At 44.5% G+C, this 128,174-nt stretch overlaps 4 protein-coding genes across 14 annotated transcripts; 3 read left to right on the forward strand and 1 right to left on the reverse strand.

Annotated features, from left to right (window-relative positions):
* Nucleotides 1-5,645: 5,645 nt before the first annotated feature.
* On the forward strand, nucleotides 5,646-36,800 carry LOC119913471 (reticulon-4-like). 11 transcript variants are annotated; one of them, XM_038732898.1, is made up of 10 exons: nucleotides 5,646-6,407; nucleotides 12,372-12,413; nucleotides 14,641-14,694; nucleotides 16,903-18,783; nucleotides 31,346-31,553; nucleotides 32,579-32,717; nucleotides 34,630-34,699; nucleotides 34,974-35,020; nucleotides 35,229-35,287; nucleotides 35,609-36,800. In XM_038732898.1, exons 1-10 carry the CDS (start codon nucleotides 5,873-5,875, stop codon nucleotides 35,649-35,651), a joined length of 3,078 nt encoding a protein of 1,025 aa, XP_038588826.1. In that variant the 5' UTR covers nucleotides 5,646-5,872; the 3' UTR covers nucleotides 35,652-36,800. The 11 variants fall into 11 exon arrangements, with proteins under 11 accessions (XP_038588826.1, XP_038588827.1, XP_038588828.1 ...); XM_038732900.1 differs by having other exon boundaries at nucleotides 5,648-6,407; nucleotides 17,335-18,783; XM_038732899.1 differs by lacking the exon at nucleotides 12,372-12,413.
* A 5,307-nt stretch (nucleotides 36,801-42,107) lies between these two features.
* LOC119913423 (ovarian cancer G-protein coupled receptor 1-like) lies at nucleotides 42,108-63,571 on the forward strand. Its single transcript, XM_038732850.1, has 4 exons — nucleotides 42,108-42,236; nucleotides 53,085-53,351; nucleotides 62,761-62,948; nucleotides 63,058-63,571. Exons 2-4 carry the CDS (start codon nucleotides 53,100-53,102, stop codon nucleotides 63,563-63,565), a joined length of 948 nt encoding a protein of 315 aa, XP_038588778.1. The 5' UTR covers nucleotides 42,108-42,236; nucleotides 53,085-53,099; the 3' UTR covers nucleotides 63,566-63,571.
* A 10,735-nt stretch (nucleotides 63,572-74,306) lies between these two features.
* Nucleotides 74,307-85,174, forward strand: LOC119913462 (G-protein coupled receptor 4-like). The gene is made up of 4 exons (XM_038732892.1): nucleotides 74,307-74,480; nucleotides 80,846-81,033; nucleotides 81,143-81,485; nucleotides 84,965-85,174. The coding sequence occupies exons 1-4, from the start codon at nucleotides 74,307-74,309 to the stop codon at nucleotides 85,172-85,174; spliced, it is 915 nt and encodes a 304-aa protein (XP_038588820.1).
* Nucleotides 85,175-103,816: 18,642 nt separating this feature from the next.
* Nucleotides 103,817-106,502, reverse strand: LOC119913193 (G-protein coupled receptor 4-like). Its single transcript, XM_038732545.1, has 3 exons — nucleotides 105,824-106,502; nucleotides 104,407-104,594; nucleotides 103,817-104,297 (listed from the first exon to the last, which is right to left on the reverse strand). The coding sequence occupies exons 1-3, from the start codon at nucleotides 106,007-106,009 to the stop codon at nucleotides 103,940-103,942; spliced, it is 732 nt and encodes a 243-aa protein (XP_038588473.1). The 5' UTR covers nucleotides 106,010-106,502; the 3' UTR covers nucleotides 103,817-103,939.
* Between the last annotated feature and the right edge of the window lie 21,672 nt (nucleotides 106,503-128,174).

Below are 128,174 nucleotides of genomic sequence, written 5' to 3' on the forward strand. Positions count from 1 at the left end.
TTGCATCTTTCCCAAAACGACTCATGGCTGTATTAGATCAAAAGGGTGCTTCTACTAAATACTGAGCAAAGGGTCTGAATACTTATGACCATGTGATATTTCAGTTTTTCTTTTTTAATAAATTTGCAAAAATTTCTACATTTCTGTATTTTTCTGTCAAGATGGGGTGCTGAGTGTACATTACTGAGAAATAAAATGAACTTTTTTGATTTTTGGAAAATGGCTGCAATGAAACAAAGAGTGAAAAATTTAAAGGGGTCTGAATACTTTCCGTACCCACTGTACATGTGCCCCAGGAACAGCGTTTGACCATTTGTTGGAAATACAGCAAAAAAACACTAGAAAGCTCCTTTTGCAAGGTGTCGGACATCAATTAGAGCGAGTCCTAATTACACACATGGTGTTTGTCATTTTAAAAGATGAATTTAAGTCCAGAAATTCACAGTTTATCATAAAACAGTAAAGTTATTGTAACGTTAGTTTCAGTAAGGTTAGCTTCATTAACGTTAACTTCAGTTAGCTACATTAGCTTCATTAAAGTTAACTTCAGTTACATTAGCTTCAGAAACGTTAACTTCAGTTACATTAGCTTCAGAAACGTTAACTTCAGTTAGCTACATTAGCTTCATTAAAGTTAACTTCAGTTACATTAGCTTCAGAAACGTTAACTTCAGTTACATTAGCTTCAGTAAGGTTAGCTTCAGTAACGTTAACTTCAGTTACATTAGCTTCAGTAAGGTTAGCTTCACTAACGTTAACTTCAGTTACATTAGCTTGAGTTACATTAGCTTCAGTAACATTAGCATCAGTAACGTTAACTTCAGTTAGCTACATTAGCTTCACTAACGTTAACTTCAGTTACATTAGCTTGAGTTACATTAGCTTCAGTAACATTAGCTTCAGTAATGTTAGCTTCAGTAACATTAGCTACATTAGCTTCAGTAACTTCAGCTTCAGTAACGTTACAGTAACATTAGCTTCAGTAACGTTAGCTTCAGTAACGTTACAGTAACATTAGCTTCAGTAATGTTAGCTTCAGTAACATTAGCTACATTAGCTTCAGTAACGTTACAGTAACATTAGCTTCAGTAACGTTAGCTTCAGTAACGTTACAGTAACATTAGCTTCAGTAACGTTACAGTAACATTAGCTTCAGTAACGTTAGCTTCAGTAACGTTACAGTAACATTAGCTTCAGTAACGTTACAGTAACATTAGCTTCAGTAACGTTAGCTTCAGTAACGTTACAGTAACATTAGCTTCAGTAACGTTACAGTAACATTAGCTTCAGTAACGTTAGCTTCAGTAACGTTACAGTAACATTAGCTTCAGTAACGTTAGCTTCAGTAACGTTACAGTAACATTAGCTTCAGTAACGTTAGCTTCAGTAACGTTACAGTAACATTAGCTTCAGTAACGTTACAGTAACATTAGCTTCAGTAACGTTAGCTTCAGTAACGTTACAGTAATATTAGCTTCAGTAACCGTTAGCTTCAGTAACGTTACAGTAACATTAGCTTCAGTAACGTTACAGTAACATTAGCTTCAGTAACGTTAGCTTCAGTAACGTTACAGTAATATTAGCTTCAGTAACCGTTAGCTTCAGTAACGTTACAGTAACATTAGCTTCAGTAACGTTACAGTAACATTAGCTTCAGTAACGTTAGCTTCAGTAACGTTACAGTAACATTAGCTTCAGTAACGTTAGCTTCAGTAACGTTACAGTAACATTAGCTTCAGTAACGTTAGCTTCAGTAACGTTAGCTTCAGTAACGTTACAGTAACATTAGCTTCAGTAACGTTACAGTAACATTAGCTTCAGTAACGTTAGCTTCAGTAACGTTACAGTAACATTAGCTTCAGTAACGTTAGCTTCAGTAACGTTACAGTAACATTAGCTTCAGTAACGTTACAGTAACATTAGCTTCAGTAACGTTAGCTTCAGTAACGTTACAGTAACATTAGCTTCAGTAACGTTAGCTTCAGTAACGTTACAGTAACATTAGCTTCAGTAACGTTACAGTAACATTAGCTTCAGTAACGTTAGCTTCAGTAACGTTACAGTAATATTAGCTTCAGTAACCGTTAGCTTCAGTAACGTTACAGTAACATTAGCTTCAGTAACGTTACAGTAACATTAGCTTCAGTAACGTTAGCTTCAGTAACGTTACAGTAATATTAGCTTCAGTAACCGTTAGCTTCAGTAACGTTACAGTAACATTAGCTTCAGTAACGTTACAGTAACATTAGCTTCAGTAACGTTAGCTTCAGTAACGTTACAGTAATATTAGCTTCAGTAACGTTACAGTAACATTAGCTTCAGTAACGTTAGCTTCAGTAACGTTACAGTAACATTAGCTTCAGTAACGTTAGCTTCAGTAACGTTACAGTAATATTAGCTTCAGTAACCGTTAGCTTCAGTAACGTTACAGTAATATTAGCTTCAGTAACCGTTAGCTTCAGTAACGTTACAGTAACATTAGCTTCAGTAACGTTACAGTAACATTAGCTTCAGTAACGTTAGCTTCAGTAACGTTACAGTAATATTAGCTTCAGTAACGTTACAGTAACATTAGCTTCAGTAACGTTAGCTTCAGTAACGTTACAGTAACATTAGCTTCAGTAACGTTAGCTTCAGTAACGTTACAGTAATATTAGCTTCAGTAACCGTTAGCTTCAGTAAGTTTGCAAATTATGCAAAACTATATTTCTACAAACTAAGCGTTGTATCATCAACATGAGATCACTGATACCTGGGGTGAATTTTGAGACACTACAGCCTTTAACAGTGTAGTTATTGAATATTAAAAATAGGCCTACCTAATATAAGGTATGCAGAAGTCTTTTTCCCCCGAAACTAAGTGTTGTAGTATAACCAGCAGTATATCATGAATGTGTAAGGTGATTTTGGGGGCACTATATTGTATAAGTGTGAAGTTATTGAATATCTCTGCAGAATGTGTTTTCGGTGTTGCACTTTGTAGACGGTCCCTGCGGACTCGTCTCACAGCAGGCTGCACGTAGAGACTGATGTCATTTGTTCTGCTCCTAGGAAGACTCATTTATGTGAAAATGTACTTGTAGCTTGTTGTCTACTTAACTACGATAATAAATAAAAGGCGTCGTTTGTGTTTTAAACACATTTTGCTTATGAGTTATTGATCCCGGAAGCTCGAATCTGTGAATATAGGCTATTTCCAACTTTACCATTTTCTAGTGTGAGATAGGTTGTCTATTTTTTGCTTCCGTACAGGTTTCATTTCCTGTGTCTGTAAATAAAATACACAGCATGAGATTAATCGGATCCAGGTGGAAATAAAACCTTTAGAGCTCAGTTAAGAACAAACAGGTTGCAGTTTTGAACTTAAAATATAGTTTTACATAATCAGACTGGAATTACACATCCAGAATATTTTCAGTAAGGCTTTGTCACCACTATGAAACCTCAAACACAAACCGTCTAAACTTTCACTCTCTAAACTAGTTTCACTCTTCGTAAGTTTTCAGATTCTGACAGTTGCTTTTCTCTTGTTAGATGTGAATCACTGTGTGGACTACTCCCCTAAAAGCCCCTCCTGTGTCACCCGAAGTTTCAAAGAAATGCTCAAATAACCCATTAAAGGTTTCCTTTACATCTTTAACTAGATGTAACGAACATCACGCTGTGTTGAAGAAGACTTGAAACTAGCGACTGAGACCATAAACTCATCAGGAAAGTGTTTACTGAGGCTCAGAGGATGAGGAGAAGTCGGGCTCGTTAGGAGATAAAATCAGATCATGGATGACATAAAAAAACATAAATATCCTCTTCACCTTCTGGCTGTCTTTCTCACATATGATCTCTGAAGCAGCCGTATATACTTACAGACACATATATATATATATATATATATATATATATATATATCACATGTTACGTACAGACTCTGTGTCAGCATGCTGTGTAACTCTACACACCTCGAGCCTCTGCAGCTTCAAGCTCCAACTTTCTCTGAAGAAACTTTATTGATCTTTGTGGGGAGACTGGGCTGAAAACAGGAAGCAGCATAAGAAGAGAATAATAAAAACTACAGAGGGAGATCATCTGCAAAACATTTCAACAATTCAAAATGAAGTGCGAGACAAAAACATTTGGCGTATTTTTTGTCCCCGTGTTCCCTGAATGCAGCATGTCTGAAACGGATTGTGAAACCCTGTGATTAGTCATCCTCGGCCGAGCGACACGTTGCCTCAGGATATATTCTTCCTCTCTTTTTTAAAACATGCAACACTTGTTTTCTAGTGGAAAGTTACTACATAGGTTAACAGAAGTGTCTGTTTTTTGAAATTCAGTTGGTGTCATTTACAGACAGTGTGTCACTGGAACATCCCTTTTATGGTACTTTATACCTCTACTTCACCAGATTTCAGAAGGAAATGCTGCACGTTTACTGCATTATCTGACAGCTTTTTGTAACTACTTACTTTGCATATTAATATTTTTGATAACCTCTGACCGGTTTAAATAAAGGCTTCCAATCTTAAATAGGCTATATGTTTATTTTTCCAATACAAAGCATAGGACCAGTCTATAAAATATGTGTTGTTATAAGATACCAATAGCAGTTATAACAGTGCTGCTCCTGCTGTCGTTGTATGTTCAACGCTCTTCACATTTACTCTGTATCTAACTACAAATCTGAGGTACTTTTGCTTTATTTGAGTATTTTCTTTTCTACTTCTACTCCACCACATCTCTCTGGGAGATATTTTACTTTTTAATTCACTACATTTATCGGACAGCTTCGGTTTCTTTACAAAGTCAGATTTTTACACACAAAACACACGAAGAGTTTATAAAATATGATGTTTAGTTAAAAATTAAAGTTTACACAGTTACAAAAATACAGCTGACAGGATACAGGATATAGTACAGAGTACTTTTAGAGTGTGGTATTAGTACTTTTACTTAATTTTCAATGCAGGACTTTTACTTGCAACAGAGTACTTTTACAGTGTGGTATTAGTACTTTTACTTAATTTTCAATGCAGAACTTTTACTTGCAACAGAGTACTTTTACAGTGTGGTATTAGTACTTTTACTGTTAATATTTTAAATACAGTTTCCTGATTGTACTGTTACTTGCAACGGAGTACTTTTACAGTGTGGTATTAGTACTTTTACTTAATTTTCAATGCAGAACTTTTACTTGCAACAGAGTACTTTTACAGTGTGGTAGCAGTACTTTTACTGTTAATATTTTATTTAAGTACAGTTTCCTGATTTTACTTTTGGTAAAATTTTCAATGCAGGACTTTTACTTGCAACAGAGTACTTTTAGATTGTGGTATTAGTACTTTAGTAAAGTATGTGAATACTTTGCCCGCCGCTGCCTGTAAGTTGGAGGGTCATCTGTCGGCAGCAGGAGGAGGAGCGAGTGAAGGAAATGTTGTGTAACAGCTGCGGGTCAGAGCGTGGAGCAGGAGGAACCTGAACTCTGCTCCACCTAACTTTTTAGAGCCGTTCGTCCCGTAACGCCTCCGCTCCGGTGGGGCGGGGTCAGAGTCTACTTTGGCACGCTGTGATTGGCCACAGCTCGTGTCACTCAGAGGTTAAGCCGCAGCTCATTGGTCACTGCAGTCCCCCCCCCTCGTCTCCTTGTCATCCACAGCGTCCATCTGAGACTCGGGTCCGACTCTGTGGAAACTGTCGTGTGGCGCACTTGTCCAACTTCATCCGGTGTCTAAAAGCGGACTTACCGGAGGGGGGTTACCGGCGCGGTCTCACAGATCATCCCCGGTGGAAGTTTCTTTACGCGAGGTACCTGAGCCGAGTAAGTACCGGACCTGAAACTTTTTCCACCCACTGAAGAGAGTTCGGGGAAAAAAGAAAAATGGCAGACAGCGAGGAGCAGCAAGTCTCTTCCACCACTCCTTTGTTCAGTGACGGGGTGCACCACTACCAGGCCGGACCGGACCCCGAGCCGGACCGCTTCAACCTGGATGATATTGTGGACTTGGTCGGCGGGGCTAAGGACGCCTTGGAGCGGCACTTCGCAGAAGACGGTGCGCCACATGAGTTCACAGACACGTCCTTCGATCCTCCAGAGAAGCTCGTAACGTTACCGGAGCCGGTCCACGTAACGCAACCGGTGCCCGTGCCAGAGGTGAAGCACCCTGAACCGGAGCCGGAGGTCGAGACGGCGACCCCAGACTCCACCAGCTTTTCTTTAATTACCCCGCAGCCTGAATTTGTCGCCCCTAAAGTCGAACCGGAGAGCACAAAGATCGAACGGGCTGCCCCCGAACCAGAACCTGCCCCGAAGAGCGACGCCCTCCCAGCGGCTGAACCCCGGAAAGCATCCCCAGCCCCCGCAGAGGCAGCAGAGCGTCCTGCGGTGACAGAGGAACCACCGGCTCCAGCATCTTGTGAGTGTCTAAACCGGGAAAAGACCGTAAATGAACGTGGACGCGAGATTTAACCCATTTTAACTGATCGATAAGTTTATTAGTTTCCATCCGTGTGATTTAAATTCATTTAACGGCTTTTAACGGCTCTTGCCATCGTTTCTGAACCAGCGGTATTAACGTTAGCTTTGTGTCCGGGTCTAACGCCGACAGGAGGGGGGGAGAAGTCGGTTTACGCGCCACCTTTGGTCGGTTTAACCAACTTTATTCACATTTGTACGTTAAATCTTAATAAAATGTGGTCGTTTTGTCCGGATTGTTGACGTTAATGCGGTTCCGTCACGGTGAGGTTAGCCGGTTAGCGGGGCTGGTGATGCTACCCGGAGGGTCTTTCATCGGTGAGCCGACCTGCTGTTTGACAGCTGGGTGTAACGTTACTGTGGAAAAAAGGCGACCTACACTTTTAACCAAACGAGTATTTATTAACTTTTGTTTAAAATGTATATGTAAATGAAGCCATGTTGGCGGAGGGAGCTAGCAGGTTAGCCGTGCTGTGGGGATGCGGCCCACCTGTTTTCAACAAACAAACGGCAGGAAGCGTAATGTGAGCCGCATGAGCTGGCACTATTTTACCGTTCAGACTTCAAACTGTGTGATAACAACTCGCTCCGTCAGCCTAAAGCCAGTCATGTGTTTTATTAACCATATTAGGAGAATATATTTGAAGTATTTTCACCGTTATTGATGTCATTATTGTGTCAGACTGAGCAGCGCCCATCTGCTCGGTGCCGCTACCCGTTGCGTGCTATCCGAGTTCCATTATCGGACACGCCGGGGTTTGTATTTATTTATTTTTATTTATTTGGCTGGCTCTTTTGTGTACTAACGTTACCTGAAACAGCGCTGAAAGGCTGTCACGTACCCCCGGGAGGGGGGTGTTACTGCCATGTAATACAAAGAGCTGGGTGTGAGGTTTCTCTTCTCCGGTGTCGGGTATCAGCGGTCAGGTTGGATGTAACATAATTGTCGATTAATCTGAAATCTGGTAATTTAAATCCCATTATCGATGTGTGAGGTTAATTTTATTTAAATATATATATTTTGTGCGGTTGAAAGTAATTAATAGCTAGTGTGTTGGTTGGTATAAGGACCTGTCCGATAATGGGAGCACCGGGCCTTTAGCACAGCACGGTGGACCAACGCTGCAGATTAGTCACAACAAAGGAATCCGCTCTGCGTCCACTCCCTGTCTGTTTCCCAGCCTTACTCCCAGACTAATTTAAACGCCCTCAATCAGTGTTGTATTTCTTATTCTGTTACCAGCCTGTTTTTCAGCCATTTAACCCCCCAGCCCACCTTAAACCTCCACCCAAACCAACACCCCAAATCCGGAAAACAATTGTAGCTCCAGAGGCCTGGGAGCCTCCTTGTGTGTCCCCCTGTTAGCTGCTGTCTCTGGGCTATTTGGTAATGTTTGGACTGATGGTAATCTCAGGAAGTGTGCAGTCCGAGCTGATGTTGTTGTTTTTGTTTATTGGGATGTGGCAGATAGCAGGTAAACAGGCCTGCCTGGCCTCCTCCAGGCACAGGAAGCAGGCTGGGTGGGGCTGCTTGGCAAGGCCACTGATGGAGGTGGATAAAGCACCAGCTCCAGTTAAAGCATGCAGTCTGAACTAAAGAGCAGTCATTTATACTCTCCCACCTTCTAATGATAATGTTGTCCCTTCGCTGGAGATGGTCTTCTAGCCAGGGCTGCAACCAACCATTATTTTCATTGGTCATCGATCAATCGAGTAGTTTATTTGGTCCATCAAATGTCAGAAAATGGGGGGGGAAATGACGCACTGTTTCCCAAAGCCCGAGGTGACGTCTTCAAATGTCTTGTTATGTCTTGTTATGTCCACAACCCAAAGATATTAAATTTACTGTCATAGAGGAGCAAAGAAACCAGGAAATATTCACATTTAAGAAGCTGGAATCAGAATTGTTTCACTTTTATTTCTTAAAAATATTGAAAATGAAAATAGTTGCCAACTGATTACCAACAATCAACTAATTATAGCAGCGCCACTTCTAGCCTTCATCACATTTTTTAGTTCCTTGTTTCTTTTTGAAAGTAACTGTTGACTTAAATATTTTTTTGAGTTAGGTTATTTTGACCTTTCTTGAATGCGTGTCGGGGTGCTCTGATTAGGTTTTGCTTTTTGAAATTCTGGTTGTTCATTGTCTCTATCATTTTGTCGACGCGTTGTTGTAGTCTGCAGAGTTAGTACGTTGGACACGCTGTCAGCTGGAGTACAGTAACGAGTCGGGCTAGGTCGCGTGGTAGCGATTATGTCAGCATAATGGCTACCACGCTACCTGGATTAATCGATGAAGTCACTTTTAAAGCTGAAAAATCAAACATGACTGTGCTCCAGCTCCTCGCCTGTGGGGGTTTTCTGCTTCTCTTTTTCTCCTGTGAAGTTAAATTAATGTAAATTTGGGTTTTGGACTGTTGGTCTAATAAAAAACAATCTATTTAAAGACATCACCTTGGTTTTAGGAAATGTTACCTGGCGTTTCCACCATTTTATGACTTTAAAGAGAGCCTGAGCCCCTCCCCTTCTGACTGACCACCATAGGACCTTATTTCAGAATAAATATTTATGGTAGTCAACTGATGTTTGTCAGTTTAAGAGATAATTTAAGTTGTAAAACAGTAAAGGAACATTTAGTTCTGTGTGAGACCACTCGATGAACACTACCTCATTATAATGTCGATAATAATTAGATTAATTGTGCAGCCCTGGGATCAGTACTGGCTCTCTTCACTCTGCCGTCTTTTCAAAGCGTCTGTGAGTCCTGCTGTGACTTCACCTCACACAGATCCACGTCGTCACCCTTTAAAAGATGGTTGAAGGGAGTTTTTTTGTCGTGTCAGACGGCGTGACTGGCATGCTGGGTAATCGTCCAGGGCTTCTGCGATCACCGGCGGCCTACATCTTATTTTTGGGCCGCCTACATCCGTCAGCGTGTGTTTGTGGAGAGCTGGTGATGCAGTCAGGTGGATTAGACGGAGAGGGGAGATGTCAGACTCAGTCACAGAGGCTTAAAGCTGAGCGTGTGTTGTTGTTGTCTCCGTTTCCTGGTGAAGGCTGGACGTGAGTGGGGTTAAGTGCTCCGGCCTCAGACCCCTCCACCCTAAAGTGTCGACGCCGGGCAGCTGGCTTTCAGTCCAGCCCCTCAACACGATGACAAGCACATGTTAATGTGTTTCAGATCTCTGATCGCTGTGATAAGCTCAGAGATTTCCACGTTTTGCTGATTCATCACAATAAAGCTGGTTTTAGACTTGAAGCTGTTTTTTATGTGAAAACAAAATCAGCCATCTTATCAGCAGAGAACAAAGACGACGGTGCTTCCTGTTAGCCGTTAAGAAGCTCGTTTCTGCTTCTTCAGAGTCTCTCTGTGATATTTTATTTTTTTAGGGCTGGGCTTGTTTGGAAAAAGTGCAAACGATTAGTTGATCCACAGAATTCACCATCGATCTTAGGTGTCGTTTACACTGAGGACACCGGGGACACTGGGGACACCACGTTCTGAAATGGCTGTTGTCCCCGTCACTTATTGATTGTTTAAATATGTTCTGAGTGACTAGAAATGTTGAACAACAAATGAAAAAGCTTTGAGAGAGGTTAATTAGCACGATACGAAAACATGCAATTTAAATAAAGGCAAAACAAACAATTACTAAAGCTAAAAAAACATTATTTTGGTATTTTGTGTTTCCCTTTAATTAAATGAAGACATTTCCACCATTAATTAATTCAGGAAATTTACTGTTAAATGCTCCAACATCTGGGGGAGGATGCCCCCACTCAAATATTTCATCATTGAATATTTCTTCAAAATTGTGTTAAAATATCTTCTCATCTTACTCTTATGGACCCAATGCCTTCTATTGCCAAACCCAAAGTGATGAACCTTGTAATTGATTAATCTTTTCAGTCCTTTTCAAGAAAAATGCCAAATATTCTCTGAAGCCTTCTTTTCAAACGAGATGACTTGCTGCTCGTCTTTGTCCAATATCAGTTGTTTTTTTTGAACAGATCACTTGAAGGCGTCACATTCTTGATGCTCAAGTAATTTAAAAAAAATTTTTTAATACCTCAGTTAGAGAAATATAAACATGGATTTCTTCTTCTATCTTTACCAAATTAACAAATGTACAAGAATTCAGTTTAAGCCTTCAGTACTGGAACGTTTCATACCCAGCTCTTCCTGAGTTTGGGTTTAAACACGGTGCAGATCTTTTCCTGTCTGGCCTCAAATCAATCAAATCACCAGATCAGTAATGATATCTGCTGATATGAGTTCTTTAACTTAAGAGCATAACATGAGCAAACATTTTGGTAATGACCCCTGACCCTTAAATCAGGGAATGAAAGCATAGAAATGTAATGAGCGGGATATTTTACACCGTAAAGGACTCAAACATGGCTGAAGTCTGTGGTCACTTATACTGTAAGTAAAAACCAATACAGGAAAAGTCTGCCGACGCTTTCGGACATTAATCTCGTGTGTGTGTTTAGCACAGAGCTGTAGGGAGGACGGGGTTAGCCTAGCTTAGCATAAAGAGTGGAAGCCCAGCTCAATCTGCTCTGCACAAGTGAAGTGACAGAGCTGTTTCTTCTCGGCCGTTTGTAGAGCAGCAGCGACAGAAAGCCAGAGAGATTATATGCATCATGTCAGAATATTATTCCCATCCTGGACTAGCTGTCCAGGTTCCTCCTCCTGGGCTGTGTGGACGAACAGACGTCGCTCGCTGAGTCCCACACAGTTCAGTAGCAGCAGTCATCACAGCCTGGACGTCCAGACAGCCTGCCGTTAGGATGAGTTTGCCTCTTCCTCTGCACACAGGAGCAGATTAAACAAATGGAACAACGCTGAATCACAAAAACACAAAGGCTCTGACTTTATTTTTTACCCCCCCCCCCCCCGAAACTGCTGAATGTGGAGGTTCAGCCAGAGACGCCACAGACGAGTGGGTTTTTGTTGAACAGAATTATATAAGCGTTGGTTTTGCAGATGTGGAGACTGCAGCAGAGACTGAACTCCACTGTCACTGCAGATATTTAACCAACCAGCAGGATCCACAGGAACCTGCTCTGGGTAATGTTTAACTTTCTTAGCTCACATTACATACTGTACTCCTGGACACGGATGTATTTTAAACCGGGGGGGGGGGAGTACATTGCGTTCTTTACAAGATGGCAGCAGGTGAGTCGTTGGTCTGAAGTCATATGTCAGTGTCGAGCTGCTGTTCCTAAAGATACTTAAAGCTCAAGGAGGAGACACATTCCTCAGCGTGCAGTCAGAGCAAGGCGGCAAAGCTGGCGAGGTCGGGGGTTTGATTCCCACTGAGGCCAAGAAGGAACAGCTCCTGGACGGCGGGATGGTTAATGTGTAGTGACGTTTGGTCGTAGCAGACAGATTAATCTGTAATTTTCAAATCTGTGGCGATAGTTTAATAATTTAGTAGGTCTCCAACTAACGATTATTTTCATTGTTGATTAATTTCTCGATTAATCAGTCGGTTGTTTGGTCTATAAAATGTCCCGAAGCCCAGTGGGACGTGTTCAATGGTTTTGTCCACAATCCAAAGATATTCAGTTTAATGTCACAGAGGAGGAAAGAAACCAGAAAAAGTCACATTTAAGAAGCTGGAATCAGAATTTTAACTTTTGTTTCTCAAACTGATTAATCGTATTTGTCGATTAATGCAATAGTTGACAAGTAATGGCTTAATCAACATTCCCAGAAAGTTGTCTACAGTTCCTGTGGATCTATGAAAGAAGAAACATCTGTTCTCATTCAGACTAAATGTAAACACTGAAGGACATATGGATCCTGTAGGTTCCCCTTCAGCCTCGTGCTGCAGGACTTTACCCACCTGCTGCTGCAGGTTAATGTTAAATGTGTCTTATTGGTTCCGTCCTGCAGGTGTTCTTCTCCGTGGCTGGAACATAAACCTCGACAGCAGAGGTAACCAAAACAGACGACCTAATGTGCTCAATCATTTCGGCCCAATGATGATCAGATTAAAAGATCAGCATCAATTTGTGTTTACAAACTGATTCTCTGAAGCTTTTGTTATGTGTTATTATGCCAGTATTTCTGATAATCAACTTTGTGATTGATGCAGATTTGTGATCATCAAAGCCTGATTTTTGTCCTGATACTGATCACACTGATCCTAAGATTTGCTGATCAATCTTCAGTTCAAACGTTGTTGATTATGTTTTAACTGTCGTTAACCTGAGGAGCGTTCGCTGCTCTGTGCAAACGTTCCGCTGCCTTCTAACGGAACCGGTGAGCTCGTGGTTACGACGTGAGAAGTCGTGTACACGATGTGCATGGAGTTCAAGTGGTAAGTCATGAGTCGCTGCTTGGCGACCGCAACCTGGACGCCAAAAGACTCCTCGTCGTTCTTTGCTTCTTTTCCAGAGATGATGGCTGACTTTGTATTTTAAAAAACAAGAAATGATATTTACAAAGAATTACAGTATATTAACTCTCAGTCCACCAGAAAAATGAACTTCAGTGGCCTCTGCCATTTCTGAAAACGTTGGCAAACTTCCTTTTTTACGAGGTTGGGAGTACCACACGAGGTGGGCGTTCATGTGGACCCCGTTTAAAGGCAGCAGTACTTGTTCCTGTCTGTATCTCCTAATGACTTTAGGGGTTAAGTCTTTAGACCACAGCTTAAATACCTTTTAGTTTGAGGGAGAGGGGATCTAGAGATCATTTGCACCTTCTCACAGTTAACCTGACATCAGTCTGCCAGGCCTCAGTGCCGGGGGCTGACAGCAGGAGGTCTGACGGGAGGAAACTCTGGTACTACTGGAAAAACCACACACCTGGTTTGTTGCCAGCTGGAGGGTTTCTCAGGTGGGAAGCTTCATGACTGAGCTCTCTCTGTATTCTTTGTAGCTTTTGAGTTACAGGGATCAGGAAATTGGAAATTTGAGCTGAGGACTCTTTAATCTGGGTCTTTTGTGTGTTGGACTTTTAGCTCGCTGGTTGAAAGATTATTTTATGTTATGTGCAAAGAAAGAAACTGCTATTAATAATAGTTTTTGTTTTATTTTTGTTCTGACTGGCGCACTGTTACAGGCTGAAAACACCAGACTATTAATGCACCAGAGTCTGTTTTTGGATAGAAGAAAAAGGTGCTTGAATGTCTGTTTTTATCCACACCACATAGCTGAAGTGAGTTTTTAATAGCATCTTTCTCCTGTGGCGTCTCACTTTAACCACCTGGATTGTCTGTTTAATAAAACAGAAGTGAGTTAATTTGGTTAAAGAACCAGAAACGGCCTGTTTTCCAGCACGCTGTCCTTAATTTCATTCAGCTTGATTTGCCTTTTACAAGCCATCTGCTGTGGTTGGATGAACACAGGGAGCTCTGAAGGAGGTTTCCTGTCTTTGGCAACATCACTGATCAAATTACTGAAGTCATGTTGACGTGTCACAATGTGCTGCAGCTATGGTTGCTGCTGAAGCTTTGAAAGTGCTCATGATATGATTTGCATTTCTTTGTGTGCGAGGCTGTTTGGTATGTGGCTGAAACATTGGCCTCTTGTTGTGCACTTCTGTCAGATCTGAGGATTACAGACCACTAAGTATAATCACGTCCTGCTGATCAGAGGGAAATGCTTTCTATTCCTGTGTGTCATGGTGACAGCTGCCTCTCTTTTTATTTCTCTGCAGTCACGTCTTGCTATGGTGCTCTGCCTGTTCTGTCCTCCCCTCACTACCAAATGAAACCCCGAGCCTTTTCAGTTGCTCACATACCTGAGAGAACTGGTTCAGTAAGCAATGTAAACATGCAGCGTCACTTTCAGCATCTTGTGAATTACTGTCTTTAAAAGGTATTGAGGTTCGTACAACTTGGCTTTGATTTTCCTAAAACAGTATTTCTAAAAGTGGGTTAAGAAAACCCTGCAGGCACTTGGGTGTCCCCCTTCTTGGTTGTCCTTTTAACTACACTAATGTTACACAGAAGCTGTAATTAAGACGTCCCAGCTGAGAATTTCTGACATGTACCATTATGTTAGTTTAGAGATGTGGTTTCCACATCATGCTTTGACATCAAACCTCAGTTCTTTGTGATAAAGATGATTTCTCACTTCCCCTGGTCTTTCTTCTTCTTCTGGGCTTACATGCTGACTAAATTCACTTTCTGCTGCTGTCTCTTGTTTCTCCACAGATGTACCTTCTCCTTCTAAAGCTCAGCCTCATCCTCTGATGCAATTCCCTACAGGCAAGTTCTCTCTGCTCGCTGCTTTTATTTTCTTTCACCACTTTTTTAGTTCACTCCCCTCCCCAACCTGTTTGTCATTTAAGTGGCAAAAATATCCCTCTGCATGTAAGAATTTGTAGATTTTTGTCACCTATGACAGCATTTACATACGATGCTTGTGGATTTTGTTCAGAGTAAATTTGATGTTTGACTTTGCTCGTGTTGCATTTTGACTCGTGATTTGTTGTCGTAGAGTAGAGTGACTTGAACTTTTACACGTAGCTGTAGAAGAATAATGATTCTCCTCAGTGATTGAAACAACATTGGTGTTTGTAGAATTTATTATACTTCATGATGTTTTAAAAAAGTTCTTTGAGAGGAATCATTATCTGCCGTAAACTAACAGTTTGTGTTTGACACAGTAGGCATGGTTTATTGGCGCCAGACCTGGGGCAAAAAAACGATTTTACCACCATGCAGGGTGGTCTATACCTGAGAACCAGACAAATGCTGCCAAATCTTGACTGCGGAAGGTAGTCTTCTCTCCAAAACCACATTGACAGCTGTTTATGTTAGTCCTGGTAAATTAGTTTCCTACTCCGGGTGTGCTTGTCTTATTTTGTAGGTTTGGCTGATAACTGAGAACTGAAAATGGGAAAATGTTGGGCCTACTAAAGAGAAAACAAAAGTAATATTTACCACTTTGTCCGTCATAAATGTCAGTTCATCAGGACCTGGGTGGCTTACCACCAAGGTCAGATGATTTGCTGGGTGGAGCCCCTGTACTACTTTCTGTTCAGTTTTCTTTACTGTATTTACTGTACGCTAGTTTAGATAATGGGGTTTTAATTTCAGTAAAATGTTTTGATAACGGACAAACCTGAAAACATGTCAGAGGCCTTGTTAAGGAAATGGTCTGTATTTGTATAATAAGCACCTTTCTAGTCTCTCTGACCACTCAAAGCACTTTACATCACAATCACCCTTTTTACACCCACACGTTCTCATCTCAGGGCGTTAAATACGACGCATTGAAAAAGCCTGACAAAGAGTCGGTATTTGACGCACAAGGTACCTTTTCAGCATCTGTTTAAAAGTAGTAAAATATCATGGTTTTGGTTAGGTTTAGACACCAAACCTACTTGGTTAGATTAGAAAAGATTGTGATTTTTTTGGTTGAAATAAGTTCATCACGTGACAGCGGTTGGGTTACATAGGAGTTACTTGAAAGCCTCATACGGACACTGAAAGGTACCATATGCGTCAAATACCGACGCTTTGTCAAAGCATCGGTATCTGACGCCCTGAGATGAGACCGTGCTCTTCACACACCGATGGAGAGAGGCTAAGATGCCTCTGCCATCAGAAACACAAATACACATTCATACACCAAGCAATTTGGGGTTCAGTATTCTGCCCAGGGACACTTCGATATAGGGGAGCCGGGGATCGAACCACTGACTGTCCTGCTGTTGGAGACCTGTTGGCAATACATTTGTGCTTAATACTGCAAGTGTTGCTTAAAATTTGACCCTTTAAAACAAAGCGTTCCCTTCTCAGTGCACCTTCCAAGTAGGTAAAGTTGTACCAGAGACTACCCCCTTGACCCCCCATCACTGCTTATTTCCCATCTCTTCCTGCTCTCAGATTGTAATATTGACAATTAGACAGGAGTCTAATGACAAGAAGATAACGTCATCCAGGATTAACAAATCAATCCTCAAACTGCATTCAAAGAACCAAATTATCAGAATAAGAATGAACTGGATTATTGTAGCCTAAATTGGTTTGCCGCATCCGAAGATCAGGGCCCAGATAGCTAAGATTCGTTTGTTCTCCCACTCTGGATTGGCTGGACAGCCATGATTTAGCTGATTAGGTGTGAGTAATATGAAGTGCAGGGGGTCCCCAGAAGTAGGACTGAGAACCACTGCTGTAGTGTACTGTGAGCGCAAGAAACAGGCGGATGTTCGGTTCCTCGGCTGCCATTAAACTGTCAGGGCTTTTTGGAACGAGCAGAACCCGGTTAGTGATTTACCAAACGGTGTGTTGAACTGTCTACCAGCCACAGCCAACGTTTTAGCAGCACTTGTCTGGTCTCATCTGTGAACCGTCCTTCATGATGTTTTCAGTCGCAGTTCCTCCCCAGGTGTGGTGGGCACTGTAAGGAATGGAGTATGTCTTTGATATGTGCTGTATTGCATTCTCCCTCCTCCCTCTCTACTCAAGCACTTGGGCAGAAGGGTGATTCCCCTGCTCCCATCTCTCCTCTCTCCCCTCTTCACTCCCCCGACTCTCTGGAGGAGCTCTCTCTGACCGAGAGTCCCAACCAGCCCCCTACGTTGGGATCTGCTGCGCCCTTTGGCTCCTTCTCCACTGAACCCCCCACTACTCATTCCAAGGACATGCCTTGGGTGGGTGAAGAGGGTGACTCTGGACCGGGCCGTAGTAAGAATAAGGAAGACCTTCTAGATCCGTTAGCAGGTCCTTACCTGAGTTTAGGGAAAGACCCAGGGCCTCATAATCCATGTGAAGACAGCGGAGTTTCCTTTTCACCCGAGGAGAAGCCGGTTAGCTCAGACAGGTCCTCCACTGGCCCTTCCCCAGTGAACCCCCAGATGATGGTCCCTGAGTCTCACCTTGCCTCCTCTAACCCAACAGAGCACTGGGATTCACCATTACTAGCATCTCAAGACAACTCCAAGCTCTCCATGGATACCTTCTCCAAGGACACAGCTCCCATTAGCTCTTCCAGGTATGAGCAAGACCTGCACGACAACCAGTCCGATGAAGATGATGATCTGATGTATGAAGTGAAGAAGAATAACCCATTTGAAGGTTATTCCCCACTGGCAGACAGTGGCTACTCCCATTTTGGAGAGTCCGACAGCAAGGCCTCAAAAATGTCCGAGAGTCCTACTCCAGATCTGGTCCAGTATGGCCAGACTGGAGAATCCCAGGATACCGCCCCATCTTTCTTAGATGAGGGGAAAACATTTGATACTAGCAAGATGGCCGCTGACTCGCTCATGCAATCAGTGAATCAGTTCTCATCTGGTCTGAAAGATGACGACGAAGAAGAAGAGGAGGATGAGGAGGAGGATTCTCCTTTGCCGCCGTCGCTTCCCGACATCCTGAAGTCTTCTCCGCTGAACCCTGACAAAATCGACTCTGGGTCCTCAGAGGGAACCCCGGAGGAGCAGAGTCCGATCCTCGAACGGAGGATGATGGAGTCGCCCAACCCTCCGATAAATCTGTCGGCTAACAACCCGTTTGCCTTTGATGCTAAAGTGTCCCTGCTGAAGGAGATGACTGAGGCGATGGAAGTGAAAACGACCGACATAACACATGTCGAAGACTGCAAAAGCTTTGGCGCATTCGATCTGGTCAAAGAGGCTGAGGAAACCACTCCCGCTAAGGTCAAAGAAGAACCTGTCAAGTCTGAGCAGAAAGATTGGTTTTCAATTCACGATTCATCCAAAATGAGCGAAAAGTTTGAGCCGCTGGACTTCCAGAGCAAAAAGACCCCCGCTGAGGATTCAGATTCGGAGTCGCCAACAGCAGACTCCCTGTCTCCAGTCCTGGAGGCCATGGCCAAGAACCCCGCCAGCTTCCAGGTGGAAACGGAGAAGAAGGACCTGGCGATGGAGGTGGACGAGCCAGAGGTGGCTGAGGAGGTCTCTGAGCACGAAGTCTCCTCTGAGGAGTTTGAGTTCATTGAGCGACCACCCAGAGGCGTTATCGACGAGTTTCTTGAGGCTCTGGATACATCCAAGTTTGCCGCCTCCAAACCTCCAGAGATCCCCATGGATGATGACGATCTGAGCTTCGGGCAGAAAGACGCGTCTCCGGTTTCTGCTCAGCCTATGACAAAGGTAGCCCCGCCCCCCGAGGTCGAAGAAGAGGCTCCAAGTCAGAGCTCCTACCTCCTCCTCACCCAGGCCTCCCCCCAGAAGAGCAAGGCCGAGCTGGAGAAGCTCGACATTCAGCAGCCCCCACCCCAAGCTCCTCTCATCCATTCCCCTGTCCGCAAACCAGAGGAGGCGGTCACTAAGAAGAGCGCGGAGGGCGGGAAACTGTTAAAGATGCCAAACGTGAACATAAGAGCAGGTAAAATAAACCAGTCCCGGCATGGAAACCACCCCTCACCCCACATCCTCCCCAGTTTTTACTGGCACTTCCATGTTCATCGGCATCATTTTCATCTTCACTCTTTTGTTCCCCCTAAGTTATTTTCTCCCAACCAACCAGCAGCCAGTGTACTACAGTACTTTAGATCCCGTCACTTTCTCCTTTTCTTTCTTGCATCGACCCTTTTTGCATTTCCTTTGAAAATTAACCCCTTGCATTTCCTAAAGTCTGGATTAATTTGTGTGGCTGTTCGACCTTTTGCTTTTGTTGCATTTTGTGCCTTTCTGTCTCATTATAATAACAACACCATTTCTGTGTACCTGATCATTTTATTTCTTCAAGAAGAATCCTTTTAAGATGTGGTGAGTAAAATGTGATGTTAACATTCATTTTTGAACAGTAGCTCGCTTTTTGTATTTGATTTATTTTTTTAATCCACTGGAGAAAAAAAATTCCTTATGCATATTTTTAATATTGTAGAAAAGTTAATTTGAGCACCAGAACCAGACTGAGACATTAAAGTCTCAGGAAACCTTTGCATGTGTTTTGAGTTAATCAGCTGATTAGAGTCGATCCCTCTGTATTATAAATTCTTTATTCTAAAGTTCAAATACATTTTGAGATACCGGAGTTTAGATTTCCATGAGCTGAACATACACTGTACGTTTCTGACCTGGTTTTTGAGCTGCATTACTCACTTTAGAGTTGGGCCGAATTGCAGCTTCGTTGGACATTTTGGTTTACAGTCTATGCAGTAAAACGTAGCTAGCTTAGCTCTAGATTCTCTCTGCAAAATGAATAATCCACGCTGTCCACATCTTTTCCAGCCACCTCATCTATAAACATCAGTGCTTCCGACACATAGATAATGAAGGCAGTACATTTCTGCCATGTCAGCATTATTGAACTAAACAAACTTCTACCTGCCTCTGAGCTTTCAAACAAATTGTCAGTAACCAGAATGGTCCACAGGTGCTGGCGTGCCGTGTTGTACACATTCATTGTGAATACTCAAGGCGTGGCTGACCATCAGAGCATGTAAATGTGAGCTTTGGCTTTATGTCGCAGAGGATTTACCTTTACAGTGAGACAAAATTTCAAAAATCATGCAGTGTTTAAGCTGCTATCAAGATTTCACTCTAATGAATCTACAATATATGAAAGTTTCACTTTTTAATTAAATCACGGACAAAATGAACTTTTTCACGATAGACTTTATTATTTATTTTTTAATGAGCAGAAATGAGACATCGTGTGGCAGAGACAGAAGGGGGTGTTTTCACGTTTTCACCACCTACAAACACTCGTACAGCCCTCGCAGCATTTTTGCTGTCAGATTGAGTTACGTTTCCAAGTGGTTTCAGCTTCTGTCTCCTCTGGAAATAACTCGAGATGCCAATCTGAAACGCAGCACCACCTTAAAGAGCCCAACACCACTCTGAGCTACACACAGAGCTACCGGCCACGCCCTGTTACTGACTCAATCACTGCCACTCTGATTTCTTATCTTTACAACCTCTCCTCCACCCTGGAACACGGGACTGAATATCATTTAGCCATAAACTCTGCAGGGCGTTGACTTCAGATCCACCAGCTGCTCTAAATATTTACCTTGGTGGGTTACTTTGCCAAAATGTTTTTACAAACTGGGGACTTAAACTTGGTTTGGTGTAAGACGCAACAGAAGCCGATTCTCAGGGGATAAAGTTCACACTGTACACGGGCCCGTTACACCACAGCTGGCGCTCACTTGTGACCCAAACATGACAGTTAGAGTTAAATTAAAAACCAGTGCTGGACGAAGTATTCAGATCCTAGAAGTACTAATACCACAATTTTACAAAAGTAAAAGTATGTAAGTATAATCAGGAAAATGTGCTTAAAGTATTAAAAGTACCCCAGTGCAGTAAAATGTCCACTGTGACTGTTAGTATCACTAGATTATTATTCCTCATCATTGATGTAAAGCAGGATGTTGCTGCTGTAGTTGTTTAGTATCAGACTGCAGCTGATGATTATTTTAATTCTGCCGTCAGTTACCCCGAGCTTAAAGTGACGCCATCATAACGTTTGTTTTGTCCGACCAACCGTCCAAACATTCAAATTATTTAAAGTAATGAAAAGCAGCAAATCTTCACGTTTGTGCAGCTGGAACCATGAAATGTTTGTACATGGAAAAAGGATTTTCTATAAACTGACTAATGGTTTCAGCTGGATTTGTATAAACTGTCGGAGTTTAATTTATAATAATAATGATAATTTTATAAACTCTTGCAGTGTTTCATGTGTTAAAATCTGACTTTGTAAAGTAACTGAAGCTGTCAGATAAATGTAGTGAAGTAAAAAGTACAAAATCTCCCTCTGAGATGAAGTAGAAGTAGAAAATATTCGAGTAAAGTAAAGGTACCTCAGATTTCTACTTAAGTACAGTACTTAGTTACAGTCCAGGGCATGTTGAAAATCTTGTGATCTGTGAAACTCCGTGATTGTAGCTCGTCTTAGTTGAAGCCTGAGGCGACGTGTGAGAGTCAGACTGATGTAAAGAGAGATAAAGATGGTTTATCAGGCCGCTGCCTCCTTCAGGGCTTTTAGAAAGTGATGAATCGCCCCCGAGGCTCCGCTGTCTCTCTGAAGACAACACCGCTTAGTCTTCATTTTAAAGGATGACTCAGTTTGTTTTCATCCACACTGATACTGGTCAGCTAATATTCACACGGTCATATTAAAGCCTGCACACACACTGTGAGCCGACACCCTCTGTGCAACTAAAGCATCAGGACTTTGCTCTTTGGGACGAGCTGCAGACGCTTTGACTGTTGGAGGGATCTCCTGTTTAATTAAAGCCTCCTCCTCCCTGCATTGCGACACTGGCAGGCCCACAAAGGGTTCTCCGACCTAGAAACCACTCAGCGAGTGTTCCTCATTATGCAGCTTGAAGCGCAGAGCGGCGGTCTGAGCATAAATCTCCCGTCAGCTCGGATCATTTGTTGCTTTACTCTGACGATCGGACCGATACCAGGATGTGTTTCATGTCCGAACAGAACTATGGCTGCAACTCAACACTTATTTATTATTCCACAGATTATTTTCTGGTACGGTTGGTTTAAAACAGGCGACGTCCTTAAACTTGTAGCATCCCAAACTAAAATCTATTCAGTTTAATTTAAACATTTGTGCTTCATAAAGAGAGTTTCTGTCGACCGAATGATTAATCTACTAATTGTTAAAGTTATAATTGAGCAGTGAAGGCAGCTTCAGTTGCGTCTATGTAGTGGGCTTAAATGATGTATTTTTAACTGTTAATATGGTTTAATGAGTTCACATGGCAGTAATTGATAATGAGCCACATTTATCAGACAACTCGGGGCCCGTTCAGTAGTTTAAAGTGAGACAAAAATTTATAATTAAATTTGTTTTTGTCAAACCCGACCCAAAGATGCAATAATAATAACTATTATATGTTTAGCACTCATCAGTACAGGTAACAACACAGGTTTTACAACAATCAGTGTAAGGGAGGGTGACTTCCTGGGTTATTAAAACGAGGGTTTACACACCGCGGAAACCAGATGACAATCAGTTGTGTTCAGTCTCTTGTTCGTTAGTAAAGCAGCTGTGTGAGGTGAAGCAGCTAAACGGAGATAACGTGGCAGGATTTAAAGAAACATTGCAAATTTAAATGATTTCATTAAGATTCACGCAGCTTCTCCTTTTAGCAGCTCTGTTGAGATACAAAACTGCTTTACGTCTTTCTGAAAGGGACAAAACATAATGAGATTCATTCAGATCTGACCCTGAATCAGTTTTATGGCAGGAGTCATGACTCTGGTGTGGAGAGCGACGTTACTCAGATCGAGGTGAAGGGTCCTCGGAGAGACGAACTTTGGACTTTTTACGTAACCGTCTCTGTCACCACTGAAACCATCACCAGTTCACTGCTTCATGAAGTGAACGATAAGAGGGTCAGCAGGTCACCTTTGGAAAGACCTCACTGAGAAATCCTGTTCAACATAACTAACAGGTACATTTAGTAAACGTTTGTCGGTGCCTGGATGACATGTGTTGAGCTCTGATCTCTTTATCTTGTTTTCTTCCACCTGTAGTGAATTACATCATCAGTGCATGAGAGCAGTACAGGCAGGTAATCCGTCTTTCTGATAGGACTGAAGCTTTACTCACTCTTTACAGACACCTTTGTTTTCTGCCACGAGGTCCTTTGAACTCGGCTGGAAGAGAAGAAGAGGGGTTTATAAAATGAGGCAGGTGCCCTCTAGTGGAAGAAGTTGGTAATTACAGCTCAGTTGAACTTCATGTTTGCTGACCAGGTATTCAGTGATGGTTGTTTTACAGCAGATAACTGGGGTCATTTCAGCCGGTACATGCACCAGCTTTACTCTCTCTCTCTGTCTGAGCCTTCTCTGCTCTCCTGGTTAATGAATCTAATCAGGGAAATGTTTGTCAACATTTAGAAACTGAGATAATTTGAGAGGAAATGTTCTGTCCTCCCTGAACTCCCTCTGTTCTGACAGCGAAGGTTTGAGCCACTGCAGCAGGTTACTCTGTTCTGATGCAGCTTGATTTTAGGCTTTATGACGCCTCACTTTGACAAACAGTAACTTTATTAGTGGTTAGCTGTTAGTAGCCTGTGTGGACATGCAGCTGTGTTTTTCAGAATAATGAGCAGTTTGTCTTTCCAGAGAGATCTGTAGCTGTTGTCATTAAGTACTGTGTTTCACTACTGCTGCGTCAGCAGGGTTTGAGAAAGCAGAGGGGAGGAGGAGGAGGAGGAGGAGGAGGAGGAGGAGGGATGACAAAGGGAAAGCGGAAAAAGCACGAAGGGAAAGGGTGGTGGAAGTTGGAGGCAGCAAAAGTAAGGGAAAGGAATCAGATTGGGCGGCGGTGAGGAGGGAGGAGGAGGGGGGGGGGAGCATACCAAAAAGGAGGAGGGGGGAGGAGGTGAGGCAGAGACGTTTATAGTTGCTGCGTCAGAGCGTTGGCAGCAGACAGTCAGCTGACAGCACGCCTGCAGGAGGGACTTGATTCGCTCGCTGCAGTCGTTTCCCCCAGAGGAAGCCTTGCTCGGGTTCTCCCTCCCTCCTCCACCTCCTCCTACTCCTCCTGCAGCCGAACACACACGCTTACTCGCACACAGCTGTGTTTCCTCCCTCTGCTCGGTCCCTCTCTGTGTGGAATGTGTGTTTGCTGACATGGAGAACAACTCTGTGGACCCGAAGGAGAGCGAGCCCGCCGCCGCATGCTGGAGACAACAGGGTACACCTCCACCTTTCTGTCTGTGTTGCAGGACAGGTTCTCTGCTGCAAGGTGCTCTGGGAAAGCTTGGTTTTTTTTATAGCTTCGGCTGACTGCAGGACGTAGATATTTGATGCAGGTGGATTTTATAACGGCGGGAGACGAAGCTGAGCGTGTAAACTTACTGACAAAAGATAACAAAGAATGTCCACAGCTATGGCTATTTCAGCTTGAATATTGTGTTTATTAGGATCACGGGGCACGTTTTAGGGGACATGCAAGGTTTAAGAGATTAACTGACAGAGTCCACAGACAGACGTGATTGTGGACTGCGTGCAGGTCTCGTCCTTCAGGCACAGAGGACCTTTGGACAGGGAGCCAGTCAGCTACTGTGACCAAAGGTGGAGGAGGAGGATTTGCGAGTGGAGTGACGTTAGCTGGCAGTTGATTGGTTAGTGTGTCGGGGATATGCTAAGAGGAGCTGGAGGAGAGTCGGGCCAGAGCTTTCTGTTGTTTGGCAGCTTGTTTATCGCGGGTCAGACAGACAAACAAACGTGTTTCTGATAGAACGAATCCGGTTTCAGGAACTCGGATCATCACGTTCCCCTCGTGTCCTGTTTTAAGGCGAGACACCAGTAACACAGGATTTCATCCCAGCTTCACTCATATCACAATGAAACTAAACAAGCAGAAAGTTTAAATGAATAGAAGCTTTTTTTAATAAGGGGTGTGACGAGACACTCGGCTTCAGACGAGGTTTTACTTACACTATTTCTAAAAGATCTTTTTTTGAGCATTAAACAGTTAATTTCCTGCAGCCAGATGAATCTCTGCTCCAGTTTATGGTGTTTTGTAATCATGTAAAGCAAAACTAACTATCTAAGGTCACTCTAACAGAATCTAGTGCTGCTCTCAGATCAGTTCCTCCTGTAGATCTTCTTATTTAATCTCATCCCTGCTGAGTCATGGTTCAGTCTTCCCTCCTCTTTGTGTCTTTGTTTGGGGAAGTAACCTCTTTAAATGTGACCATGGCTCCTTTTCACCTCGGTGAGACATGAATTCATTGTTTTCTTCTGCTCATGTTCAGAACTTTCTGCACATTCAGAATCTCTCCCACATGTCTGTTCTCTGACGGCGGTCTACAAACTGACGCTTTTACTCAGGCTGCGGGTGTAACGTGACTGTCAGCATCTCACGCCTCCTTGTCTGCTGATGTGCGTGCGTCCTGCTGCCGGTGCATCGTCTCAGGCTGCTGTCGCTTCTCAACACCGAAGTCTTTGTGTGCGAGTTCATTAAACCGAGCGAGGAGCATGAAGCTGCTGTCAGGAGGGAGTGTGTGACGCCACGAGGCCGAGCTGCACAATGACGAAGCAGTATTTGGTGTGTGCGAAGATTCTTAATGATCCATAGTTACAGTTATTGCAGGAGGGTTAAAATCAAGCGCTCCTGGACTTTGCTAAGGAGACGTGAACTCTCTGACCTTAACCCTCCTTGTTGGTGTGCAGGTTCTGTGTGTGTAAGAGACTCTGGTTGCAACAGTAGTAAAATATTCAACCTCTATGTTGCAAGATTAGGCGGTAAGGAACGAGGAACATCATCTTTTTGACCTCTCGCATATTTTAAACACAGACAGAATGACTCCTCCTCCCTCCCCTGTCCAGGCTGAGCTCCTTGTGGCGAGAAGAGGAGTCAGAACATGCTGATCTGCTGGCTTGTAGTCCTGCAGCTGATCAGGACTCCACAGTCCTGGGAGAGGAGTCCATGTTGAGACATTCCCAACCACGAGAGAGAAAACGCTTGATTAGACGATCGAGAAAAGCAGCTACTAGTTAAACAGATAATTGTTTTTTTGTAAATATCTTCATGAACATTTTAGGGGACAAAACGAGTAATAAATGTGGTTTGAAAACAGACAACAGTTTCAGTTACCGTTTTTTGTAAAGCCTCGTTTTTCTTTTAATTTCAGTTGACGAAAATGTTTTTTCAGAGCTAGTTTTCATTTCATTTTGTTTTGTTAACGATCCTAACAAAAACCATGATGTTAACCTTGGTCGCCGCACAGCGGGGATGGATTGTTCCGTCTCCGTCCGTACGACCCTCGGCTCTGCGGTGTTAGATCTTAGCTTCCTGCAGATCTGTCTGGGTCAGTGTGCGTGATGAGAAATAAGAAAGTGGTTTGAGGTCGTGTAGAAACGGCGTGGAGAGAGCGCTGGCGTGGCGTGTTTAGTGATTTATTTATTCTTTTTAAGATTGTTGCTTTTATGTTTTTAAACAACATAAAATTGACAACATTTTCCGTATTGTGGTGATTTGTGAGGCGCAGGTGAGTCTGCGTTTGTTTGTTTGAGTTATTGATCCTCTAGATATTTTCACCGCTGACCTGCAGCTGAACGTCTGTTTGCCTCGAGTCCTGCAGCCTGAAGCAGTCTGACCGTTCGAACGAGGCCTTTGCTTTGTTTGACTTTAGACCGAGCAGAGATGCGTGAAATATAAAGTTAATCATCTGCAGCATAATTTTAGGATGGAATGATTTACTTCATGTCTTATGAAACATCAGGATGTTTGAAGCGACTCCAGAGCCTTTGGCTGCAAACACAAACTGTGTGCAGATATTTGGAAGCCATTTTGAGTTGTTTTTAGGGTTTATAAAATAGTTTCTCTTGATTAAAAGTAAAAACAAACATAAAAACTTTGTGATTTTAATAATATGTGCATGAGAGGGTTTAAAAGCAGCTTCTCTGCTGCTCAGGAAACAAACCTCTAACCAGGCCTGATTTGTTGAATCCTAGCTGGTTTGTGTTCATGCTGTTTTGGAGCCGGTGCTTCTCCCAGCATGCACCTGGTGTTCCTGGTCAGCTTGTAGTTCCTTACATGGAGATTTAACTCCAGCAGGTCTCTGATGTAGAGTCTGTGGGTTGGGTTTGAATTCCTAACTTTTATCTCTTCTGCTCTGCATTTCTGGAGCAAGTTGTCCTTTTACAGCCGGGTTATGATAAACTCCTGCTGCTCCTCCTGCTCCTCCTCCTCCTCCTGCCATAATCCTCACTAGAAAAGTAATTTCTTCCTGATAACAGACGGCCTTTCACACACACATACACGCCTCTGTCTGCCGTGGTTGAGCTCTGAACATCATGCAGTGTCACCGCCCTAAATTCAGTCATATTTGCAGATTAATGATGTTTAAGGACAAACCTACTTTATCAGCGTCACTCAGTTCATGTGCAACATGTTGAGGGAAAGCATCAAGGGAGTTTTGTAATTTGTTGTCGTAAAGGTCATAAATCTGTCATGTTTTGGTACCCAAGTCTAATAATAGTGTGTATAAATATAAGGCGGTGGAAAACTAGACATCTAATTTAGATTTAACATTGAAATTAACTACATCACACACAGATTGTTTTAATCAGCTGCAGATTATTTCAAATACTAAAAATATTTTTTCCTAACTAACCAACTGTGAGGTTATTTTTCTTTGTAAGAAATAAAATGGAACAGTGCCGACGCACATGTTGTTGGTAACGCTTTACTTAAGTGTTTCTACTTTTTTCCCAGAAAAGTTGGTTTGCGTTTATTCTCAGAGGAATCGGCTTAAAAGAACGGCTCCATTTAAACTTGAGTAAACATGTTGTTTTATTTGGAAACTAAATAGTGAACTGTATACTTGCCTGTAGACATAGTTTGCAAGTCCGTTTGACCTGCTGCGCACCGACTAAAATACGTTTAAGTTACACTAGCAGTTAATTTCACCACAGGAAGGTTATGATTTCAGTTACATATCATTTAATTTGAAGAACATTACAGTGAAATACTGTAACCACAAAAAGAGCACTGACCTCAGCCGTGGTGGACAAATTATTCAGATCCTTTTACTTAAGTAAAATTACTAATACCTTTTTATTGTAAAAAATACTGATACCAGTAAAAGTACTGCATTGAAAATGTTTCTAAATTATGTAAGTATAATCAGGAAAATTTGTATTAATAGTTCTGAATTTGTATCAATGTTCTGCCTGTTACACTATTACACATTATATTGCTGCTGCAGCTCATTCTGAACTGCAGCTTTTCAGTCTGGATCAACCTGCTGAGCCCAAAGTGTTTGTTCGGTCCAAACCTCAACTTTATTAACAAACATCACAGTTTTTGAAATGATGAAAAGCAGCTTTAGTATAAATCAGCTGTCCGTCAGAGGGTCGGAGCTGCGCATGTCCGTCTCTCCGCCTCCCTCTCCGCGCGGACCCGCCGTGCTGCTGCTGCTGCTGCTGCTTAGCGGAGGTTCAAGATGGACGCCAAACGGGGTTAGTGCGGCCATAATCTTCTGTTTACCGACAGCATCTCTGCTCTTTTGCATAACTCATTTCACTACGGTCGTGTTCCGTTTATGGCTGGTGAGGGATTTGCATGAGCAGCGGGACTGTGGCTGGGTTCAGCCCGGGGAGGGTCGGAGGAGGACCGGGCCGCATGCTGAGGTCGTGTCGGACGTTTTGTCCCCGCGCTGAGGACGGGGCTGCCGGCGGGGGCTGTCTCACGGTATCCCCGGGAGTATAATGAAATGCTTCGGGAGACGGATCATGTTGTTGAGAGGGGCCGGTGATTAAACATAGCGAGCAATGAAACGAGATCAGCGGCCGGGGTTTAGCTCGCTGTGATGCGGGCTCTATTTTTAGCTCCCGCGGTGCTAGCACGCTGCTACCATATGTAGCCAGGTCCCCGCATTTGGACCGCGGGCCCTCCTCCCTCACCACCTCCCTTTTATGTCAGCTGCCTGGCCGGTGTCTTTACATTCAGACAATGTGTCTCTGTTAAAACAATCCGCTGTTAACGTGCTGCTGCTAACACGGAGTTAGCATGCTGAGCTAGCTGTCAGCTAACCAGCGCAGGGGACAAGCTAGCTGTCACCGCCCACACAGGCTCTCTGCTCTGCTCAACAAGCAAGAAGCTTCCCGAAAATGAACCAGCCGCGTTGTTTCTAATGGATTTGTGTGTGACTGACCTTCAGCCACCAGCTGACTCAGTCTTTTAAACTGGTTTTAAACCCCCTCAAACCCACCGTCTGTGTAGCTGCTGTCATTATGTAACAGCACCGGAGCTATTGTTCAAATAAGTTCAGTATAATCGATTACAGTTCAATTAATTAACTGCAGAGTGGTTATAAAGCACCAGAGGTCCAGTTACAGATTTTATTTTACTATAGTTGACTTTACTGCTGGTTGTTAGTGTTATTTACCAAGACAAACATCAACAGACCAAGAATTCTTTAGGGGAGAAACTAACAATACGTGTAATTAGAGATTTAATCTTTCCAAATGGAAAATCAATGGCAAAGGTGCCCATTACATTTAACCCAAACACAAAGGTAAGGTCTTCAGTTAAACTCTCCTGCCAAAGCAGAAACATCAGACACATGCTTGCTTTTCTCTGCTATTATCCATTTCTTGATCAACTTGATCAGTTCAGCATAGATCTTTAAATAAGCAGCCCACGTCTGCAGAATGAGCGTGTTTTTATGTGTTTATGTCCTGCAGTCGGTCGTCTGGCTTGTTGTTGTTGGAAATCTGGTTTGGTTTGTCAGCCTCATAAGCTCATTAATTGGCTGTTTTCAGGAAAACTTTGGTCGGCTGCCAAAACACATTGTGGCTGTCCAGTCAGCAGCATGGCCGCCCTCGCTCACAGCACCTGCCTTTGTCTCTGGGACCAGAACTCACTTTGCATTTTAATGCTGCTTTGCTTATCACACTTTATCTGAGGGTGTATGTTAGACCGTGAGACTTTGGTGGCGTGGCTCATCCTGTACTCTCTGAATTTAAATCTTAATTATCGCGGCTCTGTAGCTGTGTAGAAATATTAAACTGTCAGATTCCAGCGTGCAGTTTTACACGACGTGCTCGCGTCGCTGAGAGCCGGAAAGTACAGCATGTGTCGGCTGTGAGCGACGTCAGCGAGCCGGCAGGGCCTGCAGGAAACCTACGACACCTTCGCTTCTAATATTGTCCACTGACCTGCCTGGAATTCCCTGCTGTAATATAAGCGTGCCCAGCAGTGCAGGACCCGGGTCGTGATCTCAGCTGTCCTCCAGGAGAGTCCGACCCCCCCATCCACCAACTCCTCTCGTCTATCTGGGTCCAGACGCCGAAGGAGCTTTGACCCACAGAACCTGCAGTTTAACTGATTAACTCTGAGCTCGAGCTGCAGTGATTATTTGATTACATGCCGGAACTATTTCGGATCATTATAGAGTAATTTTTAAGAGATAAAAGTAAGGATGAACAATTAATCAGTTAAATGAAATCTTGCCGAGCTGCAGAGACGTCCAGGCCTACACGTCCTATTCCAGACTGAAGAAAACATCTTTGTTTGGTACAGATCCCTGCAAAACATCACACCATGATCGTTTAAATGCGGTGCTACCACTGTGCTGTCTGTCCATTCAACATGGGACTTTCTTTATTTAGATATCATGGATGGATAATATAGGACTGCAGCTAATTTTTATAATCAATCTGCAGATACTTTTAGCATTTATGTCAGAAAAATGCCATCAGATGTCTTGTTTGTCTGATTAACAGATATAGTTGCAGGTTAACTTTCTGTAAGTTGCTCTGGAGAGTTTGGTGCAGCAGGTGTCTGTAACGCTGTCAAGCTGGAAGTATGATGTGATAAACGTTTGTTGTTGTTCTCTGCTCTGTTTGTTAGCTGCCGCTTTGTTCACCATGAGAAACCTGGCAAGCAGGAAGCAGGGGGAGGGAGGTGTTTCATAACATCACTCGGACATTTGGGGATTTTTTGGGGGCACTTTTTTACAATAAAACAATGCAAGTCATGGCTGATGATTCCAATATGGCTGCCGGAGCTGCTGTTATGCAACTTGGATGTGGTTAATTGTGGCGTCGGGTTGAAAAGTGGATGAATAAGTCTGAGTCAGGAGCTGCAGTGAGTTTCCTCCTGCAGGGTTTTTATGTCTCTGGATTAGTCGTGACCTCTGACCCCCAGCGGCCACATGCACCAGCTACGACTTTCCGCTGCCTTTGGGAGTAAAGACAAAATGAATCAGCGTGTCTCATGATTTCTGATCTCACCGTGCATTCGGGAGAAGCTCGTTCACTGATAACGGCGTGTTGAAGACGCCCTCCGGTCACATTTCCAGCATAAATAAATACAATTATAATTAAAACTAAATCAGTTTCTTTTAAAAACCGACTCCTTTTTCAGAGAACTAAATATTAAAGCATATTAAATGCTCAGTCCCGTCTCTCTGGGTGATGGACACTAACCAGCGCTCTTTCTCCTGCAGTGGTGGATCTCCTCTACTGGCGTGATGTGAAGACCACGGGCGTGGTGTTCGGCGCCGCCCTGCTGCTGCTGCTCTCCCTGATGGCGTGCAGCATCGTGAGCGTGTGCTCCTACATCGGCCTGGCTCTGCTCTCAGTCACCATCTGCTTCAGGATATACAAAGGCATCCTGCAGGCCATCCAGAAGTCAGATGAGGGACACCCGTTCAAGTGAGTACCAGCAGAGAGAGAGAACGAGGCGTTTAGGTAACACCGCCCACGGCATCGCTTCATCTTCACAAACGTCTGCTGTTCGTATCACAGTTAATATGCCAGCTCTAAAGTAATAATGCCATTAATCAGACAGCAGATCTGCTCCAACAGCATCACTGGACGGTGATAAATATATTTATACTGTAGAGAGAATAATGCGGCTGAAAGACGTCACCGCTCTCCCTTAAACAGCAGCAGTGCCCTGAAATCTGCAGCAGAACCCAAAGTATGTTTCTGTCTCATCTATCCATCTCTATCTGTCTAGTCGACCTGCTCTCTAAATAGTATTAATAGTTTTCTTTTTAAGACACGTGGCAACTTGAACGAGTATAAAAACACGAGGGAGGCAGGGCAACGTTTAGAGGCTGACTCGGCTCATTACGAGTTAAACTCGACCAGCGACATGTTTAATCCAAGTTACCAGAATAGATTTTTTTTTAAATGTTGAATTTTGAATCTAAAATGACTTTCAGCTCACAGTGAAAAGCTCCGACGTCACGTGGAAACTCGGCGGCTCGTTCTCTCTCCGATGCTTTTTTGTTTGTTTGTTGCTTCATCCTCCTTCCTGGCTGCTGGACTAAACCTTCTTACTGTGTTTTCACCTGCCGCTCTGCAGTCTGACCTCACGGCACACCGGAGGCCACTTAGCTCAGATTAACGTAAGCTGGGAAAAGTGAGCTCAGAGTCACTTCACGAGGTGGTTTCTACACAATGTAGGATTTTAAACCTCACTGAGGGGAATGAAGGCGTCGATTCCACCTTATTTCAGTGTTCGCTCGCTCTTTTCCCTTCAGTCATGTTTTCCCCACGCGCACACACCCTCACCTCTGACCTCTTACTGCTGGCCCCGCCTCTCCTCCCTCCCTCCCTCCCTGTATGCGGCGGCCCACTGAACTGAAGTCTATATGTGGGGAAACACGGGAAGTCTCGGCCTCATCGTCGTCCTCACCTCTGTTTAACCCGCTCCTCTGCTGTCCCCTCAGGCAGTACCTGGACCAGGAGGTGGCGCTGTCTGAGGAACTGGTCCACAAGTACAGCGACATGTTTCTGGCCAGACTCAACAAGACCATCTGTGAATTACGGCGCCTGTTCCTGGTCGAGGACCTGGTCGACTCCATCAAGGTGAGAAGAAATGATCATTAATCCAGAGAAAACGGGTCTTAAACAGAGTGAACCTCTGTTCCAACAGGTTTATTCAGTGACAGCTGAATAAATGAGTGTAGAAATGTTTAAACTGATCGTGAGGAGCTGCTGCTTCTGTACAGGAAGAATCCCTAAATGTTCTGGGGACGATTAAAGAAGTCACATTCATTATTTTACGGGCTGTAGAGCTCCTTTACATACCGACGTGTCGGACGGCGCTCTACCAGCATGTGGACAAGCTGCTGGTTGCCGTCCATGTTTGTTTTGTTCCGAGAACTCATGACGGTTGGCGTTCTTGCTGAATATGCGGGTCGTCTACCTGCAGGGATCATGTGGATCCCGAGCAGAGGTTCGGGTTCCTGCTGCCTCCTGGCTTTGTGTTTGTAGGGTTCAGCTGGTTCCTACTGACGTCCTGTCAGTCATGTGTTGGTGAAGGATGAGCAGCAGGTCTGTAGGTCAGCGTTCAGTCCAGTTTCACTGAGCGCTCTGCAGCTGTCTGAGGCCTGTCGTCACCTCCCTGCAGGCCAAATACAGAGAGGTTCATCAGAGAGAGGCGCAGCTCCAGAGACTCCCTAACAGGGTAAAAAAGACAGATTCTCAGGAGCAACTTTGAGCCTCAGGAATGTTTTTCTCCCTGTGGATTACACTGTGCCCAGGTGCATTGTGGGACATTGTTCTTCTCCCTGTTCCCCCCCTCGCTGTGCCAGCGGTGGATATTTACAGCACAGCCAGCACATTTAATCTGCCTCAGCAGCCTCCAGTCAGAAATCTAACACTTGGGTTTCTTTTCGCTGGCGGCCATGTTGGCTCCGGCTTTAACGTGTTCATCATTAACACGTCGTATCACAGCATCGTGTTAAAGCAGCCTCAGGGTGCTGATTGGTTTAAACCCTCGGAAACAGCTGAAGAAACGCGTCTAAATACTGACCTGGATTCAGGTGTCAGTTCTGAAGACGCAAACATTTTATTACAACTTGTTTTCATAATGTCGTCCCTTCAGCTATAGCAACATTTCACTGAACAAGGTGACATCACTAAAAAGTCCCACGTCGTAGTAGTAGTCCGAAAATTATTATTCATAGACAGAAAATGAATTGCCGCCAAGTTCTGATGATTGATTCCTGGTTTAATGCGTCCAAATGTTTTCTGGTTCCAGCTTCTCGAATGTCGGTCGGACAAATTGAGACGTCACAAGACGTCAAATCTTTGAGCTTTTAAAACCAAAATGATTTGATGGAAATTCTTATTTTCAGCTGTAAATCTCTCACATCGACGTTCCCAGATCTGAACTGCTCATAAAGAGAGAAACAGATTCAGCCTGATTTGGTCCATCTGGTCAGTAGGACGAAGTATTCAGATCCTCGACTGAAGGAAAAGTACTAATACCTCACTGTAAAAGTACAGCAATGAAAATTGTGAAATATGTGAATATCATCCTAAAAATGTACTTGAAGTAAGTAAAAGTGTTCAATGCAACAAGAAAAATGTGCCTGTTGTGCTAAAATATCTCCTTTAATTTATAACTAAAATCTGACTTTGTAAAGTACCTGAAGCTGTCAGATAAATGTAGTGAAGTAAAAAGTACAACATCTCCCTCTGAGATGAAGTAGGTAAAGTACAGGTACCTCTAATGTATACGCAAGTACAGTACTTGAATAAATGTACTTCCTGATCAGTGTTTAGATTTAAAGGTCGACTCTGCAGAACAGCTGAGACTTTATTGATCCCTCAGAGAAACTTTATTGATCCAGAACTGCTCCTCTCTCATTAAAAGGGTCGTTGCTACGGGAACGAACTGTGTTCTGTTCAACAGCATTGATAAGTTGCTTATTGAAGACTGCAGCTGATTGTTTGTTTGTAGCCGTTGACTTTATGTTTTTCCTCTGTGCAGTTCGCGGTGCTGATGTGGATCCTAACCTACGTCGGCGCCTTGTTCAACGGGCTCACGCTGCTTATTCTGGGTGAGGAAACGCGTGTGGACGTGAAGCCTCCCATCATGCTTAGAGGCTGTGATTGATGCTCTGCTGTGAAGTGACCAGTTTATTTAAAGCTGCTGTGTGGGGGATGTTACTGTGGCTCCCCCTGCTGGAGATTTCAAGAATACAGAAAGCAGCACATCGACTGTCTGATTCTCCTGCACACGATGACAAATATTAATTATTGTAATTTTATCATAACAAGAAGCAGCAAGCTTTTAACTTCTGCTCACATCCTTTTCTTCTTGGTCTTCTCCAGGTCTGGTTGGAGTGTTCAGCTGCCCGATCATCTACGAGAAACACCAGGTAGGAACATCGGATCAAAGGAAGTGCTCAGAGACCGGAGATCAGCAGACATGTTCTGTTTTAAAGAACATCCTTTCTGCTGCTCTGTGCGTCTGTAATGGGACCAGCTGAAGGGGGGACTGGGATTTTACTCGTTCTGGTCTTTTGCTGAATGTGTGGAGTTTGAGACGCTGGCTGTCGGTGATCCTGACGTGTTTCTGTGTTTCAGGCTCAGATCGACCACTACCTGGCGCTGGTCAACAACCAGGTCAAAGACGTCGTTGGAAAGTAAGTCAGCGGCTTCATCACTGGATCTGCTTTTGTCCTTCGTTCACATCAAGACAGCCAAATATGTTAAGCCGTTATGGCGTGATAAAAACGTGATGGAGTAACCTGCTCAGTGTGGGGAGCTCTTCAGTACAGCTGATCACATGATCCAACTGTTTCTGTTGACATGACTAGAAGTTTAAACGACGACAGATGACGAACCTGTGAACAGTTTTACCTGCAGTTAGTTTGCTTTCACAAAGTTCCCTCTGCAGCCTCATCACTCTGCATCTCTGTCTGTCTTTGAATCATTGATCGTGTTTATCTTCCTGTCTCCTGCAGGATCCAGGCGAAGGTGCCCGGGATGAAACGCAAGACGGAGTAAAGTCACGTGAAGTCTGGATTCAGGGAGTCCTGAGAGGAAGGAGGGTTGGAGGGTTTGAGTGAGGGCGTATGAAGGAAGGCTGGAGGAGGGGAGGAGGGGTCTGGCGTGGACGCAGCCCTTCTAACTTTATTTGTCAAAATAATAAAACACTTTTTTTTTTCCAGTTCAGAATCTTTTTTGTTGTTGTTGTTGGTTTTTTGAAGCCGGTCGGCGTTGAGCGTAGGTTCACGACACCGAGGTCGGCTTCACGACTCTTTACGTTTAATCAAGCCTTGAAATGTTTGTTTCTGAGAGACGCTGAAACTCACAGAAACACATTTTAACCTTGGATTAACCCTCCCTCTCCCCCACCCAGTGCATTGTGGGAGGGCCGATGCTCCCTCAGTCTGGCGCCGGGTGGTTTTTTTTAGTTATTGAGTTTTTCCTTTCGCCGCCGAGCCGAGAGATTCTCTTCCTTCGTCTGCTGTTTTTAGAGAAAAAGACGAGCGAGCGGCGATCCTCATTTGTATTTTTTCTTATTTTGGTATGAGTTAGAAGTATTTTGTGATTTCACTGTTTAACTGTCCCTCAAGCTTCGAGCTCGTTTCCTCGGTAACGTGCGGTGTGGTTTCGCCTCGATGTGACGAACGACGATTTTGCGAATGACGTCTTTGACTCCTGACGAGGCAGCGAGGGGGAAGGGAGGGGGGAGGGGGCTTGTACTACCATTTAAAAATACTTCATCGCTTCTGAGTAACTAGCTAGAAACATCTAGAAAAACCTTTGCCAGACGAATAAAACACATTAATTACATGAAAGTCGTTATGTCCGTGTCATTGCAGCTGTCTAGTAACGAACATCTCCGGAAGAAAACACGTTTACATTCATCCACATCGGATAAAAATAAAAAGGAACAAAAAAAAATGAAATGGGATTTAAAGAAAAAAATAAATAACCATACTGTCTGTGGAGCCGATATCTTAATGAAGTTGCAACTTGATGTGACTTTGGGAAACTTTAGAGCATTTGTTTGTTTATGCAAGTATAATTGTGAATGATAAAACTTCATACTTCAATTGTGACGATTAAAAAGCTTCCAGCTGGGAGCCGTGTTTGTGGAATGCATTGTGAGATGTAAACAATTATCAATAAAGCTTCTAGACGAAGAAAGTCCCGCCTCCTCATCTGTCTGTCAACAGTCCGAACTCCTCACATGGTCAAGACCCGTTAGCGTCAGTTTGTGACGCTCTGGGAAACGTTTATATTACGCTAACAGGTTTAAGATGTTAATAACAGAAAGGTCAGAGTGAGGAGGAGGTTAGGCTGGATCGTGGGTCAGAAACCGGACTTTCACCCAGGAGACCAGGGTCCGTTTCTGTGTGAAACAAAAAGTCAACATTGATTGTTTTTACTTAAGGCATGTAAGTTACACAACTTACAAAAGATACATTTTTTATCATAAATTACAATATTTTTCATAAATCTGACCCCAGGAGGTTCTGGTGCCTCAACCTGACCCCAGGTTTTTTTTTGGTGCCTCAACCTGACCCCAGGTGGGTTCGGTGCCTAAAACTAATCAAATTGTGGTGTTTTAACCACTACTTTTATTTTGAAAGTCTCACTGAGAAAGAATATTTTATCGTTTTTAAATAGCCGGCTACTTGAAATAGTAGCTGGAAACTTGCAATGTAAGTTGAATGAAGCTCTGCTGCTTCTCAAGATTAAAGCGGCGCTACCGTGTGTCACCTCCTGAACCTGAACTGGTTCCACAGGAGAGGAGCTTAATAGCTGAACGCTCTGGCTCCCATTCTACTGGAAGCCACCAGAGTTCAAGTCCGGCGTTGAGCCCAACCCAAACGAACCGCACCATGAGGATAAACGCTCCAGGGTCCGGTTCAACTGGACTTAACAAGGCTGGTGAACGCACCCTGAAACAGCTATAAGGGATCGTCCCCTATAAAGAAAAAAATTCTGAATAGATTTTCGGCCTCAAACGCTGTTCCACCTCATTCCCACAACTGTCAACAACAGCTTGGCCTTCTTGGACTGTAACATACAGACTGAAGAGGCAGGAGCCTCCACCCTGGAGTATACAGGTTAGTCTTTGGCTCTCTCCAGCCTCTGGAGCGTCAGCTGGGGGCCATCAGAACCCTGCACCACTGAGCTGATAACATACCAACAAGTGCCCAAGAGAAAGAGCATAAACACCCAAAGGGTGAACGTTTGTGAAAACAGCTCCAAGATCCAGGAAGAACACCGGGGACGAGGAAAAGAAGAGTAAACCCAACAGCATTGATCCCATAGGTGTCTGGAGTATCAGAAAAACCCACATCCTGGTGTTTTTTTAAATACAAGTACACGCTAAGACAGGGCGGCACGGTAGTCCAGTGGAAAGCGCTGTGACCTCACAGCAAGAAGGTTGTGGGTTCAAACCGGCCTCTCTGTGTGGAGTTTACATGTTCTCCACGTGTCTGCATGTGTTCTCTCCGTGGTGCTCCGGCTTCCTCCCGCCATCCAAAGACATGCGGACTGGGTTAATTGGTGACCCTAAATTAGGTGTGAGTGTGACTGGTTGTTTGTCTATGTGTGGCCCTGCGATGTCCTGCCTTTCGCCCGATGTCAGCTGGTCTGCTCACTTCCTCTGCTTGCTTTCATGGCAGTGTGCTGACAGTCAGAGCTCCCCCTGCAGTCCATAAAGCGCCTCAGCCGTTCCAAACCCTCAACGCAGCCATCCCCAAATTCCCAATCCTAAATGGCTAAATCATTTTCGACTTTGACTTTTAGTTTCTCATTTTGGCTTTTAGTTTTAAATCTGACCCAATAATCCCTCCATATAAAGGACAACAATGTACATATTCTGGACAGGGAGGACAGGTGGTTTGAAAGAGGAATGAAAGACGCCATTTGGGTAAAGATACCATCTCTAAACAGCACCTGAGGCCAAACGCTCACATTTGGCCTCAGGTGACTCGAACAACCACAACAACTGTTAGAACAGCCAGGAGCCCAGACGACCCAAGTGATATACATCAAAAACTTGTTTCAGGCCTGCTGGCTTTATCACATTTTGTCTGAATATGTAAAGTAATTTCCAGGAACACACGTCATGTTTTCAGAAAGATTTAGTTCATTGCAGACTGTGTGGATGCAGAGAAAAAACAGACCGGTGAATGTAAATGAACATGCAAACTGTGACAATCTGTCTCCTTTAAACCATCTTGGCTGAGGGATGTGAGCTTAGTCATGTCTGAGTTGTTGGACATTGTTAATGTGTCGACACCATTTGCTGAATTGCAAATATTTCAAAACTTGCTTGCTTAATAAGAAATAAAACAATCGGCTCTCGAGCTGTAAACATTGTTGTTTTATACACAGGTAACAGGTGTGACAGCAGAATGGATAATAAAAATAAACATGAAATCTAAACAAACAGCAAAATAGCTTTAACCTGGATTGATACATGAGCTTGTAAAATGTATCGATGTATTTATGGCTGCTTTCATTTTTTTAGAAACAGGTTTGCATGCAAACCTGGAGGTGTACAGCATACTGCGGTTAAACCAGTTACGTTTCACACAATCTGCTTCTCTTCCTTTCTTCAATGCAGTTCTGACATGTAAGAAATATAAATATTTTATTGACAATAACAAAGAGAATAAAAGCAATCATAGAAGATAGAATATTTGGAATAAAGAACATGAGGTAAAGAAGGAAGGTGAAATCTGTAGATCTAGAAAATGCTTCCTACTTTACATCTTTGTACTTTATTTTGTATTTCCATAATAATTTGCTGTTTTTGCTGATTAAACATTAATGCTTGCATAATCCGATGTTCCTATTTCTCCAGTAAATGATGACAGCTGAGATATGAAAGAGAGTTTGGTGTGTTGTGTCAATATGATTATTTAAAAAATCAGAATGAGGTTTATTGTCAGGTGCATTTTCACATATGATGAATTTGCCTAATATATATAATATAAATAATATTGCCTTGATATGTTGGTATATAAATATAGATAAAGGCAAGAGCATATGAGAAATAATACAGCATAAATTAATTAGTGCAATGGACACAGATCAAAGTTGAGCATTGTTGGAACGTGTTGGGTCAGGTGTTTGGGGGGCAGTGACAGTGGGGACCTGGTGAGAAGGCCCACTGCAGTCAGAAAGAAAGTGTTCTTGTGGTGCGAGGTTTTGGTCCTGATGGACTGCAGGAGGAGTGTCTGAAACAGTTTGTGTCCAGGTTGGGAGGAGTCCGCCACAATCTTTTCTGGTCCCTGGCGGTGGCAGCAGCGTGCCAGATGGTGATGGAGGAGGAGAGGATGGACTCAGTGATGGGGGTGTAGAAGTGCACCATCATTGTCTTTGGCAGGCTGAACTTCTTCAGCTGCCGCAGGAAGTACATCCTCTGCTGGGCCTTCTTGGTGAGGGAGGTGATGTTCAGCTCCCACCTGAGGTCCTGGGAGATGATGGTGCCCAGGAAGCGGAAGGAGTCACACAGGATGATGGGGGAGGGTGGGGCTGGGCTCTTTCTGAAGTCCGAGACCATCTCCACTGTCTTCAGAGCGTTGAGCTCCAGACTGTTCTGGTTGCACTCGGTCACCAGATGGTCGATCTCCCACCTGTACGCGGACTCATCCCCACCTGAGATGAGCCCAATGAGGGTGGTGTCATCTGCAAACTTCAGGAGCTTGACAGACTGGTGACTGGAGATGCAGCTGTTGGTGTACAGGGAGAAGAGAAGGGGGAAGAACGCAGCCTTGAGGGGAACCTTGAGGGGAACCGGAGCTGATTGTCCTGGAGTCAGAGACATGTTTTCCCAGCTTCACGTGCTGCTTCCTGTCCGTCAAGAAGTCTATGATCCACCTGCAGGTGGAGTCAGGCACGTTCAGCTGGGAGAGCTTGTCCTGCAGCAGGGTCGGTATGATGGTGTTGAAAGCAGACCTGAAGTCCACAAACAAGATCCTGGCGTAGGTTCCTGGGGAGTCCAGGTGCTGGAGGATGTAGTGAAGGGCCATGTTTACTGCATCATCTACAGACCTGTTGGCTCTGTAGGCGAACTGCAGGGGGTCCTGGAGAGGGTCTGTGATGGATTTAAGGTGGGACAACACAAGACGTTCAAAGACTGGTTCAACTCATAGGGGGGCTTTAGGTTTGTAATTGGTGATCTGTCTGAAGCCTCTCCAATCAGAAGCAGAGTCGTTTCTTTTAGAATTGGTGTTGTAGTCTCTCTGGGTACAGAGTATCAGTAAACTCATCCAGATTGTTGGTAGCAGTCCTGACAACATCCCAGTCAGTGCAGTCCAAACATGCCTGAAGGTCCTCCACAGCTTCACTGGTCCATTTCTTTGATGTCCTCACTGCAGGTTTACAGAGCTTTAGTTTCTGTCTGTATGCAGGAATCAGGTGGACCATGACATGGTCAGAGTGACCCAGTTCAGCGTGGGGGACGGCGTGATAGGCACTGCTAACTGTAGTGTAGCAGCGGTCCAAAGTGTTCTCCTCTCATTTTATAAAGTGTCTGTATTTGGGGAGTTCTTGGCTGAGATTTCCCCTGTTAAAATCACCAAGAATGATAACATCATTACACCAGCCACAGTTACTGTAGAAACAGACATCCACCTTTTGTTTTGCTGGAGAACTCTGTGTCTCCCAGAGGGAAAGACGTGTTTAACCAAAGAGAAGTCGTAGACAGTTAATGATCCCTCCTGTAAAGGCTGTGTAGGTGCACAGAGTCTAAATGCATTTAAGCATTTATCTGGATGTTTGGAGTGAAAGAAGAGACTCAGTGTTTCTCAGTCACTGCTTGAACATAGTGACATTTCAGTTCACCAAGCTGTATGTTTGTGTTGTTAGACAGAGTGAATGTGTCGGCCTGCAGTTTCTCCTGATCCATTTTCATGCTAAAATGGTGGTTAACAGTTCACCTTTATGTTAAAATGTTGTCTCAATAAGTGTGAAGGCAGCAGAGTGCAGATTCTGCAAATGAAGATAAAATATTCAGATGGTTCAACAGTTGGATTCATCAGACAGACAAGCCTCCACCTCCAAAGGGACATTAAACAGGTGGAGCAAAGAGTGCAGAAGACAGCACAGCGTCCCAGAACAAAGCTCCTGTACCTCAAGTCACTGAAGGATCTGGATCCAAACCTGATTCAGTGGCTGCAGTAAGTAGCTCACATCAGCACCAAAGAACCTCCTCTGTGTCATCAGGGAGCCGTTTATGAAATATAATAAGCATCGCTATTAAGACAGATTTTAAAAGTTTGATTAGATTTTTTAAATCCTGATTTCTCAGGAAGAGAAATAAGTAAAAGCAGAAGAAAACATCAGCAGGTGTGTCAGCACTGTGGCCAGTTATTGTGAGCGGCTCACATGCACATTTCCCAGTCAAATAATGTTGAGGAGTGTGACGGTTCTTTTTCCTGCTGATGTTCTCTATGTGTTCACTATTTCTGTGATGCATCATTTCCATATTCACGTCACTCCTTTTCCTTAGAAGAGCAGCTGTAGATCATCATCAGCCTGCTGCTTGTTATCACTTCCCATATTTGAGGTTTGGATGCAGAGGACAAACATCGGCCACTGGTGTAGGAACTTATTCAGGTGGGTCTCTCAGCTTTTAAAGGTAAATTTGATCAGATTACTTTTTTCTTCTATGTAGAGCGTATTAAACAGATAAATGAACATGCAAACTGCAACAAGCAGACAGCTTTAGACTGTAGGTGGACAGGATACTGAGGTTAAATCAGTTAGGTTTTATTTCCTTTGGGGTATTTTCACTCTCTTTCCTTAAAACACTTAAAGGTAAAAACATACAATAAAGAAAGTGTTTTAAATTAATTAAACTCAGCAAGCTCAAAAATGAGCACGAGTATAATCATCCCTGCTGTGCTGTGAAAAATGACCAGCACATTATAGTTGAATGTAAATCCATTTCAATTCATATATCATGTAGTGTACTGTAGAACTTTTAATCATCCGTAGTTCTTGTGCACATTAAATTACATTTACTCATTTGGCAGATGCTTTTATACAAAGGGACTTACATTTGAGGAACAACATACAAGCATCAAATACAGCATGAGATCTACAACTGACAATACATACTAGTAAGAGCTAATGGCACATATCACATCAATACTTCCGCATTATATGCCCCTCTTCTTGCAACGCCAACATCAGCGTTTGCTGTCCGCAGTACCCACCTCTGTGCCGTGGGAGGATTCCCCTTCTCCGGGCCGTACATCTGTCTTCCTCCGTTACCCGATCAGCCTCATTCTCCCTGCTGTCCTGCTTCTCTTTGATATCTGAGTTGCCTCGCTGCGATAGTTAAATTGCCTCCTATCTGAGTCGTCTCTCTGTGATATCTAAAATGTCTTAGTCTTTGGTCAACCTTAGTTTATAATTCCTGGGGTGAAACTCACCATGTGATGTAGTTGTAGCTAACACTAATAACAAATAGTGCCAGCGCGAACAGATTATCAGATAATTATTAAAATCACATCCTAATAATCTTTGACCATTCTTCCACTCGGTGTTGCCACATTTTGGCTTAGTCGGCAGGATATACTTCTTTAGGAGGGTTAAATAATATTTTTGGGAGGAGACGGTGTTCTATTCATATCTGTGTGTATATATAGGATATATATTTTTGTAAATGTATTTTTTTGTATTATATGGGTTTGGTTTTATTTTGAGAGGCAGGTCAGTGGGTTGGTGCTTCAGTGGGTGCACAGTAAGTCTCGAGTTCTCTGCTTGTGTTGGTCCACCCTTTTGCTGTAGAGCCTCTGTCAGTAAGCTGCAGCCATGAGTTTTGTTGGGGGGTAAATGTCGCAGCAGGAGCAGAGTAATGCACCTGGCCCCAGTACTGTGTCTGCCACGCTAACGCCATCTAGAGGCTCATCCGCTTTGAGTGCCCCTACTGCTAGCACCACTGTAATTGGGAGGCTGATTTATGTGTCCCAGGAGAGAAAGTCTCCCAAGGTGAGCACAGGCATTGATTTGGATGAGTGGATTGAGGAAGCACAATCATAAATGACGGTGCGGCGCCTGTCCATCTCTGATCAGGCCTCCTTCTTCTTAATAAAGTATATCTTCTTGTTTAATCGCCTACAAGGGAAGCTAGGGAAGAGGTAAAGCACCGCCCTAGGGTAGAGCAAGAATACCCAGCGCAGATAATTTTAGTGTTGCAAGAGTTGTATGGTTGCTCACAGCTGTATGTAGCTTTGCAAGAGGCTTTCTTTTCCCGCAAGCAGCAAAAAGGACAGACTCTTCAGGAGTTCTCCTTGGCTCTGATGTGCCTGATGGAGGCAATTAAACAACGTGCACCTGGTGGCATGGCAAATGCAGAGGTTTCGCTGCGGGATCAATTTGTAGAATATGTGTTAGCTGGGTCCCTTCATAGAGAGCTAAAGCGTTTTGTGCGCGGGCAGCCTACAGCTACCTTGCTTGAAGTTAGAGCTGAAGCAATGAGGTGGGAACGGAAGGGATCCCACAGGGGTGGGAAAGGCCGTAGCTATTCTGTCCTCTCAGTGTTAGGTTTTCAGTTTGGAGTTAGGAGCAGCCCCCGGGAGGTGGTGAGTTCCCCCCAGTCGCCCGAAATGAGTGAGATGAGGGAGTCACTGAGGAATCAGCAGGACCAGCTAGAGCAGCTTACTCTGGCTATTGCTAGGCTACAGGGGTTCGCAGCAGTGCAACCACTCCCGTATAGGGGTCCAGTGGTATGTTTGAGATGCCTGCAGGCTCGTCATATTATGAGGGATTGTAATGGCCCTATTATATGCAGGCGTTGTCATCAGCCTGGCCACTTTGCCAGAGTGTGTAATGGTGTACATGCTACTCCCCGTTCCCAGACAGATAGGCTGCCTCGGCTCCGCGGTCGGAAAAGTAGTGCCCACCGAATTGCAGGGCCACAGTTCAGGTGGGGCGTCCACTGGCTCAGAGGTTGTTTCTGATGTTTTCAGAAATGTGGCTAAACTAATGTCAAAGTGCCCACATTTAGATGTGAGCTTAGTTCAGTACACCTCAGTTTTTGTGAGGACATGTGTGTGCCAACTAAAACCTTCCGCACATACAACAGCCAAAAACCCTGGTTCACAGCGAAACTCAGGCAGCTTTGTCAGACCAAGGAGGAGGCCTTCAGAAGTGGGGACAGAGTCTTGTACAACCAGGCCAGGACACTGACTAAAGAGATCAAAGCTGCAAAGAGGTGCTCTGCTGAAAAGCTAAATAACAGCTTTGCAGCCAACGACCCAGGCCCATCGCTGTGACATCTCTAGTCATGAAGTCCTTTGAAAGACTGGTGTTGGCCCACCTGAAGGACATTACAGGCACCCTGCTGGACCCCCTGCAGTTTGCATACAGGGCTAACAGATCTGTGGATGATGCAGTCAACTTGGGTCTGCATTACATCCTGCAACACCTTGACTCTCCAAGAACATATGCAAGGATCCTGTCTGTGGACTTCAACTCGGCGTTCAACAGCATCATCCCGGACATACTCAGCACCAAACTCACCCAGCTCACTGTGCCAGCCTCCACCTGTCAGTGGATCATAGACTTCCTGACTGACAGGAGTCAGCAGGTGAGGCTGATCACATCCAGCACCCGGACTATCAGCACTGGCGCCCCCCAGGGGTGTGTGCTCTCCCCACTGCTCTTCTCCCTCTACACCAACGACTGCACCTCAGGAGACCCATCTGTCAACTCCTGAAGTTCGCTGACGACACAACGGTCATCGGCCTCATCCGGGACGGTGACGAGTTTGCCTACAGACGGGAGGTTGATCAGCTGGCTCTCTGGTGCGGTCAGAACAACCTGGAGCTTAACACGCTCAAAACTGTGGAGATGACCGTGGACTTCAGGAGGAGCCCCCCCACTCTGTCCCCCATCACCATACTCAACAGCCCTGTGTCTGCTATGGAATCCTTCAGGTTCCTGGGATCCACTATATCCCAGGACCTGAAGTGGGAGCCCAACACTGACACCATCATCAAGAAGGCCCAGCAGAGGATGTACTTCCTGCGTCAGCTCAGGAAGCTCATCCTGCCTAAGTAGCTGCTGATCCACTTCTACACAGCCATCATCCAGTCTGTTCTCTGCACCTCCATCACTGTCTGATTTGGATCCGACACCAAAAAGGACAGGAGCAGACTACAACGGACAGTCAGGACTGCAGAAAAAATAATCGGTGCCAACCTGCCCTCCATTCAGGACTTATACATTTCCAGAGTCAGGAAACGGGCAGGAAACATCACTGCAGATCCATCTCACCCCGGACACAACCTGTTCCAGCTCCTCCTCTCTGGTAGGTGCTACAGAGCACTGTACGCCAAAACCAACAGACACAGAAGCAGTTTCTTCCCACAAGCCATTACTCTGATGAACAGCTGATTTCTGTGTCAGGAACAATTCCTGTGCAATAACCCAGTAACTCTGTCTCTAATCAGCCACCTGTTTACTGTTTACCACTTATTATTTATTTATTCACCATTCTCTATTTCAGTGCTGTTCATACTATGTCATATTGTATATACTGTATACCAATACACCTACTGTACCTCAGGTCTTAGGTCTTATTTTTTCCAGCATCCTTTGCACTATGTTCCACTGTGTACATGTGTACATGTATGCATGTATGTGTATGTGTACCTGTATATTCAACATGTACATAATGAGAATAATAGTTTACTCTTGCATCCTTTGCACTCTGATCACTGCACTATTTGTCAATATGTCTATATTGTTTTGTTCATAGTGTGTATATTAGTGTTGTCCATACTGTAGTTTGGGTCTGATTTTATTTTATTATTTTATTATTGTGTTATGGTATTTTTTTAAGAGTAAGCACATCATGAGCAATGTACAATCCTGAGTCAAATTTCTTGTGTGTACACATACCTGGCAATAAAGCTGATTCTGATTCTGATTAAGCGGAGTTCAGGTGCCTTGTTTGGTGGACACTGTTTCTATAGTGTCTACTGTCACCGAGAGCTTTTTCCACCAGCATTTTGAGTGGTGGGGGCCAAGACCGTGTCTATGCATGTCACTGGCTGAAGTTGATTACCTGGGTAATTTGGAGTTGGAGTTTGAGCTTTGTGGTAAGTTAATGCCTCAGTGTGGGATCCTGGTGGTGAGAGAACCCCCTGGGGATGTATCTGAACAAGCTCCTGGTGTGTCAGGGATTATGCAACATGGCCTGGCATTGTTCGAGTCCCCTCCAGTAGCTGAAGCCCCACAGTCATTGTTACAGGCATTGCAGAAGTGTCACCAAGTTGATGCACAAACCCATACCAGTGTCACAGGTAAGTTTAAGCTTCGAGGTAAGCAGGCTTATCGGATTCCAGGTGATGTGATGAAGGAAGTTGCCGCTACATGCGCCGAGCGCCTGGCCTCTGGTTTGCGTGTGCGGTTGCTTGTGTCTCTGGGTTTGGTTTGGGTGATGGGTGGCACGATTTAAATTCCCATTGTTAATGTGAGGACTCTAGAGGTGTTACTCTGTCCCCGCACCATTATTGTCAGATTGGATGTGGTTAATGTTAGCCTTCCTGCGGGGGTCACTGAGGTGCCCACTGGTGAGAATATTTCTCAAGGGGCTTTGTTGATGTAACAAGGAAAGGTAAGACAGGTCTAGCTAAGAGTAATTTAGCTGACTCCATAAGTGTTTTCTGACCTTCCAGCTCTAGGTATTTCTCACATGTACTTGTCCTTGTCAGGGAGACAACAATAGACTGATAAGGTAGAGACAGTAGCTCATGCGTCAGGTTAGCAGATATCAGTGTTCTCTGGGAATCTTACAAGGTTGAGTCTCACAAGAATGTTTACAAGAACTCATTGGCTCCACAGATTAGAGAACAACTCAATGGTACTGATAGATTCCAACATGACGAAGCATTGGAGTCTAAACATTAGATTGATTAGTTGTTCTAGGTTAAGGCCAGTTAAAGATTACCTAATAGGGAAACCTACAGGCACTAGGGGGAAGACAGAAACCTAAAAGGGACCAAAAGATGTTCTCCTACAGATTTGGTGTTGGCATTTGACGTGTTCACATGCTGTATGCTGGCACTGCATCTCCTCGGCTGGGCTCAATAAACCATGCTGTTAAGTCTTCATCAGTCTCTGAAACTTCTTCACACCTGAACCTGGCTCACAATTTCTTCAACACCCACGAGTGTAGCCATGGTGAGCCCTCAGTTTGCTTCTCCTACTGTGTCAGATCAGCTAGCAGCCGTGGATTTGCTAGCAGTGCCAGTTGAAGACCAGGGTCAGGTGAAGTCGCTGCTCAGAAAATATACCTCCGTCCAATGATGGTGATTTCGGTTGCACTGATTTGATAGCTCACAAGATCCCTTGTAAGTATGAGGTTGTGAAGGAGCACATTAATCAGTTGCTACGGGCCTAGGTGATTCGAGAGAACACCAGCCCTCATGCTTCCCCCATCTTGCTGGTTCGGAAGAAGGATGGTAGCTTGCGCATCAAGCAAGACACATAAGGATGCCTTCCCTTTGCCACGGATTGAGGAGTCGTTGGACTCATCAACTGGTGTCCGCTGGTTTTCTACCTTACATCTGGCCAGTGGGTACAACCAAGTCCCCATTGCAGAGAAAGATTGTGCTAAAACTGCCTTTTTGGGTGGAACCGGATGCCCTTTGGCCTTTGTAACGCCCCCAGCACCTTGAGGTCATTTCTTGGGTTTGTCAACTGCTATCGGCGGTTTGTGGAAGGCTTCGCCAAGATGGCGGAACCTTTGCACAAGTTGGTGGCAGAGAATGAAGTTACCATGTCCAGAGACAGTGTAGAGCAGCATGTTGGAGAGAGGTGGAGAGAGGAGTGCAACCGCAGTTTTGAGGCCTTGAAGACTAAGACTATACTGACTTCTCGCTGCCTTTGTGTTGGAGGTCAACGCAAGTTTCAGGGTTCTAGGGGCCGTACTGTCCCAGAAGTAAGATGGCAAGCTCCATCCCATCGCTTACGCCAGCAGAGGGCTGAGGCTCGCTGAGTGCAACATGTCCAACTATAGCTCCATGAAATTGGAGTTTTTGGCGTTCAAGTGGGCCATGACTCGAAAGTTCCGTACCTGCTGGGCTGTGACTGTGAGGTTTATATGGACAAAAACCCCCTTAGCCATTTATCAACTGCCAAGCCGGGAGCCATGGAGCAGCGGTGGGCAGCCCAATTTGCAGCTTTTGACTTCAAGGTCAAGTACCAATATAGTAAGAGCAACGGAAATGCAGATGCACTCTCTCGTCAGTATCCATCCGGGGGTGAAGATTTGGAAGTTATGTTGCCTGGGACCTCTCTTCCAAAACCTCTGCGACAAGAACTCCAGGCTAGAAAGGTTCAGGCCACCCAAGCAGCTGTCATGGTGTTGCCACAGTATTTCCCTGCTGACATGAGTGATCTTCAACAGGCTGATCCAGTGATCCGAGCAGTGGTGACATTCTGGAAACATAACCAGTGTCCCATCCAAGAGGAGCAGAAGCTATAAAGTCAGCTGGCTCAGATGCTGCTCCAGCAATGGGACCGCCTGGTTGAAAAAGATGGAGTGCAAAGTGCTTCACCCTGATGGTGCTGAAGCACTGTACCGAGTACTTTTCCCAGCTATCTTGAAGGAGGAGGTGCTAACCCAGATGCACCAGGAGCATGTCCATCAAGGGGTGGAGAGAACCTTACAGCTGTTACAATAGTGGTGTTACTGGCCAAAGATGTCTGCTGAGGTGGTGCATTTGTGCCAAGCCTGTGAGAGGTGCCAATAAGTCAAAGACACTCAGCCGGCTGCCCGGAGCTACATGGAGCATTTGTTGGCTTCACAGCCTTATGAAATCTTGGCCATCAATTACACCATGCTGGAGCCCGCTAGAAATGGCTTGGAAAATGTGCTGGTGATGGCCGATGTGTTCAGCAAACACACGCTTGCTGTGCCCACTAGAGACCGACGTGCTGACACAGTGGCGAAAGCACTGGTGAATGAATGGTTTCCTCTATCTATTTTTGCCTCTATTCTGATCAAGGCCGCAATTTTGAGAGTTCCCTCATCCAGTAGCTTTTCAGCCTGTATGCCATCAAGAAGTCCCACACCACTCCTTACCATCCGGCAGGAAACGGCCAGTGCGAGCGCTTCAGCCGAACCCTTCATAACCTCTTGCTGGTGACCCGGAAGAGAGATTGGAATGACTGCTTGCCACAAGTGCTCCATTGCTACAACACCATGCCGCACCAGACTACGGGGGAGTCTCCTGATGTTTGTCCGAGAGCCCTGGCTTCCAGTCGATTTCCAGAACATGCCGGTGGTAGTGTGCACGAGTGGATCCAGGAACATTAGTCTCGGTTGCTGACAGCTTTTGAAGGGGCTAAAAAGCGGTTGAGGGCAGTGGCGGAGCGCTGAAAGAAAAAACATGACCAGCATGTGCGAAGTGTAACACTGGAGGAGGGTCAACATCCACTCTACACGATCGCACCTGCTGACAACCCATCTAGGGTGCGACAGGTCCATCGCAACTCCAGCCCACTCTTCCTCCGCTGCTTCCATTATTCGAGCAGGCCCCTGTGGAGCCACGCCCTTCAAGGGTCTTCAACCATGACAGCACCGACCAGTTACCTGTTGCGTCACCAGCTACCCTACCCAGTCAGGCAGACACCAGCGGAACAGCAGCGTGACAGACCGTCCATTCCAGTGCTGGCCAACATTCCAGTGTTCATCATCTGCCTCGGTCGGTGGGGGGAGCAGTTACGGAGGCTTCTAGCACTGAGAGTGTTGTGTCTCAGGTGGTTACATGTTTTCGAGCATGGTGCTAAGGTTAGGGGTCGGTATGTGTTTGTTGCTCTTTCACTTGGCTCCTCATCCTGGCAGTTTGTTGCATATATGCCTGGTCTCTTCGGCGTCCCCATGTGTGTGTGTGTGTGTGGATTCCCCATCTCTGGGTCGTACGTCCGTCTTCCTCCGCTACTCAGCATGGAATCACCCTCATTCTCCCCACTGTCCTGCCTCTCTTTGATATCTGAGTTGCAACTTTGCAATAGTTGAATTTCATCCTATCTGAATTATCTCTGTGATATCTGAAATGTGTTACTCTTTGGTCAACCGCCTCCCCAGGTGGCGTAGCTGCAGTTAACAGTAATAATAAATAGTGCCAGTGTTTTGTTTCTCTACTCTTCAGAAGAGTTATAAAATCCAAGGTTGAGGAACATACTCAATTGAAAGAACTGACCAGATCATTTGTGTCAGAGATGTCATGAAGCACATTGCCAAGAGAATTCAATAGAGTACAGAATTTAGAGGATCTCTGTTCATTGACGATGCAGGTATACTTTGAGCAAGACTGACCAATGATAATTTAACACCAACAACTAACAACCAGGTCCCAGAACCAGTTTGGTCATGGTGATGAGTTTGACCAGACACTTGTTGAAAGTACTGGGACATCTACACATTTATCTACAGGAACTTTTATGACATCCCATTCTAAATCCATAGCCAATAATATGAATATAACAGCTTCCACTCTTCTGAGAAGCCTTTCTACAAAGTTTTGGAAGTGTGTCTGTGGGAATTTGTGTCGATTCATCCAGAAGAACTTTTGTGTGAGGGCAGACACTGATGTTGGACGAGATGGACTCCTTTCAGTTCATCCTAAAGTTGTTCGATAGGGTTTGATCAAGGTTCTGTGTGGGCCAGTAAAGTTCATCCACACAGAAGTCATCCAACCATGCCTTGCTTTGTGCACTCGGGAACTTCACGTCATTCTGGAACAGAAAAGGCCCTTCCTCAAACTGTTCCCACCAGCTGAAAGCATAGATTTTTTCTTTAGGCTTTAAAATTTCTGTTCAGTGGAACTCAGGGGCGTAGGCCAACCCCAGAAACACAGTCCCACAGCATTATCCCTCCTCCACCAAACAGTCAGGCAGTTAACGTTCGCCAAACCCAGACTCATCCATCAGAGTGCCACATAGAGAAGCGTGATTCATCATTCCACAGAACACATTTCCACTGCTCCAGAGTCATGTGGCGCAGGGCATTACACCCCTCTATCTGCTACTTGGCATTGTGCTTGGTGATGTAAGGTTTGCATGCAGCTGCTCGGCCATAAAAACTCATATCATGAAGCTCCCGGCACACAGTTTTTGTGCTGATGCTAATGCCAGAGGAGGTTTGGAACTCTGCAGTCATTGAATCAGCAGAGCGTTGGCAACTTTAACTATGTGCCCCGCTCAGTGACTTTACGTTGTCTGCCACTTCAGGGCTGAGTTGTTGTTTTTCTGAAACGCTTCCACTTTGCAATAATACTACTTACAGTCGCGCATGGAATATCTAGGAGGGAAGACATTTCGTGAACTGACTTGCTGCAACGGTGGAATCCAATTGCAGTACTAAGCTCGAATTCAGTGAGCTCTTTTTCTGCTTGGCCTATACCTGTGCCAATGGGAGTGAATTAAACACTTGCATTCAATGATTAACAGGTGAGTCCTAATAATTTTGTCCATATAGTGTATTTGGGTGCATTTAAAGTGCTTCCTATAGACAACTACTAGACCACCACCACCACTACACTCCCTGGCCGGCTACAACATAATTGCAGTCTGGAGGGCACAATTCAGTAAGCTCACTGTGATCAGAATGTAACAAGGGTTCTGTTAAAAACAAAATCTAAATCAGTAAAGAGATTAAATCATTTGGCTATCGCCATTTTGGGGGTAATGATGATGCAGTGGATAAGAAAACATGCCTTTGGTGTGAGAGATCCAGGTTTGATTCCCACTGTGACATGTTCACCAATGTGTCCCTGAGCAAAACACTCAACTCCTAGTTGCTTGAGAGGCGTCCAGAAAATCTCTGACATACATTCACTGGCCACTTTATCAGGTACACGTTGCTAGTACCAGGTTGGACCCCCTTTTGCCTTCAGAACTGCCTTGATTCTTCGTTGCATACTTTTAATTAGGTGAAGGAAACCACAATCAGATTTGTTTAACTACATTTTTCACTTGCAAAACTGGTGAAATTTGACTGTAACAAGCTGTTAAGTATGAAGTTATAAATAAATAAGAAAGTTATACTGCGGCTTGGACTTTTAAGAATAGAGTCCTGATATTTAGAACATGCTTATAAAGGCTTTTTTTTCTGTCTACCCAACGTTAATCCACTGAGAGGTATTTATAGTGATGTTTCTCAGGAAATGATGAAAGCTGAGATGCAGAACTGTGTTGTTTGTTATTGTTGATTAAAAGTCTCAGGAGGACAGTGATATAACCAAATACAAGTTACAGTCCGTTAATGATTCAGTTAAATAAGCAGTTAAAATATGATTGTGATGATTATTGATATGATTGTGGGTAAACTATAGGTACACTGTGTTTGTGTGAACTTCACCTCACAGCTTTAGTGATGTCACTGAACAATGTTAGGTAGATATTAAAAACCTGCTCACTTTAATAACCTGATCTCTCAAACAGGTTTCACTCTGAAGAATGGAAGGTCTCTACTTTAACAGCACCTCACAGAACCAAAGCTATAACTACAGCTACAGCATCTGCAACTATCAGAGTTACATCAACATCACTGTGACCGACTATAGTTACAACTTCACCTCTTCCTACTATGATTACAGCGAGTTCGAGGAGTATTGCAAAAAACTTTTCATCGTGTATGTGGTGACATGCATAATCATCGCTATCGGCCTTCCTCTGATCCTGGTGGCCATCTATGCTCTTTATTCTATGGTATGTACATTCTGACTGAGAGTTATTTATTTCCTGTCTGTGTTGTGTGTCTGTCCTACAGTCTGTCTGTCTGTACAGGATCTGGATCTAGTTTTGGGGCTAGGTCCCCTGGGGGCTTAGAGGAATAATTGACTCCATAATTAAAATATACATGAAGCTGATTGGACCCTAAACAGATGCAGTTTCCATGTGTGGCTCCATCCAGCCTTCTCTTAAACTGTTGAAGTTAATGGCACCATTTAGTTACAGCTCAAGACAAACATCAAACAGTCAGAGCAGTTTTAGCAGCAGTATTTTTTATTTTTTTTTATCAAAATACAACAACTGCAATAACACACTCTCTTCCACAAAAAGAGCATGTTAATGCAACCACTCACTGCTTACCCGGAGCCACAGTCTTGACACTCCTGGATAGGCTCCCGAGGCTGCTGAGCTCACTTCCACCCACCATTCATCGAGTAATTGTCCATGTGGGGACAAACGATGCAGCTCGTGAGCAGTCAGAGCTGACCAAAAAGGATTTTAATGACCTTATAAACTTTTTAAGCACATGTGGAAAGTCCGTCTTTATGTCTGGTCCTATTCCCACACTGGCCCGTGGAGCAGGGTGCTTCTCCAGAATCCTTAGCCTCCATACCTGGTTAAACTCCACCTGCAGAGCATGCAATATCAGTTTTATAGAAAATTTTAAACTGTTCTGGGGGCGTTCCTCCCTTTTAAATACAGATGGAGTCCACCCAAACAGGCTGCGTAGCCAAACACTAGCGGCACTGGCAGCACGCTGTACAGTCCGCTCCACGTGAATGACTATTTACATCACACACACCCTCACTGGAATCTTCTTCACGTCTCACACTGCCAGCTCAGAGTACAGTTACTCCGCCTACCGCCCCCTGCTGGCCTCATCTGCCATTACACCACTCCAGTTCACCTATACAAACTGTGCACAGCGCATCCTGCCCACAAAATGCTGGCTCTTCTATTATACCTGTCATCATCACAAAAAGGAGGTACGTCAAACATTACCAAGTGTGGGACCCACAGTAATTGTTAATGGACTCTGTTAGGCATGTTGATGGACACATAACAGTGGGCACCCCCCCATTCTAATGTAGTATTTTAATTGTTTTGATTGGTTGCTTTAGTAATCTAATGTATATGCTATTGTACAATAACAACTGTAATATTTTAGTAGGTCAGTTTATGGGCATAATGTGTAAGGCTCACACAGGCACTTTGGGCAGCGTGTGGGGTCCTTCTGGTTAGACAGGAGGGCACACACGTCAGTCAGTAGACGTAAACAGCCTGCTGTACGTAGAGACAACGTTCTGCTGATGTGCTTGTGTTTCTGTATTTACAGAATACGAAAGTACAGGAGTTATTGTAAACTTATGCACGCCTGGAAGTCCCTTTTGTGTCCAAGTGTGCAAAACATGGTACAAACTTTTATAACCTCAGATCCCTGTACACACACGAATCACCATATGCTCCTCCAGTGACTCTAAGTATTAATGTCAGATCTCTTTTAAATAAGACCTTTCTTGTTAATGATTTGATCTTAGATAATAATATTGATTTTATGTTTTTAACCGAGACATGGTTTAACACAGATGCCCCAGCCACACTTATTGAGGCCTCATCACCAAACTACCACTTCGCATACTCCACTAGGAAAGACAAGACGGGTGGGGGTACAGCAACCATCCTGTCAACCTCATTTGTGAATACACATCCTTTGAATATCACGCACTTAATCTTAACAACCCTCCAATATTGTGTATGGTAGTTTATAGGCCTCCCAAACGATGTCCATCTTTTATTTCAGATTTTTCAGTCTTCAATCATCCACACAAATTTTAGCAGAGTAATTATTTTAGGTGATTTTAACTTACACAATGATAACACTTCCGACTTTTATGCTGAGGGATTTTTAATCTTGTTTAACTGTATGAATTTTATCCAGCACGTTACAGAACCTACGCGCAACAGAGGCCACATTTTGGACCTAGTAATAACCTATGGCTTGTCGGCTCACGTTTCCTCTGTTGTGGATGTAGGTGTGTCTGATCACTCCTGTGTATTTTTTTTTTTTAACCATAAATGACTTTATAAAACAAGATATTCAAGATCGAACTGTGAGGAAACGCTATCTTACTTCTGAAGTGACAACTAATTTTATTAATTTATTATATGATATTCCTGCCGATATACTACCTTCCTCCTGTGATTTTATTGTAGATAGTTTTAACAGTAAACTTAGGTCAACCCTTGACTTAGTGGCACCTCTGAAACTGAAAAAGATAAAGACTATATCTACACCTCCCTGGAGAAATGAGAAACCAAACAATTAAGAAGAAAAATGCAGAATAGCAAAGGAAAGAACAAAATAACAGTAAATTACCACATTTTTCATGAACAGTTGAAAGCATATAATAAGGCAGTTAGAGACGCAAGACACGCACACTTCTCCAAAGTCATTGCAGACAACCAGAACAACCCTAAAGTCCTCTTCTCAACAATTGATCGCTTAATTAACCCTGTTTTAACAAAACCTAACCCCTATCCTAAAGTCTCTGCATTGGCTTCCAGTTGATTTTAGAATTGATTTTAAAATCCTTTTACTACTTTATAAGTCATTTAATGGTATTGGTCCAGAATACTTAGCAGATTTGCTTTTACCTTATGAACCTACTAGAACCCTCAGGTCCTCTGGTAGTGGTTTTCTAATTATTCCTAAAGCCTCAACTAAGTGCTGTATAAATAAAGATTGATTGATTGATTGATTGATGTGTTCATTGTTTTGTTTTATTGTTTTTTCCCCCCTGATTTTATGAATTGTTCTTTTTTTTAATCTCATTCTTGATGACACTTTGTCAACATTGTCTTTGATCCATTCATGCAGAGAGAGAGGTTTATGATAACTGTTGTTTATTTAAATGTAAGCCTGTATTTAATGCATGTCATTATGTTTCTCTGCAAACTAAGTGAAAACATAATGAAACTCTGTTAACATGTCTCCTCTTATTATTTGAGCGATCCTCCCTGAAATGCATATACAATGAGGAGAGAGGCTTACCTTTCAAACACAAACATGAGCCTCAGCTGCAGGAAAGCTGGTCCTTAGTCTTGTTCCTGCAGTGATTGGCCAGTGTGTCATATCTGAGATTTCTGTTTTAATTTAATTTAAAGTAATTGAGATATCGACATGCTTTATACAACTTTTAATAGGCTTGATTCAATGATGATTCACTGAAAAAAATAAAATAAAATTCAAAATGGCGTGAAAAAAACTCCAGGCGGACCTTAATAGTCCTTGGGGCTTTTTTGTAGAGAACATTGAAATGCACCTGTGTGAGAAATTTTAAGTCAATCAGACTTATGGCACAAGGGGCGTGGCCTTTCAAAGTTTGCAAGCCTTAATTAGGCCACCATGTGGCCGATTGGGTTCATATTTCTATGGAAGCTGATGCACACCATTTCCAGTTATTCCCACAAGTTTCACATTTCTAGCTCATTCCAGCTAACGGGAATTTGAGCTGGCGCGGCAGACAACAAATAATAATAATAATAATAACTAAAACACACAAAAACAATAGGGTTCGTACCGCGTAGGTTATGCTAAGTTGATTACAGATTTAAAGCAGGTTTAAACAGGGCCCTGTTTCAGAAAGCAGGAACTGTCAGTATGTTAAGTCCGGGAAACTCTGGGTTTTTGGTTTCAGAGACTGAGTTCAGATAAACTCTAGGTCAGTAAACCAGACAACTTTAAGATTTTGTCATGGTCCACATTGGCACCCGTACAGCACCACTGGATTAAAATGGGGGCTCTGCTCGTTATTTACCCACGTAGTATCAGAGCTCAATAAATGATTTTTTTTTATCCCCACGCAGGCGCTTCCATCAGGTTCAACATACTTGAGTTGATTGAGGCGTCTGTAGCCACCTGTCGGAAGCTCCGTCTTAAACCGAACTCTTATCCAGTTTTATCCACTCTTTTTCGTTACATTTTGTACATTTTATCCTTTTTAACTTAAGTTTTACGTGGGTTAAGGATTTTAGTCATCCGACATGGATTTTAAGCTAGATGACCGTAAAAACGCGATCAACGCTACTGATCGCAACAAAGCTCCGGTGACTGTGCTAGCCGAGATAACTCTGCCCCTTGAGGACTGCACACTCCTTAAGAAAGCGAACAAGAAGATTGCTGACCTTATGGAAGACATCCGACGACTTTCAGAGGAACTCAAAGAGAAAGATTCCCTGCTGACTGGCTTTATGGATGTGGCTTCAGTACAAGCCAAACAGATTGTTTCTCTTAGCGCAACCGCTAACATCCAGGACACCGTGTTATGGGACCCCTCTAGTCTTCCCAGGCTTTCCTCCTGCTCGACTCCGAAGCATCAGTCAACCTGGGCTGAAGTGGTGGTCCGTGGCTGCAAGGGAGGCTTGGATGGTGCTGCCTCTCCTCCGCACATCGGCCTCTCCAACCGCTATGCAGCCCTGTCTAACGACACTCCGGTCCATCCAGTGGATGCACCTGCAGCTTCGAGTCTCCCTGATACGGATCTCTTTCGCCGCACAGTGCCTGCCGACACTATTGCATCTCCTCCACCGGCTACATCTCCTGCACTGGGCCGCTGGGCTGCCACCGGGCCTGATCGGCGGCCGTCATCCCGGTCAAAAACCTCCGCTTCCCGACGTAGGATCCTGAAGGAGGCTGTGCTCAGACGCTCTGGAGTCCGTCTCAACCCTGTACCGTCGGGTAGCCCTTCTCTCAGGTCTGTTACTGCTACTCCAACACAACACTCAACAGCTCACACACTCCATCCTCAGTCCGCACGCAGTGTTGAAGCAGATTCTGCTCAGTCCTGCTCTGGAACCCCACAACCGGCATCTCCTCGTCCTCTTTTCTCCCCAACCACACTAATAATTGGTGACTCCATAACCAGAAACATCCGTTTCTTTAACGCTACCACTCGCTGCTTCCCCGGTGCCAACACAGCTGACATTAAAAAAAAAACACCAGGACCTGATGCCGTCGCTCCCGTCCTCCATCACAAGAGTGATAGTCCATGTGGGAACAAATGACACAGCTCTGCAGCAGTCTGAGCTGACAAAATCAGATTTTAACTGTCTTTTTAACTTTTTAAAGCAGTGTGGAAAGTCCATTTTTATCTCTGGTCCCATTCCCACAGTCGGTCGCGGTGCTGGCCGCTTCAGTAGACTCCTTGGCCTCCAAGACTGGCTCCAGTCTGCCTGCAGGGCTCACCGTGTGTTTTTATGTGGATAATTTTAATATTTTCTGGCAAAGAATGTCTCTTTTTAAGACAGACGGACTTCACCCAAACAAACGGGGCTCAGAAATGTTAGCTGCGCACATACAGCATGTGGTGCGGTCCACACATGACTTACGTGAATGACTAATCATTCATGCAGCACACCTGGACACACCACCGCTCACTGAACAGATCTCTGCCTCACTGCCACAAACAACTGTCTCCACCTGCTGGCATGTAAAGCCGTCTGCTCCCAGCGCTGTTCCACAGACTTCTATTCCTGTCATCATCACGCATAGACCAGTAAACCGAAATGTGCACATCCCACACAGAAATATTAGTAATCTCTTAAGGATTAGGACAACTGCACCAACTCCAGCACCCAGAACAAACTCATTTAAAATGGCTCTCTTCAATGTGAGATCACTTTCAAGTAAGACTTTTATCTTAAATGATTTTATCTTGTCTGCAAATCTAGATTTTATGTTTTTAACTGAATCCTGGTTGCAAATGAATGACTATAGCCAGCTAGCTGAACTGTGTCCGCCTCAATATGATTGTTTTAGTCAACCGAGGGTCAGTGGTCGTGGTGGTGGGCTAGTGAGCGTGTATAGGGAAAATTTAAAATGTCATCAAGTACGCTGTGATGAATTTAGCTCCTTTGAAGTTCTCACTCTTAAAGTTGGAGGGCTGCATCATATTTGTTATAATTTATCGCCCCCCAAAACCGCCTGGAGGATTTTTATCAGAACTTCCTGAATTTTTATCTAATCTGGTTTTAAATTATGACAGAATTGTTCTTTGTGGCGATTTTAATATTCATGTTGATGACCCCACCAATCTTAATGCAACTGACTTTTTAAATATGGCCTCTTCTTTTAACTTCAAACAACATGTCAAAGGGCAAACACATAACCGTGGTCATACACTGGACTTGGTTTTTACCCTGGGTGTCAGCATTTCCTCTCTGGAATTAGTGGACATGACCATATCTGACCACAGATGTATTGTTTTTAGCTGCGATTCGCCTGTTACTTTCGCCGCCTCACCAAGCTCCGTGTGTTCTCGCGTCTTTAATGAACAAAGTGTTTCAAAGTTTTGCGCATTCTTTCAGAGCCAAAGCCAACACCTGTCTGATTCCAACACCAACAATCTGGTCGATCACTTCAATCATATCTGCTTGTCGTCACTAAATATTACTGCTCCTCTAAAGGTTAGGCCTACGTCTAAAGCTAGTAAGCAACCCTGGATAAGTGACAGCATTCGCAGCCTCAAAAGGGAATGCAGGAAAGCAGAGCGCAGATGGAAAAAATCCAGTCTCCAAGTCCATTACCTCAGTCTGAAGGATTTATTAATTAACTACAATAACATGGTTAAGGATGCGAGAACACACAATTTTTCTGAACTCATTACTACATATAAACACAATCCCAGGTTTCTGTTTAAGACTGTGGATCAGCTGGTAAACCCAACCCCTCCTTGTGCCTCAGCCGGAAGTAATGATGACTGTGAATTGTTTTTATCTTATTTTACCAATAAGGTGGTGTCAATCAGAGCCTCTATTACCCCCGCGGCCTCTTACTCAGAGGTTCCTCACCAGCCACAAGAGAGTTTTAACTAGTTTTATCCCATCGACTTGTCTGAGCTTTTAAAAACAGTATCACAAATGAGAGTGTCCTCCAGCCCACTAGATGTAATACCTACAAGATTTTTACTGAAAGTAATAGATTCTGTTGGGCCCCATTTGATCTCTGTTTTCAACAGCTCCCTATCTACTGGTTGTGTCCCTGATTATTTTAAAACGGCTTGCGTGAACCCACTTTTAAAGAAACCTGGTTTAGATCCCTCCCTCCCACATAATTTTAGACCAATTTCAAAACTGCCTTTTATTGCAAAGATTCTAGAAAGAATTGTGTCCAAACAGCTGCTCACTGTACTGGAAAATAATAATTTTAAAAGTTTCAGTCTGGTTTCAGGAAGTACCACAGCACTGAGACTGCCCTGCTTAAAGTCACCAATGACCTTTTAATGTCTGCTGATGAAGGCATGTGCTCAGTCCTGGTACTCCTGGACCTTAGCGCTGCTTTTGACACCATTGATCACAACATCATGTTAGACAGACTGAGGCACTGGGTGGGGATCTCTGGTACTGCCCTAGAATGGTTTTCATCCTACCTGTCAAATAGGAAGTTTTGCGTGTCTGTAAACAACTATGTCTCTTCATTCTGTCCAGTTAAATATGGTGTGCCTCAGGGGTCGGTCTTAGGACCCATTTTGTTTTCCTTGTATCTGCTTCCCCTTGGACATATTATCCATAAACATGGCATTTCTTTTCATATCTATGCTGATGACACACAAATATACTTGCCCGTCAGATCCACAGACCCTGGAATGCTGAGTTCACTTAACAACTGCCTTTGTGAAGTTAAAAAATGGATGTCAAATAATTTCCTCCAGCTGAACTCAGACAAAACAGAAATCCTGGTCATCGGGTCCCAGCAGATGGCAAATCAAATACTGCCATCTGCTGGTTCCCTAGTAAATCACACTAAGCCTGTGGCAAAGAACCTTGGTGTTTGGTTTGATAGTAATTTAAATTTCGAGCAGCACACCACAAAGCTTGTTCAATCATGTTTTTATCAACTTAGAAATATAGCTAAAATTCGATCTATGTTAACTTTTAAGGACAACGAGACCATTTTACACGCCTTCATCTCATCACGCCTGGATTATTGCAACAGCCTTTTCACCTGTTTAACCCAAAAATCTATTGATCGACTCCAGACTGTCCAGAACTCAGCTGCCAGGCTTTTAACCAGAACAAAGAAATATGACCACATTACTCCTATTTTAGCTTCATTACACTGGCTCCCAGTATGTTTTAGAATTGACTTTAAAATTCTATTGATCACTTTTAAAGCTCTTCATGGCCTCTCGCCTTGTTATATTTCTGACCTTTTAGTCCCATACACACCAGCACGTACCGTGAGATCCTCGGGCAGAGGTCTGTTGTCTGTTCCAGAGTCTCGACTGAAAACTAAAGGGGACAGAGCGTTTGCTGTCAGGGCCCCGAGGCTCTGGAACAGCCTGCCCGAGGAAATCAGGTAGGCTGAGTCAGTGAACTCTTTTAACTCTTCTCGGCTGTGGCTCAGGAGGTAGAGCGGGTTGGCTGTTAATCAGAAGGTCGGCGGTTCAATTCCTGGCTGCCCCTGGTTGCGTGTCGAAGTGTCCTTGGGCATGATACTGAACCCCGATTTTCCCCTGGCGGCTATTCCGCCAGTGTATGAGTGTGACTGCTAGTTTCTGTTTGAGCACTTAGGCTCAGTGTATGAATGTGTATGACTGGTGAATGCAGATGTAGTGTAAAAGCGCTTTGAGTGGTCGAAAAGACTGGAAAGGCGCTATACAAGTACGGAGCATTTACATTTTAAGTCCCTTCTTAAAACATACTTTTATAGGAGAGCTTTTCCTGATCTTATTTGACTTCATTTTATCCCTTTTATTTTATTGTATTTTACTAATTTTATATTTATCTTAAACATGTATTTTAGTCTTTTCAATGTTTTCATGCTTTTATCTTGTATTGTTTTTGTATTATTGTCTCTTGGGTATTATTGTCTTTACACTTGTTAAAGCACTTTGTAACTTGTTTTTGAAAAGTGCTCTAAAAATGAAGATTATTATTATTGAACTTATTCTGATCAACTGTTCAGGAAACTAAAACTCAGACTTTCCCAGCTCACTCCCACCTTCTGTTAACATGTCTCCTCTTCTTATTTGTGCGATCGTCAATATAATACGTTTACAATGAGGAGAGATTCTCACCTTGCAAACACAAACATGAGCCTCAAACTGCGACTCCAGTCTGGATAAATCCAGCTCATGTGTTTGAGCCAGAACACTTCACATCTGTGGCTGAAAAACTGCTGCAGAAGCTGCAGGAAATCTGGCCCTTAGTCTTGTTACTGCAGTGATTGGCCAGTGTGTCATATCTGAGATTTCTGTTGGATGAAAAAGTCAGAAATGGCTCTGACTGCAGCTGCTGGGCAGAGCAAGATGACAGATTTGGGAGGAGGTGGACTTCGCAACATGTTTCCAACTGCTTGTTGACTTTTACCAATGTTTTCCTGCAGGTGAGAAGTGATCATGTTGCTCCCATCTACCTCATCAACCTTCTCATTACCGACCTGCTTCAACTCTGCTTCATGATCGTTGAGGTGGCACAACCTGAGGATTGGAAGATATCTGAGATCTTTTTCTATTTTTATCTCGTTGTTCTGGTTGCCAGTGTGAACTTCATGGTCTGCATCTCCCTGGAAAGGTATCTATCTGTCTATCCAGTATGTGTGGAGCTGCTTCTGTGTCTGAACATTATATTAGTTTATAACTCTGAAGCTCCTCAAAGACATTGTGTCCATCTTGTATTACAGGTATTTGGTCATCGCCCACCCACTGTGGTACCACTTTGGACGAACCATCAAGAGCTCTGTGGTGGTCTGTGTCCTGGTCTGGGTCATTTCTCTTGTCTTTGTCGTCCTTTTCTATTTCGTTGATTATCTGGTCGCCATCATAATGTTCGTCATCCTCCAGCTCCTTCCCTTCCCGCCGTTAATATTCTCCCTGGTTGGGACCCTCAAAGCCCTGTCTGCTACCATCTCGGTCCCCTCTGATCAAAAACGAAGAATTGTGGGAATTTTGGTTCTGGTGCTGCTTATTTACACCCTGCTGTTCCTGCCCAACATAATTTTTTACCTAGAAGATCTGAAAGAAAAGTATGATGAGAACCTCGACATCCTGTCTTTTATCTTCGTGAAGTTCAGTCCTCTTGCAGACTCAGTCCTGTATGTCTTCATGAGGAAAGGGTTCATAGACAAGCTTTTGGCCTCTGTGTGTTGCTGCAGAATGGACAGCAATGATATCAGCAGGTCATCAGTATGAATGATGACAACATTTCACACACAGTCAGCTTCATGTAGTCAGAGAAAGAGGGAGAGAGAGAAAGGGGAGGAAACAGGAGGAGAAATGGAGGCCAATAGAAAGGATAGAGACGAGACAGATCCTGTCATCTACTGAGACCATTTCCAATAAGACACCTAACTGTAGAGAACAGGAAGCACTGTTTGGACTCTGCTGTGGGAGAAGTGGCTGCTGGGAAATGTTTTGGTCAACTTGCTCTGGTTCACTGTGATGGCTTCAACACATGGAAATAAAATGTGTTTTATTAGTTTGGAGCTGGAAGTTGATGTCTGTCATTATTCTCCTTTAATCCCAGAAGCAAAGCAGATATTATTTTAGATGAACTGAGCTCATTCTAGCCGCCTCGCTGTCTTCTTCCTAAATCTTTATTTGGACTGTTGTTTGGATGTTTAACACAGGGAGAGCATCTCAACACGTCTTTAGCACTTTTTACTTTTCTCATATTTAAATTTAGCTGTTTACTAATGCATGTTCCAGTGCATGCATCCAAAACTGTGTTAATCTCTTTTGTTATTATTTATTAATTATAAGAAAAAACTCCACATTGTTTGTTTCTCTTTATTTAATCTAAGTGTAATTTCTGGTGTTTTAGTGGTAGGCATGCTGCTGTTTAGGGTGTGATTCAGAGCAGCTGTTTTGCAGCAGCTGTTGTGTTTTTGGCAATATGGATAAAATCTCAAACCACAGTTTATGTTTATATGAAATTGTACATTTTCTGGAAATCCAATAAATCCAATAAAAATCAGTTTGTAGACCAAACTGTGAATGTTTGTCTTTGACCAACTCAGTGAATTAAAAGCTGAATGTGTACAAAGTGAAATAAACCCTTAATTCAGGATTGAGTAATTTCAGCTCCATTCAGAGCTCTCAGATGGAATTTCCTTCTCCTCAGACAGAAATACCCGTTTGGTTGGTCCGCTGATCCCTTCCAAACTAACATCTTATATTTCATGCTGGATCTCAGACTGTTCAGGCATCACTGGGAGAGGATTTCATCAACTCTGCACACTTTACTGAAAAGCTTTTGGCTAACCTGATGGATAAAAACCCATTCACACAGACATACAGTACTAACTGAAAGTCTGTTCATATGAAGACAAAACTGATTGATGTGTAGGTTAACAGGCTAAGGAATGTCTTCTCTTATAAACCAGCTTCAGTAAGAGCTTTCACGCTTTATTAATGAGGTCAACACCTGCACACGTCATGACTGCAGAGGTCTACAGTAATTTAGCTTAATACTCAGATATACTTTGAATTATGTCATGGATAAAACCACCAACAACTTTCATTAGGCCTATGGGAAGGAATACATGGTACATCTTAAAAATGAAACATTTAGGGCCCGATTTACTAACACCCCGAATAAATAGTACTATATTGCGTGTGCATTTTAGTACCTGTTATGGGTGATCAACTAAGAATTATTGCGAAGATCACAACAGGAGCAAACACAATGAAGGTGGCAGTATTTAAATGAGGGTTTTGCGTGTTTTAATGGTTTCCGCCATGAAGAGTCATGAGGGAAAGCAGCCACAATGTAAAAACCTTGGTTTGTTTCATTCATTGCCTCCCGAGTATTTGAAAATCATATGTACCTGCCCATCCTGCCTAAGATTGCACTAAGTACCTGGGATAGCACACCTGAAAAACTGATTTAGGAAACTCTAGCAGAAACAGATATAGTATGCTGGAATGACCCAAACGTGAGGAAAGGCTGTGAACTATGGGTGAGTCAGTGGGAATAAGACTTGAGATCCCCTAAAAACATGATTTGTGACATTTTGGGGGTTCACTTAAATATTGACAGGATGCTTTTTTCATTCATTTCTGTATCATCATGGATAATGCGTAAAATTTAGAACATACCCTAATCACTGACCTCTTCCCATCTTACTCACCAATTCATCAATATGCAATATTTACTATAATACCTAAAAGCTCAATTTCATGAACTTGTTCAAGTGCAACATCATTAACATACAACTTTAACCTAGGCTCTTTTCTTAAGCAATGATTTGTCCCAAATACAATAATACAATCTTTGTTTTAGAGACATGAAGAACTAGTTCGTTATTCGTTACCCATTCAACTACAGACTGCAATTCCCTATTTAATACACTTGCGAGTTCTTGTGGGTTCTGCCATGTATACTGTTGTATCATCAGCATAAATGCTCACTTTTGCCCTATACGTGATTAATGGTAATTTATTGGTAAACAGCATATAACAATGGACCTAAACAGCTTCCTTGAGGAACTCCACAGCTAATAGGTTTGTCATCAGAAAACCTTCCATTAAAGAAAACTCTTTGTTTCCTGTTGGTCAAAAAGCTCTCCAGCCAAAGAATTACAGTCAGATTAAATCGGTAACATTTAAGTTTTTTTTTGTTGTTTTTACAGTTTTTCTCAATTGCTAAAACACAATTTCTGAAACCTTGCTCCATTTTCTGAAAACATTAAACACAAAGCTCAAAACCAAACGCTGCTCTCAAATCATAAACAAAGCGATCAAAAGGATATACTGTACACTATCAAGCAGTCAGTAAATTATACACCAAAAAATAAAAAACATTGTCATTGTCTTTTGATGAATGAAAATATGTTCTTTTATAGTAGATCAGAAATTATACTCTGCTTAGGTCTTTGCAATTTTTTTTGGTTCTTCCTCCTCCTTGTACCCCTATTTTTACTGTACTGTACCCTGCATCTCACAAACTTCTTGTTCTTTGTTGATATGAACCTGCAACCAGTCAAAATCTATTGAGCAGTCAGTACTGTAAACCAATGGAAAGCACAATGTTCAGAGCCAGACGAATTCTCCGTCCCACCTTCAACAAGCTGTTTGCTCTCTGAACTGGCTTCTATTGGTTGTGTCACATGATTTGAAACAAGTGAAATCAATTTTGAGTGGTTGTATTTAATCAATGACATGTGTTGTCTATTTGTATTTGATTGTTGCCACTTGTGTTTACCAGTATGGATGACATGTGCATTAGAGTGCAGAATGTGTTTAGAGTTCTGCTGAAAGGTCTAAGTCAGAACTGCTAATTGTTGTTTTACCATGTGAAATGGTTTAAGGTATCGACAACAGACTGCACAATTAGCTAAATGATTTCGAACTTTGTTCAGCCAATGGGTTTTAGTGTTTTAGCAATTGAGAAAAACTGTAATAACAACCTATGATCAATTATAACAAAAGCTGCACTTAAATTCAATAATACAGCACCTACAAATGTGTTACTGCCAATTTCTTTGAGCCAATCATCTGGCATTTGAGTGAGAGCAGTTTCAGTGGAGCGCCCCTCTCTATAAGCATGCTGGTAGTCGCCCATCCAAATTATCGATACCTAATGGTTTGTCTTTCCTTAGCTTACAGTAACCTCAGTAAATTTGAACTTATAATTTTTAACTTTCATAATGTGGTGTGTTATTAGGTCATTTGATTGCTTATTGTTTGTTTGATCCATTTCATTCCTACGTTTGTTTACTTTACAATTAAAATAGTTACAAAATAAAGTTTTCCTTCTGCTTCCAAACAGGATGGAGTTGATTTGCTTGTTCTGCCCATAATATCATTAAAAGTGTTCCACAGCTTTTTATTGTCAGCGCTGTAGTCTGCCGTGAAGCGGACCTCCTTCCCGGACTCCTGCAACGGTGAGTCTCTTGCCACTTTTAAGATGTGAATTCTGTCTGTTTACCGAAGACACCTTAGGATGAGTACTCTTGGCTTGGTAGCGGCGTTACCCCGGGGAGGGCCAATTTGATGGGCTCTCATGATCTCAGGTGGTGCGTCTCCTGAAGTGGGGAACCACAGCACTCTGGGTGGGAAGATATTGTATGGAAATAGAGCCTTCTCTTCTTTTAGGCAGTCCATGAACACAGATGTTGTTTCTTCTGCTGCGGTCTTCAAGATCTGCTAACTTTGCTTCAGCCGACTTTATCGTGCTTGACAATAAAGATGAGGTGTGCTCTACTTTTTCTGTGCGTTTCCTTAAAGTCGCATGATCTCCACGGAGTGCACGGGATTCTTCTTTTAATAATGATAAAGCTGTCTGGAGATAGTCAAAGCTTTGCTCAATCCGAGTAAATCGCTCTTTAGAAATGGCCTCAACTCTGGAGAAATGTTTGTCATGCGCAGCGTCCATCATTGTGGCCAGCGCTTCGGTTGATTCCATTTTTGTTTCAAAAACCGGCTGCTGGGCATTAAAACTGATTTTGGTTCCACAGGGCATGAGCAAACAAATATAAGCTTGGAAGAAAATATTTTAGTAGAACTTGCCCCACTTTACACAAATGATCCAGTCAGCAATAAAAGTAGATGATTCATTAAAAAGCTTTGGAGGAGGTTTTGTTTAGGGACACCTGTGAAGCCACCTACACTGGTGTAAACCTGAAATAGATTAGATTAGAGTGAGAACAGCACTGAGTAGTTTAGCAGCACCACTACTAAAGTTCCTACAATTCAGTGTTTTCCTTTAACCCTTTAAAACCTACGTGAGCGCTGCACAGAAACATTTTGATTTACAGCAATGGAGAAAGTTTCATCAGTCTGCAAACATGAGGTCAAGCAGGGTCCTGACGTGTCTCTTCAGACCTATGTGACTCAAGAGGGCGCCATATTGTTCTTTCATTCACTACATTCATTTTGCACTCTGTCACCAGGAAGTCCTGCATCTCACCAACCCCCACAGAACATCTGCATGTACTGTTTGGCTACAGAGGAGAGATTCACATTCTTGCACATAATGTTCAGCAGATTTATTGCCTTCCTCCTTTAGATGAATAAACTTTGATGCTGGGTCGAGTCTGTCCACGTTCAGAGTTTTGTCTCCCCTGTTTGTTATCTGTGTGTCTGTCGGCGTGACTTTCCTTCCCCCACGTCTCCTGGCTGCTGGCTCCACACACCTGTTCACAATCCACCAATCGTCCTGCTCACCTCACTCACCTGCCTTTCATTAGTTTGCTCACCTGCAGTACATCAACTGCAGTTTTCCATCCACTCTTCACCAGATGTGTTTTTAGCCTTAGTGATTCTCTCAGACAGCAGTTTGCTCTCTGGTGGATTTTGCTTGTTGTGCCTTGTCTGTGCTTTACCTGTCTGCTAACATCTGTCTCTGGTGCTGCAGGATCATCACATGCCCGTCTGCCTCCTGTATGCTTCCTGCCAGGCTCGCTTGCTCCTTGAGCCACATAGATCCATCACCTCCACTCTCTCTCCGCCTCCTCTGGATTCCCCTGCCACCACATTCATTCTCCCATTATCACCTGGTTTGCAGCAAAGACTTACGGTACAACAAGTCCTGCGTTTGAGTCCAGCCTGTTAGCAAACACAACGTACCTGTGTAGCGGTGTAGATGGGCAGACGGTTAAGTTTGTGTTTCAGAGGACCCAGGAGCAGACACACACTCTGAAGTTTGTTGACAACAATGTATTTTAATGAGCAACACAACGAGGCTGGAGAGGAAAGGGGAGCGTGGCTGACGATGGTGGGAGGCTGGCTCGCTGACTGAAGAGGAGTAGTGGTCTGAGGTGGTCTGAGGAGTCTGGGGTGCAGAATATGGAACAGGAGCCGAGGAGACAAAAAAGGCACGTGAGCGATACAGTGAGAGAGTACTGGAGAATACAAAACAAACTAGTTTTCTGGGCAGAGAATTTCAGCACTTTATCTTTCACTTCAAGCCTGCAGGAAGAGTTTGATACTCAAAGCAGCTAATTTACACTTTCAGCTGAGGTGACGGCAGGCAGCCATCTCAGGACCACAGAACAGGATAATGCCATACACCTGCCTTTCTCACGTCTTCAGAAGAGGAAGTGCAGATTAACAGGAACATGCTGCATCTTATTACTTACTATATTCACTGTAGAGAAACACTAAAGGGGAAACCCAGAGAGTCACAACTGAACCGTGAAACAGACTGTATTTGTCTGTAACATGTTGAGGCAGATGGCCGTTGATCCTGAGTCACAGTTCAGCTCGAGGTTTCTTTGCCTCTAAGCGTGGCTCATTTAGTATCATTAATTAGTAAAGCGTTATCAGAAACAGAATATTTATGAACAGAATCAATATCACTTTGTTCTTCATGTGCTAGTTCATCTGTCAGCAGGTGTTTGCTCATGGTGGGAAGTTTTAATAATAATTCAATTCAAATCAGCTTTATTGGCATGAATGTGTAACAACAATATTGCCAAAGCATCATACAAACTACATTTCAATAAACACGTGAACAAGTGTTAATAAAAAATAAAGATATATAAAAATTTTATAAGAATATAAAAATTCTGTAAAAATAAACAATAAAAATTAAAAGTAAATAAATAAAACAGTAAGCATGTGTGTGTGTTAAAAAAAACTTTAAATATATTAAAAATTAATATAAAATAAATAAATGAAACAGTAACGTTTGTGTGTGTTATTATAATAATATATAAAAAATTTAAATTTAAATAAATAGATAAAACCATAAGTGTGTGACGGGGCTTGTACTCAAAATTAACAAAAATGGCGTAGTCGTAAATTATGTTTTTGTGATTTATTGTGCTCATCCTTCCCAAGGTGCAAAAATAGCGCTCAGCAACAAAATAGTCAAAAATTTAGTATTTACAAAAATGTACAGTGTTTACAGTCCAAGCAAAAAACCCCCACAAAAATCTATAAACAAGCAGAGTCTCTCTCTCTGTAACAGCTCTGGCACACACACACCCTGGGCTGAAGAAGGAACCCCTTTTAACCACTGAGGCCCATCCTCCCAGATAATTAACTCAATAATTGGCCATATCTCATAAATATCATTATATTTCATTAATACAAAAATTACCATAAATGTTGTAAAATTACAAGCAACAAAAATAATAAAATTATTTTGGGCCAAAAACCGGCATCTGGACATGACGTCATTGTGACGTCGCATGGGGAAACGGAGTGAACGGGAGAAATGGGCGAGTAGCGAGTGTGTATGTGTATGTACAGTGGTTGCGCTGAGTTACCCGCGGGACCTGACGGGGCTACTCCGTCAAGGTGTGTATGTATATTAATTGACAAAAAAAGTATTCATTAATTTTTTTATAAAAAAAAAAAATCAGTACCAAATGTGACATTTAAAAACAAAACAATTACTAAAATAGCAAACAATCAAACATTTAGCTGACACTTTTATCCAAAGCGACTTACAATTGCTATACATGTCAGAGGTCGCACGCCTCTGGAGCAACTAGGGGTTAAGTGTCTTGCTTAGGGACACAATGGTGGATGGGTCACAGTGGGGGATTGAACCCGGGTCTCTCACACCAAAGGCATGTGTCTTACCCGTTGCACCATCACATTTACATTTAGTGGACGCTTTTTATCCAAAAAAACCCCCACTGAACGAGGGGTTAAATGTCTTGCTCAGAGACACAATGGTGGATGTCTCACCGTGGGAATCGAACCCAGGTCTCTCACACCAAATGCAATCATCTTCTCTGTGCGCCATCACCATCCCTCTCACCTCCCCCAAAATGATAATAATTTGAAAATTTGTGCTATTATTTAGCTTTTAGAGTTTCCACTGGTTGTCCTCAGTTTGTTGCATGAGGAGAAATATTTTGCTGCCGTGATTTCACAGTTGGACATTTCTCCCAGTAAATAGGGGAGTTTCTGTGTGTATAAATTTGAATTTGGAGTATATTTGGGAAATGTTTGCAAAGTATTTTTGTCTTAGTGTTTTATATTTTGGGCATGAGTCTCTACCTGTCCTCTGAGTCTCTACCTGTCCTCTGAGTCTCTACCTGTCATCTGTCTCTACCTGTCCTCTGAGTCTCTACCTGTCCTCTGAGTCTCTCCTTGTCATCTGTCTCTACCTGTCATCTGTGTCTCTACCTGTCCTCTGAGTCTCTACCTGTCCTCTGAGTCTCTACCTGTCCTCTGAGTCTCTCCTTGTCATCTGTCTCTACCTGTCATCTGTGTCTCTACCTGTCCTCTGAGTCTCTTCCTGTCCTCTGAGTCTCTACCTGTCATCTGTCTCTACCTGTCCTCAGAATCTCTACCTGTCCTCTGAGTCTCTCCCCGTCCTCTGAGTCTCTCCTTGTCATCTGTCTCTACCTGTCCTCTGAGTCTCTCCCTGTCCTCTGAGTCTCTACCTGTCCTCTGTCTCTTTTTCTCTTTCTCTTTTTATTTATTTGAAAGGGGACAGTGTACATTAATCAACATTAAAACAATGTAAATGTACCCGATTTAGGTAAAAAGTGCTAATTTACATAGGTAGTCTGCCAGCACTGTGTTCCATTGCTGAGCTGCTCTTACGGGGACGATGCAGTCTTCCCTCACTGCCCCTCTGGTTACCCTGATCTCACTGGATCTGACATTTATAAAGTCACATAGTGGAGGAGGTGCTAAACCATGTCTGATTTTAATTAAACAGATGTTTTTGAATTTAATGAGATTGTCCCAGGTAAGTAACTGATATTTCCTCAGAATACTACAGTGGTGGTAATGGTATGTTTATCCAGTATTTTTAATGCTTGTTTGTATAATGTTTCTAATGGTTTTATTGTTGTAGAGTGAGTATTGGACCAGCTTGTTAAACAATATGTTATGTGGGATAAAATCTTGGAAAAGAAATATGATTTAACAGCTTCAGTTGAAAGGAAATCTCTGATTAATCTGAAGTTTGCTAGACTGAAATTAATCCTATTACTAACTTTTTTGATGTGAATTTTGAAATTGAGGTTTGAGTCTATATGTAATCCTAAATATTTATATTCTGTGATGACCTATAATCTTTCTCCAGATATTAAAATTTCGGGTTTTATATTGTTTTTTGAAAAGAACATGGTAACTGTTTTGGATATGTTCAATTGCAGAAAGGATTGCTCAAGCCAGGTTGAGATCAGTGACATGGCCTCTGTCAGTTTTGAGGCAACTTCCTCTGTGGATTTTCCATAGGCCAAGATAACTGTGTCGTCTGCATACATCAAAGTGTCACAGTTCTTACACACAGATGGTAAATCGTTAATGTATAAACTAAAAAGAATTGGACCTATAATTGAGCCCTGTGGAACACCAGCTAATAATAGTAAGGGAGTAGAATTATATTGGTCGATTCTTACACTTCGTGATCGAGATGAAAGGTATGAATTATGGGACTAATGAATTTGATAAATATATGAAGTTTGTGCAGTAAAACTGAATGGTTGACTGTATCAAATGCTTTACGAAAGTCTAAAAAGGTTGCTCCCACTATCCCTCCTTTGTCCATATTTTCCAGAAAATAACATATTGCTGTCTCTGTAGAATGATTAGCCCTAAATCCAAACTGCATTGAGTGCAAAGGAAAAGAACTGCAATTAAGATGATTGGTGATTTGTTTAGCAAATCTACCTACCTCTCTACCTGTCCTCTGAGTCTCTACCTGTCCTCTGTCTCTACCTGTCCCCTGAGTCTCTCCTCTTGTGGTAGCCAGCTCTGTCTGTGTCGACCCTTTTCTATGGCCAGGCTGTGTTCACTCAGTCTGTATGTTGTAAACATTTTTCTTAGTTTAGGGCATTTTATTGTGCTCAGGTAATTTGCCAGTGTGAATTCTCTTTTTAGGGTCAGATAACATTGTAATTTACTTTGTGTTTGTGTCTTGTTACTGCAGAGAGCCTCAGGACCAGCTGGCTGAGGGGACTCTTCTCTGGTTTCAGCTTCGCTTTGTGATGATATGTCTGGGGGTTAACTGATTTTAAGTGATTGTAAAGTTTAACTGATCTTTTCTGTATTTTTAGTAAGAGGGGGTATTGGCCGAGCTCTGCTCTGCACAGGTTATTTGGTGTTTTTCTCTGCACCTGCAGGATGCTCTTACAGAACTCAGTATGGAAAGATTATTGGCCCCCAAATTTCGCTGCCATAAAGAATTATTGGTTCTAGAACAAATTGGAAAATTTTAAACCATTTGTTATTGTTCATTTGTTGAGGTTTTGGTATGGAGGCTTTCAAATTAGACAATGAAGCCAAATGATGAAAAATTGAATTGATTTTGTCCACAGCAGAATTATTCTGGGGAAATGTTTCAGTTAGAAATAAATGAGTTAAATCATGTTTGTTTTGATTTTCCAGTGCCTTTTGGTACGCCCCCATGCTGTCTGGGGTCCATCTGTATGGGTATGTGCTTTCATGGTTGTGAAGACAAGCAGTACATCTTTCATTTCAAGCCTGCAGGAAGAGTTTGATACTCAAAGCAGCTCATCTGCACTTTCAGCTGACGTGACGACAGGCAGTCATCTCAGGACCACAGAACAGATTAAAGCATATTCCTGCCTTTCTCACGCTTTTAGAAGAGGAAGTGTAGTCAACAGGAACCTACTGCAGCTTTTAAATGACTATATTTACTGTAGACTGTAGATGCAGAGGACAACACATCAGACTTTGTAGTAGCGAACTCTTTCAGGTCGGGTCTCGCAGCTTTCAAAGGTAAAGTTTGGGACATTATTTTTTTCTTATATGTAGAGAGGACAAGAACTGCACACAGTCATGAAGATGGATGTGCATGAATATTTATATGAATATCTAAAACTGAAAGACAGCAGTTTGTGATTTGATATGATTGTGGGTAAACTATAAGTACACTGTGTTTGTGTGAACTTCACCTCACAGCTTTAGTGATGTCACTGAACAATGTTAGGTAGATATTAAAAACCTGCTCCCTTTAATAACCTGATCTCTCAAACAGGTTTCACTCTGAAGAATGGAAGGTCTCTACTTTAACTCACTGCACCAAAGCTATGATTACAGCGACATCACCGCTGAGCTCGATGACTATTACAACAAACTTGATTTCATCATGAATGTGGTGACATACATAATCATCGCTGTCGGCCTTCCTCTGACCCTCATGAACATCTATTCTCTTTATTCTATGGTATGTACATTCTGACTTAGAGTTATTTATTTCCTGTCTGTGTCGTGTGTCTGTCCTACAGTCTGTCTGTCTGTAAAGGATCTGGATCTGGTTTGGGGGCTAGGTGTCAGGGGCCTTACGGGAATAATCTACTCCATAATTAAAATGTACATGAAGCTGATTGGACCCTAAACAGATGCAGTTTCCATGTGTGGCTCCATCCAGCCTTCTCTTAAACTGTTGAGGTTAATGGCACCATTTAGTTACAGCTCAAGACAAACATCAAACAGTCAGAGCAGTTTGAGCAGCAGTATTTGAGAGGAAATTGTGAAATCTGGAGACATTAATTTTGTATTTTGGTTTTTGAAAACTATTTGATGGATCATCAGGTCATAAATATTCATTTGTCCAACAATTTAATAATAATCATAATGATAATACATTTTATTTATATAATGCTTTAAAAAGGTATTCAAATGCCCTTTACATGACAAAACAAAGACAACAAGATCAGCATATAAACCACAATACAACTAGAGATAACTTTTAAAAGCTGAAGCAAAACAGCATAAAAACAGGCCGGAAACAAGAAAGAAAACAGGTTAGGCTAAGTTGATTACAGACTTAAAGCAGTTTTAAACAGGGCCCTGTTTCAGAAAGCAGGAATAGTGAAAAGTACCAGCAGTGCAATTTCTGGAGAAATCGAGGTGTGAATGCTGGCTGTTGAAGGCTGACGCTAAACTGGATTGCTAACCTTAAACTTTGTATCATTTTGAATGATTCAAAGTTTTCAAAAATAAATTTCTGGGTTACAGCCCCTTCATGCAAGCTGTCATTTCAGCCTCTGTCTGAAACGAGCTGTAGATGCTCCTGTCTCTTTAAGCCCCCCCACCCCTCCAAAAGCCCACTGTGTTCTGATTGGCCTGGATCCTGAAGCAGGGTGATTATGCTGCCGAGTGGTACAGACAGACTGAGCGTAGGAGTTGCCAGGCTGAGAACGGTTCGGCTTCGGACAGTAGCTCAGGGGGCGTGGTGTGAGCGAGGGGCGTGGCTTGAGAGGTGCTACAGTCCGCAGCTGGACAATATTGAGGCCGTAGGCAAATTACCATGTATGGAAAACCGGCTCTGTATGACATCATTAAGAGCCAAGAGTAGAGCTTTGGCCATGTTTAACATGAACATCTGACACTGAAACATTATTGTTAAGAAAATATTAGAAGCCTAATAACTCTCCTTTAATTTGTGTGTGTGCACCTGCTGGGACACAGTTATGCTTACATGTGTTCTCCCATGCAGTAAAGTTTAAAGCTCCATGTTTTGAGGGCTCTCTGTATGCATGAGTTAAAAAACTGGTACGCTCTGCTCTGCTCCAGACATTTTGACACAAATTTATAATGGCAGCCAATGGTCACTGTTGTCCTTTGGAAGGACACGGCGACAAATCTACAAGTCCGGGGGATTTAAAAAGCCCAAAATTTACTACATTTCTGGTGTAAAATTATGCATGAAGAGTTAAAATTGTGGTCAAGCCAGTGAGTTAAAGAGAAAAGTTTAAGACAATTTTGCAAGCCTGCCACACTGTAGTGATGATGTCACCCACTCTAACTCACGCAATACGCACCCATTATAAACTCAGAAAAGAGCTCAAAAAAGCATAAAACTTCGACAGCGACCGTGAACAAACCATAAAATATTTCTAAACGCTGAATACACCATTAATAGATTAACTCCTTGTGACCAGTTTACAGTTTAAATCAAGTCTGTAGCTGAAAGTATGCTGAACTGGTGAGCTTTCAAAGCGGAGTAGGTATGAGGAGGATTTCGGCAGTCTCTCCACTCACTTAGAATGGGAAAAATTTCCTGGAAAACTTTGAAAGTATTCAAGGTATCAATGACAAAAGTAATAGCACCCCATTCCTCATTCAGCCGGACAACTTGGAGTTTGAACGGATGTCAAAAGCTGTGGGACTAGTTAGCGGACAAAGAAACGTGACGGAAGAATAATAATAAAGGTTAGCAATAACATAGGATGTGAATACTCGCAGCATTCACACCCAACTATTAAAAGCTGAAGCAAAACAGCATAAAAACAGGACGGAAGCAAGAAAGAATATTGCCGCAAGCGACGATTTGCGGGTTCATACCGTTTTTCGCAATATCGCCATCAAAAAAATTTCACACACATGGTTCAATATTGTTACGAAACACATTCTGCAAGTTTTGTAACGATTGGACAAACATTTTCTGATCTATAGCTTGATTTGTATCATTTCAGTTACGATGCATTTAAAGCGCCACTTAGTGGTCGATTTGAATGAAACTTTCAAGGCATATTTCTGGCACTCATGTGGACATATACTGTGAGTTTTGTGATGATTGGACCAACGCTTGCGGTTTCTTGTCTATTTATGTCCTGAGTCACACCCTTTACATGTTTATTGGTCAATATCTTGAAAACGAAAGGAGCTATCAACAAGCTTTATACAACTTTATATAAGCTAAGGCCAATGATGATCCAGAGAAAATTTGGTGGCAATTGGAGCCACGGTGTAGGAGGAGATGTAAAAAATGTGTTTGCATTATGGCAAGCGGCGATAAAAATCCTGTTTTAATGTGTGATGTATCTGTATGTGTTGGGCAATAGTTCTTCAAATACGCTAGTTGACCTTTCCCTTAAAAAACAACTACAGCTTTTATTTGTAGGAGTGCACTGACTGCAAAGAACAAAACGTTTACTGGGAACAAGCCCACTCAGATTTACAGACATCACGGAGCATTAATATTTTTCTTCCATATTAGACTATATAATAATTTAATTGAAATATATACTATGTAAATACTAGTATTATTAACCATACTACTTCATTAAAAAGGTTTGAAAATATAGATGCCAGTAAAACTACAATACAATACTCTCTCTTGCTGCTATGTTTCTAACATGTCAACAAACAGCATGGCTCCACGAGAGAGAGAGAGAGAGAGAGAGAGAGACAGAGAGAGTGAGAGAGAGAGAGAGAGATCATTTACACTCCTGGCTCCGTACCTTTCATCCAGCGCAGCCAGCCGCCATATTGGCGTAATAATCGCGGATAATAAAGCAGCATGAAAGCGGCTACATGACAACAACCGCAATCCATAGCCTGGTATCAACCGATCCAGCACAACAGTTTGTCCCATACACGGAGCAGCAGCACACAGTCAGGATGATTAACGATGCTTCACTCACCAAAGCAGGCTCACTTCAGCAGAAAGGCCCAGCGGCGGCTTTTCCTCTGGGCAAACTTCTGGAGGACTGAAGTTTTTCAGAGAGACTCGTTGCGGCCCCACAGTGCTGTTTAACATTTTCCACAGAGTTTAATAAACGTTACGATCCGACCGTCACTGAGCTCGTAGCTGTTTCCTCCACCTGTTTGTTGGGCAGCCATGTTTAACCCTTTAAAGTAAGCTCAGTCTCAGCATCGTCCAGATAACTCCCGCTGGTGTCATGTTTTGCAATCCTCTCAGAAAGATGAAGATGAAGACAAGTACAGGATGGTCTCCCTCAAAGCCAGAGGTGCTTATCAGCTCACGTGCGGCGCTGTCAGTAAGACAGTGTCCGTTTAATGTTAGCTTGCTGTCAGCGATGTTGCTAACCTGTTGCTATCTGCAGACTAGCACGGCTCTCTCACACAGTACACAAAACTGTGTAGCAGAGTGACAAACTTATTATAAACCAGCCAGGCTACTGACTGTCTGTATAATTATTAAATTACACCTTTCTGTCTGCTGCAGCTTGTGGCTAAGTTACCTCCAGAGAAAAACACAGGCTGACTCGTAACTCTGCTCCGCTCTGCCTGTTAGGCCCGCCCCTTAACCAATCACAAGTTTAGAAAGGTGACAGGCTCTCTTAAAAAAACAACCATAGTCGGTCACAGCTCAGGGTCAGAGGTTACCCTCTTAAAGTGACGGAGCCTAATATGGAAACACCTACATGCTGCTAAGACATTTAAATTTTTAACACAGAAGTTACATAATATCAGAGCTTTATTTGCCAGGTATGTGTGCACATACGAGGAATTTGACTCTGGATTGTACATTGCTCACCATGCACTTACTTACACAATAATACAATAATAAAATCAAACGCAGGCTACAGTGTAGAGAACACATATTTACACACTATAAACAACAACAATAAAGAAAGACTGAGAAAAAAGTGCAATGAGCAGAGTGCAAAGGATGCAGGAGTAAATTATTATTATTATCATTGTTATGTACATGTTGGAGGTGGATGTGATATACAGGTACACATACACCGTGCGATGGAGCAGAGTGCAAAGGATGCTGGAATGAATAAGTATTATGTGCAGGTGTTATGTACTTGAGGTAGGTGGGTTTGGTAAACAGTATATACAATATGACAATATAACAGTATGAACAGTGTGACCAGCACTGAGATAGAGAATAATGAATAAATAATAATTGGTTACCAGTAAACGGGTGGCTATTAGAGACAGAGGGGGCAGAGTCGGGGGGCTCCTCCTGAAGGCCTCGATCATCTCCACAGTTTTGAGCGTGTTAAGCTCCAGGTTGTTCTGGCCGCACCAGAGAGTCAGCTGATCAACCTCCCGTCTGTAGGCCGATGACCGTTGTGTCGTCAGCGAACTTCAGGAGTTTGACAGATGGGTCTCCTGAGGTGCAGTCGTTGGTGTGGAGGGAGAAGAACAGTGGGGAGAGCACACACCCCTGGGGGGCGCCAGTGCTGATAGTCCGGGTGCTGGATGTGATGTTCTCCAGCCTCACCTGCAGACTCCTGTCAGTCAGGAAGTCTGTGATCCACTGACAGGTGGAGGCTGGCACAGTGAGCTGGGTGAGTTTGGTGCTGAGGATGTCCGGGATGATGGTGTTGAACGGGGCCAGCTGGTCTGCACAGATTTTCAGGCAGGATGGAGACACACCGTCTGTCCCATATGTACACTATAAAGCATTTTATGCATATACTCCTCACCGGGGGGTTCACTGGGGTAGCCACCAGTTTTATTAGGGTGGCCGTGTCCCCCCCCCGGTAGCACCACCCGATGGGACAAACATTTTATGATCAATAGCTTCCTTTTGTGCATTTATAGCGCCTCCTAGTGGTCAATTTGAATGCGACTTGCAGTGTATGTGTGAGGTCCTTATCTAGACATATCCTGCAAGTTTTGTGTTGACTGGACAAACAATTTGCAATTTGTAGCCTGATTTGCGATTTTTCCCCTGCAGTTTGTTTGCATTTATAGCGCCCCCGGGTGTTCGATTTGAATGAAACTTTCAGGGCATGTTTCATTTACTTATGAGGACACATCCTGAGAGATTTGTGATGATTGGAGAATGAATATGGGATTTATAGTGTAATTTGTGTAATGCTAAGCACCTTTCTTGCGCTTGTAGTCCCCCCTAGGGACGTATGTACATCAAACTGTCCAGGTATATCCGGGGCACCTATCTGAACATATCCTGTGAGTTTTGTGATGATCCAGTTATTCCCCCAAGTTTCACGTTTCTAGCTCATTCCAGCTCACGGGAATTTGAGCTGGCGCGGCAGACAACAAATAATAATAATAATAATAACTAAAACACACAAAAACAATAGGGTTCGTACCGCGTAGGTTAGGCTAAGTCGATTACAGATTTAAAGCAGGTTTAAACAGGGCCCTGTTTCAGAAAGCAGGAACTGTCAGTACGTTAAGTCCGGGAAACTCTGGGTTTTTGGTTTCAGAGACTGAGTTCAGATAAACTCTAGGTCAGTAAACCAGACAACTTTAAGATTTTGTCATGGTCCACATTGGCACCCGTACAGCACCACTGGATTAAAATGGGGGCTCTGCTCGTTATTTACCCACGTAGTATCAGAGCTCAATAGATGATTTTTTTTCATCCCCACGCAGGCGCTTCCATCAGGTTCAACATACTTGAGTTGATTGAACTAATTCTGATCATCTATTCAGGAAACTAAAACTCATACTTTCCCAGCTCACTCCCACCTTCTGTTAACATGGCTCCTCTTCTTATTTGTGCGATCCTCAATATAATACGTTTACAATGAGGAGAGATTCTCACCTTGCAAACACAAACATGAGCCTCAAACTGCGACTCCAGTCTGGATAAATCCAGCTCATGTGTTTGAGCCAGAACATTTCATATCTGTGGCTGAAAAACTGCTGCAGAAGCTGCAGGAAATCTGGCCCTTAGTCTTGTTCCTGCAGTGATTGGCCAGTGGGTCATATCTGAGATTTCTGTTGGATGAAAAAGTCAGAAATGGCTCTGACTGCAGCTGCTGGGCAGAGCAAGATGACAGATTTGGGAGGAGGTGGACTTCACAACATGTTTCCAACTGCTTGTTGACTTTTACCAATGTTTTCCTGCAGGTGAGAAGTGATCATGTTGCTCCCATCTACGTCATCAACCTTCTCATTACCGACCTGCTTCAACTCAGCTTCATGATTGCTGATGTGGCACCAACTGTGGATAGGAGGATATCTGACATCTTCATGTATATTTACCTCTCTGCTCTGATTGCCAGTGTTGGCTTCATGGTCTGCGTCGCCCTGGAAAGGTATCTGTCTGTCTATCCAGTATGTGTGGAGCTCCTTCTGTGTCTGAACATTATATTAGTTTATAACTCTGAAGCTCCTCAAAGACTTTGTGTCCATCTTGTATTACAGGTATTTGGTCATCGCCCACCCACTGTGGTACCGCTTCAGACTATCCATCAAGACCTCTGTGGTGGTCTGTGTCCTGGTCTGGGTCCTTTCTCCTGTCTGTGCCGTCCGTTTCTATTTCTTTGTTGGAAATCTGGGGACATACATAATCTTCGCCATCCTCTTCCTCCTTCCCTTCCCGCTGTTAACATTCTTCCTGGTTGGGACCCTCAAAGCCCTGTCTGCTACCATCTCAATCTCCCCTGATGAAAAACGACAAATTGTGGGAATTTCGGTTCTGGTGCTGCTTATTTACACGCTGCTGTACCTGCCCACCATCATTTTTTACCTGGGAGAACAGGATGATGTGACATTCTTTAGCCTGTCTTTCATTTTTCTTAGGTTGAGTCCTCTTGCAGACTCAGTCCTGTATGTGTTCATGAGGAAAGGGTTCATAGACAAGCTTTTGGCCTCTGTGTGTTGCTGTAGAATGGACAGCAATGATATCAGCAGTTCATCAGTATGAATGATGACAACATTTCCACAGTCAGCTTCATGTAGGCAGAGAAAGGGAGAGGGAGAGAGAGAAAGAGGAGGAAACAGGAGGAGAAATGGAGGCCAATAGAAAGGATAGAGACGAGACAGATCCTGTCATCTACTGAGACCATTTCCAATAAGACACCTAACTGTAGAGAACAGGAAGCACTGTTTGGACTCTGCTGTGGGAGAAGTGGCTGCTGGGAAATGTTTTGGTCAACTTGCTCTGGTTCACTGTGATGGCTTCAACACATGGAAATAAAATGTGTTTTATTAGTTTGGAGCTGGAAGTTGATGTCTGTCATTATTCTGCTTTAATCCCAGAAGCAAAGCAGATATTATTTTAGATCAATTGAATCCTTGAGAAGAATTATTCTTGATGCTTTTCTTAAAGTTACTTATTTAAATTAATTGTTATTATTCCAGCTCTCGTGGCTGTGCTGTGTTGCTTATTTAGTGTGCGTGACTGTTTTTTGTTTTCATTTCTCTCTTAGTTGTCTTTGTATGTCAGCTGTTTTTTGCTGCTGTTCGGCTGGTTGTCTTTTATTATTACTATTTTTTGTTTGTTTGTTTTGTTGTTGTTTTTCTCCTCCCCAAGCCCCCCTCTCTGTTCTGTTGCAGGTTTTGTTGCTTTCTGCAATTGGTGTTTCCCACAACTTTTCCCTGTTGTCCCCACCTTCCATCCTCCTTCTCTTACAGGTCTTGTCCTTTCTCTGTGCTGCCTGTTTGTGCCCCGCCATCCCCGTGTCTACCCCCCTGTCCGGCCCGGTGACAAATCAATACATAATTAAATAAATAATAAAACAGACAAAGGAGTATATTAATACTCTCTTGTTAAAGTAAAATCTGTCTGGCACAATATGGTATCCAGGTCATTATACTCTATACCAGGCTGAGTATAGAGTATTTCAGAATCTGCTGATCTACTGGGATTTTCACACTCAACCATCTCTAGGGTTTACAGAGAAAGGTCCGAAAAAGAGAAAATATCCAGTGAGCAGCAGTTGTGTGGACGAAAATGCAACAACACCTTGTTGAAAGTATGTCACGAAGAAGTAAGACCGTTCTGAAGGCAACAGCGGATCCAGGCCGGAAGGGGTAAACCAGGGCGAAAGTAACACGGCGATTTTCTCAGAGCCCTGACTGCATTTGGAGTCCAAGCTGTGACAGCACCTTCAGCGCGCAACCCTTGATGGAGCGGCCAAATATCACATGATTTCGTCATTGTTTCCCGCGGCCGTCTTCGTAAAAAACTGCTTTCGAGCACGGCAAGTAAATTTCTGAAACAGTACTGTTTGTATTGTTTCAAATTACAAGTTGTGTCTCTTGTTTATATGAGAAGCCGCCTAGGCCAAAATTTAATACTTTGCATGCACGTTCATACATACTCCCTTGCACATACACACATACTTACCCTCACATATACACATACTTAAACTCACACATAGATACATACTAAGCTTGCGCATACAAAAATACTCACCTTGCGGATACATACATACTTACAAATGACAGTATGTATGTATGTGCGAACGTGTATGTATGTATGATCAAGCATTATTAGGCGGCTTCTCATATATTGCTGTTATTCTCAAGAATAACGTCATTTTAGCTACAACTGCATTGGAACAGGTCAGGATTAAATCTTAAAATATTGTATCAAGTGGTGTGTATTAATACTTCTCATCATCAACTCTGAGTACAGATGTGGTGTGTAGTCCACACATACAGGGTAACCTCGAGTTAACCACGAACAAAACCTGCTTGGAGCAGTTTAAAGATGCAGCGTAAACTGCCATGGCAACAGACCTCGGCTAACATCTATCTGCCTTTCATAGTACGGGTTACTCGGGAAATTGCACCCGATGTCACAAAGTTACTCCTGAAGTTACCTTGATAAGCCACCCAGCAAGCAATAGACATTTAGTCTGACTATGAGTACTTCTATCCACAATAACCTTACATTTGGTTACATGACATTTTTGCCAAAATAACTTAGATGTTAATGCAGGTGATTTTTGTATTTCGTATTTTCATGTTTCTCTCATACAGTCTGTCTGTCTGTCTGTAAAGGATCTTGATCTGGCTTTGGGGCTAAAGGAAAAAGTGGCCTTGATGTGATGATACTATCATTCAAATCCCTTTGAACAGTGTACGCTAGTTTTCCATTATTGAACACAGCCCTGATAAGTGCAGTTGAAATCTACCTGTTCAATTTGTGGCAGTTTAACACTGCTTTGCTTATCAGTTGAATATTGAAGCCAGATTTCTTCCTTTTATCAATGTCAATAAGTCTTTGGGCTGAGAGTGCGGTCACTACCATAAATACTTTTTTCATAAGTTCAATAATATTACTGCAGTAACTTGGAGAGAATATTATAAATCAAATAAACAATACATAGCCTTCCTAGACTTTTACTGATCCTGGGATTAAAACTACAGCATGAAATCAGTGAGGTGTTTTAGTGTTTGGGCTGCTGTATTTTCTGTAAACCACCAGATGTCACTGTGTCGGCTGAGTTCAGGCTTCAAATCTTTCAACACGAACCAGAGGAAAGCCCAAAGCTGCATAAAGCTCTGTTCAGCCCAAACTGGTTCTGATTGTCCAGGGTCACTGAGTCTTTTGCTGTTTACAATAAATGAAGACATTTAGAAATGTTATTCTACCTTTATTTATCTGCCACATTAGATTCATTCGGCAGAGAACAGTGCTCACTTTTTTACTCTGCTAGTATTCACACAGTTACACACATTCACACCTGGAAGCTCCACATTATTGCAGAATGTTTGGATGCAGAGGACAAAACATCTCACTGTGGCAGAGGGAACTCGTTCAGGGGACGGTATCATGAAGTTCAATTTCTATTTGGGTCACCTTCACTGAGCCCAACTTTGGTGATCCTGGATGACTATTAGGCCGTACAAGTAGCATTTGTTGATTCAGTCTGTTGTTCTGATGTACTTTACATACACTGTGTTCATGCCTGCCTTCATTTCTTTAGAAGCAGGTTTTCATGCAAAGCACAAAGCATCAACTATTTATAGAACTCATGCAGGTCATTGTTGTCATGCAGCTTTCAAAGGGACATTTTCAGACCTTTTTTTATTCTAGATATGTAAAGATTTTTTAAAGAAAACAGAATTGCAAAAAATGTTTGAGAAACTTGTCCTAGCCCAAGGTGGAAATGGAGCCAGCGTTAAACATCTCCCCTTTCTTCAAGTAAGGAAAACTTCACTTGTATTAACAAATTGTGAACTAAACCAAAGACATGGTTACACAATCACTTGAACATAACTGGGCTCTGAAAGCAATTAAAGAAGCTTCTTGACCCCGAGCTTCAGTTTGACTTGTCGACAGCGGTCCAGAAAGGCTACCAGCTTGGCATCATGGTCTTTGCCTGCCTCTTCCTCGCTGTCTCCACAGCCTACGATGAGGATATCATCAGCTATAGGCTCCACCCCCTCAAGCCCTTCCAGCAGCTCGTGTTGTTTTCACTGGTAGACCTCCGGGGCAACTGACACACCAAACGGGAGTTTCACCTCTTCCTGCCTCAGGCGTCCAGAAGGTGGTCATGAGGCTGCCTCATCCAGCTTGTCCTGCAGAAAAGCATCTCTTGCGTCCACCAGTGTGAAGATTTTGGCTTTTGGCAGTTTATAAAGCACATCCTCCAGTGAGGGCATGATATCATGCATCCTGAGCGCTGGGTTGAGATGATGAGGCTGTAAGCATATGTGCAGCTTATCTTTTTTTTTGACTGTGACCGTCTTGCTGATCTGTGGACTCACTGTGATGTGGCCCTCTGCTTCACATCTGTGGAGCTGAGCCTTCACAGCTTCCTTCATGGCCACCGGGATGTTGTGTGGTGCACACTGCACCGGCTGAACAGCTGGGTCCAACTCAAAGTGCACCTCCACAGGGTTGGTGAACACATCATGAGATGCTCTGATGACCGTACTTCTGGTGAGAGGCACGGCAAGGCTGTCATCCACCATGTTCAGCCCTTCTACTCTGAGCTCATCTGGGATGGAGAAGTGTAGGAGCTCCATCTCCTCTGATGTGCACAACCTCAAAATCTAGGTCATATTTGCAGCCCTGTACAACACACTCTGAGGTAAAGACCCCTAAAGATTCCAGTCCTTGGTCTGAGTAAAGTTTCAGAGTGGTGCTACAAGGTTTTAATTTCCCTCTAGGACCTAGTCTCCTATTGTCTCTGAGACTCAGGACATTGCACGTAGCTCCTCTGTAGTTTTCCATTTAGCCCAAGATTGACAAACCATTTTTTGCCTTTTGTTCTCACTGCACCGATGCTCTCTGTTGCATACACATCATTTGTTTCCAAGACCGTGTATCTTTGTCTGTTCTTCAACCCCTCAAATGCATGGAGTTTCCCATCTTATTCTTACTTTTCTCACACAGTCCTGCCAAATGATTGGCTGTGCCACAGGCATTGCAGGCCTTAACATATGCTAAAAGGCACAAAGCATTTGTCAGGGGCCCGAAGCTCTGAACAGCCTGCCTGAGGAAATCAGGGCAGCTGAGTAAGTGAACTCTTTTAAGTCCCTTCTTAAAACATACTTTAATAGGATTTAATTTTATTCTATTTATGTTTATATATATTATATTTACTTGTAACGTGTATTTTTTGTCTCTTAAGTGTTTTCTTGCTTTTGCCGTGTATTTGTTTTTATGTGTTTTATATCCTTTGCACTTGTTAAAGCACTTTGTAACTTGTTTTTGGAAAGTGCTCTATAAATAAAGATTATTATTAGTAGTAGTAATATATGCTGGGCAGCGTTCTTTTCCCCAGCCCTATGATGTGCCACTGTATTTGCATGTGGAGAAACCCTCACCCTGTGCTCTGTTGCGGTCTCTTCTTTCTGTAATGCAGGCTGATCTTTTGTAAATTTGTTTCCCTATGACATTTACAGTGTCCAAGTGAGATCTCTCATGCTCCATGGATCTCAGCTTTGCATCAACAGTAGGCTACTGGCTAGCATTAAGTCCTTTTCCCTTAGCATCCGCCAAGAACTATTTTGTCCCTGATTAACTCATCTCTCCAGGCTCCATATTCACATGTTGCCGCTTTTTCCCTGAGTTGAGCCTCAACAGTCTGTTGTTGTTGACAGCAGTCAATTGACTCATGAAAAGTCATCTCCAGGTCCACACGTCATGTTTTCAGAAAGATTTACATCATTGCAGACTGTGTGGAGACAGAGGACAAAACAGACTCTGTGAATGTAAATGAACATGCAAACTGTAACAAGCTGTCTCCTCTAAACCATCTTGTGCGGAGAGATGTGAGCTTAGTCATATCTGAGTTGAATTAGTTGTGTGAATGTATGTTTGCAGAATTGTAAATCATTTTTCAACAGCTGGCTTGCTGATGTGACTGCCGTTCAGCCTCACATCAGATCTAACGAACATGTCCACACATCATCAGGAAGTGTTGTTGTTATCTTAAAGAGGTGGTATTCTGCTTTTAGGCTTTTTCCCTCTCCTTTATTGAGTTATATTTCTTTTTTGTGCATGTAAAGGTTTGCAAAGTGAAAAAGCCCAAAGTCCAGCCCAAAGGGAGTTCCCATCTCCCACAGAAAACTCTGCTCTGAACTGCCTGAAAACAGCTCGTTTGTAGTCCAGCCTTTACTTCCCTTTCTTGTGATGTCACAATGAAAATACGTCATACGTCATAATGCTCGCTGAGCGACTAGTCTGACACGCCCTCAAAAACAGCGGTGGAAAAACACTCACACAGCTCTCCTCTCCCTTCCAAACACTAGCTACCCTCCAGGCAGTCAGTGGACATAAAGTTGTTCCTGTGATGTAGAGACAGAGCTCAGTTAAAACTTTATGGATACAGATTAATAACTCACCGCTCTGAAACTCTCGTTCCAGTCCATGTTGCCAAGCTGGTCGGCAACACGTACGGCTGAACCCGAGCTGTTTACCAGCCTTTCACTGACCTGCCTTTCACTGCTTCTGATTGGCTAGTAGTCCTTAACTAGGAACTGAGCATGTGCAACTCCCAACAAAGATCATGTAGAGACAAGATGCATCACTCCATAGCTAAAACAAAGCCTTCAACACAGGCTGAAAAAAGGAGCTGCAGCAATGTGCAGTATGAGAAAAAAATATGGTGTTTTTTGAAAATTAAACCATGTAAACCTGTTCTGGAACAACCCCTAAATAGGATTTTGAACCTGAAAATGAGCACAATACCACCTCTTTAATGTTTATTGTTTTGATAAATAATACCAGCAGGGGCCTGTAACTTCGGGGTTAACCCTGGGTTTCCAGTACCACGAAGGTGGTTCACTTTGGCAATTTACGCTGCATCTCTAAACTGCTCCGAAGAGCAGCTTAAGGAAGAAAAACTCTTGTTATAAAAACTCCCGTGTTTGTGTGGACTAGGCCATAGAGACATTAGAGAATAAAACAATCATGGAAGATTGAATAAAGAACGTGAGGTAAATGGTATGTATTTGAATATTGGACAAATGCTAAAGTGCCAACTGCTCATCAGAACGGAGATAAACATTCATTCGTTCACATTCACACAGTGATGGCACAGCCACCAGGAGCAGTTTGGGGTGTCTTGTCCACGGACAACATACAGACTGGGGGAAACTTCCGGTTAGTGGACAACTGCTCTGCCCCCTGAGCCACAGCTGCTGGTAAAGAAAGCAAGGTGGTGCTTAGAAATTTCAGGAATGGAGTCTAGTAAAAGCTCACAAAGTTCTTACTTCATACCTTTTTACTTCATTCTGTATTTGTTATTAATTTGCTGTTTGTGCTGATTAAACATTAATGCTAACATTATCTGATGTTTTATTCCAGTAAATGATGACAGCTAAGAAATTAAAGTTCATGAAACATAATCAGCATCATTAAGTAGACAGATTTTAAAGGTATGATTAGATTTTTTTTAAATCCTGATTTCCTTAGAAAGAGAAATAAGCTGCTGGAAAGCAGAAGAAAACATCAACAGGTGTGACATCAGTGTGGCCATTTAATGTCAGCAGGTCACATGCACATTTCTTAGTCAAATACATTTTGAGGAGTGTGACGGGTTTTTCTCCCGCTAACATTTTGTGTTATATTTCCATGATGCATCATTTCCATATTCACGTCACTCCTTTTCCTTAGAAGAGCAGCTGTAGATCATCAACAGCCTGCCGCTTGTTATCACTTCCCATATTTGAGGTTTGGATGCAGAGGACAAACATCGGCCACTGGTGTAGGAACTCATTCAGGTGGGTCTCTCAGCTTTTAAAGGTAAATTTGATCATATTACTTTTTCTTCTATGTAGAGCGTATTAAACAGATAAATGAACATGCAAACTGTAACAAGCAGACAGCTTTGGACTGTAGGTGGACAGGATACTGAGGTTAAACCAGTTAGGTTTTATTTCCTGTGGGGTATTTTCACTCTCTTTCCTTAAAACACTTTAAGGTGAAAACATACAATAAAGAAAGTGTTTTAAATTAAAATCAGATAAAGAAAGAATGATGAAAATGAGATGTTACCTGCAGCTCTTGGTGTGCAGCTCTGTGAGCAGTCAGCCACTGTGAGCCAGTCCCAAACACTCAACAATCGTTACATCTTTTCATGGTCACATAATTCTTAAATCAGCTAATATATCCTATGTTTGTTTTAACAATTCATACATTTTTCTGAAATCTTATAGGGCCATTTGTTCTTCACTCTTTACTTTGATGTCAGGAATATTATTTTTTTTTACATTGGCACTGACATTTTTATATCTATTTCCAGTTATTGAGTTTTTATTGTAGTTGAGTTGTTGTAAACACTACTGTTGCTGTCAATATGTAAATATATTCAATACTGTTCTGAATTTAATGATAATTTTTTTAATTGCTGATAAAGAGGAAGTCGGAGGAATAGGCTTAGAATTTTACCAATGTTGTTATGCTTATTTTCAGGCACAAGGCTTTTATTAATAATAAAATAATAATTAATAATCCTAGTTCAAGCGCAAAGATTTGAGTCAAATTACATAGAAAAGATCAGACCTCTTGACGCCCGTGAAACTTTTCTCCCCCAAACAGAGCATGGAAGTGAACAGAGCACCTTTGTTTATCTGTGTATAGAAGTAACGTTAGCTGTCGGTGTGTTGGCGTGTTAGCTGGCAGCTGATGTTACTTCTACAGGCAGGCGACACACAGTAATATACACAACAACTGTGCTGCTCTCTTTGCAACAATCCACAACAAGCACATTGCGGAATCGAAGGTGTCCTGTAGGCACTAACGGTGTCTGAACGGGAGGGCTCGTCACGGATGAGGTCATAAAGTGAAAGGTCATTTTATTTACTGTTAATTTATTATTAATTTGTTTTACTGATAGTTTACAACTTTTAAATAAATAAAGAGATAAATGAACATGCAAACTGTAACAAGCAGACAGCTTTGGACTGTAAGTGGACAGGATACTGAGGTTAAACCAGTTAGGTTTTATTTCCTGTGGGGTATTTTCACTCTCTTTCCTTAAAACACTTTAAGGTGTACTGCACCTGCTACATCTCACCTACTGCTTCACAACTGCTCCATCTCACCTACTGCATCTCACCTGCTGCATCTCACCTGCTACATCTCACCTACTGCTTCTCACCTGCTGCATCTCACCTACTGCTTCTCACCTGCTGCATCTCACCTATTCCATCTCACCTGCTACATCTCACCTGCTGCTTCTCACCTGCTACATCTCACCTACTGCTTCTCACCTACTGCTTCACACCTGCTCCATCTCACCTACTGGTTCTCACCTGCTGCATCTCACCTACTGCTTCTCACCTGCTGCATCTCACCTATTCCATCTCACCTGCTGCATCTCACCTACTCCATCTCACCTGCTGCATCTCCCCTGCTGCATCTCACCTACTCCATCTCACCTGCTGCATCTCACCTGCTGCATCTCACCTTCTCCATCTCACCTATTCCATCTCACCTGCTGCATCTCACCTGCTGCATCTCACCTGCTGCATCTCACCTGCTGCATCTCACCTTCTCCATCTCACCTGCTGCATCTCACCTACTGCATCTCACCTATTCCATCTCACCTGCTGCATCTCACCTACTGCATCTCACCTTCTCCATCTCACCTATTCCATCTCACCTGCTGCATCTCACCTGCTGCATCTCACCTGCTGCATCTCACCTGCTGCATCTCACCTACTGCATCTCACCTGCTGCATCTCACCTGCTGCATCTCACCTACTGCATCTCACCTACTGCATCTCACCTACTCCATCTCACGTGCTGCATCTCACCTACTCCATCTCACCTGCTGCATCTCACCTACTGCATCTCACCTACTGCATCTCACCTTCTGCATCTCACCTACTGCATCTCACCTACTGCTTCTCACCTGCTGCATCTCACCTACTGCTTCTCACCTGCTGCATCTCACGTGCTGCATCTCACCTACTCCATCTCACCTGCTGCATCTCACCTACTGCATCTCACCTACTGCATCTCACCTTCTGCATCTCACCTACTGCATCTCACCTACTGCTTCTCACCTGCTGCATCTCACCTACTGCTTCTCACCTGCTGCATCTCACCTGCTGCATCTCACCTGCTGCATCTCACCTTCTCCATCTCACCTGCTGCATCTCACCTACTGCATCTCACCTATTCCATCTCACCTGCTGCATCTCACCTACTGCATCTCACCTTCTCCATCTCACCTATTCCATCTCACCTGCTGCATCTCACCTGCTGCATCTCACCTGCTGCATCTCACCTGCTGCATCTCACCTACTGCATCTCACCTGCTGCATCTCACCTGCTGCATCTCACCTATTCCATCTCACCTGCTGCATCTCACCTGCTGCATCTCACCTACTGCATCTCACCTACTCCATCTCACCTGCTGCATCTCACGTGCTGCATCTCACCTACTCCATCTCACCTGCTGCATCTCACCTACTGCATCTCACCTACTGCATCTCACCTTCTGCATCTCACCTACTGCATCTCACCTACTGCTTCTCACCTGCTGCATCTCACCTACTGCTTCTCACCTGCTGCATCTCACGTGCTGCATCTCACCTACTCCATCTCACCTGCTGCATCTCACCTACTGCATCTCACCTACTGCATCTCACCTTCTGCATCTCACCTACTGCATCTCACCTACTGCTTCTCACCTGCTGCATCTCACCTACTGCTTCTCACCTGCTGCATCTCACCTGCTGCATCTCACCTGCTGCATCTCACCTATTCCATCTCACCTGCTGCATCTCACCTACTGCTTCTCACCTGCTGCATCTCACCTGCTGCATCTCACCTATTCCATCTCACCTGCTGCATCTCACCTACTGCTTCTCACCTGCTACATCTCACCTACTGCATCTCACCTACTGCATCTCACCTGCTGCATCTCACGTGCTGCATCTCACCTACTGCATCTCACCTATTCCATCTCACCTGCTCCATCTCACCTAGTCCATCTCACCTGCTGCATCTCACCTACTCCAGCTCACCTGCTGCATCTCACCTGCTGCATCTCACCTACTGCATCTCACCTATTCCATCTCACCTGCTGCATCTCACCTGCTGCATCTCACCTATTCCATCTCACCTGCTGCATCTCACCTACTGCATCTCACCTACTACATCTCACCTACTGCTTCTCACCTGCTGCATCTCACCTGCTGCATCTCACCTGCTACATCTCAACTACTGCTTCTCACCTGCTGCATCTCACCTGCTGCATCTCACATGCTGCATCTCACCTACTGCATCTCACCTGCTGCATCTCACGTGCTGCATCTCACCTGCTGCATCTCACCAGCTGCATCTCACCTGCTGCATCTCACCTGCTGCATCTCACCTACTGGTTCTCACCTGCTGCATCTCACCTACTGCATCTCACCTGCTGCATCTCACCTGCTGCATCTCACCTTCTCCATCTCACCTTCTGCATCTCACCTTCTGCATCTCACCTTCTGCATCTCACCTTCTCCATCTCACCTACTCCATCTCACCTGCTGCATCTCACCTACTCCATCTCACCTGCTGCATCTCACCTGCTGCATCTCACCTGCTGCTTCTCACCTGCTGCATCTCACCTGCTGCATCTCACCTGCTGCATCTCACCTACTCCATCTTACCTGCTGCATCTCACCTTCTGCATCTCACCTTCTCCATCTCATCTATTCCATCTCACCTGCTGCATCTCACCTGCTGCATCTCACCTGCTGCATCTCACCTACTGCATCTCACCTATTCCATCTCACCTGCTGCATCTCACCTACTGCATCTCACCTTCTCCATCTCACCTATTCCATCTCACCTGCTGCATCTCACCTTCTCCATCTCACCTGCTGCATCTCACCTTCTGCATCTCACCTACTGCTTCTCACCTTCTGCATCTCACCTACGCCATCTCACCTGCTGCATCTCACCTGCTGCATCTCACCTGCTGCATCTCACCTACTGCATCTAACCTATTCCATCTCACCTGCTGCATCTCACCTACTGCATCTCACCTGCTGCATCTCACCTACTGCATCTCACCTGCTTCATCTCACGTACTCCATCTCACCTGCTGCATCTCACCTGCTGCATCTCACCTACTGCATCTCACCTGCTGCATCTCACCTGCTGCATCTCACCTACTGCATCTCACCTACTCCATCTCACCTGCTGCATCTCACCTTCTGCATCTCACCTACTCCATCTCACCTGCTGCATCTCACCTACTGCATCTCACCTACTGCTTCTCACCTGCTGCATCTCACCTACTCCATCTCACCTACTGCTTCTCACCTGCTGCATCTCACCTACTCCATCTCACCTGCTGCATCTCACCTACTGCATCTCACCTACTGCTTCTCACCTGCTGCATCTCACCTACTGCTTCTCACCTGCTGCATCTCACCTGCTGCATCTCACCTGCTGCATCTCACCTACTCCATCTTACCTGCTGCATCTCACCTTCTGCATCTCACCTTCTCCATCTCACCTATTCCATCTCACCTGCTGCATCTCACCTGCTGCATCTCACCTGCTGCATCTCACCTACTCCATCTCACCTGCTGCATCTCAGCTGCTGCATCTCACCTACTCCATCTCACCTGCTGCATTTCACCCACTGCATCTCACCTACTGCTTCTCACCTGCTGCATCTCACCTACTGCTTCTCACCTGCTGCATCTCACCTGTTGCATCTCACTTGCTGCATCTCACCTACTCCATCTCACCTGCTGCATCTCACCTGCTGCATCTCACCTACTCCATCTCACCTACTACATCTCACCTACTGATTCTCACCTGCTGCATCTCACCTTCTCCATCTCACCTGCTGCATCTCACCTTCTCCATCTCACCTACTGCATCTCACCTTCTGCATCTCACCTACTCCATCTCACCTGCTGCATCTCACCTGCTGTATCTCACCTACTGCATCTCTCCTGCTTCATCTCACCTACTCCATCTCACCTGCTTCATCTCACCTACTCCATCTCACCTGCTGCATCTCACCTGCTGCATCTCACCTACTGCATCTCACCTGCTGCATCTCACCTGCTGCATCTCACCTACTGCATCTCACCTGCTGCATCTCACCTGCTGCATCTCACCTGCTGCATCTCACCTTCTCCATCTCACCTATTCCATCTCACCTGCTGCATCTCACCTGCTGCATCTAACCTGCTGCATCTCACCTGCTGCATCTCACCTGCTGCATCTCACCTACTCCATCTCACCTGCTGCATCTCACCTACTGCATCTCACCTACTGCTTCTCACCTCCTGCATCTCACCTACTGCTTCTCACCTGCTGCATCTCACCTGCTGCATCTCACCTGCTGCATCTCACCTGCTGCATCTCACCTACTCCATCTTACCTGCTGCATCTCACCTTCTGCATCTCACCTTCTCCATCTCACCTATTCCATCTCACCTGCTGCATCTCACCTGCTGCATCTCACCTGCTGCATCTCACCTGCTGCATCTCACCTGCTGCATCTCACCTACTCCATCTGACCTGCTGCATTTCACATACTGCATCTCACCCACTGCTTCTCACCTGCTGCATCTCACCTACTGCTTCTCACCTGCTGCATCTCACCTGCTGCATCTCACCTACTCCATCTCACCTTCTGCATCTCACCTACTGCATCTCACCTGCTGCATCTCACCTGCTGCATCTCACCTATTCCATCTCACCTGCTGCATCTCACCTGCTGCATCTCACCTTCTCCATCTCACCTGCTGCATCTCACCTGCTGCATCTCACCTACTCCATCTCACCTGCTGCATCTCACCTACTGCATCTCACCTACTCCATCTCACCTGCTGCATCTCACCTTCTCCATCTCACCTATTCCATCTCACCTGCTGCATCTCACCTACTGCATCTCACCTACTGCTTCTCACCTGCTGCATCTCACCTACTCCATCTCACCTGCTGCATTTCACCTACTGCATCTCACCTACTGCTTCTCACCTGCTGCATCTCACCTATTCCATCTCACCTGCTGCATCTCACCTGCTGCATCTCACCTGCTGCATCTCACCTGTAGCCTAATAAATCCAAAGAGACCATGATCCTATTCTGGGTTATTCAATAAGGAATTCACAATTAGAATCATTAAATATAAATGCAGATTTTACAAGCCTTTTGCATGTAGAAATGATCCAGTGCCTCTGAGCAGGACATACAGAAACCGTATTCATGTGCAGGTGTTAAACCGGTAACAGCTACAGAGAGTATCATGCTACTCTGCTCTGATAACTGTGAGACTTTATTAGTACCAACACAGTGCACAATGCCATGTTAAATGCCATGTAACTAAGAAATGTAACAACACGTGACCTGGCTTAGTCCCTTTCCTATGTGTGTGATGCTTGTTTGTTTGTTTAGACTATGCTGTATTTCCATTTAAATCGTAACTGGTGTGCTGTCTTCTCTCAATTAAGAGACTTAAGAAGCAGCCATAAACTGATATAAAGACAAGAAGATTTCTTGCAACAGGTTCCATTTATTGTGAAATGTGACCAGTAGATATGTGTAATTGGTTTGCAACATGAGGATAACCAGGATTTCTGTTTTGTTGGAATTTAGCTGACCAGCACATTCCTATCAAATACTGACCAATACTAGCAGCCTTTAGTTGATAGTTAAAGTAATGAGTTTATGATCTGATACAAACATGTCCTTGATTTCCAGGAATGATAACTTCACAACAAAATCTGTATAAGCCGTATGCAGGTGTTTTCGCGTTTATTACACGATCTCTGCATGAAAACGGATGTGTTACGGATTATACTCGCTCATGAGTCCAAGTGAGCACGCGTACGAGCACACGCCTTGTTGGTCTTAAAACCTCACCGCTAGTGGCTGCTGACAAACTACATATTGGCCCTTTAATATTATGGCTATTCATTTTCTCAGTTTCTTTATTAACTGACTTATATTTTATTCAGTAATACAATAAAAGGTTGTTTTTAACAATACAATCATATGTATTAAAACAATACTCTAAGGAAAGTAATGTAATTTTACTTAACTGTCAACGCTGCAATTGGAAAAAATGCTTTCCCCTTGTGGACTCTAACACAACAGACCATTCTGGCATTCTAGAGTAATTGTAAATTAAAGATTACATGAAACATGCTTGAAATTTCATTCAATATCTTCTCAGATATTGCAGTTTCATTGTAATCCTTCTCACATTACCAAATTCACCATTAACTGTTCACCTGCAATCCTTGACCATCAAAATATAGAGGTGGACATCACCTTTTCTGAGTTATCATGTTTGGTTCAGGAGATATGATGCAAAATACATAATTCGGTTATGGCGGAAAGTAAAATGTTCGCCATGGTCACCACAAGACATTTTTGCGATGGTTCCATTACTGAAAGTGTTCAGGCCCCCAAACTGTATAAGTGTACCAAGTTTCATGCTTTTAGTATGGATATAACAGCTTCCACCCTTCTGAGAAGGCTTTCTACAAGATTTCAGAAGTGTGTGTGAATTTGTGCCCGTTCATCTAAAAGAGCATTTGTGAGGTCGGACACTAGATGTTGGACAAGAGGGTCTGGTAGTTCATCCCATGTTTGATATCAGTTTGACAGTGTTGGAGCCCTAGGCGAGACTTACCTATGTCCAGTCCTGGAAAGTCCACCGCAGGGGTTGGGGGTCATCACTTCTCAATCCTCAGGAATTGTTTAAAGAGGTGGTATTATGCTTATTTTCAGGGTCAAAATCTTATTTAGGGGTTGTACCAGAACAGGTTCACATTAATTTTCAAAAAACACCATATTTTTGTCATACTGCACATTGCTGCATCTCCTTTTTTCACCCTGTGTTGAAGGCTTCGTTTTAGCTATGGAGTGATGCATCTTGTCTCTAAATGATCTTTTTTGGGAGTTGCACATGCTCAGTTCCTAGTTAAGGACTACTAGCCAATCAGAAGCAGAGAAGGGCGGGCCAATGAGAACCCAGTAAACAGCTTCAGTTCAGCTGTACATGTTGCAGACCAGCTTGGCAACATGGACTGGAGCGAGAGTTTCAGAGCGGTGAGTTATTAACCTGTATCCATAAAGTTTTAACTGAGCTCTGTCTCTACATCACAGGAACAACTTTATGTCCACTGACTGCCTGGAGGGTAGCTAGTGTTTGGAAGGGAGAGGAGAGCTGTGTGCTGCAGCTCACGGTTTTTCCACCGCTGTTTTTGAGGGCGTGTCGGACTTCGGGCTTTTTCACTTTGCAAACCTATTACATGCACAAAAAAGGTATTTGAGTCAATACAGGAGAGGGAAAAAAGACAAAAGCAGAATACCGCCTCTTTAAAAGTTTCAGCAGCCAAACTCACAATTTTAGCATGTATAGATGAACAGCCAAGTCAATAATCATGGTCCATAATGTTTGATCAGTCTCCGCATCATAGCCTAAATAGGTAGACCAAACCTAACCTGCATGGTGCGAAAAATAATAATTAACAATTAATTATTATTATTATTATTATAATTGGACTGTGGTGTATTATTGTTCGGACACCACAGGACAAACATTCCTGATACTTTTACAGTCAGCCCCAGGACTACATGCTTGCAGCTATTAATGATTCAGCTGTAAGAATCACAGTCTGTGATACACTAAGGCTATAGTAATATAATTCTACAAGAGCAATGTCAACATCTAATGAGAATTCATAATATTTTTAGTTCTACCTGGCCTTTACTCTGCAGTGCATTACTTATTGCTCCGCAGTTTGTGACGTTATCCCCTTTAGACCGACTTGGGAATGCATGCTGCATGTGAAACCGAAACCAACCGAAAACTGATCAGGCAGAAATCTCACCACAAATCCACACACACGTTAACTTCAGCAGCTCCGATAAAGTGCAGCTCACAGAGCAAGACTCCACTTCAGTTTTTAGATGTTTATATTGCAGAACTCTACCAGTTACGTTACTGTCCGGACTCAAAGCGCGAGGTGCACATGATGCCTGGTGTCACATCAGCTGGGCGGCTTTAACAAGACGATGGCTCCCCAGATGGATTATGGGTAAATAGATTTCTATAGGCTGTGTTTGTGCTTCAGTGAATAACTTTCATGATTAAAGAGGCTGCTGTTGTGATGTTTAATGAGGACTCTGCTCGAGTTCTGTCAGTTTTCAGACTTTCAATGAGAGCCAAGCTGGGGACAGTGCTTTTCATCGGTTGTGTACGTTGCAGCTCCTCGCACATGCCCATGTTCTCTCCATAGATTACACACAGGTCTCTGATCCCTGCGCAGCTTTAACTGGTCTGTTATTTACAGGACTCCCTGCATTACAGCTGTCAGTTCATCCTGACCGATACTGTCTGAGTGTCGGCTGATTCAAATAATCAGTGACGTTATTCTGCTGTACCTCGTGTGTAAATGCGCACAGCGTCTTTCTTAATGGGGAGACTATTAATCCTATTTCAACCTTCCCCCCTCTCCCCCGCTATTATTATTCAGAATGTTAATTCGGGGTTGATATGCAACAAATATTTATTCTAACACTGAAGATAAAATCTGCAGATCATGTAAACCTCCTGATCCAAACTCAGAGGGCAGAGGGGCATCGAGTACAGGAGACAGGCAGGATGTCCTAAACCAAAGAGCATTAACATTAAACATTAAATTAGTGAAACAGCTGGACGATGTTCTGTGGCTGCAGTAACGACCTCACATCAGCACGCACAGATATTTGTTCTTCTTTTCTTATTTGATTAAATAAAAGTTAAATGTAACAAATGTTGAGGAATGATGATAGAAAGTGAAAGACAGCAGTTTGTGATTTGATATGATTGTGGGTAAACTAGATAGATATTAAAAACCTGCTCCCTTTAATAACCTGATCTCTCAAACAGGTTTCACTCTGAAGAATGGAAGGTCTCTACATTAACAGCAGCTCACAAAACCAAAGCTTTAACCACAGCAACATCACCTATGGCTACAATGGTTACATCAACAGCGACTATGAGTATTACATGACAGTTTTTTTCATCATGAATGTGGTGACATACATATTCATTGCCACCGGCCTCCTGTTGACCCTGGTGGCCATCTATTCTCTTTATTGTATGGTATGTAAATTCTGACAGAGTTATTTATTTCCTGTCTGTGTGGTGTGTCTGTCCTACAGTCTGTCTGTCTGTAAAGGATCTGGTTTGGGGGCAAATATTATTAGTATTATTATTATAATAACATTAAAATGTTAAAATGGTGCACTGGATATTTTCTCTTTTTCGGACCTTTCTCTGTAAACCCTAGAGATGGTTGAGTGTGAAAATCCCAGTAGATCAGCAGATTCTAAAATACTCAGACCCGTCTGGCACCAACAACCATGCTATGTTCAAAGTTCCTGATATCTCCTTTCTTCCCCATTCTGATGCTCAGTTTGAGCTTCAGCAGGTTGTCTTGACCACGTCTACAAGCCTAAATACACTGAGCTGCTGCCATGTGTGCAGGTGTACCTAATAAAGTGGCCTGTGTGTGTATACTGTACATACTGTATGCAACAGTAACAGCCCACACATCAAAACCAGACTTCATCATGCAGAAAAAATACACTAATGATGTGTTTATATGGGAATCCAAGATGGCGGCATGTATGGTCTGATGTGTGTTTGTCCCCTCTATCTATACTCATTTATATTCATTTTGTTTGCTTTTATACTCATATATGGAGTAAAAAATTTTAGCAGATTCTATGATTGAGCTCCTTGGTTTTTTAGATGAAATAGTTTTTTATTGGATTATGGACTACTTTGCTGCAGAAAAGCTTCCATCTCCAGGCTCTACTTTGATCCTGAGGCCCTGTTAGCATCTCCAGGCTCTGCTTGGATATTGAGGACCTCCTAGCCTCTCCAGGACCTAGCAGCCCGGCTTCCATCTTCAGGCTCTACTTGGATCTTGAGGCCCTGATAGCCACTCTAGGCCTTAGCAGCCCAGCTACCATCTCTAGGCTCCAGGCCCTAGCAGCCTAGCTCTAACCCTGCTACCACCTCTATGCTTCAGGCCCTAGCAGCCCAGCTATTGTCTCTAGGCGCTGTTTGGATCCTGTGGCCCTGCTAGCCCTTTCAGGCTTCACTTGGATCTGAGGTTCTGCTAGCTTCTCTAGGCCCTAGCAGCCTAGCTAACATCTCCAGGCTCTGCGTGGATCCTGAGGCCCTGTCAGCTCCTTCGGGTTTTGCTAACATCTTCTGCTAACATGGCTCTTCTTTTAATGCTGCTTTGTTTATTGTTTGTGCAAAATCTAAGATCAAGTGATTTATACTGGGTGAGTACATCTTACAACATTTGTGGCTCTTTGGACATAGCCTATGGATTCAACTGCTCAGCCTTTGTGCATTCCCCTCAAATGCCAAAAGATTTGGCAGAGGACTTAAATTTAGCCTGGTCTCTACCCAGAGATATTCTTCAGCTTCAAAATCTTTTGATTTTAAATGACTATTTTGCATTTGATGACAGACATTACTGGGACTCTCATTTTAAAAGCTCTACAGATTTTTCATATACTGATGGTAAACAGAGATGGTTAATATTTCTATTGCTGCTTTTATCTGGCAATGTGCAGCCAAATCCAGGCCCTGAGTTACAGTGTATTCCATTGCCATCTGATGTGAAATCCATGTCTGGTTTGAGTGTAATTCACCTTAATGTTCGCAGTTTGTTACCCAAAATGGATCTGCTTAGAATTTGGGTGAATTGAACAGATGCTGATATTGTTGTGTTATCTGAAACCTGGCTGACAAAATCAATCACTGATATGGACATTGGAATGGGTGATTATAATGTGTTTCGTGCTGACAGATTAAGGAAGGGTGGTGGGGTTGCTATTTATGTCAAATCTAAATTTAATGTGAAGCTAGTCCATTCAGAATCTATCGGTAAGCAGCTGGAAGTTTTGGCAGTGAAGGTGGAGTGGCCAAGGGCCTTTATGTTACTGTTGTTGGGTGTTATAGGCCTCCTTCTGCCTTGAGTACTGCATTGCAGACTCTTATTCAACTCTTATCCAGATTGGACTACTCTGAAATTATTTTAGCAGGTGATCTAAACTGGGACTGGCTGAAACCTTGTTCAGATGAATTTAAGTCATTTTGTGATTCTGTCATTTTTACACAGTTAATCAATTCTCCCACTCGTTTAAATCCTAAGTGCCATGAGAAATCCACCTTAATTGATTTAATTTTGACTAATGTCCCACACAAATTTTCTGCTGTTGGTGTTTTTTGCAATGACCTAAGTGACCACTGCGTTGTTGCTGCTGTAAGGAATACTAAGATGCCTAAATGTAAACCTCGCGTAGTATGTAAGAGGAATCTCAAAAGATTCAATGAACAGGGCTTTTGCCATGATTTGTTTAATTGTGATTGGAGTAGAATAGAGCTGATTCCCGATGTGGAGTCAGCCTGGATCTTTTTCCGGGATAGTTTTTTGCAAGTAATAAATAGACACGCCCCACTAAAGAGATTCAGAGTTAAGGGGCGGAATAATCCCTGGTTTTCCTCTGAGCTTGGCGATATTCTTCATGACCGCAATTTAGCGTGGGCCAAAGCAAAAAAAACGGGCTCTTCGTCTGATTGGCTTGTTTTTAGGCAGCTAAGAAATAAATGTTCTTCTTTTATTAAGAAAGCAAAATCTGATTCTTATCTGTCAGCCACTACTAACACCTTAAATGATCCCAGAAAATTCTGGAAGGCTATAAAATTACTTTCTTCAAACAAAGATAGTATTAATGTTCCTTCCTCTATTATGAAGGAGTCTGTAGTAGTTCATGACAAGCTGGAGATATTGAACCATTTTAATGAGCATTTTATTCAGTCTGGTTCTTTGTTTGACACTGCTTGTCCTTATACTGTGACACCTTGTAGAGATGTACCAGTCTCTACAAGTGTCTTCAATCTCACTCCATTCTTAGTGGCCGATGTTCAAAAAGCCCTAAAAGGACTGGTTCCTGAAAAACCCCCAGGACCTGATCTTATAGAGCCCTATTTCTTAAAAATAGCTGCTGATTGTGTAGCACAGCCTCTAACGTACCTTTTTAACCTTACTTTAGAGAGCAACACTATTCCCAAAATATGGAAATCTGCATTTGTTTGTCCATTATTGAAAGGGGGTGACCCGTGAAACTTAAATAATTACAGGCCAATTTCTAATTTGTCTGTTTTGGCCAAAACGCTTGAATCCCTGGTGAGTGATCAGATGAAAGACTTCTTGCATGTACAGGACATTTTATCCCCAGTTCAATCAGGTTTTAGAAAAAAACATCACAGCTGACATCTCTGTTGCTCGTGACAAGAAGCAGCACTGTGCATCACTTTTTATTGATTTGTCAAAAGCTTTTGACACGGTTGATCATGATGTCTTAAAGATTAGGCTTCTTAATTCAGGGTTTTCACAGAAAACTGTCTCTTGGTTCTCAAACTATCTTAGTGACAGAACTCAGTGCATTAAGCATGATGGTGTTCAATCTGGTATTTTACCAATCCTTAAAGGGGTTGCACAAGGCTCTGTATTAGGCCATCTTTTATTTACTATTTATATAAATAATCTTAATCGGCATGTGTCTGATGCAAATTTTCATTTTTATGCAGATGACACAGTTATTTATTGCTGTGCACCCTCTCTTAAACAAGCCATTGCACATTTACAGAATGCCTTCAATATGGTCCAAAACACTTTGCTACAGTTGAAACTTGTGCTCAATGCAGACAAAACCAAATGTATGCTTTTCACAGGCCCTCGGAATAGACCACTGAATATTCCCTCAGTGATTACTCTTGATGGACGTGAAATACAGACTGTTACAACTTATAAGTATCTTGGTATTGTTATTGATGATTGCCTATCATTTAAGCCTCATGTTCACTGTCTAGTGAGAAGGTTGAGGCTAAAATTGTGTTTTTACTTTCAAAATAAGTTGTGTTTTTCTTTTAATGTTAAAAAACGGTTAGTGGCATCCACTTTTTTATCTGTGTTGGATTCTGGTGATATATATGCATTCATGTGCTCAATGCCTTCACATGATTGACGCAGCCTATCATGCATCGCTGAGATTTATTACTAATTGTAAAGCTCGCACCCACCACTGCGAGCTGTATTCTCGTGTAGGGTGGTCTGCTCTGACAACACGGAGGCTTTGTCATTGGTATACATTTATATATAAGGCTATTCTTGGTGTGCTACCATCCTATTTATGTTCACTTCTTATGAAAAAAAGTGTTGGTCATTACCCTCTCCGTTCTCAAGCTGTTGTCTTGTTTTCTGTCCCACATGTCAGTACTGTGCTGGGTAAAAAGGCCTTTGTTTATTCTGCTCCCTTTACATGGAATTTGCTGCAGAACAACTTAAAACTTAGTAAATTGATGTGAAGTGTTTTTAAGTTGAGAATGACATGCTTTGAGTTGGACTCCCTCACATGTCAATGTTTTCATTGAGATTTCATTGTAAGTGCATAATTGGCTTTCATTTGTGTGTCTTTGTACGTATGTAATGATGTTATGTAATTTTGCTGCCTATCTTGGCCAGGTCTCCCTTGCAAAAGAGATTTTTAATCTCAATGGGTTTTTTCCTGGTTAAATAAAGGATAAATAAAAATAAATAAAATGAAATGCTTGCTCATTTAAAAAAATTCATCTAAAAGAACCTCAAGAATTCAAATAATCTAAAATAATATCTGCTTTGCTTCTGGGATTAAAGGAGAATAATGACAGACATCAACTTCCAGCTCCAAACTAATAAAACACATTTTATTTCCATGTGTTGAAGCCATCACAGTGAACCAGAGCAAGTTGACCAAAACATTTCCCAGCAGCCACTTCTCCCACAGCAGAGTCCAAAAATAAGCAGCAACAGAACCAAAACTCCCACACTTCGACGTTTTTCATCAGGGGGAACTGAGGTAGAAGCAGACAGGGCTTTGAGGGTCCCAACCAGGAAGAAGATTAACAGTGGGAAGGGAAGGAGGAGGAGCATGATGAACATTATGTGTGTCACCAGATTTTCAACAAAGAAATAGAAACGGACGGCACAGAAAGGAGAAAGGACCCAGACCAGGACACAGACCACCACAGAGGTCTTGATGGATCGTCCAAAGCGGTACCACAGTGGGTGGGCGATGACCAAATACCTGTAATACAAGATGGACACAAAGTCTTTGAGGAGCTTCAGAGTTATAAACTAATATAATGTTCAGACACAGAAGGAGCTCCACACATACTGGATAGACAGATAGATACCTTTCCAGGGCGATGCAGACCATGAAGTAAACACTGGCAATCAGAGCAGAGAGGTAAATATATACGAAGATCTCATGTGTCCACCTATCCACAGTTGGTACCACATCAGCAATCATGCAGCAGAGCTGAATGAGGTCGGTAATGAGAAGGTTGATGACGTAGATGGGAGCAACATGATCTCTTCTCACCTGCAGGAAAACATTGGTAAAAGTCAACAAGCAGTTGGAAACATGTTGTGAAGTCCACCTCCTCCCAAATCTGTCATCTTGCTCTACCCAGCAGCTGCAGTCAGAGCCATTTCTGACTTTTTCATCCAACAGAAATCTCAGATATGACCCACTGGCCAATCACTGCAGGAACAAGACTAAGGGCCAGATTTCCTGCAGCTTCTGCAGCAGTTTTTCAGCCACAGATATGAAGCATTCTGGCTCAAACACATGAGCTGGATTTATCCAGACTGGAGTCGCAGTTTGAGGCTCATGTTTGTGTTTGCAAGGTGAGAATCTCTCCTCATTGTAAACGTATTATATTGAGGATCGCACAAATAAGAAGAGGAGCCATGTTAACAGAAGGTGGGAGTGAGCTGGGAAAGTTTCCTGAACAGATGATCAGAATTAGTTCAATCAACTCAGGTATGTTGAACCTGATGGAAGCGCCTGCGTGGGGATGAAAAAAAATCATCTATTGAGCTCTGATACTACGTGGGTAAATAACGAGCAGAGCCTCCATTTTAATCCAGTGGTGCTGTAGAAACATGAATGGGTGCCAACGTGGACCATGACAAAGTCTTTAAAAACAGGAGTGGAGGAAGGATCAATACGTTGTGTCACATTTTATACAGCGTTGCTCATTCATCATTTAGCAGACTGGAATTTCATTAATAAATGATAAAGTGCTGAAATTCTCCTGTAGCCTATTAGGCTACTTCAGACTCTCAGCAGCTAATAATGAAAAACTCACTCATAAAGTACATGAATAGTTTCAGCTGAAATAGTCACATTATCTCCAGCATGATAACTAGATAGGAATGCAATCCATCAAATAGTTTTCAAAAAACAAAATACAAAATTAATGCCTCCAGATTTCACAATTTCCTCTCAAATACTGCTGCACAAACTGCTCTGACTGTTTGATGTTTGTCTTGAGCTGTAACTAAATGGTGCCATTAACCTCAACAGTTTAAGAGAAGGCTGGATGGAGCCACACATGGAAACTGCATCTGTTTAGGGTCCAATCAGCTTCATGGACATTTTAATTATGGAGTCAATTATTCCTGTAAGTTTATAGATCATTGCAAGCCTTTGTCCCTGACACCTAGCCCCCGAACCAGATCCAGATCCTTTACAGACAGACAGACTGTAGGACAGACACACGACACAGACAGGAAATAAATTACTCTCAGTCAGAATGTACATACCATAGAATAAAGAGAATAGATGGCCAGAAGCATCAGAGGAAGGCCGACAGCAATGATTACGTATGTCACCACATTCGGGATGAAATCAGGGTTGTTGTTATAGCCTTTGAGCTCAGAGGGGATGTTGCTGTAGTCATAGTCGTAGCTTTGGTCCAGTGAGCTGCTGGTAACGTAGAGACCTTCCATTCTTCAGAGTGAAACCTGTTTGAGAGATCAGGTTATTAAAGGGAGCAGGTTTTTAATATCTACCTAACATTGTTCAGTGACATCACTAAAGCTGTGAGGTGAAGTTCACACAAACACAGTGTCCCTATAGTTTACCCACAATCATATCAAATCACAAACTGCTGTCTTTCAGTTTTATATTCCTGCACATCCATCTTCATGACTGTTTAAAGTTCTTATCATCTCTACATATAAAAGTAATGTCACAAACTTTACCTTTGAAAGCTCTGAGACCCCAATTGAAAGAGTTCCCTACTGCAAAGTCTGATGTGTTGTCCTCTGCAGCTAAACAGTCTACAGTAAATATAGTAAGTGATCACATGCAGTAGGTTCCTGTTAATCTGCACTTCCTCTTCTGAAGACATGAGAAAGGCACAAATATGCTTTATCCTGTTCTGTGGTCCTGAGATGACTGCCTGTTGTCACCTCAGCTGAAAGTTTAGATGAGCTGCTTTGAGTATCAAACTCTTCCTGTAGGCTTGAAATGAAAGATGGACTCTGCTTGTCTTCAAAACCATTGAATTGAATGGTTTCCAAAGTGAACTGCTTTCCCAGCACGGCAGCAAAATCCACTCTCTGTTAGTCGTGCTTAGTGTGTTTCAAAATCTGTGAATCACATTCTTCTAAAAAAGCTGGTACTATTTTTTACATGCCAACATCATATTTAGGGAATGAGAGAAGAACAAATTAAACTCAGTGTAATTGGTCTGACCCAGTATGTACTGTACAGCTACCATCCAAGTTCTCTGATTGTTTTAATGATAGTGTTGGACCTCTTGCCTTATGATTCAAATTTCAGTTCAATTCTATTTATATAGCCCCACTTCAAAACAAAAGTTGTCTGATTAAATTTTTCATGTGGAGCGGGTCTAGGCCGTCCTCTCTGTAATATTATTAACACTTCCCACCATGAGCAAACACCTGCTGACAGATGAACTAGCACATGAGGAAGAAAGTGATATTGATTCTGTTCATAAATATTCTGTTTCTGATAACGCTTTACTAATTAATGATACTAAATGAGCCACGCTTAAAGGCAAAGAAACCTCGAGCTGAACTGTGACTCAGGATCAACGGCCATCTGCCTCAACATGTTACAGACAAATACAGTCTGACTTTCTGGGTTTCTCATTTGTTCCCCTTTAATGTTTCTCTACAGTGAATATAGTAAGTAAAAAGATGCAGCATGTTCCTGTTAATCTGCACTTCCTCTTCTGAAGATATGAGAAAGGCACAAATATGCCTTATTCTGTTCTGTGGTCCTGAGATGGCTGCCTGTCGTCACCGCAGCTGTAAGTTTAGATGAGCTGCTTTGAGTCTCAAACTCTTCCTGTAGGCTTGAAATGAAAGATGGACTCTGCTTGTCTTAAAATAATGACATGGTTTCCAACGTGAACTGCTTTACCAGCACGGCAGCAAAATCCACTCTCTGTTACACTTGTGTGTTTCAAAATCTGTGAATCACAGTTTTCTAAAAAGCTCCACAGCTGATCCCAATCACCTCCTCCACTCAGACGCTCCTGTTCTCCTGCCATTCGTCACCTGATGGTTTCGTTTACTCTCTCTGCCCAGAAAACTGGTTTGTCTTTTGTATTCTCCAGTACTCTCTCACTGTATCGCTCACGTGCCTTTTTTGTCTCCTCGGCTCCTGTTCCATATTCTGCACCCCAGACTCCTCAGACCACCTCAGACCACTACTCCTCTTCAGTCAGCGAGCCAGCCTCCCACCATCGTCAGCCACGCTCCCCTTTCCTCTCCAGCCTCGTTGTGTTGCTCATTAAAATACTTTGTTCTCAATAAACTTCAGAGTGTGTGTCTGCTCCTGGGTCCTCTGAAACACAAACTTAACCGTCTGCCCATCTACACCGCTACACAGGTACGTTGTGTTTGCTAACAGGCTGGACTCAAACGCAGGACTTGTTGTACCGTAAGTCTTTGCTGCAAACCAGGTGATAATGGGAGAATGAATGTGGTGGCAGGGGAATCCAGAGGAGGCGGAGAGAGATGAGGTGATGGATCTATGTGGCTCAAGGAGCAAGCGAGCCTGGCAGGAAGCATACAGGAGGCAGACGGGCATGTGATGATCCTGCAGCACCAGAGACAGATGTTAGCAGAAAGGTAAAGCACAGACAAGGCACAACAAGCAAAATCCACCAGAGAGCAAACTGCTGACTGAGAGAATCACTAAGGCTGAAAACACATCTGGTGAAGAGTGGATAGAAAACTGCAGTTGATGTACTGCAGGTGAGCAAACTAATGAGAGGCAGGTGAGTGAGGTGAGCAGGACGATTGGTGGATTGTGAACAGGTGTGTGGAGCCAGCAGCCAGGAGACGTGGAGGAAGGAAAGTCACGCCGACAGACACACAGATAACAAACAGGGGAGACAAACTCTGAACGTGGACAGACTCGACCCAGCATCAAAGTTTATTCATCTAAAGGAGGAAGGCAATAAATCTGCTGAACATTATGTGCAAGAATGTGAATCTCTCCTCTGTAGCCAAACAGTACATGCAGATGTTCTGTGGGGGTTGGTGAGATGCAGGACTTCCTGGTGACAGAGTGCAAAATGAATGTAGTGAATGAAAGAACAATATGGCGCCCTCTTGAGTCACGTAGGTCTGAAGAGACACGTCGCACGTAAGGCAGGACCCTGCTTGACCTCATGTTTGCAGACTGATGAAACTTTTTTCCATTGCTGTAAATGAAAATGTTTCTGTTCAGCCGAGCTTCAGGACTCGTCCTAAGTGAGCTTTAAATACCTTTTTTGTGCATGTAATAGGTTTGCAAAGTGAAAAAGCCCGAAGTCCGACACGCCCTCAAAAACAGCGGTGGAAAAACAGCGAGCTGCAGCACACAGCTCTCCTCTCCCTTCCAAACACTAGCTACCCTCCAGGCAGTCAGTGGACATAAAGTTGTTCCTGTGATGTAGAGACAGAGCTCAGTTAAAACTTTATGGATGAAAGATCCTTTTGTTACAGATTAATAACTCACCACTCTGAAACTCTCGCTCCAGTCCATGTTGCCAAGCTGGTCTGCAACATGTACAGCTGAACTAAAGCTGTTTACTGGGTTCTCATTGACCCGCCCTTCTCTGCTTCTGATTGGCTAGTAGTCCTTAACTAGGAACTGAGCATGTGCAACTCCCAACAAAGATGTCTATGAAGATTCTCAGTCATCCAGGTCATAGTTTCATTTCATTTCATTTATTTATTTAAGGACAGTGCACATTAATCAACATTTCTGTAAAATGTGCCAGTGTTAGCCAGCAGGCTAATTTCCAACTGTAGTCCATAGTTATCCAACGAAGATTAAAATCAAGGGCAAGTGGATTTGGTTGAAGATACTGGAAGACGTTTCGTCCCTCATCCAAAGGACTTCTTCAGTTCTGACTGACTGGCAGGGAAACTCAGCTATTTAACCTCAGTGGGGTCGTTGGCCCGGGTCATCGATACCGCTGGTTCGTTAGTGGTATCTTCACCTGAGGTCAATAGGTTACGTTTGTTGTCCTTTCATCACTTCCCAGGAAACTCAACAAACGTAACCTATTGACCTCAGGTGAAGATACCAACGATGGTCGTTCAGTCTTGGCCACAGGTAGTCTTAACGACTGTAATGACTGTCGTCACAGCAACAAGGAACACTAATATGATACAAACATATGTAGTTTGTCAGCAGCCACTAGCGGTGAGGTTTTAAGACCAACAAGACGTGTGCTCGTACGCGTGCTCACTTGAACTCATGAGCGAGCATAATCCGTAACACATCCGTTTTCATGCAGAGATCGTGCAATAAACGCGAAAACACCTGCATACGGCTTATACAGATTCCTGGAAATCAAGGACAGGTTTGTATCAGATCATAAACTCATTACTTTAACTATCAACTAAAGATTGCTAGTATTGGTCAGTATTTGATAGTAATGAGCTGGTCAGCTAAATTCCAACAAAACAGAAATCCTGGTTATCCTCATTTTGCAAACCAATTACACATATCTACTGGTCACATTTCACAATAAATGGAACCTGTTGCAAGAAATCTTGTTGTCTTGATATCAGTTTATGGCTGCTTCTTAAGTCTCTTAATTGAGAGAAGACAGCACACCAGTTACAATTTAAATAGAAATACAGCATAGTCTAAACAAACAAACAAGCATCACACACATAGGAAAGGGACTAAACCAGGTCACGTGTTGTTACATTTCTTAGTTACATGGCATTTAACATGGCTTTGTGCACTGTGTTGGTACTAATAAAGTCTCACAGATATCAGAGCAGAGCAGCATGATCCTCTCTGTAACTGTTACCGGTTTAACACCTACACATGAATAATTATAGGTTTCTGTATGTCCTGCTCAGAGGCACTGGATCATTTCTACAGGCAAAATGCTTGTAAAATCTGCATTTATATTTATTGATTCTAATTGTGAATTCCTTATTGAATAACCCAGAATAGGATCATGGTCTCTTTGGATTTATTAGGCTACAGGTGAGATGCAGCAGGTGAGATGCAGCAGGTGAGATGCAGCAGGTGAGATGGAATAGGTGAGATGGAGAAGGTGAGATGCAGCAGGTGAGATGCAGTAGGTGAGATGGAGAAGGTGAGATGCAGCAGGTGAGATGCAGTAGGTGAGATGCAGCAGGTGAGATGCAGTAGATGCAGCAGGTGAGATACAGCAGGTGAAATGCAGGTGAGATGCAGTAAGTGAGATGCAGCAGGTGAGATGCAGCAGGTGAGATGCAGCAGGTGAGATGCAGCAGGTGAGATGCAGTAGGTGAGATGCAGCAGGTGAGATGGAATAAGTGAGATGCAGCAGGTGAGATGCAGCAGGTGAGATGGAATAGGTGAGATGGAGAAGGTGAGATGCAGTAGGTGAGATCCAGTAGGTGAGATTCAGCAGGTGAGAAGCAGTAGGTGAGATGCAGTGGGTGAGATGCAGCAGGTGAGAAGCAGCAGGTCAGATGGACTAGGTGAGATGCAGCAGGTGAGATGCAGTAGGTGAGATGCAGCAGGTGAGATGCAGCAGGTGAGATGCAGTAGGTGAGATGCAGCAGGTGAGAAGCATCAGGTCAGATGCAGCAGGTGAGATGCAGCAGGTGAGATGCAGTAGGTGAGATGCAGTAGGTGAGTAGCAGCAGGTGAGATGCAGAAGGTGAGATGCAGTAGGTGAGATGCAGCAGGTGAGATGCAGAAGGTGAGATGGAGTAGGTGAGAGGCAGCAGGTGAGATGGAGAAGGTGAGATGCAGTAGGTGAGATACAGTAGGTGAGATGCAGAAGGTGAGATGGAGTAGGTGAGATGCAGAAGGTGAGATGCAGCAGGTGAGATGCAGCAGGTGAGATGGAGTAGGTGAGATGCAGAAGGTGAGATGCAGCAGGTGAGATGCAGTAGGTGAGATGCAGCAGGTGAGATGCAGCAGGTGAGATGGAGTAGGTCAGATGCAGAAGGTGAGATGCAGTAGGTGAGATGCAGCAGGTGAGATGGAGTAGGTGAGATGCAGAAGGTGAGATGCAGTAGGTGAGATGCAGCAGGTGAGATGGAGTAGGTGAGATGCAGTAAGTGAGATGCAGTAAGTGAGATGCAGCAGATGAGATGCAGCAGGTGAGATGCAGCAGGTGAGATGGAGCAGGTGAGATGCAGCAGGTGAGATGCAGCAGGTGAGATGCAGCAGGTGAGATGGAGCAGGTGAGATGGAGTAGGTGAGATGCAGAAGGTGAGATGCAGCAGGTGAGATGCAGCAGGTGAGATGGAGTAGGTGAGATGCAGAAGGTGAGATGCAGCAGGTGAGATGCAGCAGGTGAGATGCAGCAGGTGAGATGCAGCAGGTGAGATGAAGCAGGTGAGATGGAGAAGGTGAGATGCAGCAGGTGAGATGCAGTAGGTGAGATGCAGCAGGTGAGATGCAGCAGGTGAGATGCAGCAGGGGAGATGGAGCAGGTGAGATGCAGCAGGTGAGATGCAGCAGGTGAGATGGAGTAGGTGAGATGCAGAAGGTGAGATGCAGTAGGTGAGATGCAGCAGGTGAGATGGAGTAGGTGAGATGCAGCAGGTGAGATGCAGTAGGTGAGATGCAGCAGGTGAGATGCAGCAGATGAGATGCAGCAGGTGAGATGGAGTAGGTGAGATGGAGCAGGTGAGATGCAGCAGGTGAGATGCAGCAGGTGAGATGCAGCAGGTGAGATGCAGCAGGTGAGATGGAGCAGGTGAGATGCAGCAGGTGAGATGCAGTAGGTGAGATGCAGCAGGTGAGATGCAGTAGATGCAGCAGGTGAGATGCAGCAGGTGAGATGAAGCAGGTGAGATGCAGTAGGTGAGATGCAGCAGGTGAGATGGAATAGGTGAGATGCAGTAGGTGAGATGCAGCAGGTGAGATGGAATAGGTGAGATGGAGAAGGTGAGATGCAGTAGGTGAGATCCAGTAGGTGAGAAGCAGTAGGTGAGATGCAGCAGGTGAGATGCAGTAGGTGAGATGCAGCAGGTGAGATGCAGTAGGTGAGATGCAGCAGGTGAGATGGAATAAGTGAGATGCAGTAGGTGAGATGCAGCAGGTGAGATGGAATAGGTGAGATGGAGAAGGTGAGATGCAGTAGGTGAGATCCAGTAGGTGAGATTCAGCAGGTGAGAAGCAGTAGGTGAGATGCAGTGGGTGAGATGCAGCAGGTGAGAAGCAGCAGGTCAGATGGACTAGGTGAGATGCAGCAGGTGAGATGCAGCAGGTGAGATGCAGCAGGTGAGAGGCAGCAGGTGAGATGGAGAAGGTGAGATGCAGTAGGTGAGATACAGTAGGTGAGATGCAGAAGGTGAGATGGAGTAGGTGAGATGCAGAAGGTGAGATGCAGCAGGTGAGATGCAGTAGGTGAGATGGAGTAGGTGAGATGCAGAAGGTGAGATGCAGCAGGTGAGATGCAGTAGGTGAGATGCAGCAGGTGAGATGCAGCAGGTGAGATGGAGTAGGTCAGATGCAGAAGGTGAGATGCAGTAGGTGAGATGCAGCAGGTGAGATGGAGTAGGTGAGATGCAGTAGGTGAGATGCAGTAGGTGAGATGCAGCAGGTGAGATGGAGTAGGTGAGATGCAGTAAGTGAGATGCAGTAAGTGAGATGCAGCAGATGAGATGCAGCAGGTGAGATGCAGCAGGTGAGATGGAGCAGGTGAGATGCAGCAGGTGAGATGCAGCAGGTGAGATGCAGCAGGTGAGATGGAGCAGGTGAGATGGAGTAGGTGAGATGCAGAAGGTGAGATGCAGCAGGTGAGATGCAGCAGGTGAGATGGAGTAGGTGAGATGCAGAAGGTGAGATGCAGCAGGTGAGATGCAGCAGGTGAGATGCAGCAGGTGAGATGCAGCAGGTGAGATGAAGCAGGTGAGATGGAGAAGGTGAGATGTAGCAGGTGAGATGCAGTAGGTGAGATGCAGCAGGTGAGATGCAGTAGGTAAGATCCAGTAGGTGAGAAGCAGTAGGTGAGATGCAGCAGGTGAGATGCAGTAGGTGAGATGCAGCAGGTGAGATGCAGTAGGTGAGATGCAGCAGGTGAGATGGAAAGTGAGATGCAGTAGGTGAGATGCAGCAGGTGAGATGGAATAGGTGAGATGGAGAAGGTGAGATGCAGTAGGTGAGATCCAGTAGGTGAGATTCAGCAGGTGAGAAGCAGTAGGTGAGATGCAGTGGGTGAGATGCAGCAGGTGAGAAGCAGCAGGTCAGATGGACTAGGTGAGATGCAGCAGGTGAGATGCAGTAGGTGAGATGCAGCAGGTGAGATGCAGCAGGTGAGATGCAGTAGGTGAGATGCAGCAGGTGAGATGGAGCAGGTGAGATGCAGCAGGTGAGATGCAGCAGGTGAGATGAAGTAGGTGAGATGCAGAAGGTGAGATGCAGTAGGTGAGATGCAGCAGGTGAGATGGAGTAGGTGAGATGCAGTAAGTGAGATGCAGTAAGTGAGATGCAGCAGATGAGATGCAGCAGGTGAGATGCAGCAGGTGAGATGGAGCAGGTGAGATGCAGCAGGTGAGATGCAGCAGGTGAGATGCAGCAGGTGAGATGGAGCAGGTGAGATGGAGTAGGTGAGATGCAGAAGGTGAGATGCAGCAGGTGAGATGCAGCAGGTGAGATGGAGTAGGTGAGATGCAGAAGGTGAGATGCAGCAGGTGAGATGCAGCAGGTGAGATGCAGCAGGTGAGATGGAGAAGGTGAGATGCAGCAGGTGAGATGCAGTAGGTGAGATGCAGCAGGTGAGATGCAGCAGGGGAGATGGAGCAGGTGAGATGCAGCAGGTGAGATGCAGCAGGTGAGATGGAGTAGGTGAGATGCAGAAGGTGAGATGCAGTAGGTGAGATGCAGCAGGTGAGATGGAGTAGGTGAGATGCAGCAGGTGAGATGCAGTAGGTGAGATGCAGCAGGTGAGATGCAGCAGATGAGATGCAGCAGGTGAGATGCAGCAGGTGAGATGGAGCAGGTGAGATGCAGCAGGTGAGATGCAGCAGGTGAGATGCAGCAGGTGAGATGGAGCAGGTGAGATGCAGCAGGTGAGATGCAGTAGGTGAGATGCAGCAGGTGAGATGCAGTAGATGCAGCAGGTGAGATGCAGCAGGTGAGATGCAGTAGGTGAGATGAAGCAGGTGAGATGCAGTAGGTGAGATGCAGCAGGTGAGATGGAATAGGTGAGATGCAGTAGGTGAGATGCAGCAGGTGAGATGGAATAGGTGAGATGGAGAAGGTGAGATGCAGTAGGTGAGATCCAGTAGGTGAGATGCAGCAGGTGAGAAGCAGTAGGTGAGATGCAGCAGGTGAGATGCAGTAGGTGAGATGCAGCAGGTGAGATGCAGCAGGTGAGATGCAGCAGGTGAGATGCAGTAGGTGAGATGCAGCAGGTGAGATGGAATAAGTGAGATGCAGTAGGTGAGATGCAGCAGGTGAGATGGAATAGGTGAGATGGAGAAGGTGAGATGCAGTAGGTGAGATCCAGTAGGTGAGATTCAGCAGGTGAGAAGCAGTAGGTGAGATGCAGTGGGTGAGATGCAGCAGGTGAGAAGCAGCAGGTCAGATGGACTAGGTGAGATGCAGCAGGTGAGATGCAGTAGGTGAGATGCAGCAGGTGAGATGCAGCAGGTGAGATGCAGTAGGTGAGATGCAGCAGGTGAGAAGCATCAGGTCAGATGCAGCAGGTGAGATGCAGCAGGTGAGATGCAGTAGGTGAGATGCAGTAGGTGAGTAGCAGCAGGTGAGATGCAGCAGGTGAGATGGAGAAGGTGAGATGCAGCAGGTGAGATGCAGAAGGTGAGATGCAGCAGGTGAGAGGCAGCAGGTGAGATGGAGAAGGTGAGATGCAGTAGGTGAGATATAGTAGGTGAGATGCAGAAGGTGAGATGGAGTAGGTGAGATGCAGAAGGTGAGATGCAGCAGGTGAGATGCAGCAGGTGAGATGGAGTAGGTGAGATGCAGAAGGTGAGATGCAGCAGGTGAGATGCAGTAGGTGAGATGCAGCAGGTGAGATGCAGCAGGTGAGATGGAGTAGGTCAGATGCAGAAGGTGAGATGCAGTAGGTGAGATGCAGCAGGTGAGATGGAGTAGGTGAGATGCAGTAGGTGAGATGCAGCAGGTGAGATGCAGCAGGGGAGATGGAGCAGGTGAGATACAGCAGGTGAGATGCAGCAGGTGAGATGCAGAAGGTGAGATGCAGTAGGTGAGATGCAGCAGGTGAGATGGAGTAGGTGAGATGCAGCAGGTGAGATGCAGCAGGTGAGATGGAGCAGGTGAGATGCAGCAGGTGAGATGCAGTAGGTGAGATGCAGCAGGTGAGATGCAGTAGATGCAGCAGGTGAGATGAAGCAGGTGAGATGCAGTAGGTGAGATGCAGCAGGTGAGATGGAATAGGTGAGATGCAGTAGGTGAGATGGAATAGGTGAGATGGAGAAGGTGAGATGCAGTAGGTGAGATCCAGTAGGTGAGATGCAGCAGGTGAGAAGCAGTAGGTGAGATGCAGCAGGTGAGATGCAGTAGGTGAGATGCAGCAGGTGAGATGCAGCAGGTGAGATGCAGTAGGTGAGATGCAGCAGGTGAGATGCAGCAGGTGAGATGCAGTAGGTGAGATGCAGCAGGTGAGAAGCAACAGGTCAGAAGCAGCAGGTGAGATGCAGTGGGTGAGATGCAGTAGGTGAGATGCAGTAGGTGAGTAGCAGCAGGTGAGATGCAGCAGGTGAGATGGAGAAGGTGAGATGCAGCAGGTGAGATGCAGAAGGTGAGATGCAGCAGGTGAGAGGCAGCAGGTGAGATGGAGAAGGTGAGATGCAGTAGGTGAGATACAGTAGGTGAGATGCAGAAGGTGAGATGGAGTAGGTGAGATGCAGAAGGTGAGATGCAGCAGGTGAGATGCAGCAGGTGAGATGGAGTAGGTGAGATGCAGCAGGTGAGATGCAGTAGGTGAGATGCAGCAGGTGAGATGCAGCAGGTGAGATGGAGTAGGTCAGATGCAGAAGGTGAGATGCAGTAGGTGAGATGCAGCAGGTGAGATGGAGTAGGTGAGATGCAGTAGGTGAGATGCAGCAGGTGAGATGCAGCAGGGGAGATGCAGTAGGTGAGATGCAGTAGGTGAGATGCAGCAGGTGAGATGCAGCAGGTGAGATGGAGTAGGTCAGATGCAGAAGGTGAGATGGAGTAGGTCAGATGCAGAAGGTGAGATGCAGTAGGTGAGATGCAGCAGGTGAGATGGAGTAGGTGAGATGCAGTAGGTGAGATACAGCAGGTGAGAATCAGTAGGTGAGATGCAGCAGGTGAGAAGCAGTAGGTGAGATGCAGCAGGTGAGATGCAGCAGGTGAGATGGAATAGGTGAGATGCAGCAGGTGAGAATCAGTAGGTGAGATGCAGCAGGTGAGAAGCAGTAAGTGAGATGCAGTAGGTGAGATGCAGCAGGTGAGATGCAGCAGGCGAGATGGAGTAGGCGAGATGCAGAAGGCGAGATGCAGCAGGTGAGATGCAGCAGGTGAGATGCAGCAGGTGAGATGCAGTAGGTGAGATGCAGAAGGTGAGATGCACTAGGTGAGATGGAGAAGGTGAGATGCAGCAGGTGAGATGCAGCAGGTGAGATGCAGTAGGTGAGATGCAGAAGGTGAGATGCAGTAGGTGAGATGCAGTAGGTGAGATGCAGCAGGTGAGATGCAGCATGTGAGATGCAGTAGGTGAGATGCAGCAGGTGAGATGCAGCAGGTGAGATGCAGCAGGTGAGATGCAGTAGGTGAGATGCAGTAGGTGAGATCCAGCTGGTGAGATGCAGCAGGTGAGATGCAGTAGGTGAGATGCAGTAGGTGAGATGCAGCAGGTGAGATGCAGTAGGTGAGATGCAGCATGTGAGATGCAGCAGGTGAGATGCAGCAGGTGAGATGGAGTAGGTGAGATGGAGTAGGTGAGATGCAGAAGGTGAGAAGCAGTAGGTGAGATGTAGCAGGTGAGAAGCAGTAGGTGAGATGCAGCTGGTGAGAAGCAGTAGGTGAGATGCAGCAGGTGAGAAGCAGTAGGTGAGATGTAGCAGGTGAGAAGCAGTAGGTGAGATGCAGCTGGTGAGAAGCAGTAGGTGAGATGCAGCAGGTGAGAAGCAGTAGGTGAGATGTAGCAGGTGAGAAGCAGTAGGTGAGATGCAGCAGGTTAGAACCAGTAGGTGAGATGGAGCAGGTGTGAAGCAGTAGGTGAGAAGCAGTAGGTGAGATGTAGCAGGTGAGAAGCAGTAGGTGAGATGTAGCAGGTGAGATGCAGAAGGTGAGATGCAGCAGGTGAGATGCAGTAGGTGAGATGCAGCAGGTGAGATGCAGCAGGTGAGATGGAGTAGGTCAGATGCAGAAGGTGAGATGCAGTAGGTGAGATGCAGCAGGTGAGATGGAGTAGGTGAGATGCAGTAGGTGAGATGCAGCAGGTGAGATGCAGCAGGGGAGATGGAGCAGGTGAGATACAGCAGGTGAGATGCAGCAGGTGAGATGGAGTAGGTGAGATGCAGAAGGTGAGATGCAGTAGGTGAGATGCAGCAGGTGAGATGGAGTAGGTGAGATGCAGCAGGTGAGATGCAGCAGGTGAGATGCAGCAGGTGAGATGGAGCAGGTGAGATGCAGCAGGTGAGATGCAGTAGGTGAGATGCAGCAGGTGAGATGCAGTAGATGCAGCAGGTGAGATGAAGCAGGTGAGATGCAGTAGGTGAGATGCAGCAGGTGAGATGGAATAGGTGAGATGCAGTAGTGAGATGCAGCAGGTGAGATGGAATAGGTGAGATGGAGAAGGTGAGATGCAGTAGGTGAGATCCAGTAGGTGAGATGCAGCAGGTGAGAAGCAGTAGGTGAGATGCAGCAGGTGAGATGCAGTAGGTGAGATGCAGCAGGTGAGATGCAGCAGGTGAGATGCAGTAGGTGAGATGCAGCAGGTGAGATGGAATAGGTGAGATGGAGAAGGTGAGATGCAGTAGGTGAGATGCAGCAGGTGAGATGGAATAGGTGAGATGCAGCACGTGAGATGCAGCAGGTGAGATGCAGCAGGTGAGATGGCGAAGGTGAGATGCAGCAGGTGAGATGTAGTAGGTGAGAAGCAGTAGGTGAGATGCAGCAGGTGAGATGGAATAGGTGAGATGGAGAAGGTGAGATGCAGCAGGTGAGATGCAGCAGGTGAGATGCAGCAGGTGAGATGGAGTAGGTGAGATGCAGCAGGTGAGATACAGCAGGTGAGAATCAGTAGGTGAGATGCAGCAGGTGAGAAGCAGTAGGTGAGATGCAGCAGGTGAGATGCAGCAGGTGAGATGCAGCAGGTGAGATGGAATAGGTGAGATGCAGCAGGTGAGAATCAGTAGGTGAGATGCAGCAGGTGAGAAGCAGTAAGTGAGATGCAGTAGGTGAGATGCAGCAGGTGAGATGCAGCAGGCGAGATGGAGTAGGCGAGATGCAGAAGGCGAGATGCAGCAGGTGAGATGCAGCAGGTGAGATGCAGCAGGTGAGATGCAGTAGGTGAGATGCAGAAGGTGAGATGCAGCAGGTGAGATGCAGTAGGTGAGATGCAGTAGGTGAGATGCAGCAGGTGAGATCCAGTAGGTGAGATGCAGCAGGTGAGATGCAGCAGGTGAGATGCAGCGGGTGAGATGCAGTAGGTGAGATGCAGTAGGTGAGATCCAGCTGGTGAGATGCAGCAGGTGAGATGCAGTAGGTGAGATGCAGTAGGTGAGATGCAGCAGGTGAGATGCAGTAGGTGAGATGCAGCATGTGAGATGCAGCAGGTGAGATTCAGCAGGTGAGATGCAGCAGGTGAGATGGAGTAGGTGAGATGGAGTAGGTGAGATGCAGAAGGTGAGAAGCAGTAGGTGAGATGCAGCAGGTGAGATGCAGTAGGTGAGATGCAGCAGGTGAGATGCAGCAGGTGAGATGCAGTAGGTGAGATGCAGCAGGTGAGATGCAGCAGGTGAGATGCAGTAGGTGAGATTCAGCAGGTGAGAAGCAACAGGTCAGAAGCAGCAGGTGAGATGCAGCAGGTGAGAAGCAGTAGGTGAGATGCAGTAGGTGAGTAGCAGCAGGTGAGATGCAGCAGGTGAGATGGAGAAGGTGAGATGCAGCAGGTGAGATGCAGAAGGTGAGATGCAGCAGGTGAGAGGCAGCAGGTGAGATGGAGAAGGTGAGATGCAGTAGGTGAGATACAGTAGGTGAGATGCAGAAGGTGAGATGGAGTAGGTGAGATGCAGAAGGTGAGATGCAGCAGGTGAGATGCAGCAGGTGAGATGGAGTAGGTGAGATGCAGCAGGTGAGATGCAGTAGGTGAGATGCAGCAGGTGAGATGCAGCAGGTGAGATGGAGTAGGTCAGATGCAGAAGGTGAGATGCAGTAGGTGAGATGCAGCAGGTGAGATGGAGTAGGTGAGATGCAGTAGGTGAGATGCAGCAGGTGAGATGCAGCAGGGGAGATGGAGCAGGTGAGATGCAGTAGGTGAGATGCAGCAGGTGAGATGCAGCAGGTGAGATGCAGTAGGTGAGATGCAGCAGGTGAGATGCAGCAGGTGAGATGCAGTAGGTGAGATGCAGCAGGTGAGAAGCAACAGGTCAGAAGCAGCAGGTGAGATGCAGCAGGTGAGATGCAGTAGGTGAGATGCAGTAGGTGAGTAGCAGCAGGTGAGATGCAGCAGGTGAGATGGAGAAGGTGAGATGCAGCAGGTGAGATGCAGAAGGTGAGATGCAGCAGGTGAGAGGCAGCAGGTGAGATGGAGAAGGTGAGATGCAGTAGGTGAGATACAGTAGGTGAGATGCAGAAGGTGAGATGGAGTAGGTGAGATGCAGAAGGTGAGATGCAGCAGGTGAGATGCAGCAGGTGAGATGGAGTAGGTGAGATGCAGCAGGTGAGATGCAGTAGGTGAGATGCAGCAGGTGAGATGCAGCAGGTGAGATGGAGTAGGTCAGATGCAGAAGGTGAGATGCAGTAGGTGAGATGCAGCAGGTGAGATGGAGTAGGTGAGATGCAGTAGGTGAGATGCAGCAGGTGAGATGCAGCAGGGGAGATGGAGCAGGTGAGATACAGCAGGTGAGATGCAGCAGGTGAGATGGAGTAGGTGAGATGCAGCAGGTGAGATGGAGTAGGTGAGATGCAGCAGGTGAGATGCAGCAGGTGAGATGCAGCAGGTGAGATGGAGCAGGTGAGATGCAGCAGGTGAGATGCAGTAGGTGAGATGCAGCAGGTGAGATGCAGTAGATGCAGCAGGTGAGATGAAGCAGGTGAGATGCAGTAGGTGAGATGCAGCAGGTGAGATGGAATAGGTGAGATGCAGTAGGTGAGATGCAGCAGGTGAGATGGAATAGGTGAGATGGAGAAGGTGAGATGCAGTAGGTGAGATCCAGTAGGTGAGATGCAGCAGGTGAGAAGCAGTAGGTGAGATGCAGCAGGTGAGATGCAGTAGGTGAGATGCAGCAGGTGAGATGCAGCAGGTGAGATGCAGTAGGTGAGATGCAGCAGGTGAGATGGAATAGGTGAGATGGAGAAGGTGAGATGCAGTAGGTGAGATGCAGCAGGTGAGATGGAATAGGTGAGATGCAGAACGTGAGATGCAGCAGGTGAGATGCAGCAGGTGAGATGGCGAAGGTGAGATGCAGCAGGTGAGATGTAGTAGGTGAGAAGCAGTAGGTGAGATGCAGCAGGTGAGATGGAATAGGTGAGATGGAGAAGGTGAGATGCAGCAGGTGAGATGCAGCAGGTGAGATGCAGCAGGTGAGATGGAGTAGGTGAGATGCAGCAGGTGAGATACAGCAGGTGAGAATCAGTAGGTGAGATGCAGCAGGTGAGAAGCAGTAGGTGAGATGCAGTAGGTGAGATGCAGCAGGTGAGATGCAGCAGGGGAGATGGAGCAGGTGAGATACAGCAGGTGAGATGCAGCAGGTGAGATGGAGTAGGTGAGATGCAGCAGGTGAGATGGAGTAGGTGAGATGCAGCAGGTGAGATGCAGCAGGTGAGATGCAGCAGGTGAGATGGAGCAGGTGAGATGCAGCAGGTGAGATGCAGTAGGTGAGATGCAGCAGGTGAGATGCAGTAGATGCAGCAGGTGAGATGAAGCAGGTGAGATGCAGTAGGTGAGATGCAGCAGGTGAGATGGAATAGGTGAGATGCAGTAGGTGAGATGCAGCAGGTGAGATGGAATAGGTGAGATGGAGAAGGTGAGATGCAGTAGGTGAGATCCAGTAGGTGAGATGCAGCAGGTGAGAAGCAGTAGGTGAGATGCAGCAGGTGAGATGCAGTAGGTGAGATGCAGCAGGTGAGATGCAGCAGGTGAGATGCAGTAGGTGAGATGCAGCAGGTGAGATGGAATAGGTGAGATGGAGAAGGTGAGATGCAGTAGGTGAGATGCAGCAGGTGAGATGGAATAGGTGAGATGCAGCACGTGAGATGCAGCAGGTGAGATGCAGCAGGTGAGATGGCGAAGGTGAGATGCAGCAGGTGAGATGTAGTAGGTGAGAAGCAGTAGGTGAGATGCAGCAGGTGAGATGGAATAGGTGAGATGGAGAAGGTGAGATGCAGCAGGTGAGATGCAGCAGGTGAGATGCAGCAGGTGAGATGGAGTAGGTGAGATGCAGCAGGTGAGATACAGCAGGTGAGAATCAGTAGGTGAGATGCAGCAGGTGAGAAGCAGTAGGTGAGATGCAGCAGGTGAGATGCAGCAGGTGAGATGCAGCAGGTGAGATGCAGTAGGTGAGATGCAGAAGGTGAGATGCACTAGGTGAGATGGAGAAGGTGAGATGCAGCAGGTGAGATGCAGCAGGTGAGATGCAGTAGGTGAGATGCAGCAGGTGAGATGCAGTAGGTGAGATGCAGTAGGTGAGATGCAGCAGGTGAGATGCAGCATGTGAGATGCAGTAGGTGAGATGCAGCAGGTGAGATGCAGCAGGTGAGATGCAGCAGGTGAGATGCAGTAGGTGAGATGCAGTAGGTGAGATCCAGCTGGTGAGATGCAGCAGGTGAGATGCAGTAGGTGAGATGCAGTAGGTGAGATGCAGCAGGTGAGATGCAGTAGGTGAGATGCAGCATGTGAGATGCAGCAGGTGAGATGCAGCAGGTGAGATGGAGTAGGTGAGATGGAGTAGGTGAGATGCAGAAGGTGAGAAGCAGTAGGTGAGATGTAGCAGGTGAGAAGCAGTAGGTGAGATGCAGCTGGTGAGAAGCAGTAGGTGAGATGCAGCAGGTGAGAAGCAGTAGGTGAGATGTAGCAGGTGAGAAGCAGTAGGTGAGATGCAGCTGGTGAGAAGCAGTAGGTGAGATGCAGCAGGTGAGAAGCAGTAGGTGAGATGTAGCAGGTGAGAAGCAGTAGGTGAGATGCAGCAGGTTAGAACCAGTAGGTGAGATGGAGCAGGTGTGAAGCAGTAGGTGAGAAGCAGTAGGTGAGATGTAGCAGGTGAGAAGCAGTAGGTGAGATGTAGCAGGTGAGATGCAGAAGGTGAGATGCAGCAGGTGAGATGCAGTAGGTGAGATGCAGCAGGTGAGATGCAGCAGGTGAGATGGAGTAGGTCAGATGCAGAAGATGAGATGCAGTAGGTGAGATGCAGCAGGTGAGATGGAGTAGGTGAGATGCAGAAGGTGAGATGCAGTAGGTGAGATGCAGCAGGTGAGATGCAGCAGGGGAGATGGAGCAGGTGAGATACAGCAGGTGAGATGCAGCAGGTGAGATGGAGTAGGTGAGATGCAGAAGGTGAGATGCAGTAGGTGAGATGCAGCAGGTGAGATGGAGTAGGTGAGATGCAGCAGGTGAGATGCAGCAGGTGAGATGCAGCAGGTGAGATGGAGCAGGTGAGATGCAGCAGGTGAGATGCAGTAGGTGAGATGCAGCAGGTGAGATGCAGTAGATGCAGCAGGTGAGATGAAGCAGGTGAGATGCAGTAGATTAGATGCAGCAGGTGAGATGGAATAGGTGAGATGCAGTAGGTGAGATGCAGCAGGTGAGATGGAATAGGTGAGATGGAGAAGGTGAGATGCAGTAGGTGAGATCCAGTAGGTGAGATGCAGCAGGTGAGAAGCAGTAGGTGAGATGCAGCAGGTGAGATGCAGTAGGTGAGATGCAGCAGGTGAGATGCAGCAGGTGAGATGCAGTAGGTGAGATGCAGCAGGTGAGATGGAATAGGTGAGATGGAGAAGGTGAGATGCAGTAGGTGAGATGCAGCAGGTGAGATGGAATAGGTGAGATGCAGCACGTGAGATGCAGCAGGTGAGATGCAGCAGGTGAGATGGCGAAGGTGAGATGCAGCAGGTGAGATGTAGTAGGTGAGAAGCAGTAGGTGAGATGCAGCAGGTGAGATGGAATAGGTGAGATGGAGAAGGTGAGATGCAGCAGGTGAGATGCAGCAGGTGAGATGCAGCAGGTGAGATGGAGTAGGTGAGATGCAGCAGGTGAGATACAGCAGGTGAGAATCAGTAGGTGAGATGCAGCAGGTGAGAAGCAGTAGGTGAGATGCAGCAGGTGAGATGCAGCAGGTGAGATGCAGCAGGTGAGATGGAATAGGTGAGATGCAGCAGGTGAGAATCAGTAGGTGAGATGCAGCAGGTGAGAAGCAGTAAGTGAGATGCAGTAGGTGAGATGCAGCAGGTGAGATGCAGCAGGCGAGATGGAGTAGGCGAGATGCAGAAGGCGAGATGCAGCAGGTGAGATGCAGCAGGTGAGATGCAGCAGGTGAGATGCAGTAGGTGAGATGCAGAAGGTGAGATGCAGCAGGTGAGATGCAGTAGGTGAGATGCAGTAGGTGAGATGCAGCAGGTGAGATGCAGTAGGTGAGATGCAGCAGGTGAGATGCAGCAGGTGAGATGCAGCGGGTGAGATGCAGTAGGTGAGATGCAGTAGGTGAGATCCAGCTGGTGAGATGCAGCAGGTGAGATGCAGTAGGTGAGATGCAGTAGGTGAGATGCAGCAGGTGAGATGCAGTAGGTGAGATGCAGCATGTGAGATGCAGCAGGTGAGATTCAGCAGGTGAGATGCAGCAGGTGAGATGGAGTAGGTGAGATGGAGTAGGTGAGATGCAGAAGGTGAGAAGCAGTAGGTGAGATGCAGCAGGTGAGATGCAGTAGGTGAGATGCAGCAGGTGAGATGCAGCAGGTGAGATGCAGTAGGTGAGATGCAGCAGGTGAGATGCAGCAGGTGAGATGCAGTAGGTGAGATGCAGCAGGTGAGAAGCAACAGGTCAGAAGCAGCAGGTGAGATGCAGCAGGTGAGATGCAGTAGGTGAGATGCAGTAGGTGAGTAGCAGCAGGTGAGATGCAGCAGGTGAGATGGAGAAGGTGAGATGCAGCAGGTGAGATGCAGAAGGTGAGATGCAGCAGGTGAGAGGCAGCAGGTGAGATGGAGAAGGTGAGATGCAGTAGGTGAGATACAGTAGGTGAGATGCAGAAGGTGAGATGGAGTAGGTGAGATGCAGAAGGTGAGATGCAGCAGGTGAGATGCAGCAGGTGAGATGGAGTAGGTGAGATGCAGCAGGTGAGATGCAGTAGGTGAGATGCAGCAGGTGAGATGCAGCAGGTGAGATGGAGTAGGTCAGATGCAGAAGGTGAGATGCAGTAGGTGAGATGCAGCAGGTGAGATGGAGTAGGTGAGATGCAGTAGGTGAGATGCAGCAGGTGAGATGCAGCAGGGGAGATGGAGCAGGTGAGATGCAGTAGGTGAGATGCAGCAGGTGAGATGCAGCAGGTGAGATGCAGTAGGTGAGATGCAGCAGGTGAGATGCAGCAGGTGAGATGCAGTAGGTGAGATGCAGCAGGTGAGAAGCAACAGGTCAGAAGCAGCAGGTGAGATGCAGCAGGTGAGATGCAGTAGGTGAGATGCAGTAGGTGAGATGCAGCAGGTGAGATGGAATAGGTGAGATGGAGAAGGTGAGATGCAGCAGGTGAGATGCAGCATGTGAGATGCAGTAGGTGAGATGCAGCAGGTGAGATGCAGCAGGTGAGATGCAGCAGGTGAGATGCAGTAGGTGAGATCCAGCTGGTGAGATGCAGCAGGTGAGATGCAGTAGGTGAGATGCAGTAGGTGAGATGCAGCAGGTGAGATGCAGTAGGTGAGATGCAGCATGTGAGATGCAGCAGGTGAGATGCAGCAGGTGAGATGGAGTAGGTGAGATGGAGTAGGTGAGATGCAGAAGGTGAGAAGCAGTAGGTGAGATGTAGCAGGTGAGAAGCAGTAGGTGAGATGCAGCTGGTGAGAAGCAGTAGGTGAGATGCAGCAGGTGAGAAGCAGTAGGTGAGATGTAGCAGGTGAGAAGCAGTAGGTGAGATGCAGCTGGTGAGAAGCAGTAGGTGAGATGCAGCAGGTGAGAAGCAGTAGGTGAGATGCAGCTGGTGAGAAGCAGTAGGTGAGATGCAGCAGGTGAGAAGCAGTAGGTGAGATGTAGCAGGTGAGAAGCAGTAGGTGAGATGCAGCAGGTGAGAACCAGTAGGTGAGATGGAGCAGGTGTGAAGCAGTAGGTGAGAAGCAGTAGGTGAGATGTAGCAGGTGAGAAGCAGTAGGTGAGATGTAGCAGGTGAGATGCAGAAGGTGAGATGCAGCAGGTGAGATGCAGTAGGTGAGATGCAGCAGGTGAGATGCAGCAGGTGAGATGGAGTAGGTCAGATGCAGAAGGTGAGATGCAGTAGGTGAGATGCAGCAGGTGAGATGGAGTAGGTGAGATGCAGTAGGTGAGATGCAGCAGGTGAGATGCAGCAGGGGAGATGGAGCAGGTGAGATACAGCAGGTGAGATGCAGCAGGTGAGATGGAGTAGGTGAGATGCAGAAGGTGAGATGCAGTAGGTGAGATGCAGCAGGTGAGATGGAGTAGGTGAGATGCAGCAGGTGAGATGCAGCAGGTGAGATGCAGCAGGTGAGATGGAGCAGGTGAGATGCAGCAGGTGAGATGCAGTAGGTGAGATGCAGCAGGTGAGATGCAGTAGATGCAGCAGGTGAGATGAAGCAGGTGAGATGCAGTAGGTGAGATGCAGCAGGTGAGATGGAATAGGTGAGATGCAGTAGGTGAGATGCAGCAGGTGAGATGGAATAGGTGAGATGGAGAAGGTGAGATGCAGTAGGTGAGATCCAGTAGGTGAGATGCAGCAGGTGAGAAGCAGTAGGTGAGATGCAGCAGGTGAGATGCAGTAGGTGAGATGCAGCAGGTGAGATGCAGCAGGTGAGATGCAGTAGGTGAGATGCAGCAGGTGAGATGGAATAGGTGAGATGGAGAAGGTGAGATGCAGTAGGTGAGATGCAGCAGGTGAGATGGAATAGGTGAGATGCAGCACGTGAGATGCAGCAGGTGAGATGGCGAAGGTGAGATGCAGCAGGTGAGATGTAGTAGGTGAGAAGCAGTAGGTGAGATGCAGCAGGTGAGATGGAATAGGTGAGATGGAGAAGGTGAGATGCAGCAGGTGAGATGCAGCAGGTGAGATGCAGCAGGTGAGATGGAGTAGGTGAGATGCAGCAGGTGAGATACAGCAGGTGAGAATCAGTAGGTGAGATGCAGCAGGTGAGAAGCAGTAGGTGAGATGCAGCAGGTGAGATGCAGCAGGTGAGATGCAGCAGGTGAGATGGAATAGGTGAGATGCAGCAGGTGAGAATCAGTAGGTGAGATGCAGCAGGTGAGAAGCAGTAAGTGAGATGCAGTAGGTGAGATGCAGCAGGTGAGATGCAGCAGGCGAGATGGAGTAGGCGAGATGCAGAAGGCGAGATGCAGCAGGTGAGATGCAGCAGGTGAGATGCAGCAGGTGAGATGCAGTAGGTGAGATGCAGAAGGTGAGATGCACTAGGTGAGATGGAGAAGGTGAGATGCAGCAGGTGAGATGCAGCAGGTGAGATGCAGTAGGTGAGATGCAGCAGGTGAGATGCAGTAGGTGAGATGCAGTAGGTGAGATGCAGCAGGTGAGATGCAGCATGTGAGATGCAGTAGGTGAGATGCAGCAGGTGAGATGCAGCAGGTGAGATGCAGCGGGTGAGATGCAGTAGGTGAGATGCAGTAGGTGAGATCCAGCTGGTGAGATGCAGCAGGTGAGATGCAGTAGGTGAGATGCAGTAGGTGAGATGCAGCAGGTGAGATGCAGTAGGTGAGATGCAGCATGTGAGATGCAGCAGGTGAGATTCAGCAGGTGAGATGCAGCAGGTGAGATGGAGTAGGTGAGATGCAGAAGGTGAGAAGCAGTAGGTGAGATGTAGCAGGTGAGAAGCAGTAGGTGAGATGCAGCTGGTGAGAAGCAGTAGGTGAGATGCAGCAGGTGAGAAGCAGTAGGTGAGATGTAGCAGGTGAGAAGCAGTAGGTGAGATGCAGCAGGTGAGAACCAGTAGGTGAGATGGAGCAGGTGTGAAGCAGTAGGTGAGAAGCAGTAGGTGAGATGTAGCAGGTGAGAAGCAGTAGGTGAGATGTAGCAGGTGAGATGCAGTAGGTGAGATGCAGCAGGTGAGATGCAGTAGGTGAGATGGAGCAGTTGTGAAGCAGTAGGTGAGATGTAGCAGGTGCAGTACACCTTAAAGTGTTTTAAGGAAAGAGAGTGAAAATACCCCACAGGAAATAAAACCTAACTGGTTTAACCTCAGTATCCTGTCCACTTACAGTCCAAAGCTGTCTGCTTGTTACAGTTTGCATGTTCATTTATCTCTTTATTTATTTAAAAGTTGTAAACTATCAGTAAAACAAATTAATAATA

Source organism: Micropterus salmoides, unplaced genomic scaffold (assembly GCF_014851395.1).
Source record: "Micropterus salmoides isolate LMB-PRFRI ecotype aquatic unplaced genomic scaffold, ASM1485139v1 Ms_hic_scaffold_2, whole genome shotgun sequence".
NCBI classification, from domain to species: Eukaryota; Metazoa; Chordata; class Actinopteri; order Centrarchiformes; family Centrarchidae; genus Micropterus; species Micropterus salmoides.

Excerpts from the sequence above, each read along its gene's own strand:
- LOC119913471 (XM_038732898.1), top strand. The coding sequence starts at position 5,873 with ATGGCAGACAGCGAGGAGCAGCAAGTCTCTTCCACCACTCCTTTGTTC. Across the intron at positions 34,700-34,973 it reads GCTCACGCTGCTTATTCTGG|GTCTGGTTGGAGTGTTCAGC; the intron begins GTGAGGAAACGC and ends GGTCTTCTCCAG. Across the intron at positions 35,021-35,228 it reads TCATCTACGAGAAACACCAG|GCTCAGATCGACCACTACCT; the intron begins GTAGGAACATCG and ends TCTGTGTTTCAG.
- LOC119913423 (XM_038732850.1), top strand. The coding sequence starts at position 53,100 with ATGGAAGGTCTCTACTTTAACAGCACCTCACAGAACCAAAGCTATAAC. Across the intron at positions 53,352-62,760 it reads TCTATGCTCTTTATTCTATG|GTGAGAAGTGATCATGTTGC; the intron begins GTATGTACATTC and ends GTTTTCCTGCAG. Across the intron at positions 62,949-63,057 it reads GTCTGCATCTCCCTGGAAAG|GTATTTGGTCATCGCCCACC; the intron begins GTATCTATCTGT and ends CTTGTATTACAG.
- LOC119913462 (XM_038732892.1), top strand. The coding sequence starts at position 74,307 with ATGGAAGGTCTCTACTTTAACTCACTGCACCAAAGCTATGATTACAGC. Across the intron at positions 74,481-80,845 it reads TCTATTCTCTTTATTCTATG|GTGAGAAGTGATCATGTTGC; the intron begins GTATGTACATTC and ends GTTTTCCTGCAG. Across the intron at positions 81,034-81,142 it reads GTCTGCGTCGCCCTGGAAAG|GTATTTGGTCATCGCCCACC; the intron begins GTATCTGTCTGT and ends CTTGTATTACAG.
- LOC119913193 (XM_038732545.1), bottom strand. The coding sequence starts at position 106,009 with ATGGAAGGTCTCTACGTTACCAGCAGCTCACTGGACCAAAGCTACGAC. Across the intron at positions 104,595-105,823 it reads TCTATTCTCTTTATTCTATG|GTGAGAAGAGATCATGTTGC; the intron begins GTATGTACATTC and ends GTTTTCCTGCAG. Across the intron at positions 104,298-104,406 it reads GTCTGCATCGCCCTGGAAAG|GTATTTGGTCATCGCCCACC; the intron begins GTATCTATCTGT and ends CTTGTATTACAG.